Source organism: Chroicocephalus ridibundus, chromosome 10, assembly GCF_963924245.1.
Source record: "Chroicocephalus ridibundus chromosome 10, bChrRid1.1, whole genome shotgun sequence".
Lineage (NCBI taxonomy): Eukaryota > Metazoa > Chordata > Aves > Charadriiformes > Laridae > Chroicocephalus > Chroicocephalus ridibundus.
In genome coordinates this window covers 15,622,929-15,758,743 of record NC_086293.1, presented here as the reverse complement: position 1 = coordinate 15,758,743, position 135,815 = coordinate 15,622,929, and the positions used below count along the sequence as shown (strand labels likewise).

Sequence of the window (135,815 nt, the reverse complement as noted above, 5' to 3'; positions counted from 1 at the left end):
CCATTGTCTCGGCTTCGGCTCAGACTCTTTGACAGCTTCCCTGAGCAATGGGAGTTTCCTGGGGTGCAAGGATCTCCGGGGGGAACTGCTCATGTCTCGAGACTCTAACTTCTCCCCACAGGAGTGAGTCTACATGTGTAAAACCTCCCCAGGGGTGGGATCACTCCAACAGCACTTCGCTGGAATTTTTCCATGAAAAGTGATTTTTCCAGGTGCTGTTTGTACGTCCTCAACTGAAAGTGCTGTTGTTATTTGCTGTGTTTTGTGTGTTCCTTGGGTGACCATGGTGCTTACCGCACTGTCCAGGCCCGACTTGCTCAAGGGCTTGTCCCTGTAGCCGTACAGACCATGGCTGCATCCTGATGCTCACATCTCCTCTTTGTGCTGTAGAGAGGAAAGAGCCGGCCCGAGGGGGATGGTGTCTGTCCCTCTGCACCTCCTGGTGTCTCCTGGATGGGGATGTCCTTAGGGGGAGACAAAAACCTCTTCTGGTGCCAGCACGCCTCAGGCTGCTCTTTGCAGCAGCTCTTCACCCTGGGGATTTTTTTTTTTCCAGGCTGGGATTAATTTCTCCTTGATGCATCAGGTTGTATTTCTCCCCTAAGCAAAATGTTACCTTCTGGTTTTGACTCTTCCCCCTGCATCTTTTTTCTCCCTAAAAGAATTTTGTTTCCAGGGTGAATTTTTGGAAGCTCCTCTGCTGTTTTCATTTCTCTACTAATAACATTGAAGAAACCTGACCTTTGCCGCAGCCAAAATCTCTGCACGTTCTCTCTACCTTTCCCCGTGGCTCCGCGTACTCAGCACCACATTTCCCATACCTGTAGATCTGTGGTCTCCATCTGAGCGACTGGCTGGGCTTGTCCCATAGCTGGAAACGGGGCCCCAGCCTCAAAGGCTGTCCGTGGAGGTCTGCATCTCTTCCCAGGGCTGGGAATCGGGGTGTGAGTGGGATGCAGCTCTGCTCATCTGGCTGAGCCCGACGGGATTTGAGGCTGCTCGGGCATCCTCTGTGTGTGTCTGTCTGTCCGTCCGTCCGTCCGCAGCCGGGAGGTGGGCTCTGCCAGGGGCTCGGCTGCGGCACAGAGCTGGAAAAACTCTGCTCCGAGCGCCTGGGCAAGAGCCTGTTTTAGAAAGTTGCCTGGGTGCCTTGGCAGCGGCGGTTGTTTTCCAACCCAAAGCAAGCCATCAGGGCAACAGATGATGTTTACTTCATGTGACATAATACTCAAGTCAAATATTATTTAATAGTGCTTTCTTTCATGTCCTGACAACTCTGAAAGTGCCTCTGTATGACAAAAAGCTGTCGAACAACTTTTTGCAGCTTTGTCTTGTTTTGTGTGCAGAGTGAATATTTGTCTTTTCTTTGGCCAAGTCAGACCGATCCCAGAAGAGCTACATCAGGTCAGACTGAAGCCATTTGCCTTCGTTTTTACTAGCGCAAGTTTATCACGTCCCACAAAGGAGACTGGAAAAAGGCTCCGGTGGGTTTTGGATTGAATTTAAGGTCAGCTAGAGCACCCAGTGAAGTGGGAGGGATTAATAAAAATGTCAGCAATGGATGACAGGACAAAAAACTCAGATTATGACCCAAAAAAGTGTCAGTGCTTCCCAGCTGCATTCAAATGTTTGGGCTCTGGCCCCTGCTCCTGCCGACATCCTTTGCTGGGCACCGCTGCCCTCACGCTGGGTCGGGACTAAGTAAATATGCAGATCAGTAGTGGTGACACCTTGTACCTGGGAAGGGACACCAACTTCTCCGGTGTGCCCAGCTTTGAGCTGGCCAATGACTGGGGAGGGTTTCGGAGGCTGCCCAAGCCTCTCTTCTCTTTGCTTCGTCCTCAAGCAAAGGGGACTCTGCCCGGTGAGTTGCTGCCAGCCTTTTTGTCTCTGTGAAATAACGTGATAAAGCTTTTGTGGATCTGTCTGAGGCCCAGCAAGCTCCAAATGAGAGATGTGATAATTATAACTGGGCACTGTCTTTGGGACCAACCCCAAGCAGTGTCTTCACATGCAGGTAGGAGCACGTTGAGGTGGTGGTGTCCAGAGACAGCATCACTTTCTTACAGTAGTGGCTGATTTATTAACTTCCTATAAGCCAAATTTCACAAGGAAATTATACGTTTTAGGGACATGACCTGGTGTCTTGCAGTATCACAAGTTGACTACTGAATTTTAAGAGCCTTTCCTGCTAAAGCTTTGTGGATCCAACAAACCAAGTGCCCTTGCAGTATAGTAGCCATGATGCAATGGATGTACCATTTCATTTTTGCAGTGTGCTTAGACATATTTTATTGTCATGTTCACTGCAGAAAGTAAATACTATCTGCCTTGATGAAGATGTTTCTTTGGAGATGGTATTTCAGATGACTGAAGCTGACAGAAGGAAATGTGGCTGTTCTTCTCCTGCAACAGGCTTTCTCTTTCAGAGTCAACAAGCCTCCCATGAATGAAGTAGAAATATCCAAAGATTTTGTTAAAACTTTTGTTGATGGGAGAAAGTATTATTTTAGCAGCACCCAGAGGACCTGGCTGAGTTCAGGCTCCCTGCCCTGCGCCAGGTGCTCTCCAACCCGAACTGGTTTTGGAGAGGTAAAATCTCTGTGAGAAAGGGAATGTGCAAGTTTCCATTTGGTCTTTAGCGGAGGAGTCGGTGGATCTGAAATTATTTGGAGAGGCTGGTATTTGCCCTGTGTTTTGGGACTGCAGGGGTGAAGCCATCAAGGATGACTGGGGGGCACATCTTGGATTGAGGGTTGGATGTTTAGGATGTTTACAGGCTGTGCTAAGTGTTGCAAAGCATTTGGAGCAAATTTGTGTTGGTCCTAATTTAGCAGTGAAGGGTTGATAACTCCTGCGTGAAGAGCGAAGCTTTTCCCCTTCCCCACAACTGGCTGCAATACTGATGGGAGAAATCCAAAATGCTGGCGATGGCTGAATGCCACAAAAATGTCATGAATATTCATTGAGATTTTTACATGAATTTGCCTGAGCTGTGACCACACCCTTTGTATCCACTTTTCACTGATACTCAGTCCATCAGGTTTTACTGGCAGCAGCATGCAAGCATTGAAGCCAGGATGTTACTGGTATGAATATTTGTAGAAATTGAACTTTACATTCCCATGCAGGCAAAATAAAAAAGGCATAAGAAAAAGGAAAAAAAAATGCTATGGGAAATATTCAGGACATTTTTTAATAACAGCTGGCAGGAAAATTTGGCTCTTGGAATTGTAGTTGACTTCGTTATGGGCTTGGGTGCTGGGGTGCCAATTACAACAAGGGCAATAGCCACCAAGACCAAGTAATTCAGTCTTCGCAAATCAGCATCACTCTGCTGGTTATGGTGGGTTGTCTCCGTGTTTTAATTCCCCACATAAACCTTTCCTCTGGACATCCTAAGCACAACCCTCTGAGCAACTTCTCAGAATTAAAAACATCCAGGAACATTACATATGTGCAAACACTAAATCAGTTTTAAAGTTGCAAAGAATTATCTGTGTGCTCTTGAGGCCCATCAAGTCCTCCCTGTTTTCTTCAGCAGTGACTGTGTGTGGTAGTCCAGGAAAATAAACTCCAGCCCATTAAAGTAGCCTTTGCTAAGAGTATTGGACTGATAAAGCCTACTTTATCATAATAAAGTCACGCTTACAGCCGATATAGATCTGAAGTCACTAATGCTGATGCGTTTGGAAGCAAGATGTTTGGTCTGTTTTATGGGTTTTATTGTTTTAAGATGATTGATGTTGCAAAAGGCTTTATCATGCTGTCAGCAATAAATGGAGAAAGGACACAACACGTCCAGAGTCATGGAGCTGGTAGCTCAGCCTGGGTCTCCTGACTTGCAGCTGCGCGCCTCCTCTGCTCGGCCACCCTGTCTTCTCCAAAGTACTGGACCATCGTCAAATGCTCCGCTGCGTCCCGGCTCCGCAGCCAGCCAAAAGCCCACAGGAAGGAGAGGGATGTCTATCAGCAACTCTGGTGGGCTCTGCTTTAAGAGCTTCGAACCTTGTGGGATTTTCAAACGGAGTATTTTCAAACCCAGACAGTATCCCAGGCTCCACTTGGGGCTTCTGCAGACATGTTGTACCCGATTCGACTTAACATTTAGATTGGAGACAGACGGCGCAGTTTAATCCAGAAAAGATGGAGACAGAAGCTTTTAAAAAAGGACTGTTTATGAAAGCTCCCTCTCCACTTTAATGTCAGAAGGGGCGTTTTAAGAAGAGGGAAGGTTGGGTATCTCTCCCTGCTCCTCCCTTCCGTCATTCACAACAGGGAGCAAATCACCCTCCCACAGGCACGGAAGGACCTGGTCCCTGGTGCCCCCGTTCCCCAGGACCCTGGTTAAGCAAAGCCAGCCCCTGGCACACAGACCCCCGTGTTCAGCCGGCAGTGAGGGGCATCTCTTGCTTCCCTTGCTCCCTGCCTGCTTTTGTAGGGCAGCATTTTTCTGCCACTTTTGGCTGCGAGACAAGCTTTGTCTGAACAAGCAGGAGGGAGTCTTTTTTGGCAGCTCCCCATCTCCTCTCTTGTTTCCCCTGGTGTTTTGGCTCTTTCTCCCCTCTCTGTTTATTCCCTCAGGAGCCCAGACACTAGCAGAGCTGTTGAGACTCCGGCGAGGGTGCAGCAGTCGCAAACACACAGTCACATTTCACGTTGCAGAGAGAGAAAAAGAGCAGATGCTGGCTGCAGGGAGCTGCTCTGGGGACGGTGTTACTGGTACAGATGCAGAGTCAGACCTATGTTGGCACCATGTGGCCCACAACTCAGGATGCTTTAGATGCCACCGGCAGTGGAGAGCACTGTGTCAACCACTCGCAAAGCCATCCAGGACAGGCCAGGTCAGCGGGATGAAGCTCAGCAACAAGTTGCAGTCACCTCCCTTGGAAAACTTCAGGGATAGCGTGGGATCAGGTCTGCCCTGCAAGGGAGCGTTTGTAACGTGCCTTTAATCCCTGTGTTGCCTCTGAATGCCTTTCCTTTTAGGTGTCCATATTTCGGATGCTCGAGGGAGAAGATGGGGTCTGGGTGCTAACAGATTTGGCTCATTCAAGCAGGGGCTTTGAATCCTCACACAGAAGAACTAGAAACTGGAGGTGTAGAGATGTATTATTGCCTCTTCCCTGACATACCAGGAGATGAGGATGTTTATTTCTCCACTATTCACCCTCAGCTTTTGAGACAGCTCTTTGGCTGACACAAGCCATCCCCAGGAGCACGAGCTGTTTGTTGGCTTACCCCAGCCCAGGATCCGCCTGTCCCACCTTCTTCTGGAGCTTTTGAAACATTTGCTGATTATCCCTAAAACATTGCAGTGAAAATCCTGAATTTCTCAAAAGGGTTTTGCCAGCAATAAGGGTCCCAATGACCCTGATTGACTGCATCCACCTCTCCCCACCCTCAGCAGGGACATCCAGGGCCTGCAAGGGAAGGGGGATGCTGGTGGGCCGAGTCCTGCCTTCAGAAACCTGCCTCTCCTACAAGCCTGGGATGAATAATGACAGCTAAATCCCTCTGGTTTTCTAGAAGGAGCTTTTTTTGGCATTTGAAAGAGATTTTTATGAGCTCCTTTGTGGTGGTAAGAGACTGCATTCAAAGGTCTTTTCCAGTTCTCAGCCCTCAAATCCAAAGATTGTAGCTTAGGCATTGATTTTATCCAGGGAGTCTGGTGTCCTGTGTTAAAAAGAAGCCCAAGTTTGGTAATGACAATAGTCTTTTCTCACCTTAGCATTGCCTGTTTGGGGAATGGCACTGACATGACTGCCTCTGATTTATCCCCACCATGAGTGCCCATCGGCAGTGCTGAGGTGATGAGGCCAGCAGCCTCCACAGAGGATGGTGAGGCTCTGACGGTGAGGGTGACATCCCACCTCTCAGCAGGACAGATCCAAGCCCAAAGCCTCCCCACGAGGCGTGCAGGAGCCTGCATCCAGCCCTGATGGCTCTGCCACCCATCAATGCATCGCAGGGATGGCTTTGAACCTTAGTTTTATTTGCTGGACCTGCCAGCTTGCCTGGCACAGGGACCTCCATGGTCCTCCATGGGGAGCATTTGTTACGGGGTCATCGACTCGGGTGGCAGACCCCACATCCGTCAGGATGAGTGATGGTGGTGGGTGCCAGCTCCCCTTCCCCGAGCGAGGCAGAAAACACACAGAGCGGCTTTCAGCACGGTCCATCTCCTCACGGGATGACCAGGGGGGAGGTTTGTCTTCTCCACAAACCACCTACGAGCATTTCCTACGCGCGGCATGGGTCTGGGCTTGAGTCTCTGTGCTTTGAAGAGCAGGACCACACAGAAAGTCCAGCCATCTGACAAGGGACGCTGCTAATTGTCTGTGTCTGCTCGGGTGTCTGGCTACCACTTGACAGGAGCCACCCGTGCACGCTGGGCAAGGTGGACTGCAAAATCACAGCCCAGGCATCTGCGGGACACGGCAAGGGCAGGCGGGCTGTTTGTGGCAGCTCATGCTGTAAATTGCTCTATAAATAGCCCAGGAATTACCTTTCTATTTCTTTCAGGAAGATGCGCTTAACTAAACAGAGAGCAGCACCGAGGGTTTGCTTTGTTTGTTGATACAGTTGGTCTCCATGCAGTACACGGGCTCTGCCAGGTTGGAAACCCTATCAATATTTTGGTGACACGGAGTTACTAAGCTACTGTCAAACCTCGCCGAGAAAGCGAGCAGATTACCTCCCTGAACGCAGCTCGCTTGCTTAACTCACAGCTCGTCATTTCGAGCCCGTTTTCACATTTTATGGCAACGGTGTGCAATGTCCTTATCTAGTCCTACTTAGCTTCAGAGACGTTGAAATCAGGGAGCTCTTCTCTTCCTCCTGGAGATGCTGAGTCGGTAACGCTCCTCCCTACGACGCCCACGGCGGGAGGTGGGACTGGGATGCCAGAGGAGCCTTTTCCTTAGGAAACCTGTCCCTGGCCCGACCTGTCTCCCCATCCCAGCTGCGGTCATCCCGCTGGGGGTGGCTTTGCACGAGGCAGGCGAGGCAGGCTTGGCCGAGGGTTGTTTTGTTTGTTCTCCTCTCCGTGCTTTGACTCGGAGCCTTGGCAATCCCTGCGAAAACGCCTTGGGGTTAGAAAAGTTTGAAAATGTGTTTGTTTCAAATACTTGGCTGCGCTTTTTTTAGGCAAGGTTCCCAGCACAGGTGTGAACTTTTTTGGGTGCTGGTTGTAGTGCAAACAGTGAAGGAAGCGCTCCCATATTCTGCCTGGATTTCATAACGCTCCAGCTCGCTTTGGGTTTTTTTTGACTTGCGGCCCTCAGCAATGTTAGTTTTATTTCTTATTTATGCATTTATTACCTAAAAAACACTCTCCCTTTCCTGCCTCCTTTCCAGTCCGGAGCCCTGTTGGGATGCAGATGGGGAGCGAGGAGCTCCAGCCCCGTGCAGGGACACTGCGCAGGGGTCCCTCCCTGCGGCTCTCTCGCCCCAGGGCTATTTGGCCAGGTCCAGCCCTTGCGGGACTAGGGTGACTTAATACAAGAGCGAAAGGGTTTTTTTCAGTTCTGCTGAAAAGGTGATAATTCACTGAACTCCCAAGTTGGCGTTTTGCCTGAATCAACGCTGGGTGTGCGGGGTGGATTTCTCTTCTAAAGACGGGGCAAAAGTGTACCTTGTTTACTTTACCTTTTTTTCCCTCTCCCTAGTTTGACGGAGCAGTTGAATGGCTTGTTGAAATAGGACTTTAAGAGTCAGACAAGCATTTTCTTGACATGCGAGGGGTCTGTGGCGTTCCTGTCAAAACACGGTTCAAGTGAAGGGACGTGGCGCTCGGAGTTAACTTCATGTTTCTTTAGAAAATAATAGCGCAAAAAAACCCCAACCCAATACGAGTTTTGGCAGCAGAGCAAATGGACATAAACAAGCAGAAAATGAGAAGGTTTGTAATCCTTAAAGGATCAAGTCTGCTGGGGTTGCTGCGGGCGAGGAGAGTAAAGAGGGTGGGAGGGTCTCAGCGGAGCTTGTGATGCTTTTGAGGAAGGGCCTGTGTGATATATGGACCAGTGATATAAGGACATATGAGGTGCTCAGCGGGGCTGGAGCTCTTGCTTCTTGTATCTCTTTTATTAATGAGAATATTTTCATAATTAAACAAATAGTCTGGAGAAACCAGCAGTGCATCCCAGGTTTTTCCCGACCATAACAATTCTTGCAATCTTTGCTCTGCTGCTCCCTCGCTTCACAGTGGTAGAAGCACCCGAGCAAACGCCGTGGCCCAGGGAAACTGGCATCTTCTTTCCCCACAGCTCCAGTCATTCAGGCAATGTTTCAGGCAAGTGTTTGGTCTTGTGAGCGGCTTCGGTGCCTGGAGGAAGTTTTTGCTGGTTGAGTGGGAGCGTTCCCCCACCTTAAGGCTGGCATCAGGTCTGAGGGCTCCCCTGGTGACAGGCTTGCTTACACAAGATTGTCATTTTTGCCACAGAAATTAATGAGGTTAAAGCAAACCAGCAAAGCTAATCGAGCTACTCAAAGAATGCCCTTCCACTGTTTTTAAAAGTGAGAGGATAAAATCCAAAAGCTCCATATTAACTCAAAATGCCAATATATATTTCGCCCTATCTTTGTACCAATGAAGTCTAAGTCAAGAGCCTGGCTCTGCTCCTGTGGGCAGGACTGTCCCTTTAAAGAGTTGTATGAAAAAGGTCATTTTCTTGGCAGAATTTTGATCCTCCTTTTGTCCTGATTCATTTAGTCCAATCTGAAATACTGGGAAAAAACCCCAGATCCTCAAAGCATCCAAACCATCCCCATGTCCGCTGAGCCCCATGTCTCTAGGTGTTGGCTTTGTCTGCTTCGTTTGCTTTTCAAAGGAGACCTGGTTTTCTAAGGCACTGCCCAAAGACACCAGTAGATATTTTGATTTGACAAGAAAAAAAATTCAAATTCTAATAAAATAAGTGAGAGTGGGCATCTGGGGATGCTGCAGCCCTTGGTGTGTGGTGGGCTCTGGTGCAACGGGAAAAGAGGATTAAGTCAGCAATAGTGCCAGCCCTTGTCCTGCAGCCCTCCCAACCCAGAACTCCTCCTAACTGCTCCAGGACTTCTGGGCTACGGAGGGTCTTGCTGCCTTACGCTGTGTTGGGTGGGAGGGTGGGGAGGGACCCGCCAATCTGCAGGAAAGGAGATTTCCTGGAAAACCTCTAATGCAATCACCGAGTCAGTACAATGCAAGGCGGGGACCGTGATGGGAACAATGCCCGTCGCTGAAATAGTCAAGGGGAGAAATGCAATATATTGCGGCAGCTGTGGCATCCCCCTTCGGCCTCAACCAGGCACAGAGCATCTGGTGAGAAGAAGGTACGTGGCCAGGGTTAGGTTCAACATGCCACAGGCTCCTTTAGATCCTCAAAGGCAGATCATACTTTACTTTCTGCAGGGTCTATCAGTGCCTTCCAGTGTCTCACTTTGATCCAGCCCCAAGGCTGCTGGGAGTGTTAGCCCATTACACAGATTTAAGAAACTGAGGCAGCACCAGGAAAACGGCTCAGGTGGGAAAAGCCAGCCCCTGACGTGCACCCCCCAGCTCGCTGCCTTCTGCTCATCTTTAGGGATAAACTATAGGACTCTTTCCTTCTCAAAATATTTTGAGCTTTTATTAAAGGCTCCTTTCAAAGAGAACCAATTATAGCCCTTTGCATCATTTCCTTGCTCAAGCGTGACCCAGAAGTTGTAAGTATTCACATTTGCTATCTGTACTTCATTTCAACTTCAATAATAATTCCTGCTTTTAATTTGATGCTGATTGATCGTGAAACTGCGTGTAAGCCATATGGCACCATGTTTACAGTTTTACACCATTCCCATTTTCCAGCAGTCACATCGAACGATTTATGTAGCTCCAGACATGCTTAAGGGACAGCCAAAGAGTGGCATTTGTTTTGATTATCTTATTAATGCTTTATTCAATCAAGAGAAATCACAGCGAATGCGTAGCAGACCAAATGTGTACAAACAAGACCGCCCAAACTCACATGAGAGCCAGCAGGCGGGCCGGGAGGAGGGGCGTTTGGTAGGATTTTACACATCTGCTTTCCAAAAATCCAAATGTTATCTTTGTCAACAAGGCCTGAGAAACTCCTACTTGAAGGCAAAAGTCTTAGTTTGCTTTGACTTGCCATTTTCTGGGTTTTCCTGAATGTAGTGGGCGCAGCTGGCGAGAGCGATGGGTTGTGCCGGTTGGTGCCCTGGTGGGCTGGGATCCACCTTGGAGGCATGGGATGAGTGTGGGGATGGGGTGAGGATGGAGGAGCCCCCAGTTTCTGCCTCATCAGCCTTCATCCAGCTGTAGCTCAGAGGCTTCCTGCCCCACAGCCTGTGGCATCGTGTCAGACCTGAGGTGCCGGTTGCCACCTGGTCTCCGGCTGTGAGCAGGGACGTGTGTAGCATCCTCCAAGCGCGGGGATGCTGAGCAGGGTTATCCTGGGAGCTGCTGCGTGGACCAGGCTGGAATTCCCGCTCGGCACAGAGCAGCGCTGCCAGCTGCCCATCGCCCGAGCTGTAATCGCAACGCGTGGTTTTGCAATGCTTTATCCAATCTCGAAAGTGGGAGGATGCGTTTTGGCCGGCCGCGCTCAAAATCAGGAATTCCAAGTTTCCTCAAAATCTGACAAAGGAGAGAGTCATTTCCCGCTGAACAGATGGAAACGACTACTCCCATAGCTATGTGCAACCAGCCACTTCTAAAGTAAAGCTTGTCCTTTTTGCTCCCCATGTGCCTGTGAATGTACAAGCCACAGGTGCTTAATATGCATGGCCTGGATTATTCGAGTTTGAAACATAAAATAAAACGGCAAAGAGGCAGACAAATCATGACAAATACCAATATTCATTGTAATCTCATTCCTGGCAGTGTCTGGAGCCTTTTATGATAGCCAGGCATCTGAGAAAACCAATTCATATTTAAAAGATTAATTTCTTAAAGGTAAACTGCACATGCAAAATGAAAACCAGGTTAAGGGGAGAAATCTGGGCTGGATGCCTCGCTCAGACTGGGGTCGAGACATATGAATATGGTTTCAGCCTGAGGTTTGCAAACATGTTTTAGGGATATAGTGCTCAGTTCCTATTAATTTCAAAAGCTGTTGATCACTCACATCCCACATGTGGCATTTTCCTTTTGGATAAATGCTGCTCGAGTTAGCTTATTATGCAAAGATCGTTTTCTTCCATAAAGAGCTCCAGGTAGGTAAAAAGGAGAATATACTGCATTCTAATAACTGGAATACCAGTTGTTTACTTCATTTAATATTGAGTTTAAATCTACTAAAGTTTAAAGAAAAAAAACCCCACCCTATCAGTTTCATGGAATCATAGAATAGTTTGGGTTGGAAGGGACCTTTTAAAGGCCATCTAGTCCAACTGCCCTGCAAAGAGCAGGGACATCTTTAACTAGATCAAGTTGCTCAGAGCCCCGTCCAACCTGACCTGGAATGTGTAACTGGGGAGGGATATTCAGCAGTGGTCCCAACTTAAATGCTGTTTATCTGCAGCCTGAGGCTTTCCAGCTGGCAAAAGTATCCAGGAAAGTGCAGTGAAGGGATAGAGTGAGAAGTCAGGGCTCCATGGCCTTCACATAGAATCATGGAATCGTTTTAGTTGGAAGAGACCTTTAAGATTTTTACTTTTCCCAGTAAAAACCCATACTTCTGCCAAGGACAATGATTAATTCAATAGTGAATTTGCACTTGCTGGCATAAAGTGGGAGCAAACAACTACGTGAGACTCTCGCTAGTAAAAGTGTACCAGTCTGCTGCAAATATCAGAAGTGTCTTCTGCCAGACTGGGAAATAAATAGTTATAATTGTTTTGTCCTGATTTTCTCCCTGACACTGAATTTCTGTCTGATCGCAGACATAAAATGGAACACATATATATTAAACATTTCACATTATTTTGTGCACTGTTTCCTTCTAAAGCCTCACAGAGAGAAAGCGACCACAAAACGTTAGCTTCTCCAGAAGTGCCTTTGCAGTTGCACTTTACCCAGGGCAACTTCCATTTGTGCAGCAGTGGGAAAGATTTGACCTGCAGGACACGATAAGTTATAGTCTTTCTAGCAGACTTTTAAAATAAAGAAAACTCTGGAAACAATAAGGCCTTCTGAGCTGAATGACCATGATGCCCAGAGAGGGCAATGCTATGGGTTGAGCATACGGACCTCAACTGACCATTAGGGTGTATCTGCAACAAGCAAATGCTCTTGTAATAGAACACACGTACATGCTGCTGCCAATGGCCTGTTCTCCTGGTTGGTCATCTGTCACCACAAGAAGGTTTTGCTGAAGGTAGCAATTCCCTGTAACTCCTTCCTTGGTGCACGGGTAATTAATTGCCATGCCAGGAGTGACGGCACTCCCATGCAGCAGCATGGCCAGGAGACCTCTCCCTCCCTGCCCCCTGCTATTTATACTTTAAGACAAAGCAAAGGCCCAAGCAGGGAATTCAGAGAATGTTTTTTCTTCCAACTAAGGAAATCTCAGGGGCTTCTTCTAAAACACTAGCGAGTGCCCCGGGCCTGGCTGCAATGTGCAGCATTTCGCAGCCCCGTCACTGGAAAAAGTGCCACAAGCTCTCCGGCAGCAGCTGGGGAGCAGCTGGGCGCAGGGTCAGGGGCGAGAGGCGGAGCCGAAGCGAAAAGCAAAGGAGAGTTTCTATATAAGTGTTTTTTTTTTCCCCTGGATGAACGGAGAAGGTAAATTTTATGCTTGCGTCTCCCTTTTCCTGCAAGGATGCTCATGGGCGGAGGTGTCACCCCTCCGCTCCGTGTCCCTGAACAAAACGGGTTTGGGCAGATACGTGGCCACGCAGTCGGTGTTGCAATGCGGCAAGGTATCGCTTTACTTGGCTTGGCGTGCGATGGAGGACAGGTCTTGGCACTGGGCTGCTGGGCTGATGCTCTGCCCAGTCCCCTTGTCACTCACAGTGGTCACTGGAGGGAAGCCCGACATTTTCTGCTGGATTTTACCCAAACCCCGCCTGCCTTTTTCACTGACGCGTGGCTCCGAGCTGGGCGTCAGTTTGGTTTTCACGTACAGTGATCAGGAATGGGTGTGGGGTCTCCTGGCTGTCACTGCATCTGCAGGTTTCTCCCTGGGTGGCCCCGGGGCTCCTGCTCCAGCTCTGTTCCTGGGGCAGCCTGAGCCACCCTGGGACACATACAGAGAGCAGCAGCTAAAACGGTCCGGGGGCTGGTTCAGAACCTCTGACCTTGTCTGTTTAAGTAATTTATGGAAAAATAAATTTCTCCTCTTTCTGTAAGAAAATCCAGTATTTCTAGATGAAATTTGGACTGATTTCATGAGTGCTGAAGCTGTAGACCCCCAACATAAAGGGAGTGGATCTTAGTGCAGTGTAAATCTGCTGTAATTTATTTGACTTAAGCCACATGAAAACCAGCAGAGTTTAGCTTCTATATAGATGGGGTTTTTTTGCCATATTAGAGAAGTACAGAAATAGATTTTAATTATTTTCAAAGGAGAAATGGTTAAAATCAGAATTGATGGAAGTATTTGCTTTCTGGTAGGAGCAAGGAGTCTTTTGAGGTCTCTTAGGCAAGCTTCAAAAACACCTAAAAGTTGCATGATCGAAGCTTTGTTTTCAATTATTCATTTGTTTTCAATATCTGAAGGTCGTACAACAGGCTGGGATGGGGAATGCAGCTGTCATTAAAAATTTACTTACTTTTTGTACTCCAATTAAACTTACAGATAATAGCAGATAAAAACAACCAGGCAATTGCTTTCTTGATGAAGGCACTGATTTATTGATACTGAACTTGGCTTCAGTGTACTTACACCAGGGATGAGTTTGTCTGCAAAGGTTTGCTTCCATTTTAGGAAGAAAAAAATTGACAGCTGTAAAAACAGCAGGATGTGATACTGTCCTTGATGAGGATTTTTCTTGGCAGCGTGGTATACACAGCTTGCAAGACCGTGACATGCCCCATTCCCTCCGAAGACATGGTCAGCTAATGCTACTATGTTAAATTAGGGATTAAGTCCCCTCCACTCCCTCTGCAGTCAATGGAAAAGGGAGGAGAGCTGGCTCTGCGATGGGGATGGGGATGGAGGAGCTGCCTGCAGAGTCCAAGCACTGGGCCCCTCCTGCATTTCACAGGATCTGTATTTTGCTACATTAAAAGCAAGGTCTTTCTCTGAGAAATCACCTCCCATTCAGTTTGCTCGACCTGCAGGGTGGTGTTTCAATAGTTCATCTGGGTATCAGTAGGAACAAAGTTATTGAAACATAAATGCTTTTGGAAATCCAGCCTCGTAACTTTGGCGTATGAACAACGCCTCCTTTTACAGAAGGAAGAGGAGATGCTGCAGTGAATCGATACATCCAGTGTGTATCTTGGACATAGCGACTTATAGGCCAATAGTAGCTAGAACTACTCCAGAAGTAATTGGAATATGCACCAATAATGCAACCTTTTGTTATATGTGAACTAAAAAAGTAATGGGACTGAGCCTCATACGCTGGCTTCTGCTGTCCGAGTCAGGGCTAGATTTACAACGTATGTGCTCAGATACAGCTACCCCATATATTCTTCAACAAAGAAAATTGGGTAGCTACACCAAAGCAGAATTTCTAACAATAACTCACCCCTAATCACTGGCAATTAAACCTGAATTATACTCGGTGTATTTGCAAAGGTCTGTGGACATATTAAAACTGTTTCTTATAGAATCTTCATGGTTGGAAAGGACCTTTGAGATCATCGAGTCCAACCATACACACAAAAAAAAGAAACCAAAACCAACCCAATATGTGGACAAATAGAAAAAAAACCCCAACAAACCAAAAAACACACTAAAGATTGCATTTGGAAGCTACAGTAAAAGAAGAAGCCATGGTTTATGAGGAATGATCAAGCAGAGAGAGCTGTGTATAGAAATGAACGAAGGAATTCACTTTTATATTGATGCTTCAAGGGTCAGGATTTCTTAGAAAAACCCAGCAATTTTAAACAGAAATGGATCAGGCCAAAGATAGTTGTACTCTTATCCCTAAGGCTCTCTTCTTCGATGTGGTTCTCCGTCTCTCATTGTGGTTTTGTTTGTTTTGTCCCTCTCAAAACTACATGTAAGCTTATTAGTAATATTAGGGGTCGATCCGGAGCATTGGATCAAAGGGATCATTTTACCGTGAGATTTCTTGCTAGTGAGCTTAACTTCTGCATCGCCGTTACCCCCCCCTCCCCAGCCTCTGCTCTGAGAGGGAATTCGTCACCTGTGTGGGCTTCAAAATTCAGAAATACTTGATAATTCGGTAAGTGATTCACTACAAACAGGGTGTCTATGTTGGTTGAGAATGCAAGAATTGGTGCAAAATCTGCTTAGGAACGGTCACGGAACATGCTTAATTTTTACCCTTTATTTTTGCTATGAAGAGAATTGTCTTGAATTTCCCACAGGCTTTGATGGGAAGTTTGGAAAAACCGTTAACAGTAAAGATAAGCGTATGCCATTACATGTTTGTTTTTTCAAGAGCAGGTTTGCTGCAACTATAGGCAAAATATCCTGTGCAACGTGTTCCTATTGGAGGCCTGACGACAGGCAGCTGACGGTAGGAACTATGCAGATAACAAGGTCCCATGAGCTCAGTGGGTTGTGTCATTCTTACGGGACTAAACTTTCATCCCCTTTTTTAATGCTACTCCGATGTGCTCTTCAGAAGCTTTGAATTTCGTGAAACATCAGAGAAGTTATCTTCACGGTGCTTTCAGAAAGACTGATGGTACAGGCTTGCTGTCATCACATTGTCATCTTGTCCAAAGTGGCTGAATTGCAATAAATTAAAGCTCTGGTTTGACCGAGGAAAGGCTTGTATGTACGCTTCTAAGGACGAACTCCTGCTATAAGCCTATAAAATGACTAAGATGGATGAGGAGGGCTTAGGTTTGAACCAGTCTTTAGGTCCTCCTCATGTCTTTCAGTCTGACTGATACGACTACGTGCAATGAGTAAGAACGTTGGGTCTAAATTATGAAAACAGCTGCAGCAGAGGATGGCTCTTAAATCTTCTCTGGATGTCTGCGTGTACGTGTGTGTGGGTCAGTCAGCCCTGTCTTCCTGCTCAGCATCCAGCTGGTCATCCTTCTAGGCAAAGCTTAATGAACTGTTTTCAGCAAATTTGAGTGGAATTTGATGAGTAGTTTCAGCCGAGGTACTGTATGAGGCGAATTTTCTAAGGATTTAAAGTGCCTGCTAATGAGTTTTTAAGCAAGAAGTTTCATTTTGTTGTTTGCTATTTTTCAACGGTGTGTGAACCGCTGAGTGGAGTAATGGGCCATTTTGACTCTTCATTTTAATATATTTCATATATATCAATACCCAAGCTAAATATGCTCATTCCAAATTGTCATTTAAACTCACCAGGGTGTTATTACAGCCATGGTGAACACCTTCAACGGGCAAGAGTAGGGGTTTAAAAAACACAAGCACTGAACAAAGAACAGATCCAAACTACAGCTGAGATGAAGTGTGGGGGGACCTGGTTTTGGGATCGCACCTTACCAGGACACTTGAATGTCCTCCTTGAATTGAATGATGTCTGGGGAAGAATTGCCTTTTCATTTTCATGGGAGGTTTTCTGTACCCAGCCCTTTTTCTGTGTATCGCCTCCTTGCAAGCTTATAAGGTCCACAGAGCCTACTAAACTAAGGGCCCTGTGTCGGAGAGATGCAGCTGAGAGAAGACTAATGCAGCATCCTTAAGCTTAATGCAGTATTTGCCCGGGAAGGAGAGAGAGTGCTCAACTTGGTTATTAATACAGACATCAGCAAAAGAAGTTTAAGGATTCTCTCAGCTGCAGTTAGAACTTTTCTGTGAGTTTTCTGAAATTAAAACAACTTCTGGTCTGTATTATTTCTTTTCTTTCTGCTGATATGCGTTGTAATACAGGGAATATTTTGGTATATTTTACCATATAGACAGGATGTTAAGATCATCATTCTTTCTTTCTTCATGGTTATTCACAGAAACAGCCTGATATTTATACACTTACCAGTTTACATAAAAGAAAGAACAGTTTTGATTTTCCTTGATTTTAGTGAGGCGAAAAGTTAAAAATTGCCTTTAAGGAAAGGATAATTACAGAAGAGGGCAGCCTCGAAGCATAAGTGCTAGAAGCTAATCGAATGGATACGATTACATTAAAAAAACCCACCTTTATCTTATTGCAATATTAACATTAGTGTAATTTTTCGCCTTTCTGGGAGGCAATGTCACACTAAGCTGATACAGGTATGATTAGATAAATGTTGCTCTTACATGTCTACCGCCTTAGTGGCTCGTGTGTGTACATTTTTAATGATTGAGTTCTCCTTCCTATTAGAAAATATCCTTTTAGACTTTAGCTAATGTCAAAGGACACAGCAAAAAGTATCCTAGGTTTGGGAAACAGAGTTAAAAGTATTTGAAAAATTGGAATTTATCAGAATGAGCGGATCTAAATGGGTAATGTAACTGGTGCGAAGGAAAAACCTTTCCCATAGAAAAATGGAAAAAGGTTCTGCTGGAAAAAAAATTCAGTCGCACATCTTGTTTTCAATTTGTGAACTGTAAATTTCGTAGAATTTCTGGGTGGTATCAGATTTAAATTTTTGGTGCCTTAATATTTCAAGTATGTCTGACTTTGCTCATGGAAGAAGCCTCCCTGAGCTCAGTGTCAGCAGACCTTCTGCAGAGGGGGTCCTTTCCTGGTGGTCATGCACAGGAGCACCATCCAAACCCAAAGGAACCAAATCCATCCCAGTCCATACACACAGGACAGCACGAGGAGGTGATCGTTATTAAACCAAGCAGCAAAATTTCTTCTCCCAGTCCTTCCCCACCTATTCCCTGCCCATGCATTCAAAATAACCCTGTTCTCACGTCAAAGAGAACAGGAATCTGGGCAGCTGATACCGAGTTTCAAAGTCTTTTTTGCTGCTATTGTGATTGTCTAGTTACTGTTTCAACAGGAAGGTGTTTAATCAATGCAAGGCAAAAGGCAGAGAAATGAGCTGGTGATTTCCAGAAGGAGAAAATGTCGGGCTGATTAGAGTGTTTCTTTCTCAGGATGGAGTAGACAATACAAAGCGTGTGATAACACGCTCAAGATATGCCTCAGATCCCCACCAGCAGCCCTGTGAATGAATGGCACATTTCCTATCATGGCTTTCGCAGTCCGAGGCTGATAAGAAATGTCTAGTGCAGCAGAGCGTGTTTGTGCGAGATCCTTGAATACACCTTTGGAAAACTTCAATCTTCTCTTAAGCAACAAAAACATAAGAAGTTCAATGAGAGGAAGCAGTTCCCTCTGAATTTTTAGCTTGTAAATTTGGTGGTTTATTTAATTTTATTTTTCATATTAGATAATTATATTCTCTGGTTCATGTGATGGCAGGAGGACAGGAAGAAAGAGGATCTTTCCCTTAAGTTTTGATCTGGAGAAGTGAAATATTTGCTCTCCAAGTGGGTACAATGTCTTTTTTGTGCTTTAAAATTTGATTGACACTGACAAAAGGGCCATATTATGCACATAGCACATGTAGCCCTTCATATCCTGCTCAATGTGTGAGCTGAAGTCGTTAATCTCACCCATTTCCTATGCTCAGCACTGTGTGCCAAGATGTTCAGAAATAGCTAGGGATTTGGGATGCCTTAGCTATTGGATGTCCAGCTAAAGAAACTTCTAAAGGTCTTGGTTTTCAGAAAGCTTTGAGTAGCCGTCCTCTGAAAATTGGGCTTGTAGAACATCTGTTGGAAAGCGACTGGACTCAGTCCTTGGAGGTCTTCATGGAGTAGACATTTTCACAGTTGTAGGTTGGGCTCGGAGAATCGCTGTCATCCTAAAATGATCTTTCAGAGTCATGCTGCCACAAAGGCAGCGGGGTTGGACTGCAACTGTCACCAGCTCTGTTGTGCTGCTTTAGTTTTCCTCGGACTTGTACTTGGCTGGCACGAGCAAAGGGCAGATTTTCTCCTTGGGATAAAATTTGTGATCTTTAAGTGTACAACAAGGAAAAAAGAAGTACCTTCTCGAGGTATCCCAATATTACGTTCAGTAGGATTCAAAACAGGTATGCCAAAGCTGAGTTCAGTCTTCATACTCTAAGTTTTAGAGACAGAGGAGTGATGCCTCTGCTCTGTATTAAATTTGCAAACAGCAAGTTTAATAGAAATGTCAAATTCATTGTACTCTGGTGTTCCCCAACACCAGTCCCATTCTGATCCTATCCTATCCTATCCTATCCTATCCTATCCTATCCTATCCTATCCTATCCTATCCTATGGCTGTCCTCATCTCTACAGCCTCACAGCAGCTTCTAGAAGTGCTGGTTGGACACATATCATAGATGTACCCTAAGGTCAAAACACCAGAGAATAAACAATATGCAGAAGAGAACCAGCATGTACCAGCTTGTCTTAGTGGTACAAAGCTGAATAATACCTGGGTAAACATGGCAAAAGTATCTATTGACAAATCGGCCACTCAAGAACCCAGTGACCTCTGAAATGCTGGAGTCCTGCCAAAGTCCAGCAATGGCAAAGAATATGATGAACCACATATGTTTGAGAGTGAAGACATGGGGAGAGATATAAATGACATCCCGGATGTTGCAATGTCCTACAGCTAACACCTCTATTATCTACAGTGGTGTGTATATAGCGTACAATTACACACACTTAATCTGAGGAATAAATATGTCAAGGGAAAGCCAGTTTTCGTCTCTCTGCTTCCAAAGCTTCTTTCATTCTTTTAAAAATAACGTAATACAAAATAATAAAATCTGCTCTTCAGGATGTCTGCAGCCAGTTTGGCAGGTTCAAAAGGTAATCCTTCACACCTTTTGGCTTTAAATAAATCACTTTTTGTGTAGAGAAGAAAAGCAGCCTAGACTCTTTTTGTTCCTTTGAGGAACCAACCCTATGCAATACCTCCCAGCTATGTAAATGCTGCGGTCATCATGCAAACACATTTCTCAGTTGGGCAGGCGTCTAACGTATTTTCTTCAGTGTCAGGGACCGCAGGAATAGGGTTTGTCCATTCTGCATGATTTGAAATAGCCAGTCTATTAATCCTTTGCAAACTCTTTGTACAGGCAGCGAAAGGATGCTTGTCCATGCCAATAAGCACTGTTGGTTTTGCTTACAGAGGTATGCGCTTCGCCTGAAGGATCTCATGTAACGTGGAGGCCTTGAATTTTTCCTTTCCATATTCTGTTTCCAGACTTTCCACTGCCCTCCTCGCAGGTAGGGTTACTCATGAAAGTTAGCGGTGCTCCTTACCTCCCGTCTTCCCAGGGCGCACGCAGGCTGGTGACGCACAGCTGGTGGCAATTGCTTCCGTGAATATTGAACGCCTGCAACACGAGCCGGGTCCTGAGACCTGCTGGAGAGCCTGGAGCGCTCTCCTCCCGGTGGCCGTGGATGGCGGGAGCAACGTGAAATGTTAGAAGATGCAGAGGTCTTGCGTGCATTTCTCAGGGAATAATACCTGGTGTGTTTTTTAATTTTTAAATCTGCATTCTTCGGTGAAAAAAAAGCAAGATGCTTCTGTACAGCAGAAGCATTCAGGCCAGCAAATTTCTGGTCCTGGGAAGATGCATGGCATGATAATGACAATAGTGGTTCTGAATAAGGTTCTTGGTAGGGAGAACTATGGAAATGGGAGGAGGCTGTGCCTTGGTCCAGCTGAGGTTTCTGAACGATGATTTCATGACCCCAGCCTGTGCCAAGACCAGCCGAAAGAACAAGTCATGCTTATGCTTTATGTAGACCATATGCCACTGATTTTTTTTCTCTGAAACACAGCCAAAATCTTTTGCTGGTTAGATGGAGGTGTGTGGATAACACATATTACCAAGACTGATATCTCATGTTCAAGGGTAAAAAATAGAAACCTTTTAAAGCAACTTCTCTAAAGATTTATTAAATACTTGCTGTTACTCTCTGCTTGATCTTTGGCTCAGGTCTGCACTGAATAGCCATTGATTTCTGCTTTAAACACAATATCGGATATTTTTAAAAAAACTTAGTCCTCCACGAAATGAAAAAATCTCTTCCTCTTAAAAACTGGGATATTTATTCTCCTGCTGTTGTGTGAACATGTGGCTGCTTCTTTCCATGTCCTCACTTCTGGCCAGCCGCGGCTCACTTTCTCTGCTGAAGTGGTGTGGAAGAGCAGCTCTTCAGTGCGAGGTTTTGAAGCGGTGGTTTGCAAGCCCCCTGCTAAAAGCTCGTCTTCCTCCCGCCGCCGTGTGCATCCCGTGGAGCCCCGCGACCTCCTTCACGGCTTGGCGGTGGCTGCTAATCTCATCTTCTCGCCCGCCTGGGGGGCTAAACCATTTGACCTGTGACCTTCGGCTGATCTGAAACCTCCATCAATCCTTCTGAAAAGTTTTACTAGAATCAGGGCTTCCAAATGACCCTTTGCACAGTTCCTAAATGGAAAAGAAAAAAACCAACCCACTCAAAAAAACCCACCCCAGCCCTGTGCTGTTTTCTGTTGTTTTAGCAGAAACCAAACATAACTCATAAAAACACAGGCAAGAAAAATACAGCACACTGGTTGCCAGAAAAACAAATTGTAACAGAACATAGAGGGGCCTCTCGCAGGGAGGAGGCAGGGAAGAAACACCTGTGATTTCCATTGAAAATCCCCTGATATCTACATTCCGCCCCGTTCTGCTCCAATGAAAGCTCTGGTGTGCTCTATCTCTGACCCCGGGGCAAGGTCTCGATGCGAAGAGGTCCCTCCTTGTTGGGCCACTTGGACGCAGCCCCGAGCTTCGGACCAGTGAATCACAGCGCGCAGCTGAGGAGCACAGAGCGTGCCTGCCAACTGTCCTCATGTCATTGCTATGGTTATCTTAAAGTACTCTGCAGATGTTTGCCTGCCTAAAAAACAAAAGAAAAAGAGGCGAAGAGAGAGGAAGATAAAAACAAAGCCTTAAATTTCCCCACTCCCCGACTGTTATATGGCAACTGCTAAAAACTTTGGACGGAGGTAGAGCTGTTGTTGCTGATGGGGTTTTGGACCGTGATGGTCCCTAGAGGCTCTGGTCGAGAGAAGATGCCCAGATGTCCCTGCTGTACCCGCAGGGACGTGCCGAGCATATCCAGTGACAAGTGGGCAGGGAGCAGGGAGGGTGCCCAGGACATGTGCACAGTGCTTGGCTTCTGCTTTGGCCCTTTCCAGAGCAGAGGGACATTCACAGGAGCTGTGTTCGGCCCTGAGACATGCCCTCCACGCTAGCCGATAAATGTTTTTGCATATCATTTTCATAAAACTCTTTTATTACCGTGTGAACTTCGGGCATTGAAATCAGTTAGGCACAGGTGACTGAAATAGGTCCCTCTGCACCACATTGTGGGCACAAATCCTCCTGGAAGCTCTGAAAAATCAGGCTTCAGGATTAGGAACTGTAGCTGCACCAGAACAGCTCCTCAATGGATAAATAGTTAACACAGCTGCACTGCTTCCAGCACCCCTCTTAGGACCGTTGTGCAGTGTAGACAGGCCCCTTGGGGTAATTGCAGCACTGAGCTTTAGCACACAACTCAAATATCCAGTTTTTTCAGCACTGAGTCACATAACCCCACCTGTAGGTGCTTTTGCAAACACCGTCTCTTAGTTGCCTGGTGATACCTCACGTTTGTGACTACCCTTCCCCAAACGCTCCTTGACCAAGATGCACAGGGAGAGTGGGACTCGGAGAAGAGATCTGAGACTTAGCATGGACCTGAACGTGGTGTTTAAACATTTGTTGTGGTTGTTTTACAACTTTTTCAGACTTGGTGTTTATAGGAGGCAGGAAGATAAACGATGGGAGAGATAAGCACTGTGGATGTAATTTGGGTGAACGGGCAGACATATCCAACAGGCCCTTAAAAGAACTGCTTCACGTTACAACTGCTGCAGCACTTGCAAGAGTATGTCTAAATGCCATGCAGGGCCGTTACAAGAGTGTCCAGCTCCCCTGGAATCAACAGGAATTTTTTTTCTATCAACTTACGGGAGCCCTGAATCACATTAGAAACGAGCGTGCACGGCCTCAGCAGCAGCACCAGCACACCGGGCTTGGGGGCGTTACACACAGCACATGTCCCTAAACCACACAGAAAGAGAAACAGCCCGGGGAGAAAGCTCCCTCTGTTATTTCACGGGTGGTAGGTTCAAGCGCACAGTGTTTTCAAGAACATTTTGTGAGGCCGGGGTGGCTAAATGTAGTTTCAAAATAATACAATTTCCTTTGCAAAATGGGGTGAAAAATCCTTATTAGGAAAGCAGAGCCCAACTCAGAGTTGAATAGAAAATAGTCTTGCTATAAAAAGCATCATTGCCTCTGTCTGGAACGTAAGCCCATGCACATAAAGAGCTCAATTCAGCAATACACGCAATGCTGTGCTGACCTGGGGTCTCCAAATTGTTTGCCTTGCTGTAGGACAGGAAGAGAAGCACGGCTTGAAACTATTTGACAAGCCCTTTCTTTGGAGCTGCCTGATTTACCTTCCGAAGGGCAAAAGGGGGAGCTCATGCTACAACAAGATGACAAACCATGCAACAGATAAGACTTTCTTCTTGGGACAAGGAAGATCCCAAAGAGCTCTGGCACCTGAAACTCCCCTGGTCTGGTCAGAGCTACCTGAGCACCTCCACAGCTGAGGGGGGTTTCCATTGAAGCAAATTTCTTTCAACAGCCAAAGGCTGTGTGAAAAATTGCCAATTTTATTAGAAGTTCTTCATTTGGGGTAGTCTTTGAAGTTTATCAACTCATTGAAGATGCTCACTAGTATTTTTATTTCCTTCTTTCCTTCTCTTATCCTTCTCCCCCTACCTGAAAAACAGCAACAAACATCAACCCAGCAGATGGAAAGAAATGGGCTTCAGGCAAGAGGGGAAATCAGGAAACATTTTGGAAAGTACTTCAGTAAACCTTGGCTAAAACACTGAGGAAGTGGGTTTCTTTGTGTCTTGGAGTGGAGGAAGTCTCTATTAAATGATTTCCCATGTTTCGCACTTGCCATATCTTTCCCCCTTTTTGATTGGAGCTGTGACTTTGCAAATGGTCCTGAGGCTTGGCTTTGGAAACAGGTCTCAGGCATGTGTCGAGCTGGTCTTTTGCTCCCAATGTTTGAATGGTCCATGTGCCACGCTCTCTCCCAGGCATCACTCAGCCTCAGCTGTGGCACGGGGATGTGCTGGGGGACCTCTCCTGGGTGGCATTGCAACCCGGGCACTTCTCTCATTTCCAAATCCTCTTCTTTTTTTTTCTTTTTGGGTTTTTTCTCAGTGCTACAGGGTGTGACATCCAAGACAGACCAGATTAAAAATGACCCTGTCCACATTTAAAAAGAGGAAAAAAAATGGCACCAAAAGATGCATGCCCTGGTAATAGTTTCGGGTAAATGATGTTTGTAAGAGAGCTGGCTCTGTGGTCAGTGCAATACTTGTGCTGCCTCAGGGTCGGCCAGCACAACCTGTCTCTGAAGCTTGCAGAGATTTGATGCGGCCAGAGCTCCCCAGCATGTGCTTCTGCATTCGAGCTAATGTTACCACCAGCTAGTCACTTCGGTTTGGTTCTCCATCTGAGGAGATCACTGTCCTAAGAGGGATAAAGGGTTCCTTTCTTCTGGGTAGCATCTGAAATCACAGCCTGGGCTTTGGTAACAGGATACTGGTGGCTTCAGTTCTTCGGATAAGGGGGAATGCTTCTTTTCCTTGTTGTTGTTAATCCTGTGAGTGGAGATCAGTTGCAGTGCAGGTGTCTGATTTTCATTAAAATTGCAAATTGGACTGGATGCTTGATCAGATAACAAAGACATCATTGAAACCATGTGTCTTCCTTCAGCAGCAGAACAGGGGACAAGACAAAGAATTTCCCAGTGTGTGTCCACTTGTGCATATTTACTGCAGAGAGCGAGTCTTAATACTTTGGTCATGGGTGAATAAATAGCTTCTAAGAAATGCGAACCCTATCAAACTCGCTGCAGCTTTGGAACAGCTTTTGAGTTGAACAGAAGAAATACAGTATTATCCCTTTGGGGAAAATACAGGCTGTTCTCAAAGGAAATCAATTAACTGCAGCATCTCTTTGGTCCCAATTCGGCAGATCTTCCCTTTTTATCAAAGCACTTAAGTGTTTTCTTAGCTTTAAGCGTGAGCTTAAGTGCTTTGATGAACAAGGATGGGCTTTCACTCATGCTGCTGTCCTCTCCAGAATCAAGACCACGTGTTTTTTACTATGGGAAAGAGAACAAGTTAGACAGAGAGGTCCAACCAGTTGTTCTGTTTGGAAATCGTACGCAAAAAGCTTGCCTGGAGTAGGAAAGAGTGGGGGCTGATGGCATTCACACAATGCTTGGTAAGGATGTTCCTTGTACAATGTCCTCTTGGCAGCTAAACAAAGTGATTTTGAAGGAAACAAACACACAAACATTGCCTTTTCCTAAGATAGCACCTTCTGACAGATGTTAGTGCATTTATATGTCTTAATTATGTTTTTCTAAATTGTTGTCCTCTCCTCCCCCTCTTTATATCAAAGACCTACGAACTTCCCTTAGTAATGATGAAGGGAGCAGCTAAACAAAGTTTCGTCCAACCCAAACTATTAGCTAGCAGGCATCTAGGATAGGTTCATCTTAATCCTTTAAACACTCCGGAAACCACGATCAATGAGAAAGGTGCTGAGCCATGCCTACATGTAGATGTGCATTTCTCTCTGAACTGTGAGGCAGGGAGTTTTCATCTATGACCTGTTTGGCTGGTGTTTGCAGAGCTTTTGAAGAGGATGTATTTAAAATGGTTAAATGGGTACTCAGCCGTGGAGGAAGCCTGAAGGGACTTATCTTGGCCATCGGTAGGGTTAGATACAGCCACAACATAAAGCTTACCCATTTAGGGTTGAAAGAAACTCTATTCCTAGTGCAGGGGAGCAAGATAAAAATGTCTTATTTGGAGGCTCTTCACAAAGTCTGTGCTCCGTGGTAAATACTGCAAGGGGAATTCCTCAGGGAGTTTAGCTTGGTCAGGGCTTGGGAGGGAAAATAATTCTTAACTTTTACAATGAGAGAGTAATGAGTAGTTCATCGTGCTTTGCACACACAGTGAGCAACTCAATTTTTAAAGTATAATTTGTTTTCCTGGTGTCCTTGAGTAAAACCTCCTCAGCTATGGCTGTCTCCAATACAAGCCCCACCTCACCTGCAAGGCAGCGTGGTTTGCTCAGATGAAGGACATGATACAGACGGTGCTTGTCCCCATGGCTCTGGTCATGGGAACAAAGTCGTGCAGGAGCAGTTAGCTGTGGAGTGCTGTGTCTGCCGTGCCTCGGGATGCCCTGGGTGCACACTCTGAATGCTGGTAAAACGGGCAAATTGAGATAAACTGTGCAACTCTGAGAAAGAGCTGAACTTCTTACCCCCAAAAGGCTGTGAAACGCCTATGAAAGACTGTGAAACGTTTTGGTTTCCAAGGAGCGGGCATTATTTAAATATTACAAAAATATGCAAGGAATTTCTTTGGGACTAAGCACACAATATAGACATACAAACTGATTGCTCTGACAGCTTCCCATGTAATAAGCACTCCGCATTTACTGTTCACTTTCATCCCTTGGTAAATGGGAGGTAATTTGAAGATATTTTCATTCCTCTCAGAGCATCACTTGGGATATCTGTAGAATCCACTCAGCGTCACGATTCCAAGAAATCTGCCAGGATTATGTTCTGAAGTTTGTTTTGGATAAAAAAGGACTCAAAAGGTCATAGATTATCTCAGGACATATCAAAATATGCATTAAAAATTTCCATGTTCTTCAACTCGTGGTAAAAGTCAGCCACATTCACTCAGTTTTGTTCAAGTTTAAACTCGAGGGACCTTATCTCTGCTTGCCAGTGTGTCAGTGCCTTGAGAGGGGAGGTGGAAACTGCTCGCTGGACTCTGCCTGTGTCCCGTTGGAGGGGAAGTGAGTTCCGGAACAGGCGAGAGGAGCATTTGGACTATACAGCATAGGAAACTGCCAGCCCACAATAGGACTATGTGGAGTTACAGTGTTAATTAGCACAGAGGAGCAGCTATTTGGGCATCATTTATAACCTTCTCTTATGGCAGTGGAAATCTGGCAGGAAATTGCTCTGTGCGTGGATAAGTCAGACGTGCCGTGAGCCCCGGTCCAGGAGAGCAGGTGGTTTTCAAGGACAGCAGTCATCCATTGCTGAGCTTTGGGAAGCAGCTGCTCTCACCACTGTGGGGAAGACGCGGTTTGCTCCAGCTCCGCTTTCCGTATCGCCTGAAGGGATGAACATTGCAGCAGAGCCGACATCACCGTCCTCGCCTTTTGCTTTGACTTAATGGGATTTCCAGCCTCTTCAACATGCAGCAGATCACTGAAGGACGTTGCTGGTTTCCTTGCTGCCACCTCCTCTTACTAGCTCTTATATTGGCAATAACCTTCTTTCACTGGTAAGGTGAAGGTGATGCGTGGTGGCACACCATGGCATGAACACACTCCTGCTGTACCCACCAAGTTGGTCTTGGCATAGGAATAGATGTCGCAGCACATTGTGCGCCGACCACTCGTTTATTTGCATCCGTAAACACCATCCACCTCTCTGTCTCAGACATGTTGTCAGAGGATCATTTCTAATCACAGAAGAATGGTGTCGAGAGGCAGATGAAATCATCACTGGGCAGGAGGTTACAACAGCGACAAGATCAGCCGAAGCCCCTTGGCCAAAACTATCTAATAAAGAGAAGTGGGCCAGAATGCCAACATCGGTGACCCTGAGATTGTTTTGGGTTTTTTATCAGCTTAAATAATCTTATCTGGCAACTTGGCTCTAAACAAAAGCGGGGTTTTCATGGCCATCCTCAACGCTTTTGCCTGCACTACAGTGGCAAGCCATGTTTCCGAGGGTCAGTAATGGAAAACAGATGTTTAATGTGTACAACAAGAAGCAAAAAAGCAAATAATGCAAGCACAAAGTCTGACATGAAAAGGAGGGTATCTCTGAACTGTAATAATAAAAGGCCCACGTTCATGAAACACAGGATTAGACAAACTGCTATTTTCTAATTGTTGTGCACAGCTGCTTTCATGGCTATAAAATCTCAGTCCTTGTAATATATCTGAATCAGAACCTTATTTTAGCATAGGCTGCCCCTAGTTCATACAGGGATAAACTACTGCACAAGTAGTGTTGCAGGAAAGTGCTGTGCTGCCAAACAGACAATACAAGATTAATTATTTGCCCAGCACACTGCTGCCAGGCTACGAAAAATGCTTCTATGTATTCTTTTAATTAAGAAGAGATACTTGCACTGAGTAGTGAAGAGACCTACTTTGAAATCGGAGAGATTCCAATATTTCAAAATTAGTTTTTGTTCCAAATTGACTTTCGAAAGCATTTCTTTTCAGAAAGTTTTTTTAGTACTGTCAAAACATTATGCAATTCAAAATATGTATCTCCTGCAATATTTAAGCCATCAATGAACATTTAGAAATTATTACCATGAAAAAGAATCCGAGTGAATAATGTTTCTTTTCCATTGAACATCAATATACCCTCCTGAAGTGCATTACTTTGGACATGCTTCATTTTTGCATAGAAAACAATTTCTTTTTTTTTTCTTATTTATTTACACCAACAGTAGCGATATCTATATGAGTTTTATTTCTCCTCATCAAAGGAATGTGCTGTGAAACATCAAAATAAGCTATTTCCTAAAATTGTTTTTATGGGATGCATATAAACACGCAGAACTACAGCGAGACGGTTAAAAGAAATATTGGAATCGCTCTATTTGAAATGATAAAGATCATCTTGTTCTTTTTCAGCCTGTCTCCCTGCTATTCTTGGATGAGGAATAAACAGTCTCAAAGTAAATGCTGCATTGAAATCCATTGAGAAAAAATTAAACTTTTATATTATTTACTGGGAAAAATGATGATTCTGCGAGCTGACATTAAGGGACAGATTTTCAACATTATTCACCCATTGAAAATAGCTCCTATTGTTCCCAAGTTCAAAAGCCTCTCTGGTTATTGCAACTTTGTCCTAAATATGTAGCTGAACAGTTGGGCTCGGACTCTTAAAACGCATTTGCAAAAACATGTGACTGGCCCATGCCGTTACCGCCCGGCGCATGCGGGGATGCTGCTTGCAGCCTCCAGTGATGCCGCAGGCGTTGGACTGGTCCTCGCATTTAACAGGACCATGGTTTTGGCTGCAGTGAGAGCACAGAGAAGTTAATATGAACCCTCTTTCCTTCACTGGAAGCTGGAGCTTGGCATTTTACCGTACTGCTGATGAGTGTATCAAAAGAAACGTAGCTGCTTTGTCAGATCAGGCAGTGGTAGATGTATTTGTTGCTTTGGGGCTCAACAGGGGATGAAAGGTCTCCTCTGGGTTGAGTGATGCTCTGTAGCTTGGGCACTGGGTCTTCCTGCTTGGTCTTGTTGGAGGGGTCCTTCCCCCCAAACCATGTCTTATCTCCTTGTTCTACATTGGCATAGGGCAGGCAACAGGGTTTTGTCAAGGGCTACCTTTTGTTTAAGGGCTACCAAGATGATTAGGGGACTGGAACACCTCTCTCACGAAGAAAGGCTGAGGGATTTGGGTCTTTTTAGTTTGGAAAAAAGATGACTGAGGGGGGATCTTATCAATGCTTATAAATACCTAAAAGGTGGGTGTCAGGAGGATGGGTCCAGGCTCTTTTCAGTGGTGCCTGGCAACAGGACAAGAGGTAACGGGCACAAACTTGAGCATAGGAAGTTCCACATAAACATGAGGAGGGACTTCTTTACTTTGAGGGTGGCAGAGCCCTGGCACAGGCTGCCCAGAGAGGTGGTGGAGTCTCCAACTCTGGAGACATTCCAAACCCGCCTGGACGCGTTCCTGTGCCACCTGCTCTGGGTGACCCTGCTCTGGCAGGGGGTTGGACTAGATGATCTCCAGAGGTCCCTTCCAACCCCTGCCGTTCTGTGATTCTATGGGGAAGCTGCTGTGGGATTGCAGCACAGCACAAGCTGTGATCACCTGAGAGAGGCTGTGGTCCCAAACGGGAGAAAATCCGCTCCCCAGTGTGGGGCTGGGGGGCTGGAAGAGCCCCCAACCCTTGTCGATTGATGAGCATCCCAGCCGTGGCCAGCGGTCGTCAGACCCCGGGAAAATTTCACACATGATTTCTCTGTGTAACTGGAGCAAGATAAACAGGATTTGGTATGAATTTAAACATTACACTGGTTATATTATTTGGGAACAAAACAGTTGCTTAACCCCATGGAAAACAGCACAGCTGCTGCTGCCGGATGGGCCTGCCAAGAGCCGTGTCCTCCCCAGCCAGCAGTACATGTCCGCAATCAAGTTTCCTTTCCCCCTCCCTCACAGTGACACTTGCTCCCTGTCCTGGGGGTCCCGGGCAAATCTGCTAGGCCCCTCCTCTCTGGTTTCAGAAGTCACCTACAAATAAATGCTTAAAAGAGGTGAAATGGATTCCCTCCGCTGCAGAGCCCGGGCTCGTTGCACCGAACCGGGGAGGCTGGGCCTGCACTGCCTCTCGCCTCCCTTCTCGCTCTCAGCCCACGATAAATGCGCACAGCATGAAAATCCGATTTGCTGTGAGATTAGGGGAGCATAATCTCATTAACAATGACAAGCTCTACCGGCCCGCTCCACCGCCCACTGCATATCCCCGCACAGCGAGCGAGGGCTTTGATGAACAGCTCGCTGCAAAGATAACGATCCTGCCAGCTCGGCTGGCGTCGCAGGGAGACGCACTCTGGACGGAGCCTTAGGAGCTGGGCATCCGCGCAATCCCACGGGGAGCCAGGTCTACCTGTGTGTGGTGTGATGGTTGGTTTAGGACTAGATTTGGTCCCCCGGACCTAACGTCCCCATAGGTGGTAGAGCTCACCGGTTAACCCCCATCCTGGGGGACGCTTATGGTCAGCTTTCCTCTGAATGGACGCCAGTCTGCATTCACCAAGCTGGTTTGCAATGTGACAGCCTGCATGGGAAGGGAGGGTGATTGGGGACCGTCCCAGTCCTAGACTGACACTCTCAAACCTCTCCAGCTCACTCATCTCACAGGGGACTTTCTCCCATTAATGGTAGCTGGCACGCCTGAGTCTCTGTGTAGAACACTTTCCAAAATATCCCATAGTCTTCTCCTATTATTTTTCTCTCCTTTTATTTTTATGTGCTAAAATTAAAATCTGGATGGCAAATAGTTCTGAGTTGCATATGCAAAAGGAAGATTAACATGCTAATGGAGGAGACTGAGGGGAGACCTCATTGCCCTCTACAACTACCTGAAGGGATGGTGTAGGGAGGTGGGTGTTGGCCTCTTCTCCCAGGTGAATAATGACAGGAGCAGAGGAAATGGTCTGAAGTTGCAGCAGGGGAGGTTTAGATTAGATATTAGGAAGAATTACTTTACTGAAAGAGTGGTCAGGCACTGGGACAGCCTGCCCAGGGAGGGGGTTGAGTCACCATCCCTAGAGGTATTTAAGAAACGTCTAGATGTGGCACTTCAGGGCATGCTCTAGTGGCAGAGATTGTAGGGTTTTTTTGTGTGTGTATGGTTGGACTCGATGATCTCAAAGGTCCTTTCCAACCATGAAGATTCTATGATTCTATGATTCTAATGATTATGTGTGAACGATTCTTACAGGAAAATGCTTGGGACGGAAAGCAAGGACGCAAACCTTGCGGCAGGTATTACAGGCAAACAGGGTTCTCAGTGACAACAAAAAGAGAAAGCTAATCCTGCAGGTTTTCTGGGAGTTCAGTTTTATTCATATTCCTTCCCTGGGCATGAGATGGAAATCCTTCTTTAATTAAAAACTGCTCCCAGTCCACCCTGTGCAGCAAGTGCTGAGCTGGGCCATGCTGGGCTCCGTGTTTGTGACGTGTGTTGTGCTGTGCATCCCACTGTGCATCCCACTGTGTGCTTCTGCATCCCGCTGTGCACTTTTGCATCCCGCTGTGCATCCCGCTGTGCATCCTGCTGTGTGCTTCTGCATCCTGCTGTGCATCCCGCTGTGCATCCCATTGTGCGCTTCTGCATCCCGCTGTGCACTTTTGCATCCCGCTGTGCATCCCGCTGTGCATCCTGCTGTGTGCTTCTGCATCCTGCTGTGCATCCCGCTGTGCATCCCATTGTGCGCTTCTGCATCCCGCTGTGCACTTTTGCATCCTGCTGTGCATCCTGCTGTGCATCCTGCTGTGTGCTTCTGCATCCTGCTGTGCATCCCGCTGTGCATCCCACTGTGCATCCCGCTGTGCACTTTTGCATCCTGCTGTGCATCCCGCTGTGCATCCCGCTGCATCCCGCGATGCCCATCCTCCCATTTCCACAAGTCCGGCTAATCTCACTGTGGGTACCAGCCTCGCGCAGCCATTTCAGGACAGGTTGAGGATTCTCCCTGCATAGACGAGGAAAAAAACCAACAGGACAGTTTCCAAGGGGAACGCTCGATCCCCGAGCCGCCAAGGGTGTCTCTGCACGCGGCCGCGGTGTCTGCGCTCCGACGCTCTGCATTATTTCTTCTCAGAAAAGTTGCCCAAATACTTCCCTGAAATGCAAAATATTTTGGAAGCTAAAGATAGTTCAGGCAGAAAGGCAGACATCTAACTGACACCGAGCAAATAAATACAAGTTATGAAGAATTCTTAGTGAAAATAAAACCCTGAAGGAATGGAGCTCTTTACTGAAAACGGGACGTGATGCTGGGATGGCCACAGGCTCCACCAATAACCGTTGGCTCCATCCACAGGATCACTTTTGGTGCCAGGGAGCATCCACGGTTTCTGTTAATACTACTGAAAATTGCTGTGGGTAAAGGAATCTGCAATACTGCCGTGTTGCAACGTACCTGGTCTTGGCGTAGCTTGTGAGCAACGCTGGTGGCTTCCACCGAGCAGCGTGCATGGCCCATGGCCTGCAGTCATATCCTGAATGGGATGAACTGGAGTTTTGCTTTCAATTCCCTCCCAGTCAATAATTTTTGGCTGCAGATGGAGCTCAAGTTTGTCTCACGGCCAAGATAAGCTGGGGGGCACATCTCTTCCCAGGACATCCTCGGGGACACTTTTTGGTCAGGTTGCTCCTAAAGCCTGGTCCAGCCCTTTGGAGCGTTGCTGCTGTTCAACATGCTCATGCAGCTGCTTTTCCCAACAGAACCAGCAGCCCTGAGGCACTGCCGTCAGGTGCCAAAATTCCTGGGCTTCGAGAGAGAAGGCAGTGGGGAGAAAATGTACTTTACCCAGGGAATGCATTTCTCTTCAATATCTTTCCTGGCTTACACTGTCCTCCAGATTTCAGTGAAGCACCAGGAACAGGGATTGATGTCCTTTCTTTACGCTTTGCTGCTATTGAATGAGGAAACAATAGAATCGGGTGGAATTCCAGGAAAAAATAATACCATTTGCAGAAATTACCCTTCTTTTAAATAGACAAGCTTGTGTGTGTGCCATTATCTACTTCTAATGAAGACTGCGTTGGATTGCTGCCGTTGTCACCTGTGGTGGTAGGATATTGGTGGTAAGCAGAAGTTACTCCTAAAAACACTTTCATTGGGTTTTATGTGTTTAAGGAAACTGTCCTTAGACAGAATGATTTTCAAGGGGTACAAAGCAGAAACTGCAGAACCCTCAGACGTCTTCACTTCCCAGAAAAATATTAGTTCTTGATGGGAGTTGACATGAAAACTGTAGTTGCGTATGTAAATACAATATCAGATAAATAAGCCAGAAGAGGACTGAGACAAGATGCTAAAGGCCCAGGAGTGGTTTTGCAGAGTGGGCATCCTCTTGCCTGACCTTTCAGCTGTGAGGTGGTTTCACAGAATCACAGAATGGTAGGGGTTGGAAGGGACCTCTGGAGATCATCTAGTCCAACCCCCTGCCAGAGCAGGGTCACCCAGAGCAGGTGGCACAGGAACGTGTCCAGGTGGGTTTGGAATGTCTCCAGAGTTGGAGACTCCACCACCTCTCTGGGCAGCCTGTTCCAGTGCTCTGCCACCCTCAAAGTAAAGAGGTTCCTCCTCATGTTTATGTGGAACTTCCTATGCTCGAGTTTGTGCCCGTTACCTCTTGCCCTTGTTTGGTCTCGTGGGTTGAAGCCTTATTCTTTCAGGAGATCACTATTTGGTTCCCTGCCATGAAGCTGATTTCCTTGGCTCAAGGGGGTCAAAAGCACCGGCTGTCACTTGCAGGGATACATCCACAGTGGTGTCAAGCTAAAAGCCTGTTTGCACCGAGTCAAGGAGGTTTCCCGGCATGCGATGGCGGGGCACTGTGCTGAGCCCAGGGTGAACAGCTGCTCCCCTGGGACGGAGAGGCTGTCCCCAGCACACACGGCCTCTCTCCTCTCTCCTAGGGAATGAGGAAGGGCTCCTTCTTACAAAGAACTGATGAAATGATGTAAAAGACTGGCACAACCAGACAAGAAAAATTCTCTCCTACTTAACAGTGCCGATAGCTGCTGTTGTTTTTATTTCCTGGGGCTGAACCAGGGCTATTTTGCAGAGAGTGGGAGTAAATCCCATACTGAAATACCACAATGAATATTAGCTGTTAGAAATGCCTTGATAGATACAGACACAGCAATGAGAGGAATATGCCAGAGATTATTTCACTGCTCCAGAAGCTAATGAGCTTGTTAGAGGAAGACACTATTATTAGCTCCTGCAGATACTTGCAGCCTGCCTTGCTCAATAAACTCCTGCTCGTGGGGCTTCGTTTCCCCATGGTTTATTGCAGAGCACAGGCCCCACATGGTTTCCATCCCACGACGCTATCCTGTAAAGGCCAGGGAATGCAGCTGTGATGTGAGCCGTGCTGCAGGCTCCCCGGACACCTTCATGCTCCCGTTTCATCTCCTCTGGCTTCATCTTTCTGCATCTTTCACCTGGCACTATAGGGGCTGGGGGTTATCTTATCTTCCCATCCCATGCGAAGATGTTGAAAAAAACCTACTATGGTGGTTTAATTCCTTGGCAACCCTGGGCTGCTGTTTAACAGGGCTCTGGCTGCAGCTGTTAATCCAGCCTTTGCAGACCCCATAGCTTCTTCACTTTAGACTGTGGTGAGTAGTAAGTGAGTCCTATGGCCATACTGGAGTCATGCAGGTTGGGAAAGTCCATATGGGCGAGCAGCGCCATATGAGGGACCAGCTCAGCTGACAGGCACTGCCGGGCGATTGTCCTTCTGCAATCTTTGACCACGCAGCTTCAGGGGAATGTACATAATGGCTCAGCTCGACTTGAAAGCCCCTGGATGTGAGATCATTAGCCTTCTCGTTTGGACAAGGTAGGTTCGTTTTTCTTAATGTGGCCAATGTTGCTGGGCAGGGCAGCCAGGGAAACGAGATCAAAGTTCGCCCGATGCCTTTCAAAGCTGAGCAGCGTATCTTCTGATTGGGCTCTTAAATAAAAGCCGCACAGCCACCCTTTGAAAGTGCGCGGACCTGAGCGTAAATGTTGCATTATGCATGAGAAACACCGAGAGCAAATGCTTTTATCAGCAAGAGCGATCAGGGCTGGCTATTAGCTTAACACAGCACTAAGAGAACAAAAATTGGGCCCGTTGATGTGGTTGAGAGAGGTTATGAGGTGTAATGAGCTTTCCTCTTGGAGGGGCAGGACTGGACCAGGAACATGGGCAGCTTCTCCATGGGCAGCAGAGGTGAACCGGGATCTCCAGGTATCCCCAGCACATCCTAAGGCTGCTGCCGCCTCATTTCTGCAAGCAGCTTCAAAAATAAATACGTGCTACGTAACAGAGGATGCTTCCAGCCCTTCACACGTCAAATAGTTTGTGTGAAACAGTTTGGCAATAAAGGGAACTCCAACAGCTCTCGAGGTTATGGGAACCGGGAGGGAAGGCTGAGATGTTGGGGTGAAATTGTAGACCTCTGGAGGCTCTTGGCTCTGCTACAGACTTTCTGTGTGACATTAGCTCTACCTTTTTTGCTAAAGCAAGGATTCTCATTCACTGAAGATGGGGCCCTTCATCTTTTTTGGTCTCGGTTCTCTCCTGGTGGATGGAAAATGCTTCCTTTTCTCTAAGGGGCTCTGGGGGAGCACGTCTGTTCTCACCACTGAGGTGCTCACAGACCAAGGTGATGAGAAACCCATAAAACCAAATCCAGCTCTCTCAGAACTGAAGAAAATGAAATGGGAAACAAATGTTCGCCCCAGATTAGAATAAGCGCAGAGGGATCGCTCGCTCCGTTTAAAAAAAAAAAAAAAAAGAGTAATTCTGCACATTTTGGTCTCCATTTGGTGTCAAACTGCACAGCTGCGAGTACTCCGGGGTGAAATGACAACCCATCCCTGAGGTCGCTCTTACGAATACTGCGCCTTCAGAAAGACGACAGTTTTAAACAATTTGTTCCTAATTGAAAGAGGTCACATGAGACTGACTTTACAAAGTTTACATAACAAAGAGTAATTCTGTTAAGTAAAATGATTAATTCCTGTCATTGCACATCAAACGGCGCAGTTACAAAACAGTATTGTCTATGCTCGCATTGCATTGAAAGCCATTTTTTCTCCAGTTTCCCTTCCCATAACGCAACCTTTTGACAGAGCCTTAACTCTTTGGTGTTATTCAGCGGAGGAATTTGTGAATGGGAAGTGAGTAGGCTGCCATGGACGTGTGAGATATGTTACGCTGGTGTGGTGGCAGGCAAAAGACAACAGCTCTTTAGAGTGGGCCCAGTTTAGCCAGGGACCCGGCGCGGTGAGAAATGCTTGCCGGTACAATGCGTTGGTTGTCGCCCTTCCTCAGCACAATGAGGCATTGAGGGAGAATCACAACCCCAAAATGGCAGATTTTTTCCTTTGAAATGCTTCCACGGTGTGTTGCACAGACATGTCAAGGACCCAGAACAGCAAAGGGCTCAGTAATTTGGTGCTTGGATCACCTGGGACAACACGGTACCTTCGCATCCATCACACTGTTTGCTTAGAAGTCCACGGGGCAGCATGCTGGCTGTTCAGAGAGACTGAAAAACCTCAAGAGTCCCTGTGTGATATCCACAGATCCAACAGAAGGATAACATTTGGCTTTGGAGCAGTTCCCTGTTACTGCTGTAGGGCCAGATCCAGCTTTGGAGGGGAGGCCGTATATCCCTGTGGCTGCAGGGGGACCAGGTGCACTACCCTGCGCATGGGGACAGAGGTCCCTTGTTGTCCTTGGGACAAGCCTGCGTCTGTGGGTGCTGGGAGACACCCTTCTGACTCGCTAGGCAAGGGGGTGGTCTTTACCCCTGCTGCTGCTGAAGCACATAGTCAGAGTCTGGAAAGGCCGGGATGCATTCCAGCTTTGCTGGAGAACCAAGCTGCAGCTCGGACTGGGGTTAACACCCGCTGCTGGATTTTAATATCATGTCTCCTGCATACCATGAGGTTTTGTGGCATTCCTTTTCTTGTTGTCCCCCTGCTCACCTTTTTATCGCCCAAGACAGTCTCCTCCTTGCTCAGTAAGAGGCCATAAGAGCCACAGGGAAAGGAGATGCCAAGACTGGTGGGGGTCTAGGGGACAGAGGACAGAGATTTGTGCTTAATCAGACTGTGCACCTCCTGAAATTCCTTGTTTGTTCAAATAGTTTGGGACTTGCTTGTGCATAAATCTACCTTTGCTCAGTCTGTGGAGTATAAGTGACTTTCCTGTAAGAACTTATTCTTGCTCACTTACTCAATGTAGAGCACTTATTTGCTCCCTTCGCATTTTTTCTCATTACAGTCCCTTTCCTTCCCTTTCTCAAGCCTCCCCTTGGGTCTCTCCTTCCTTGCCTGCATTTCAATTCAAAGCCCTGTTGGAGTTTTCCATTCTTTTCTACGGCTGAGTCACTGACTTTTGTCAGTCTCCCGCCATGGACAGCAAAGGGGAGGGGGAAGAGAAAGAAGAAACAGAGAGAAATTGCTTCAACACCAGCCAAAAGCTGCATAAAAAGGCCCAAATGTTATGGCATCTGAAATAAAATCAAGCGCAGGCAAGCCCTGCCAAATCTCCCTTGAAATGCTGGAAATCTGGAAGTGTTCAGCGCAGCTAAAGAGCAGCTTTCTAGCCTAAATGTCAGTGGAGGGGTCAGGGCTCGTATCCTGCTTTGCAGGTGGGACGTCCATGTTCTCGGTGCTTTCCAGGCACAGCCAGGCTCTGCATCCCTTCCCTGTTGTGAGGACACTTGCTCTGCAGAGAGATGGTGCTGCTACTCCCGCTGCAGTTTGGTGGCCTGCTAGCCAACATGCGGTAGAGTCTGAGTTAACGTCCCGATAAGCACATGGTGGAGCAGTACAAAGGACCTCTGCCCACTTAGCTCACTCCCAGCCCCATCCTGTCTCTGGCACCCTGCTGGAGCCAAGGGCAAGAAGGGGTTGGGTCTGCTGCGACATCCTAGTGCCGTCTTCAGCCTTGATCATGCAAAGACCGAGCTTTGGACTCTGACTTTCATAGGGTCCTCCCAACCTGTGCCCAGGCTGCCAGGCGTGCAATACAAATATATCCCCCAGACAAATCATCCAGTACTTCTTTTTTCCCACATTTTCATGGCAACAGATCTCATTTCCAAATCTGCCAAGTCCAATTAATCTGTCTGGGATGATGGCAAGTTTCCCCATGTTGAGATCAGATTCCTTTTTCTAGTAGAAAGCCCTAGGCTGAGCACAGCACCCAGAGTCCCAGAGCCTTTCTGCTGGCTGTGGGCAGCTCTGCGCCCCACTGACCATCTCCATCGTGGGTGCAAGGAGCACTAAGATTTTGAAATCCCCACCAGCAGCCCCACAGAACATCTGAAGCTCCTGCAACCAGGCCATTGCTTTCTGTGTTCAGTTGGAAATGATGGACCAAAATTTTTTTCCTAGCTGAAGTGTCTACATTGAGAAGACCTACCTCTCCTGGTCTTTGCTTGGAGAGAGAAAGGTTGAGAGAGTTGCTCCAGAAGGAGATTTGAGCTAGAATTTTGTTCCTGCCTTTGATTATCTTCTGGAAGAGCCTGTTTTTCTCCACTGACTATATGAGTACTATCTTCTTACCATCATGCCTCCTAAATTAAACACCAATCCCCTCTGCACCCACCAACCTTGCAATGTCTTTCCAAGGCCCTGTGATAGACCTTGCAAGGTTTGCTCTCATGGCACTCAGCTCTGAAAGCTTGCAGAGAATAGGTGAAGGCTACCACTGACAAGTCCCAGGCATTTTCCCACCTCTTGGTATAAATCTAAGCAGTTTTAACTGTATTTACTTATTTATTTGTGCCACCAGCTAATCTCTTCTGTTGGGAAAGCAGATTTTGTATTGTTTGTCATTTCAGAGATTTTTTTTCCATCTCTTTCATGTGCTAAATCACAAGCTCTCTAATGTTGCAATCCATTTTTCTCCATAAAAGTGTTTAATAATGATAGATTAGATTGGCCCTTCTGACAGATTAGATAGGTTTTTAGTTTTGGCCTTTGATGAAATTACAAGGGAGAGCACGAGGCAAGCAGTAAAAAATGTCCTCTTAGTGAAAGGTTTGACTTCTTATCTTCATAGATTAGCACCCTGCCTCTGCAAACAGCTTCAAGAAAGCTTAATGAGTCTGTGGGGACTGGCTGTTATCGAGAATAGTTGCTCTCCGGGGACTTGAAGGGCAAGGAGCAGCCACTTTGATTTAATGAGTAAAAATATACTGTGCTGCCCACTGCAAGGGCCATTTAAAAAAGGAGGCCATGGGCTTTCTTACTGCTGCGCATACATTGTCTTCTCTCTCTGTCTCTCATGTAGACTTACTTCAAAACATTTTGAGAAATCCCCGTACAGTCAGTGTAATCAGGAGACGGGTAAAAGCTGGTGGCTGAAGTACTCAGTTCTGTCCACGGCTGGGTGCAGCCAGCCAAGAAAGGGACAACAAGACCTGGAGTCTGGGACAGGACATGCATAGGCAAACCAGTGCGATTTCCACCTAATAAAGACAAGTCTGCGGACATCGTCTGCCCATCTGCGCCTCTCCTGTGATATATATTCATGGCAGACCAACATGGGCTCTCTCTGTCTCCATGAGCTGGGCAGAAATTTTAGGAGCTTGGGGATGAACACACCCAAGTGCACCCAACTGTTGCCCCCATGCCTGTGATGAGCTGTGCTCCATAGCTGTCACTGGTATGAAAGGAGACTGCGCACCAGAAGGACACCAAGTGGATGGGAACGATGGAAACCAAATCCCTTAATGTCCTTTTCAGTTGCGAAAGTGTTGGAAGGGCCTCAGAGGAAAAGTTGTTGCAGAGAGTCTATGATGCCCAAAATGCGCTCTCATAATGAGACAGGTCAAGCGCTTCCAAGAGGAGCAGGGATGTATGTACTGAGCTTGTAGAAGCTGTGGGTGAGGCATCATCTAGAGCAGTGCGTATGCTTTTGGTGTCCCACATTCAAAGACTTGCAGCTGAAACGGATGCACGGGAAGGCATGGTTGTGAGGCAATGGGGAGTCTGTCAGAGAAGAAGCTAAACCAGCTTGTTTAGTCTGGGAAAGATGAAGAGTGAGAGAGTGGTCTCTATAAATATACATCTGCAAAGGCAAGGCCCCATATCTATTTATTTTTGCATTAGATGAGTTTTAAAAATGGGAAACCTGATTTTTGTTTTTTTGAAAAATAAATGCATTAGAGTTCACAGTCATTTCCACATCTCAAAATCCTGAAATTGCTCCATTTACAGAAATTTTCAAGTGTTCCCTCTTTACTTTTATCTTGTTTTCCAGAGGGTGGAGTTCACAGGTAGCAGGAGGTGGTGGAGGCACTGGGGAGGTGGGTCCTGCCTGTCCTCCTGGGCACCTACAGGAGCTGTGTGGGAAGGCACGCAGTCTCCAGGTGCAGCCTCCGTATCTCGCGCATCATGGTTGTGTTTGCTCTTCATAGCCATGTGGACAAGTGAGCCCATCTCCCCGAGGTCAAAATCCCCGAGGCAGCCTCAGCCCAGCAGACAAGGAGCTGGAGGTTTGGTCATTCATGGGAAACTGTCTCTTTCCAGGCCAAAGGAGGACATTGTCCTTCTGTGTGGACTTTTCTGATCCCCAGATCTGCCCATTGCTTCCTCCTGCAGCAAGAGCATCGCGGGGAATATCTTATGGCAGTTCCAGCACAGACTACTGCTTTTATTTTTAATTAACTCAGAATGTTCTCTTTTCAACAAATCAAAGCCTAAAGGACGTCATGGGCCTTTGCATTGTGGCTCAGCGCCTTAAGGAACATCCCGGTCTCGGGGAGGCTGCAGGACTCACTTTTCTATAGGGGAGGGGCCGGGTTTTCATCTGGCTGTGTGGTGTGGTGCCGTATAGAAGTGCCATCGCCCCGGGGACCTTATATAGGGCTGAGCTGGGGACAGAGCTGCAAACCCCACGGGGGAGCTTTATAGGTGGGCGTTGCAATGTCAGAAGGACTCTCACAAAGCACAGTAGGTGACTTTGCTGACCGAGGACGTCACCTCTCAGCCTCAGGAATGCCAGCGTTTCTTTTTTTTGACAAGAATAAAGAAAAGATCAGCAGCTCCCACCCGTGGAAACTCTGCTGGGGTGTCAAGGCAGCATCGTTTCCCTGCGAGGGAAAGGAAACATGCCCCACTGCGGCAGAGCCCTTGTTCCTCCCCAGAAATGGCAGATTTGGCTGTCTCTGTACCAAAGTACCTTTTTTTTTGGAGGCAGCTGCTGTGCTGCATCCCTGATCCCTATTCCAGCAGAACAACTAGCCGGTTGATCAGCTGGCTGGTGAAAAAAGTAGCTTAACGCCATCACCAAGTCCTTCTCCTCTGAAACAAGTCAGCCTCGGGATTGCAGGCTGTTTCTCCCTCCCCGGCAGCAGCCCCCACTGTGTGCGAGCACTCCGAGAAAGCCGGTTGTGAAGAGGGATCTGTGCCTTTCCCTTACGCTCCCGGATTAATTAGAAAAGGTTTTCAAACTTTCCAAACGCAATTTTTCAAATAAGCAATTTATTTTAGAAACAACACCTCAGCCTCGGGGAACTGTTATCTATGCAACTGGTTTTTATTAACTGCGGAGCAGGAATCCTAGGGGGCGAAAACACGAGCTTTTGGAAGATTGTAACACACTGCTAATTTGTACTTATTTATTTATTTTACAAAAGGCATGAAAATTGAACGGCGACTCAAGAATTATTTTAATCTCCTCGCCATACTCTGGGTATTGTTTGCATTCTGGGGAAATCACTTGAAATTTCAGCACCGTCTTCTCATACAAAGGATATGTTATTAACGTGCATATTCTTTGGCAGCAGTTCCACGTGTTTTTCGAACCAGGAAGGCATTTTTTATCTTGCTTGCATTTGAAAGGTGGAAAAGCTGTTTTTCCATTAGGGCAGATCATCAAGGGAAATACTTCAGGCTGGAAGAAATCAGTCACGGGAGTGTCAATTCAGCTGCAGAGGGCCCCAGAGGAAAGCTCGGAGGAGTTTGGATCTGTCTGGACTTTATCTGACACGGCAGACCGTCCAGGCCTGATGGCTTTTTGGTGTGGAGGGTGACATCCAGGGAGCCCGTGAGGATTTGTGGTGCAAGGTGAGGCCAGTGCAACTGGGTTTGGCGCGGGGAAAGAGAAACTACAGCACCAGCTGTACTGCTGAGGACTTCTAACTCGTGACACGTGCTGGCCGAGCCAGGCAGCGCAGCAGGCGCTGTGCCGAAGCCCTGTGTGAGCACTCCAAGATGCTTTTGGCAAAGGAAAGGATCATCTCCCCCGTCACCTGTAGCCCGGGCTGATATGAGCTCTCTAATGCAGGCCAGCCACGCGGAGGTCTAGTCTGCGGTCGGGTTTAGCCCCCGCAATTTGGGTTAATCTGAATTAGTTCAGCTGTTTTATCTGGCCATGAGTCCATGGGCTTTCCCACTGCAGCAGGGGGACGAGCGAGGGTGGAGGAGCCGTTTTCACCAGCATGGCTGGATCCAGGAGGGAATTTCTGTCCACAGGAGGGGTTTGGAGCGGAGACGTAGCACCGGGGTCCCCCCAGTGCGGCCGGGCACAGCTCCTGCAGGCAGCCCCGGGGAGCGCTCTGGCAGGGCTCTGCCTCCCCTGCGCTGCTGGACACCCCCCTGCAGGAGTTCATCTTCTGGCCTAACAAGCAGTTGTGCCACTCCTTGCTTTGTGTCTGTAGCCAACACGCCTGACAATGCCTCACTCCGCTTTGACCAAAACGGTTTGTTGGGAGTGATCTTGTACATCCTCTTCCACTGCCAACCGCCTCTGCAGCCAACAAAATTAATGGCCCCGGCTGGCTCCATTTCTGTCCCTAGAGAAAGGGCACAGGTGAGAAGGGAAGGTGCCGGTGAACAGCCAAAGCTGGGTGTCCCGGCAGGCCCGAGATGTGTCCCCCTGCTCTGATGGCGTGCAGGCAGTGCCCTCTAGCGCTGCTGCCTTTGGGCATCGCTGGAAATAGGAAAGAGAAAAACTGCAGAGAGCAAAAAGAGCAAAAGAGAGCGAAGCCCAGGTCCGAGCTGGCATCGTGGCACAAAAGGACACAAATCCCCGAGGCAGCACCCTGGGCATGGGTTGGCCATGGTTGCTCTTCTCCCTGGAGGAGCTACATTGGCGGTGGCCGTGGTGGCCAGCGGTGAGGAGAAACTGGGGCCACCGTGCAGAGGGGAGACACAGAGGAAAACCCATTCAACACTGGGATTCCCCCTCGGAGTCACAGGAAAAAGCGGGACGAGCAGATGATCAGTGGTGGCTCTGCAGGGATGTCCTCTCCCAGTGGTGCCTCATGTCCCCAGTTTGGTGGCCAGGATCCCTGCAAGCTTGTGGCGTATTCATGTTGGGAGGGTCCCATGCAACCCATCACGCTGCTGCCACTAAATCAGCGCGTTTCAAACAACAGGTGATGCCTGACACACGCAGTCAAACTCCTGGTGAAACAAATGCCATTGGCATAAATGGGGAGAAAAGCTGAATCTGTTTTGAATTAAGAAAACAGTAATGTTAAGTTAGATTAGGGACTTCTTTTGTATCCTTCTCTTTTATCCTCCAAGAAATGATTTTTATTGTCTTGCAAGTGCTAAACATTTTATTGCTTCATTTTCCTTTCTCGATCGCACTTTGTTTGCTTTTGGCTCCTGGCTTGAATCAGCTCTGCTTTCCAGAAGGGAAAAATGCTTTTTTTCTGGATGCATGTATGTTTAATGAAAAAAAAAAAAAAAGCCAAAAAACCCATCCTACCTCTAGTTTGAAGGAAATTTTCATTGGTACCCTTGGGACGTGGTGAAAAGCTTTTCTATTAAAACACAATGAGACAGGAAATTCAATCCATATGATTCACCGCACAGCCTCTTCTTTCTTATTTCTGGCAGCATCCTCAGAGGATGTCTTTTATCTTCATATCATCTTGGCTGACACCCGCCACAATCCATGTACCACTCTCAACATACTTGAGCACAATCTTGTTGCTGGAAATGCCTCCCTTTTCTCAGCAAGGAAGATGTCATTTATTACTTCTACCCTGTGAGTCTCTGGGGACTGAGCAGAGAGCAGGTTTCTTTTGCATTAGTCGCTGTAAATACACACAATTAAACAATTGCCCACAAGTTCTTACAGATGGAGACAAATGGGAATGGACCTACCCTCGGCAGCGGTCCCTTAGGGCAGAATCGGGGCCAGATGCGGCACAAAGAGCAGAGCTGTGCTGAGGAGAAACTGCCTCTTCTCTGCCCGTCTGAGCTATGGGCGCTGTGGAGGCCACAGTTCCACCTGTACCCATGCAGGTTCTTGCAGCTGACTGGGGTGCCAGTGGTCACAGGTGGGGCTGGTGGGACCATGAGATGCTCCTCTTGGAAAAGTCATGCTCTGAGAACTGCCTTAATTCTTCTGAATTAATGCAATCTCACTTTTGAACAAATAGTCAACTTTTTTGTCTTCACCAAAGTCAGTCCAAGTGACTAAATTGCCTCCACCAAGACACCCTGTCTGAAACCAAGAGGACTAGATGACTCTTTGGTTGACACATAAATATCCTGGCCTGGTATTCGAAGAACTACAATCAGGGTATCTCTCCTTGGGACACAGTGAAAATCTGGGCACAAGTGCTTTGTGGATTCCTGCTGCAGTTGATACTCTGACACTTAATCCCCCGTGTAGACAGTGCCTCCTTAACAGAAGAGTTTTAAGAGAGCCACATCCCCATGCCATCATCTTCCTTGCATGGCCAGAAAGTACCTCTCTCTCCTTTTAGTGAGCTGAAGTTCTTAGCTAAGACTCATTTTTTTCTTAAATGATATTTCACTGCTACAGTAAATGATCAATTTCTGCTCCTTGTAGACAAGGTCAGGTGTGAGAGAATAATAGTCTCCTACCCTAGCCTTGCATGCCGAGTAGAAATGATTTATTGCATTTCTAAAAGAGGATGCTTGACATTTTGAAAATGCAATGTAGTCCAACAGTAATTAAGCAAAAAGTAGACCGCTGAACAATTGATTGCCACTGTCAGCAAAGCCTGATTAACTCAGATGCTTGAAGAACTGTTTCTGCCACCTATGAATTAAAGGTTAGTAATTAAATTTATGGGCCATGGCCACTGTCTCTGGATGGTACTTCACTTATAAGGGTCCCAATGAAGAATAATCAGATGGAAAAAAAGCAGGTTGTTAACTCAAAGGCTTTTTACTGAGAGACAGAGTGAAAAGTTCCCGAAGACTGTGCCAGCCTACACACAGCGTGATGCAGTGCTATCAGCCGTTGCGAGACTTGCCCCAGGTGGCCAGCAAAAGCACTTCTGGCAGGACTGATGTCCCAACAGGGTGATGGAGCAATGTTCAAACTGAGAAACAGCCGCTTGGCTTGAACAGGAATTTTAATTTGAAGGGATCAGCATTAGTAACTTCTCTCCTGTTTGGAGCCTTCAGGTTTTGTCCTGATCCACCAGCCCAACTGCACAACATTAAGCTTGACGCAGAAGTGACTGGTTGAGTTCTCCCAGTGATGGGAGAGGTCAGAGGGTCACCACAAGTGCCCTTCTGCAACGCAAGCTGGTTATAATCACCGTTGGTAACAGGGAGTTTATTTTTGGGCCCACCTGGCCAATGTGCAAAACAGATGATGGACAGCAGCTGCCATGAAAAATTGCAGAACCGTAAAGACAAGGGTCATCCCAATGTTATTAAGGCCTCGTGTTTCAGATCCTCCCTTGTGCAGGCTGAGCAACATGAAGGGTTCATGGGAATTTTCCATCCTTGCAAAGACACAAATTTAGGGCTTCAGTGTTTAGGGTTTCAGGCCCCACGTTGGGCTGAGGCTGCCTCACCTGGGACCCACCGACCCCAGGGTAGCCAAAAGGCAGAGTTTGTACCCAATCACTGGATTTTACTGGTAAGTGACAAACATTTCTGTGAAACGACACTTTGGGGTTTGGTGAAGCCATTGGTTTTTTACTAGATTCATGAAAGCCATGCCTCTACCATGCAGGATTATTGCATTCCTATTGAGGTTAAGCCTTCCTAGGTGGATAAAGATGATATAACTGTAGTTGACAAATACTGGCTCTTATGCACCTTTGGGTTCCCTCCATCACCACTCACTGCTGGAGCCTGGAGCTTTCTTGTGGTCCAGCGCATTCAGACTTGGTCACTAAAACAGAGAGTCTGTGAACAATTCAGTGCAGTGAAAATAAAAAAAAAAACACCCTAATTTACATGTGGATGTTGACAGGGTGAGGTCGTGGTGCAAATCCGCTGTTGGCAACAGAGAGTAAGAGGCACTTCTGGGGCCGGCTGCTCAGCGGGGTTCAAGGGGTCTGTGCTGGAGGAGAGGGAGGGTGCTCCAGCTGTGCCAGTGGTGCCGCTGAGCCACACCGGTGTGTGAGGTCATGGAGGTTCTCCACCTGCCCCAGCCCAACACAGAGCACCTTGGGGACATCGCATGCACAGGAGCATGTGTGCGAGGTCATGGAGGTTCTCCACCTGCCCCAGCCCAACACAGCGCACCTTGGGGACATCCCATGCACAGGAGCATCCAGGGATGGGGAACAGAGACAACAACTGAGTCTGTTTCCACATTTGAGTGCAGATACCTAAACTCTGCCCTTTTGGGCACTCCAAGGAGACCACATGAGCATGCAAAAACTACAGCAAAGCACCTGATGGGCACAACCTGAACCTGGCTTGTGCCCAAACCAGCCATCCTCCTGCTACCCTCCATCTGCACAGTGCTGCAAAAGCTGATTATTTAAGAAGTTTTGGGAGAGGCCTGAAGTTTTGTTCCTGAGCAGAAGTTAACGGGTGTTATTTGACTGCTTTGACAGTCTTGAAAATTGGTTTTGCAGCTTTTTTTTCCCACTGCTGGGCTGTCATTCTTCATGAAAGCAATTTGAATTTAATTGCAAGGCTACGTCGGACTCCTGCAGAAGCGCCGTTTAGTCTCATTTTGATGTTAGGATAAAATAATAATAATCAAAAATCAATGCATAATAATTTCTGCGATCTGTCATCCTCTTTAGTCAAACTCATCCATAACAAACGAAATAACAATAAAAAACCCACTGTTTCTGTGAAGACACAACTCTGCTTATTGCACGTTTAAGATTTCTGCTGCCTTCTCCCCTCTTCTGCCAGTTTTGACAGATACGTTTAAAATCCTTGCACTTCACTGAGAGCAAATGACTCCTAGTTTCAGCGGCTGGAAGAGCACAGCGTGCCTGAGCTCATGCTGCACCTTTACTATTACTTTCCCTGGTGAACACAGACCTGCAAACCCTCCTGTGCATTCAGATGGTTTCCACCATGCACGGAGGGTTTCTCAGCATGGTTAGGATTCACATTCCTGTGCTGGTGCAAACAGGCAGTATCTAAACGTGCCCGTTGCCACCAGGTTTGCTCTAGTACGAGCTACCTCTCCTGCTCCTGCATCTCCGTAGCTGCCAGTGCTGTTTCTCAGCAGGGCTGCCAGCAGCTGAGACGTGAAGCATTTATGCTGTTTGCAGGATTTGGGTTGTGTTTGCCCGGTGGCACTGGAAATACCTGTTCTTCTGTGAAGATCTTTGCTGACATGCTCATATCTGGTTGAAAATCCAGAGTGGCCAAAACTGGAACCCAGAACTGACTTTTTTTTCCTGAATTTCAAAGTGGAGAGGAGCATTAAAAATCCTGTCCAGAACCCAAAGTAGTACTTTCTATGCGTATAAACAGATGACCTGCTTAATGGGATTTTCTTGGATCCAAAAGGGCATAAATCTCATGGAATTTTTGATGATTTGGGGTTAAATTTATTAGGTTGTTTGGGAATCCCATAGTGCTGGCTTTTAGACTTTTCCCTTGGGCTCTTCCTAACTGGAATGTGCACTAAATTCATCTTTCTTCTGATCAAAGCAAGGGGCTGAACCAGTCTCCACTAAAAGAAATGGTGATTTATTGAAAGGAAGAGAAAAGGGATGAGACAACTTGCCACGATTAACTGAACATGGGATGACTGGCTGTGCCCAGGTAAGTCTAAGCGGTAAGGACAGTTATTAAAACAAGCAGTTAGGATAGTAAATATTCCTTAAAGTTTCTTCTTTTCTTAAAATGTATTTGAGCATTGAGTCCCAGGAAACTGAAGTGACATGTCCTGGATTGGGAGGTTCTCAGCTGTGGTCCATAGGCTGGTTGTGGTCCATCTTACGGGACCTCTGGGACCACCCTGCCCGGTGGTATTGCTGGTGGAGCTCGCTGACGAGCACACACAGCACTCATCTCACACCACAAGGACATGAAAGTGTCCCCATGGGGCAGACTGGGGTGGCCGGGGACGTGTGTCCGGGGCAGCAGCATTCACTCACGCAGCCTGAATGGGATAAATAGGCAGCGATTCATGTTTCCATGGGTTCGCACACATTCACACAGCCATACTGAAAGAAGAAGAAAGAGTTATTTATGATGTGTTCTGAAATATAAATTATATCAAAGTCAAAGCTCAGGGTAATTGCTGCTGAAGTGAATCCAAAGGTTGGCATTATGATTAAATAGCGCTGCTGCCTTTTAGGGGAAATCTAGTTACAGACAAACAACATGGAGGTCAGCAACAAAATATAATTCAATTCTTAGCTATGAATTAATGAATGTGTTTTAGATTAATTTAAATCCACAAAGAGTCTTTGTGTTGCAGAAATATTCATTAGGAAGTTTACCAGATTATTCCTCTGGCAGGGGTTCAGCTTTCCGCGCTCCTCTAGGTGAACCCGCTTCTCGCAAAGCACATGGGATATGAAGGCTTTCCTTACAAAACCTTTTGGTTCTCCGATGCTTTCCCTCCGTTGCAGCTGACCTGGGCAATGCCTGCCGCTGCCTGCCGCACTCAGAATACGGCATTTGTGGTGTGTGCACCAGCAGGATGGAGACTGAGGGTTGTTTGAGCTCAGCTCAATTCGGCAGCACTGAGATAATGGTGAAATGGAATTAAAAAAAAAAAAAAGGCTGGAAATGCCACCCATGGACCAGGTGGCATCTCTCCACCTGCTGCTCCGGGAGCTTGGCCTCTCTGCAGGAGACCACAGGCTTCAGTGGAGCTTAAGCATGTCCTGGAATGTTTTCTGGAATAACAGAGCTCTTCCCAACCAGTGCTTATGGGGGTATGTGCTGGAAATCTTTTATTTTTGAGGTTATTTGGAACCTCTTCTATGTGATGATAGTCTCTGGCCGCCTTCCTAATTGTGCAAGGAAAAGAGCTGATGCAGCCAAGGACCATCCGGGGGAGGAAAATAAAATGTGTTCAGTGGTCGCAAGAGGGGATGGCGTAGGGACAAGTCACACCAGTAGGTTCACAGCCCTGCCAAGGGGTGCTGAGCCCCAGTCCTGCCTCCAGGAATGGTGCCGGAGTGGGAAGGGCCTCACGACCCACCACCCCATCCCAGGAGGGAGCTGGGGCCATGGGGACTGTGCTGGCAGGACATGAAAGAGCTCTAACACTGCGTTGGCTTCACTGTCCCCGTCGTGGTGGCGGAGGAGGGAGGGATGGCCAGGCCAGAAGGCCACCTGCTTCCTTCCACCTCCTGTGAACCTAACTGGCTTCTTCTCAGTGCTGGAGGGATTCATGACGTGCCTCAATGGGGGCAGAAGGCTGCACTTGAAATAAGATGGGCACATCCCTCTGTCCTCACTTCTATGGCTTTGGATTGCAAACCAAACCACAAAGTGTATATAGGGCAAGGGAGAAGACAAGATAGCACCTTCCTAGAGTGAAATATTTGGATATTGAGAGCTAGGTCAGCTCACCCCCCAAAATAAACTGCTCTCAGCTCGCTGCCACCAGCTGCAGAGCTGCTGCTAACGGAGATGGGCTGTCTGTCCTCAGCCCATGGTACCTGCTCGTGGTGTGCATCAGGGACTTTGGGGGTGGCTCTGGGGGTTTGGTTAATGGGAGGGAGCTGGAGCTTCCTCCTTCCACCCTGACCTGCAGAGAGATGCTAAAAGGCGAGGTGTGGGGTCTCTGGCCGTCCTGCCTCCCCCAGGTCCCTGCACACTGAACACACTGCTGATCTCCTGGCAGGGCAAGGAAGCCAGCGTGGGCTGTGAGTTCCTCTCCCGTGGCTCCTTTGGAGCGGATTAGAGTGGGTGGGTTAGGAAAGGCTCACAGCAGGTATCTGTGGGGCCAGCACAGCTCCCGGAGACACAGGCGCAGTGGGGTGGGCTCCTGCCAGGACAGTGCCAGCCTCCGCGCGATGGGGACCACTATCCTCCCAGACCTGGGCATCCCAGCTGGACTTCCTCACGTCAATCTCTGAGCGCTCAAATTCTCCTGCTTGCTCTTTTCACTCCTCCGATGGAAGAAGTACAAGAGATGAAGGTGCTCTGACACCCTCCTGCGTGGTTCCTTCTCATTCACCAGCATAAGGACAGATTTCATTTCCTCCAATCCCCAAATAAGTGAGACTTATTGTCAAATTGAGACACTTTTGACAAATCCAAAGTATAGAAATCCTCCTCTGGATATTTCTCACTCTGGGGAAATGGCATTTGCCTTTTTCTTTGCTTGTCCATCAGCTCCTTCCACCGCATTTGCAGCAATGACAGCTGTTCTCCCTCAGCTGTAATCTGGTGTTTGAGCGACTTCACTTTTTAACTGGCGTACAAGTTGTCTGAGCAATTTGCTCTTTGATTTCAGATCAGCTGCTCTTGACAGAAATGCTTTGCTTTTGCTGTGCTCCTCAGTTTGTAAAATGTTAGTGGCTGAGGCTACATGTATGTATTATTTGAACATCTGGATTTTTATGATTTGGCATCCTGCTCTCTAATTAATGGCAACGTAATATAGCCTGTGCAGAAGCCTCCAATGAGGGTGACTACTGGTCACGACGGCCACCAGTTGCTCTTGCTTGTGACATGGCTTGGTGCCCTCAAAGCACTGCAGGCAAAGCCTGCTTCCAACTCCACCTACCCGCTAAGATGGAACACTGTGCTGCATGTCCTAAATGTAGCGTGGTCAATTGCTTCTTCGATGCAATGCTGCTTTTTCTGTAATTTGGTAGGTTTTTTTGGTTTTGTCTGTTTGTTTTTTAAGCAGAACATTTTTTTTTTATTTTCCTGTGGCTTAATACAGTTTGTTTCAGAAAGCTACCCTAGCCCTGGGTAGCCTCCCCCAGCCTTCTGCTCCAGATGGTTTTGCTTTCCTGCAACATCAAAATCTTTGGTCACAGAGGCCAGCAAGTAATAATTCATAACCCATTTTTGGCTGCTTTTAGCTCACAGTCAGGAACCAGGGTGGAAATGCATTTATTATGGACAAGTTTTAGCCATTAAACTTGGACTTTGCCTTCCAAGCACTACGATAATTTCTCACCCTTAAGTTTCTTTCTTTGCTTGTGGTAGGGAATCAGCTGCAGAAGTTTAGGATGCTCAGGATGTGGCTTCCTTCACCTTTGTGCGCGCCCAGGCCTCTGGGAGCAGGTGGAGACTCCAGTGATCACCAACTCAGTCCTGGGGTTTCTGGAAGGCTCTTACTTGGCTGAATATGAGTTTTTTTCCAGGCACCATTTACACCATCCCTGGGGTCGCTGCAAAGAAGTCACAGGATGAAGATCCCTGTCCTGAGATAAAGAAGCAGGTGGACTAGGGCATGTGTTTCTTTCTTGGATGGCAGCTCTGATAGCTGGAGTTCAAGAACAAGATTCATCACTGGCATGAAGTGGTATAGCTCAGATGAGCTCAGATACTATCTGCTTGAAATGAGCTGCTCCTAGTTTCCAAGCAGCAGGAAAAGCAGCCGAAGCTGCTCGGCCGAAGTCTTTCTTTTGAGCACTAAAGAAGCAGCAGAAAGAGGATGAGGAAGGCAAGTCTGCTTGAGCTGCTTGTGGAGACTGTAACCAAGATCCTCCCCTCTAGGATTTAATTCAGCTTTAATTAAGTCATGAGTTCCAACTTCACTCTTTTCGGGTGCTGCAAAGTATTTTTCTGTAACCTTTAACCAGAAGATTTCCTTTCATAACCTAAATGCCACAATGGCATTTGAGCTGGGCACCCGTTCCCAGCAGAAGCATTTCATTCTACTTCCTAACCAGTAATTCAATATTCTGGTAGTCCCCAGGATAAGTATCTGTGTGTTTCCTGTTATCAGCATGTATCTACTATTATCTATTAACTAAATACGTTAAAAGGGCCTACATGGTGTTTGTAACCCTGTCTTATAAAGGGCCCCGCACTGGAAGGAAGGGTCTGTGTTGACAGAGGTGCTGATGACCAAACCAGATACTTGATTCAAGCTTAAGCTTATTAAAAGACTCCTATAACTTTGAAGGCTTTGGGACTAGACCCATACTAAGCAACAGAAAAAAACTTTAACTAAAGCTTAAACCACAGTGAGAGGAAACACCAAGAGTGTGTAATATTGAAATAAACAGCACACCATAATATGTTTAGGAAATAGATGGTTTGGGCTCATGGAGAGTCCTCAAAAACCTATAAAATTAATTGAAGCAGGAATGAGACTAGTGACTCTAGGGAACAGATGCGGCAAAGAACCCTTAGCTACTTAGCTGTCGCTATTGGACTCCAGTTCTCTTGCCATCCCCACCCCCCTCTGCAGGGAAATCTCCTGGTGTCACTGTCCCCCCTGCAGCATGGGGGCCACCGTTACCCTTACTGAGCATTGGAGGTTGGGGCTCTTGCAAGCCGATTAACTGGGAGGTAGAGAGGGAAGCAGAAAGACTGTCCAATGGAAAACATGTCAGTTTAAGATGTCTCACCTGCAACCAAAGGATTCCCAAAGTGTTCAGCACTTTTCTCTCCAAGGGCACTTGGCACCTGGAGACCCTGGGTGAGATTTTCACCTCCACTGTTGGCAGCCCTAGCAGGACTGCACACTTAAATTTTATAGCCTGGTTCCTGCATGGTTCCAGGAGAAATTTTTATCTTGGAGGATAACCAGCCAAGTGGATGGGAAAGGCTGAAGCAGCTGCTGGTCCAAGGAACACATCTGGAAGGTTTGCTAGACTCTGATCAGCTGCCAGCTCCCCCTTGATCAGGCCACGCTGATGCCTTGCTGCATCCCCCAAACGGCATCTTGCACCGACCCTGGTACCAGCCTCTGGTACCTGGGGATGATGTCTCCCATTTCTGGAGCTTGGAACTGCCAAATGCTTATTTTCATTAAATACAATAGTTTTACTGCCAGATTTGGAGACTGTGGGCTCTGTGTGTGTGTTCACTGACCTCTCCTGGCCAGACCCAGGATGCTCGGCTGGGCTGCACCAGGCATCTCCCAGTCAGCTGGAAACCAGGCACCCCTGAACTTTTGCCCAAGGCAGCGTTCCCACTGGGCAAGCAGCGATAGGGCTTAACTTCCAGTTAAAAGGCAAAAAAAGAGGCAAGGCAGCCCTTTGGGGAAATGCTGAAGATCTTCAGTGATATCTTTAAATAAGAAACTAAATTTGTCTGTGATTGCAAGTAGACCACGGCATGGAAGTGGTTATTATTACAGTAATAAACCTCAGTATAGGACCACAGATGAGGGAGACCTGGAAGCATCCAAAAATCTATCCCAATCCCACAGTCCTTACTGGGGGAAAAATTAGGACTGAAACTGCACAGGCTGCAAAACCATGTCTGTGAGGAAACTGGGCAACCTTGGAAATATTAAAGAAATAAGTATAAGGAAGAAAGGAGACAATCCAAGAGTTTTTCACATGTACTGGGGAGGGCATCGTCGGCTGAAGGAATCTGGTAAATCTCTTAGCTGCACAGTGTGGGGCCTTTTGTAAAAACCTGTATGAAAACGACTGTTATTGTGCCGTTGTAGTAAGAGTTCAAATAAGCAGCAGGAATTTTCCTGACGAGATAAACCCAAAATCTCCTTGTTCTTACGGATTTCCACAAATACCTCTTATTTACGTAACCACCTCAAAATACCTCATTCAACTGCTATTTCTCGGCTGAACGTTTCAACACCTGCCACCTTACAGGCAGAGCAGCATTTCTGCGAGCTCACGTTTGCTTTCAGGCAGGGGCCGATGATGAAGTGGTGCCTCTGGGGCAGGTCTCCAGCAGCCCCTGGGCAGCACTTGCCCCTCTGCAGCTCCCTGGCAAACCAGTGCTCTGGGGCCAAACAGACCCAGACCTGCCTTCTCCACCTGCTTCCCTTTTTTTAAAAATTTTTCCTGCTGGAAAACAAGGAGGATCAGCTAAGCCTATAGCTTAAATATTATAATTAATCGCTGCTTTTTCATTTTTTTATATGCCTTCTGCTGCTGTGTTAAAAGTGGGTTTTCTTTGTGTGAAAAAGCCTTTGTTTGCCTGAAACAGTTTTTTTTTCCCACCCCGGCATAAATATCACTTTGAAAAATTGCATCACAAAACTCGCAGCGCTGGGATTTTAGAAACAGAGCCTGAATGGCTCGAAACTTCACATAGCTCGGCAGCAAGGAGAGCGTGGCTTTCATCTGACAGGCTGTTTAAGGATGGTTTGACCTCTCTCTTCCTTTACATGCTGGGAGTTAACTTCTCCTGTAAGTGTCCAGCATAAATTCTTTTAATGCAAATTTTCTTGTCAAAACTACAAACAGACATTTGATCAAAGGTCAGCTCTCCTTTGTGTTCCTGTTTGATATAGAAATTTCTATTTCATCTTTGACTGTCATGGTCAGTTAAGGGAACTGTAGCCTGATGGGAAATTACTGATGCATTTCATGTCCACTCTCCAACGAGGCTTTTCCCCCCCTTCATATCTTATGGGTGTTTTAATTTGAATATGTTTTCATTTCTTAATGGAATAGTTAAATTAGCTTTGAAAATGCAGCAGTACGACACTGAAAATTGTCTGCTTTTTAACTGAAGCTCAATTTACTGCTATTTGATACCCTGGGAGCTGATCAAATAATTATTATTCCCATTCTGCTGGCTTTATTTCATGCTTAACTTGTGGATCTTTTTTTTTTTTTTATGGGGCAGTGCCTAAAGAACAGGAATTGCAGCAAATGAAAGGGTTTGGAAAATTTTGTATTTACTTCTTGGGGTTCCTTGACTCTGCCAGCTCCAAGAGAGCATGGGGACCCCTGTGACTGCGGCACTGGAGCCCGCTTGGACCCCTGCGCTGGGGATGCTGCAGGGAACTGGCCACACCGAGATTTGGGATGATGCAGAAAGCAGGTAGGGAATGAATGCAAAGCCCCATTTCTATCCACACTGACTCTCCCAGGAGACATTTTCTTCTTTTCTAGAAGCAGGTCCATGGTTTAACTAGCCTGCACCAGGTTGTCCAGGCTGTTTGCCTTCCCAGTCCTCCCAAAGCCCATCTGCCTCTTGATGTGCAGTCCCTCTTGCCCCATTAGCTTTGCACCTGAGTCCCATGATGAGATTTAACATCTGGGCACCTTTGTAGGCAGGGGAATTTCGTTTTACAGCTGTGGCCCTCGCATTAAGTTTCTGGGGATGTAAAAGAGTAACTCCCACAAGGTTTCAAGGCACTGAACCTACATGATTTTCTTAAAACAGCAAAGGAGTTTTTTGCCAAAGGAGGAGATTGAACACAGCTCTCCCCACATCCCTGGCCAACATCCTAATCCCCATATATCATCCTTCTGCAATTCTTTTGGAGCTCTTCACAGTGTGTAAAGTCAAGCCCGTGTCTAAGTCCTTGCTAGCACCTGCTAGTACCTGCTACTGTACCCCTTCATTTATGCCTATGCAAGTGCACAGATGTGTCTGTGTGGCTACAGGGCTGACAAAACCCTGGGGACAAGTGAGATTTGAGGACCAAAACCCAGACTATGATTACTGTACAGCTGTCCAAACTTAGAGCCACTTTGGGGGTCCCCATCTGTTGATAAGTTCTGAAACCCTTTGGGGTTTTTGCTAACATGACTGCTACTTAAAAAAAGAACTGGAGCCATAACCATATCGAACGAGTGGGGTGTCAAAACTGGATACCACTGTGCCTCTGAGAAAAGTGGCCTTTGAGCAGATCTCTGCTGCAGGGGCTGAGATGGACAACAGCCTCAACAACTGGGACCTTCTCCTGTGGAGCTGCCTGGACCAGATGCTGGGCCATGCAAAGGCTGTAACGCAGGCGTGCATCACTGCTGAGCAGACTGCGAGGCCTGGGAGTGGGCAGGATAAGTGGGCATTCACCAGAACAACATTTAGGAAATAGCCTTAAATTTAACTTTATCACTACCCCTCAGGAGAGATCCTGAAGCATCTCCTGCTGCAAATCTGTGCCCTGGATCTGTAATTGCTGGTGAATTGATTCAGCTGCTTTTAGTGCTATGCAGTTCAGCGAGAAGCTGTGGCTTTCCAACCTGTAGATAGCAAAAGGGACTGCGATGAGTGAGTCCTTCTATTGGCATCACTTAAAAAATGGATACCTAGGCTTGTTGGCTTGATACCCTGCTGAGTATAATTGTCTCCTGAGGGAACAGCAGGCCACAGGCCCCATCTCTTGGGATGTCACCTGGGTCTTGCAGCATCCAGGAACGGTGTCTGTTCAACAACTAGCCCATGCCAAGGGAGATTGTCCTTCGTGGTGACAAGAGGCACCAATCTCTTTGAAATAGATCACTCCTTCATATACCAGAAACACTTCTTATAAATCAGAAACACATCACCCCTGCTAGCCAGGCTCTTGCCAGGGTTTAGCTCTGAGGAGCATCCGAGGCTTAATGAATCCATCAGCCAGCTGACCCCAGGCCCTGGAGGGAGGTCCCTGGTGCTCTGTGGGGCCTGACCCTTCCCCCAGGCCTATGTTGGTGCGCAAGGGATAACTCCCATGGAGAAATGCACATGCAGCACCAGGACACAGCCCTGCAAGCTCTCTTGCTGATGGCAAATGCAAAGGAGCCTTTTCCGAGATCACTGCTTTCCTGGGAGTTAAGTTGGTGAAAATAAGCACAGTGATGCATCATGGTCAGGAGAAATTGCATGAGACAGCTGGAGACGGTCACTTATTAATGCCACTAATGTCCCCTGGCTGGCTCTGAAATGACCCAGTGCTGCAGAGAGTTGTGTGTGTGCTCTGCAAGGAGCTGGGGCAGTGTGGTGGCACCCAGTGCTGTATCCAGACTCCCACAGCTGGGATGGCCCTCTGTGCCCACTGTTCCCAGCAACCAAGAACCCTGCTCAGCCCCAGATGATGTCTCAAATCCAGGTTTCTGCAGCCCCATACGACAAACACTGCTCCGGCAGCCTGGAGTCAGCATTGCACTCAGAAAGGGAGGAAAGTGGTTTTGAAACTTGAACTTGTCACCATAGGGAGCGTGTTCTGCCACAGTGGTCAGCGTGCTGGGACGAAGGAAGGAGCAGGGCTGTCTCCTATGGCTGTAAAAGTGCAGGGATATCTGTATGAATGCTGTCTTTTAGTGAAGGAGATGCCGTGGTTACAGGGCCAGGGCTTGTAGGGCATCTGGGCGTTGGCAAACACACAAAAGATAGATCAGGAAAACGCTGAACAACAACGAATGGCTGTGAAATGGTCCTCCTTCCCCAGTGAGGATGCATTTTAGCCTTAAGTGAACGTTGCCTTCATACATAAAACTACTTAAGACCAAGGCTTGGAAGACTTACTCATGACCGGGCCACTGTCTCCTCCTCCCCACACGGCTCCAGTTTGAGCTCCAAGATCCCTGAACTTCCCCCTCTGTTCTGTAGCTTTCCAAACCTCCCCCTTCCAGAAGCATTTCCCCATGGCTCTGCTGGAGCAGGATGACCACAGCTGCTGATCCGTAACTCACACTGCTAGATTGTGTCTCCTCTCAACATAAAGCCTTTTAAGCAATTTCTCTTCTCCTTTGTTATGCCTCCTTCTGTTACCTTCAAGCACACAAGCTTGTCTCTTTTAGATGGAGATGGACGTGAGGCGGCTCGGATGCGCAAAGCCATCCTTTGCCAGGGAAAACTTTGTCCTTCCTCAATGTCTGGGACCAAGTCACCTCTCATTTATCCAGCTTGAGTGAACACAACTTCATCCTGCAACGTCCCAGCTCTCCTCCATCGGGTGACAGTGACACCAGATGGCAGCAGTGGCCTTCGGATCCCAGCAGTGCTGCCAGCTCAGAGCGGACGCGGGTGAGGATTTCTCATCACCCCGGATATTTGGAGGACAGCTTCCCTCTGTGCTCTCCTGCGCAGGGGTTCAATCAGTGCCCATATGGGCTGTCAAAATAGAACTGCACCAAGTATCTATATGCTGTAGTTGTTTAGTGTGTCAAAATGACACACAGACTCCAACTTAAAAAGGCAAGAAAGAAAATTCGTATCTCTGGTTGTGCTTTAATTAATCATTTTGTCATGGCTTTGATGGCTTTGGTGCTGCTTTGACAGGTGAAAAAAAAGATCAGGATTTTTGAAGGTCACAGGAATTTTTGGGTGCCTCGTTAAAGCGATTGCTAACTCTGATCATCTGTTTTCTGAGGGGCTCCCAGTTGATCACTCAGGACTTGTGGCATCCCACATCTTTGGCCCCTGATCTCAAGAGGCTTTGGAAGATGTTGGATGGTGCTGGCCGCATCGTGGCAGAGCCTCCTGCCTGCTGGGCCACGGCGTGAGTCTGGCCACTGCCTCTCCTGCCCGAGCCTGCCTGCAAAATCCTCAGTGGGCTTAGCATTAAAACCTTGTCAGAGAGAGACCGAAGGCTGGAGCAGGAGGCCACAGGCTGTGTCAAGAGGTGGGTTTTTGGAGATGCATTCACCTTGCAAACCTCCTTTGCAAATGGGGAATACGGGTCCTTGTGCAGTGCTCCCCAGGCAGAATTGCCACGGCAGCCGGGTAGGAGATGGGACGTGGGTAGTGTATCCTACCAGGGTGAGGGGGGAACTACAAAGCACAAAGTGGAGGACAGATCCTCACAGGACAGACAAAGATGGCTTGATTGGGCTGGCTGCATCTCAGAAGACTTTCAGGACATGTTATGAACCGTACCACTATACAGCAGGGCAAAATATTGCTTACTCCACATTTTTTCTTGAAATAAATCAATTGAAGAAAGTTACATTAATTCTCTAGGCAGCAGTTTATTCTCTCCTTTCAAATTACCATGTTGTAGTGCTTTAATCTCCAGAATGATTTTTGTTTATGATGGCGCCCAAATATTTATTGATTTTTCTTATTGATTTGGGGGCTATCAATTTACCTGTTAGCCACTGGGTCACTCCAGGAATTATTAGTGTACTAACTGCAACAGAAAAAGAAAAAAAACAACAACCAACTTGGATGATTGATTGTTCTGTGTGTTTGGGCAGAGAATGCCAGCAAAGAGAAAGAGCAGAGCTAAATCCCGTTGGCAGGGGGAGGACCTGTTTCTCATGGACAAAAATAGGGAAAGCCAAGTGGCTGCTGCCGGCAGCCCCGTCTGTGCTGGACGCTCGGTCTGTGGATTTCTGAATGGTACCAAAGCCCAATAAAAATGGCACTAAGTAGTTCATACCGGTACACTTTAAAATAGTGATCATTTTAAGGAGCCTGGCAGTGAGAGTAATTTTGTTCAACAGTGGAGATGGACTTAGGTTAAATAAGAGAAATACTGAAACAGACCCGGAATCCTGCTAATATGTTCTCTTTTTTTCTCTTAGATACTAATAACTGCATTTTAACCTCCCTGCTAGTCACACTGACCTGGTTTGCAAACAGAAATAAACCATTGCAGCTTAATTTATGCAGGGCAGTGACCCTGCAAGTAGCAGGACAGGAGATCTGGGATCAGCTTTCTCTCTACCTGTTCCCAGGAGCTTGGGACAAATTCAAGTTTTAAGCAAAACCTCTGGAGTCAGGAAAATCCCAGAAACACCAGTAGTTGTGGATCACAGACTTAGTTTCTTTATCTGCCTCCAGATATCTGCCGCCACTGGACTGGCCTCCAGGTGTGCCCATTGCAGACGGGATGAACTTGGAGCAGCCGGGAGAGGCTGGGATGGATACCCCTGAAAGTGTTATACTAAAGCCTGGAACAGCCCTTCAGAAAGGACTGGCAGTGTCTCCTACACACTAATGTCTTGAAAATCTAATTAAGCTCCCTAGATACGTCTGCCATAGAAATAAGCTACCATCTAGAGAAGAGACCCCATTATGGCAGCCAGGCAGAGTGAGCTGGACCCTGCTCTTACCAGCACTTACGAGCGGCTGCATAACCTGAAAACAACCGACAGCACGTGAACAAAACCGTGGGTTTTCACAACTGAGAGAGGAGCTTGCACTAGCTTTTGGATAGCAATAGTGTTTAGGCTTCACAACTTGGGATGCTAAGAAGGTGCTGCAGCACATTGCCTTGTAATAACATGAAGCGAAAGCTCAGCAGAAAGCCTGTGAACCAGATAAGATTGATTAAACAATTTCTAACCAACGGGGTTGCACATAAAAATTTTATTAAAACCTCAAGTGCTAAATTTATTTCCTGGGTCTGTCACCGCTATTTTTTTTTTTTATTCAGTAGTGATAATTACTACATTAGAAATTAAATGAACCTCATATACTACATCTTTCAGACCTCCTAGGAGAGTTGTGAAAGTGATTTAGGGAAGTGAATTTACTATTGTGCCTAATCAAGTTACAGTAATTGTCACCTATAATTTTAACTTGACTGTTATGTGTTTAATTGGAAGCTTTACCTTTGGTTTTTTGTAACTGAGCTTCTCTGTACTGTTTTTCTACTTTTCATCCCCACCCAAAACTCACTGACAGAAAACAAATCATTGCAGACAGCTGTGTAGTTAACAGCATTGCTGTCTGCTACCACATTGGCTTCTTGGTCATTCTGATGTGTTGCAGCATCAGGTGATCTTCCTTGTGAAACCCTGTCTCCCTTGAGATTATAATCCCAGCTGTGTAGATACCAGTGGCGATAAAAGGGCTTTCTGGGGCTCGGGGATCCTTAGCAGGACAGCAAGTATTGCAGCACTCTGTGGATTGCAAAATTAAGTCCTAGGACTGTCTTATGTGTGTTGAGGTAAAAGCCAGTCCCCTGCAGAGCTACTAACGTGTACTAAAATCTCAGTGGTTGTTTCTGAGGGTGCTGATTTACAGCAGGATGGAGTCAGGCTGCTCTGGCTCTGCGTGGCCCCTGGTTCTGTAGGTGTTTGGTCAGAGATGCTTTCAGGGACTTGCCACCCTGCTCCCTACCTTATGCTTCAGAGATGCTGGGTCACGTGCAGCCACCTTAGAAGAGCTTATTAATGTGTCCCTTATCCTGATTCCCCCCATTGGGCCACAGCTTGTTTAGTCAATGAGCTTTGCAGGGCAGCAAACTGCCCAACAAGCCAAAGGGTCTTTACAGAACAGCAGCAGGGAACCTGCAGGTGAGTGGCAAAGATACAGCAGAGCCAAAGGCATCCCAGTGTCTCTCTGCAAGACGCTGAGTTGCCTTGGTTGGGAGCTCGGTCAAGGGTAGGCTCATGGATGTTGTCAGTGCCTTCTCTCCTCCCAGGTGCATGCAGTGAGTTCAACATACATTCCTTTCTGTGACTCTGGTGTTTCTCTGGTGACTCTGTTCCTCCTTCCCCTTTCTTGCTGAAGAAATGTATCTGTGCATATAAATACACACAAATTTAGCCTGCAAAGAGACAAGGTTTCTTCTGGATTTAGGGAAGATGGCAATGATTATGAGTATGGAAACTTGAAATGGGTTCATTTGATTATTGATCTTCAGCCTTCCTGGATACTTGCCCAGTATCAGGCTGAGGAATGGGGCTGCTTCTGGCCGTACCTATTCAACATAAAGTAATACTTGCCCCACTGGAGTTGCATAATACATAAAACCTGTACAATTTAGGCTGGGATCAGGCCCTCTGTTTTCAGAGAGTCTGTTATGGTTCCTTAAACACCCAGAAAGGCTGTATTATGTTGATGCAATTAATGGAGGTTACTTGAATCTATTTTATCACTGTAATACTCATAGAAGTTATTGTACTTGTGTGGCTTTGCTCTCACATTCTGGAGCTATGTCTGTAGAATAGCAGTAACCTTGTTCCTGAATAATTCATGTTGTTTGTTAGCTACTTTTTAAGCCTTTCTGCTTAACCACAAAAGATTAGCATTTTTGTTACTTTTTTAATCAAAGGTTTGAGGCGGGGGAAAGTGAGAGCGTCGGTTTTCTTTTTAGCTTACTTTAAACAGTTCCCCAGGCTTTCAGTAGGCAACTTAGCTATTCAAATTGGGATATTTTGGCCTTAGAAGCATTTTAGCTAGCTCTTAGGCCTGCTACATTATACAACTTTCTAGTAAATCATGAATAAGTTGAAAGGCTATAGAGCTTTTTTCCTAATTTCTCAAGGGTCCTTTTACTACATAATTTGTTTTCATCCCATGTTATTTACTGACTAACTCTAATCAGCTCTTCTGGTATTGTTCCAGTCCGCAAGTGTGGGAAGGTTTGGCAGGTAACGTGTGGCAGCACAGGGAGTTTGAAAGATCCTGGCCTTGAAATGAGTATTGTTGGTTGGAAATTGGACTGTATTCATTACATGCTGGAGTTCTCCTGAGCTTTGTCTTCAAGATAGGATGCTCCACTGGTGTAAAACAGCAAAGCTCTGTTAGGGCTCACGAGTTGCACAGCTGCAGTTCAGAAATACTTAGCCTCCAAATCAACAGGATGGAGGTAAAAGCCACAGGTCTGGCTCAGAGCAGAGTGAGAAGGGAATGCCAACCTCGGCAAATGCAGGGCTGGGGGTGTATTTTCTTTGCTTCCATCTTGTGTTGGTTTTTCTTTTTCCAAAAAATTTAAAAGTGAAAACTTGAATTAGTGATCCCAGTAAGCACCCACCCTGTACATCTCAGGGAAAGAGGACAACGGAGGTTAGACAAGGGGTTTGCAATACCGCTAGCTGATGAGATGACAATAGGAGACAACCCACTGAAACCAGCCTGGCACCTTGGCTGGCAGCTCCTTCTGCCCAAGAGGCCACTAAATCAGTGACAGAACTCCATTGACTGGCTGTGGATCCACAACAGCCCTTTGTGTCTGAGTAAACTAAAATCACTGGCATGAAATAGCAGCCAAGTCCTGTCTGGGTTGTCATGCTGACAGATTTAACAGAGAAATGCTGGTGTGTGCAGAGAGCTCTATGGACATATTTGGTGAAGGAGAGGTTGGAGTGAGATCGCTGCTGTAGGAAACAAATCCCCTGTCTCTGCAAGGCATCTCTGCTCTCCGCTGTTCCATGTTTTCCCTTTATTTTCCATGTTCTTTCTTTCACTCTGAATCCTCCTCTGACACACCAGGTGCAGTCTGGCAGGGTCCAGGGTGACAGAAGTCAGTACATGGCCACAGCTGTTTGAGCGTAGCACTGTGGTGTGACAGTCACAGCTTCCTCTGGCACTTAGAGCTGGCTTATCTCCTTTTTGCCACCGCTACTTCTTTTCTCTTCCTCTCTATGCCATAACATTTAAGAAACAAAACTAGGATGCTCTTGGAAAAACATACGGATTTTGAAAGACTGCTGTGTTAAATCCCAAACTTTGCAAAGCAAACTCTCCAATCAAGCTAATTTTCCAAAATGCTGGCACTCAGTTTCTCCTCCTTCCCTTATTGATGCTGTGCAAGCCTCTTCTCCTGGAACTGCAGCTCATCCGATCGTGTGCGGTTGCCAAGAGCCAGTCCACTGCTCCTGCATCAACATGTGGTGGAAATGACAGCTCCAGCTTTCACACGCTGGTGCGCTGTAGTCGCTGGGGAGTTTCTCTGTTCCACTATTAGGTTTCAGACCTCCCTGCTGAGTAGCTGTCCTCAAGTCACATCAGGTAAGCTTAGCTATGCGTTGAATTCAGAGCAGAACGTTTCAGCTTTAGAGGAGAACAATGAGACAGGGAGCAAGGCCTGGCCCCTGTCTGAAAGGTAAGGTTTTTAATATACTAAAAGAAACAGATGCCCTAAACTTACGGATGTGTGTTGTATCTAATTCTAGGTCCACCTCTGTTTAGCTGAATGCCAGGTCTATATATTTGAGGCAAAGTACATACAATACATAGTGTATTACGTATATGCCTAAATGATGTATATTATGTTTAAAGTCTGTATGTTTTGGTTCATTACTCTTGACAGGAAAGCTGTAATGCCAGGATTAATAGTCTATAAATAAATTCCGAAAGTTATAGAAAACTATTGCCATTAGCAGACAGGAGCCAACCTCAACAAATACATGCTTTTGCTTTCACAACTATTGATGTTTGTGTCACGGAAAGAGTTAAGTTCTGACCCCAGGTTTCCTCTCCAGTACTCTGTGGAGAAGTGACTGGCTCATTGTGAATTTTCTCCTGGCATTCCCTTTGCCTCAAAGGGACATTTATATTGACTATGATATAACTGGGTTTAATTTTTTTAATGATAAAAATCTTTATTCGGATCTGAATTTATAAAATCCTTATTTATAAAGATTTGAATCTTTTAGCTGAAATAAGTGGATATGCTAGCTTCTAAAAATGGTACTTAATTGTCTTACCAGGTCCCCAAAGCGCACTTGCTATTTTCTTTGGCAAATAGAGGAAAATTTTAATTTCCCCTCACTTGAAATGGAAAAAGAATGGTGAATAAGAGTGACTACCCTGAGATCTTGCCTGCACAACGCATGCTAGAAATGAGAACAGTCTCTGCAAGAAGAAAGTCTCATTAAAACTACTTTCCCTTTTAGCATTTATACTATTGCTGTGATTATTAAAAGAACCTGAGCTCTGAGTGTTCTTAATGCCTATGACAAGCAAGCATGATGAATCTGAAAAAGAAATGAATGTCCTAACTCATTTTCCCTGCCCTTCAGTTCCCATGCTCCTTGTATGGCTGACAAGCTTTGCCTTCCAGTTCGTCTGAGGCAGCAGAAGTGATGGGCCACTTCCCAAGCCAGGTCTTGGGAGGGACTGGTGAGCCTGCTGGGGAGCTGCTACAGATGGCCTGAAGACTGCACAGGGAGCTGATGGGCACACAGGGCCCTAGCTGGCCCAGCCATACCTGCAGTGACATTTGTAGGCTTGCTTTCTGGCTGATCAGCAAGTTCAGTTTTGGAGGCACATTCAGACTTTAAAAGCATAGATGTAGTAGTGATGGATCCTTCAGGGTGAGAGCTTTGCTGATTGCCAGTGTGGCTGTCTTGGATTCCAATGGGAACTGTGTGTCCTGCTAGGCTCACCTGGTGTGTGACTCAAACCAAATGGCATTGGCCTATGGGAACTGCACTGAAGGGATGGAAAACAAAGAGTGAATCCGGCCCTTAGGTCAGGCTGTCTCTTCCCTGTGCCTGTGCTGAATGCCTTGTACTGGGATGAGGCAGGGAAAGGCTTCTGTGCACTGGTGGGCATGTGCTATGCAGAGAAGCACTTAATGTAATACCAATTATCCATAAAACAAAACAAAATCATAGAATTGTACGATAGTTTGGGTTGGAAGGGACCTTTAGAGGCCATCTAGTCCAACCCCCTGCAATGAGCAGGGACATCTTCAACTAATCAGCTTGCCCAGAGCTCCATCCAACCTGACCTTGAATGTTTCCAGGGATGGGGCATCTACCACCTCTCTGGGCAACCTGGACCAGTGTTTCACCACCCTCAGTGTAAAATTTCTTCCTTATACCTAGTCTAAATCTACCCTCTTTTAGTTTAAAAGAATTACCCTTTGTCTTATCACAACAGGCTCTGCTCTAAAGTCTCCATCTTTCTTATAAGCCCTCTTTAAGTACTGAAAGGCTGCAATAAGGTCTCCCCAGAGCCTCCTCTTCTCCAGGCTGAATAAGCCCAGCTCTCTCAGCTTGTCCTCACAGGAGAGGTGTTCTGTCCAAAAGGCATCAGAATCCCAGTTAAAGAGGTTAGACTTCTTCAGCTAAGCATCTGACCTCGCACCAAAGTGCTACTTAAAACATTTCTAAATGTACTCATTTGAGATGTGGCCTCAAAACTAGACCTACTCCCCATATCGTTGTCTTGGCTCATGCAAGCTCTTGGCAGACCTTGCAGTTCCCTTCTTTACCCAGTTGATGGATTTTGCAAGTGTCCTTTACCATGCGCTACCCCAGTAAGTGAAACTGATCACAATCTCTCCAAGATGTAGCTAATTCCAAATTGTTGACCTCTCACTTGTTTCTTACTTGCCCCCAAGGAGGGCTTAGTGCGAAATCGTGGTTGAAACAGAAATGGTTGTGTGAGGCTCAAATGAGTGCTGAATACAGAATAAGGGGCTGGGGGGCACAACATCTGGCAAATTCTACCTTTTGGCACAGGGTGGTCCCATCTTGAGCCTGACACATAAGAATCCTGTTTTTTGACTCCAACGTGACCTTTGGTCGTTGTTCTTAAATCCATGTAACAGATGAAAAGAATTAAGTTATATATGAATGGATCTTATGGCAGGATAATACATGTATCTACACATGAACATCTAGTTTTATTTGCACGTCAGTTTATCACCTATTTATCAAACAAGCCCAGGAAAGTTCAGTAGTTAAGATACAGTGATATTCAGTGTAATTCTTAAATGGTCAGGTTTGAAGTCTTGGAAACTGTTCCCCTCCCCACCCAATAGCGAAAAAAGTGAACGCTCTGCTAGCTCCATGTATCATTTTATCTTAACTATTTTTGCTTGGAAAGCTTTTCTTTATTCTGCTAGGTTAAAGAGCAGGCATGTTGTCTCAGCACAGTTAAATCCCCCAGCTTATTACCATGAAATACATGAGCTTAGAGGATATGAAAGTGGTCTGCCCAGAGAGAGTTCAAGGCCTTTTGTATAAGGAACACAGTTCCAGGCTTCAAAGCCGCACCACGTGTCAGGATTTTCAAAAAGGCAGTTCTCAAAACAGCCTTTTAAATTGGCAGTTATTTCCCATATATCATCAAGACAAACTTTCAGAGGAGAAGGGAAGATTCTAAAAAGAATTCAGTTTGGAAGGGTTCCTCCGCTTCAGAGGTGCCATGGCAGGATATGCAGGGACAGTCCCACTAGCTAAAACTTGACTAGTCCAGCGATGAAAGAGCAGCTTTATCATTGAAGCTTTTGGAGCCTAAATTGGGTGGCAGGTCTGTATTACAGCTGGCATCACTGCAGCTTCACTGTTGCCAGTATCTCCTTGGGCCGGATTAAAGCTGAGTGACTGCAGTTAGACATAGTCTTACTTGGCAAAAGAATTAGTTAGCAGAACCTGAATGACCTTATTTGGGGGAGGCTGGGGGCCAAATGGGGGAAAACCTTGTTGCCCATCCATCCTACGGCTTTAGATTCCAGAATGAGTCATCTTCCTTTTTGTACATTCTAACACAGTATTTGCAAATAATTTCTAAGAATCCACCTGTTGTCTGACTTCCAGTTATCTGATTTATTCTGTTGCACAGAGATTTTAGAGGAAATAACTTTCATTCTCTTTAATACATAACCATTAAATACACTTTTACAGCCAGTAACAGACTAGGCATTCTCTCTAGACCTCATCTTAGTGTCCCTCCATTCAATAATAAAGCTATTGACCGCAATGAGAAAAGGATCTAAAGCCACAAACAGAAAATAAAAATGGAATAAAAATAAAAATAAAAAGTGCCAAGGAATACGTAAACAGAAGTTTTCATAAACAGTCAAATATTTCAAACTGAATCCAGAGGATATAAATTATGCAATTGAGTTTGGGTGGGTCAAGTAAACAAGGGCAGGTAATGAGACATCTCTATCATAGCCCATTACTTAAAAACCCCTAACACCACGTATTAAACTGGTTTCCTTATGAAAGCTGACACATTTGGTTTACCTCCATACCAAAAAGCAAATACAGGAGCACTTATAAAAATATTCACACTATCCATTACCCTTTCAAGGATGTTAAGATTGTTCATGGTTGTTACCTTTCTGCATTCAGTGAATAGGTCTGTAACAGCACACAGCCCCATCTTGTTGTCAGATAGTATTGACTCAAAAATACCCATTAAAAGTTAGATGTCTGAGACACTCTTTCTTTTTTTTAAAGCAACAAGCCTTTTGAGTTATTTTCGTAACTCCAGTGCATTAAGCTTCCAGTGTTCTTCAGGCTGAAAGTACGAAGGGGAGAGATACTTTCCTTCCTGTTGCAGCTCCAAGGATTGACTTTTCCAAATTCAAGTTCTTTAAAACACACAAAAAAGTTACTGAAGAGAGAAAGAACTGAAAAACACAGCAGCTCTGAGTGATGACTTCAGAATGGCCCAGGAATATAGGGTGGTGTCGAGTGTTTTAAGTTTACGGTACTGCTCCTAAGAAGAAACAAGTGTGGTTGCAGCTATGCCAGCTCCCCCAGTTAAGAAGAAAAACTAGTTTGCGCTTAACCTTCTCAGCTTGTTCCAGGCAGAAGAGGAACTTTATTTTCTTTGGTCTCCCTTTTCTCTAGCCATCTGTGTTCTTTGGGAAATGTCTGCACCTTCCCTATGGGTGAATCACATCCTGAATAGCAGCTGGATCAGTTTAGATCTATATTAGCGCATTAAAGTCCCAGCTCTTAATTGTTGGAGCTGGACAGGCAATCAGCAACCTATTTCTCTGGAGGTCTGTATGGGTTTTTCTGTGCAAGCTTCAGAGTTTTAATAACACACACATGTAGGTAGAAGGAAAAATGGATGAAGAAGAGAAGGGGATCAAGAAGTCATCATTCTTCTCTGTTGTTGCCTCTTCCACCACTGCAACGGTCTGTCTGATCTGGGCCCTCTGGAAGTGGAGAGAAGAGGGCCAGAAGGGTTTGGAGATGAGTTTAAACTACTTGCTGAAATCCATTTCTGGAGACTAGGTCAGAAATACACCTCTTTCTGCTCTGTAAGGCACATATTTCTCCTTTGTGTGTGGTTTGTTCTACAGAGTGGCCAAGAAGCCTGGGAGATATGGGTTGTATTAGCTGGCAAGAGGGACTTCAGAGACTTGAGGCTTGATCAGCAGTGTTTGTTCCAACTAGCTGGGCAGCCAGTTGTTTTTTGTTTGTTTGTTTGTTTTTTAAATCATGCTTTTAAACATGGCTTTTAGGAATAAGAAATTAAACATGCATAGATGTGCATGAAACACCAACAGAAATACTTTACCTGCAGAGGTTAGAGTTAATTCAGTCCCAGTGAATGCTCTGGTGGTGCCACGTTTTCTGTTGACAACTGGGGCTCTGATGCACATCTCTGTAACACAGCCACGAGAAGCTTAAGGGGGAGAAGGCGTGTTAAGGAGGGATCATCAGAAAAATACAGTTAGAGACTTGACAAATTCGAACAAGGCTCTTAACTCTGAGCCTGCTGTTACCCAAACAGGGCTGTTTCCTTTGAGATCACTGTCGGGTTATACCCGCTGAAAACTGAGGTTTCGCTGGGACCAAACTCACTGAATCTCGTTTCTGTCCCCTGTGAAGAGCAGATCCAGCGGAGTACGGGTCCCTCATCTCTACGCAGGTACCCAAGCCTTCTCTGCCAGGCTCCTAGTAATCTCAGACTGCTCTTGCGAAACTTTATGTTGATGGTGGATGAATGGGTATTTTGTTCTCAAGTGACTGCTCCAGAATACATCACTGTCACATCACCTAAACCACGCCAGTCACCCAGATTTTCAGTAGCTGCTGGGACTTGCTGAAAACAGCAGAGCCTGTCATTCTGAGATTAAGGAGGGATTAGCTGTGCGATTTCAGTCAGCCTTAAGAGAAAGGTTAAACACTTTGGGAGGAGGAATTACGTGCATGTGTGCGCACATGTGTCTTCCAAAACAACAGATGGTTTCAATAAAGTTGCTCCTGCTGCTAGGAAGTGGCACTTCTTGACATTAGCAGAGCCATATCTCATCAGGGTTCTTGTTTCTACCAGCCTGTCTCAGCAAGGCCAAAGCCACTGTACAGTATGAGGTAATCAAAAAAGCCACTCCAGTATCTGCCCCATTAATTGCCCCCTGCCAGTATTCCCTCTCTTCTGCTGTAATGCCCACTGTGCTCAGTATGGCGGGATCGATCGGCTTTGAAGGGCAACTTTCTCTAATGATCTGCAATTCCCCCTACTTAAACTGCCGCAAGAACTGTCTTTTTAAAGATTCTGCAAGAAATGCGTGATTTCTTGGAACCGCTAAACAAAAACCTCTCTGCTTCAATCAATATATCGATGTATTAAATTATTGTGCAACTAAATTAACGTGCCCCTTGGTGACAGAATTGCAGAAAATGAGCAGTGTTTTATGCATTAAAGACAAACTGGTAAAAGATTGTTTTTCAAGGTTAGATTGTTCCACAGTGAATATCAAGATTTTTCCAATTAAAATATGAGGGGTTTTCAGGGCGCAGTTGTATCAGCTGTATTACTACTCACAGATTCACAATACAAATTAACACATACAAATAACTGAAGAATCGTAAATATTAGTAATAGAGACATATTTGGGAGATAGCAGAAATATTATTATTTTTTTACCAGTATTGCATTTAAATTGTATAGTTAAACAATTTCACTGGAAAGTAATGCTTTTTTTTTTTTTTTTAACTGAGATTAATGAAAAAAGTAACCATTCAAAATGTTGCTGTGAAAAACTAGAAAGCCTTGTCAAGCTTCTGCAAAACTTACTCTCCTTTGCTTGGACTGTGTGGCGTGTGTAGGGGCAGGGTGGCCGTTCCTTTCACACTTTTCAATGAAAAAACATCATATGGGAAAGGGCCAAGAAAAAAAAACTGAAAAGAGGCTGCAGCAACCTACCTCTTCCTACAATTTTATACTAAACACAATATAAAAAATGGAAATATTCATCTGGATTAAAAATTGTTCCCTTCTGAAGCTGCTTGAATGGCACCTATTCATATTTTTCTTTAAATTTTGGTCCAGATGCATTTATTATCTTCCTTTTGCCAGCAGAAGAAAACATGAAAATGTTTTCTTCTAATACTGTGTTGCAGGAGTTGGATCCTCCCAAAGTGGTCCATGCATCATCTCTTGTGCAGCAGGAGCACTGGGGATGGTTCATGCAGTTCCCTACCAAATGACCCAAACCAACAATTTGCCAAAGATATAATGGTCTCTTGGTCCCTATCTTGCAGGTAGATGAACCACAGTTTTCTAACTAACTTGTTCTGTAGGTGTAATGAAGAAGGGAAACATTTTCAATAACTTCATTGCTTGGTCAAATTTTTTTTTCTGGCGTCTTCTGAGTTCTCAAATATCTGAAAAAGTGTGTATTCTGTTCACTTTCTCCTGAAACTTTTTCTTTCCCTCTTTTCTTGCTTGGGCTCCTGACAAAGACATTCTTTATTCTGAAGGCAAGAATCCCAGAACAAGCAGTGCCAGTTCTGAGTTCATAAGGGGGGCAATGTTTCTAATCACTTATAAGACAGACGTGGACTCTGTGTTCCTTTTCCGTCAATATAATCTCATTTTTATTTTTGAACCTTTGGAATACCAAATGGGAAAAAAACACTTTCTCCACCGAGTGTTTTCAGCTGTATGTTTTCATGCTGTATCTGTAGGAATGATAAATTAGGTATGAAATGAAAGCATAAATGAAACCATCCCTCAATAACCAGGACATTCTGGATTCTTGCGAAATCTTAAAATGGTATCATCAGTTTCAGAACATTACTTGACCAGAAGAATTAAAAAAAAACCAAACTAAACCCAAAAAACTCCCAACAAAGCCACCCTACCAAAACTATCATAATATTGATAAATGAATTTACATCAATATATCTCTAAGGGCTTCACAGCTCCTCATTGTCTCCTAGGAAGCAAAAATCCATGAAATCAAATCCATGAAACCAACGCATGCAGAAAATTAGTGTCGGCACCAAGCCAAGAACCCAATTTTTGACTTCTAGTTCTACGCTCAAACACTGGGCCTGCATTGCTTCCCATGCAAAATGACGACAGAAGAGAGAAAGAAAAGGATGCAGGAGACGAAAAGGGAGCTGGAACTCATTAAGCATCTTGTAATGTCTGAAATAACTGGTTTTAATATTTGTGTGTAATGCAAATGCATAGCTTTAATATGCTAGGTGACTGCCATGGATTTTGGAGCACCTTGCACAGGCATCATCCTCCTCATTTTGCACCTGAGAGATCCAGCAAATACTGTGCGGAGCTGAGTGAAAAAGCCAGGTCCCTGGACTTCCATGGGAGTGCCACACTGTGCTAAATCTTCTGAGTGCTAGGGAGTGCTAATGAAGGTTTCCAGAGAGGTGAGTGGGTGATGGTGTATTACACTTGAGAAAGACTTCAGACTAAGAGAGAGTGCTGATATCACTGCCTCTTAAAGAATATTTTAACCTGTTTGTACGGCAATTTATTTTCTTCACCAAAAACCTTACAAAGGTAAGCTATTTCAAGAAAAGCTTGTGCTCCGAAGTACCACTTCAATGTGGTATCTGTATTTAAAAACATTCTCCATTTCGCTTCTGCATTTTGAACACTGATCCAGCCCAGCCCACACCAAAGGAAATGAACTGTATCAGGCAATGTCATTTGCTAAAAGGTAAGAGTGGAGGTATTCTCCATCCCTTCGTTTTGTATTTCTAGGGACAATTTCACAGGCCATGCCATCGCCGAATGGGGAAATTGGAAAACTGCAGAATCGATTTGCAGACGTGAAGTTCTATTTTCTTTTATACCTCTTTCATCAGAGTCTCTATCATTCCTGTGTTGTGTAGCATTATTATCAACAGCGGCCTGGACACCACTGATAATTGTTAAACTCGGGCAAAGCTATGCCTTGCAAGTGAAAGCAAAACCACATAAGCAGCAGTCAGATGACACCGACTGGCACTATTCCTGCCTTTAAATTCATCTGCTTTAGAGCACTGGTAAGGTACCCATGCTACACTATTTCTGAGAGTTGAAGGGAAATGTATTTTTAAAATATTTAAATTGGGTTGGTTTGCATTTTTTTCTTAACAAAACTCAGCTAAAAGCTGCAAAGTTGTATTAGATCTATTTTGACTAAACCCAGAAACACACACTGGACTTCAGAATGCTTCCATTATTTGTTAATTCTTTTTTTATTAATTGTGTTTCACAAAGAAGAAAAAAAAAAAAAACAACAAACCAAACACTAAACCAACTCTTCCGCAGCAAACTTCTGATGACTCAGTTACTAAGAATGAAACCAGTGGCTCGTTGCTTCAGAAAACTGGAAAAGCTGGTGACTATCAGCCACTGCATCTCTGGGATGGAGAGAGAACCCTGCTTTGTGATATTAAAGGTCATTGGCAACAAAATGGTTGCTTGTCTGCTGGAGTCATTCAGTCGCTCTCTCTATAGGATTGCTACGGCTGATCGCACTGGCCACAGAATACTGAGGGTGCAAACACTGGAAAAACAAAAAAGGCTCCCAGCGTGACGAGCTTTCAGACTAAGTAGCTGATTATATGTTTTTCATTAAAGGTCACTTCAGCCTTCCGCCGCTCTGGGTCTTGCTGCCAGACGCTGCCATGCCCCGACCATGTCCTTGCGGCACTAGGATAGCTGCAGGCATTTTTTTCCCCTTTTCTGCTGGTTTTCCAGCAGCGTTCATGGTCTCCGCTCTCCCTGGCCTGCTGGGCAGACATCTTCAGGCTGACACCTCCACCCCCCTTCAGAAGGTGCAGGCCAGTGAGGACAGGAGAGCGGCAGTGTAAGGCCTGGATAAAGGGATTTATTTATGCAGAGAAGCCATTTCTGCTGGGTACTCCAGAGGAACCTGCTCTGGGCCAAGGTGCTGAGGGCTGCCCCTGTGCCCATGCCTGAGGGCCCCAAAATGGCGCCTGCTCCCTCAAGCGCCCGCCTCCCCGTTGCTAGGCGACGGGCAGAGCCCGCCTGCCCCCACCCCGGGCCGCCTCCTGAAAACTACAACTCCCAGGCAGTGACCCCGGGAAGAACTACAGCTCCCAGCATGCCCCGCGGCCGCGGCATCCCGCACTACGTTTCCCGGTAGGCGTCGGGGGCGCCGGCCAATCCGCGCGGCCTGTGTTGGTGGGTGCCAGGAGCGGGGTTGGCTTCCGCGGGAGTAAGAGGGCCGCGGAGAGGGAGCGGCGCAGGGGAAGCAGCGCCGGTGACATTTCCTTTCGGGCCGCCCCCCTCTCCCGCTGCCGGAGCGGGGCCCCGAGAATGGCAGCGTTAGGAGGTCGGTGAGGCCAGGCCACCAGGGCGGGGGAACGGGCTGAAGCGGGGGAGCGGCCTATGGGGTGGGGGTGCCTGGGGAGGGGTCGCTGCTGGGGGGGGGTGTCTCTGTGGGGGCCACGTAGAGGAGGGGTGTCGGGGCTCCTCTGCGGAGGGGTGTCGGGGAGGATGCTCCATGGGGGGTGTCCGCGGGGAGCGCCCTGTGAGGGAGGGGTGCGTGGGGCCCCTCGGCCGAGGGGTGGCTGGGAGGGGGCGGGCCCTGGAGGGCGGGGGTGCTTGGGTGAGGGGCCTGCAGTGTGGGGTGTCCCTTCCGGGTGGGGGGAGGCCATAGCAGAGGAGGGAGCCTGGGAGGTGTCTGCGGGGGATGGGGTCGGGGGGGTGTGGGGTAAGAGGACGCTGGAGTGAGGGCCTGTGTGGGGAGCCTACAAGAGAGCTGGAGAGGGACTTTTTACTAGAGCATGTAGTGATAAGATGAGGGGTAATGGCTTCAAACTGGAAGAGGATAGATTTGGATTAGATATCAGGAAGAATTTTTTCACCATGAGGGTGGTGAGGCAGTGGCACAGGTTGCCCAGGGAAGTTGTGGATACACCATCCTTGGAGGCGTTCAAGGCCAAGTTGGATGGGGCTTTGAGCAACCTGGTCTAGTGGGAGGTGTCCCTGCTCATGGGGTGGGCAGGATGATCTTTAAGGTCCTTTCTAACCTAAGCTATTCTATGAGAGAGCAGTACCACATGAGGGGAGGTGTGCAGCGATACTGTGCTTTGTTAGAATTCAAGGAGAGTTTACTGTGAGGGATACCTCCATACAGTGATCTGTGTGAGGGGAGGTGAGACGAGACCTGGGGTTGTCCATTATCAAAGGCTTCTATGAAGGTGGATATGTGGGGAGTGGAGAAGGGAGGGATGTATGAGAAATTAACGTGGAGAGTATTTTTGGGTGAAGTCTGGGAGGAAGAATTAAAATTTTGAGGTGCAAGTGAGAGGAATATTAATAGAGGAAAAAGATGATTGGGGCGGGAGGGAGAAAATGAAGGTGGTGAATGTGAGTGTGAAAGTTTTATGGGGTGAAAGCTATAATGTGGACGGTGTCAAGAATTAAGTAGAAAAACTGTAATACAGGGGTGGATATCTGTGTCAGCACTGGAAGCTGCCTTGATCGCATGTGCTCATTACCCGAGTGACTGGCAGGGTCAGAGAAGAACTATTTTGCATCTTTTTCACTGTTAGAAAGTAAATGAAACTCTTCTGCAGTAGTAGCTACATCAAAGTTTTCTTGTACATCCTAGGTAGGAAGCCTTGTAACCGATCTAGCAAAGTATTATTTACTTGGAATTTGCTCACTAGTGATTAACAGTTTCTAAACACGTACAAGTACAAATTCTCCCCTTCCCTAATGATTAGTTAGTTTTGAATATTGGAACTCAGTTACTGTGATAAACTCCCCTGTTGTAGATCTTACGTATTTACTATTGTATTTGGAAAAGAAAGAAAAAAGTGTTTCGAAGAATTTTAGTAATAGTACTTTGAAGAGACACTGACAATTATTTGGCCCCAAGCCTGCAATGGGAAATGCGTGCCCAACAGCAGATCCCTACTGATTTATTTGTGACTGTGCTCAAAGCTGTGTCTGAATTCTGAGTAAGAGAAATTCTAACTGCTGTATATCACCACGAGTTAGAATTTAAATCTCCTATTCATCATCAACATTGTTGTTTGCTGTCCTCTTTGCCCCTCTGTGTTGCCCAAAATTTGTTGGAAGCATTCTCTGTTGCAGTCAGCAGCTTTACCTGATTTGCAGCTCTTACCACCTAATGTTTTTCTTTTGAGCTCTCCTTTGTTGTCATTGCGTAAAAATTTTGTTGCTATTACGAAACAGGTTTTTGTGCTTGAGATATTGCTCAATTTTTGCTTTGGGATTTACTTCATTAGGCATATCACATGTTACTTGGAAGCATATGCTCTACTTTGTATGTTTTCACAATGATATTCAAGCTCCTTCATACCTGAGTAATTTTAAATGGTAATCGTATTTTATTTGTAAAGAAAAACATGTAACCATATATGCAAATTTATGTGAATTTAGGTTTGTTGCCCAACATGCTTACTGTAGGGCTGTTTCTTCATGAGTCTATGCTATTAACCATCACTTGTGTAAGTTAGGAGCCAGTTCCTGTTTCAGTGTAAAGTTAAGTACATACATACAGACTTGCGTAATGGTGATGTAGATTGGGGGCTTATTTTATTCTCCTGCATTCTTTGTATTTCCCATTTTATAAGTCAGTAAGCATTGTGATTCTTGACCTAGTCTCCCCAGTGATATGTAATAAATATGAACTATGATTTTTTTTTTTCCTTAATATTAATGGTTATAATTTTATAGGTTAATGGTAACCTACATGTACATTGGGAGAAGGAAAAAAATAATAATTGAGGTATCTTTAAATCTTTACTCACCCTTGAAAATGTTAGACCTGCCGTTGCTGGATGGTGATAGTGAGGAAATATAGAAGACTAATTTGTGCTAATTATTGTGGGGGTTTTTGGTGTGTGTGGTTTTTTGGGGGATTGGTCTTTGTTTGTTTTTTTTGTTAAACGGTTTCAATTTTGCTTTGTAGAACCAAGTAAGTTTTCACAAACACTGAACGGAATTCCTTCTTCAAACACAGTCAGCAGTGGAATGGACCCCTTCCATGCTTGTAGTATTCTTCAACAGCTTAAAACCATGTATGATGAAGGACAACTGACAGATATTGTAGTGGAAGTGGATCATGGGAAAACATTCTCGTGTCATAGGAATGTTCTTGCTGCAATCAGTCCTTATTTCAGGTATGATAGTCCATTGTTCTAGTGGTGATCAAAAGCAGAACTGTAACTTATTTTCATTAAATGAAAATTAAAAAAAATCACACCTATACTAGTATTCCATGTGACTGTCGATAATATAGTGCACCTAGTAAGTAAAGGTTATTGTTCTCTTAAAGTCGATGAATCATCAGTGTCTGTTTATCAAAGGAGAGTTTCATTGGAGAAAATGTCACATGATTTTTAAAAAAACAAATAAAACAAACAAAAATGTCTCAGATATTGAAGGCAACTTGGATACAGTAACTGCGTATTTGAACTACGTGTTTCCTTTTAAAGTTATATATTCTAGCATGTTAGAATGTGCATGTGAAATAACATGCTGAAAGTAGAGTGCAAAGACTTGAATAAGTCAAGAACTTTGCTTGTAAACTGAGTGAATTTTAATATGGGCTTAGTGAGATAATTAAGCGGGAAATTCCAGCTTGCCACTTTTGTTTCAGTAAGTCTAGAACTGATCTTAAATTTAGGTACTTAAACAGGACAGCATAACATCAGTGATAAATGTATTCTTGCTGATATAAGGGCAAACACATTGGGATTAACTGTACAATATAATTTCATTTCTTGTACCTGCAGTTAGAAGGTAATTACAAATAAACTGCTAAATGTTTTTCTTTTGTAGATCTATGTTCACTAGCGGCCTTACAGAGAGTACCCAGAAAGAAGTTCGTATAGTTGGTGTTGAAGCAGAGTCAATGCATTTAGTATTGAACTATGCATATACCTCCAGAGTAATGCTGACAGAGGCCAACGTTCAAGCTTTGTTCACTGCAGCTAGTATCTTCCAGATCCCTTCCATACAAGACCAGTGTGCTAAATATATGATCAGTCATTTGGACCCACAGAACTCCATTGGAGTGTTTATCTTTGCTGATCACTATGGTCATCAGGAACTCAAAGACAGATCACAAGACTACATTCGTAAAAAGTTTCTGAGTGTCACCAAAGAGCAAGAATTTCTTCAGTTGAGAAAAGACCAACTGATAAGTATACTCGACAGTGATGATTTAAATGTAGACAAAGAAGAACATGTTTATGACAGCATTATAAGGTGGTTTGAGCATGAACAAAATAAGAGAGAAGTGCACCTTCCAGAAATATTTGCCAAATGCATCCGTATGCCTCTGTTGGAAGAGACATTTTTAGAGAAAATCCCTCCCATGTTTGCACAGGCTATGGCCAAAAGCTGTGTACAAAAGGGACAAAATAGTGCCAATGGCTATACACAACGGCTTGGAATGACCGCTTCTGAAATGATCATATGCTTTGATGCTGCCCACAAACACTCAGGAAAGAAGCAAACAGTGCCTTGTTTAGATTCGGTCACAGGGAGAGTGTTTAAACTATGCAAGCCACCAAATGACTTGAGGGAGGTTGGAATTCTTGTATCTCCTGATAATGATATTTATATTGCGGGTGGTTACAGACCAAGCAGCAGCGAGGTCTCCATTGACCACAGAGCAGAGAGTGATTTTTGGATGTATGATCACTCTGGCAATAGGTGGATTCCGAAAGCTCCTTTGTTGCGAGCCAGAATAGGCTGCAAGTTGGTTCATTGCTGTGGTAAACTGTATGCAATAGGTGGTCGTGTTTATGAAGGAGATGGGCGAAACTCACTCAAGTCTGTGGAGTGTTATGACAGCCGAGAGAACTGTTGGACAGCTGTCTGTCCAATGCCAGTAGCAATGGAGTTTCATAGTGCTGTGGAATATAAGGATAACATCTATGTTTTACAGGGTAAGGTGGTTTGACTGACTCTGTGGTGTTTTATTGGAAGTGGGGGTTGTTCAGTCCAATTGTCTGCGCTCTCTTGAGTACCTTAGAAAACCCAAGTTTCCTGGATATTTAAAGAGTGACCTGGGACGCTGGGGTGGGAGGAAAACTAGGGAGAGCAGTGGGCAAGGAAGAGTGAGGTTGCTGCTTGAGTTCTCGTGCCCTGGGAATATGTCACTAAGTTGTAGTATTCAGTTATTGCACAAATGGCAGTTTTAGTGCTGTTCAAAGTATTAAATTTTACTGTGAAAATTCTTTGTTAAATCTTCTTTATCTGGGTGAAATGCACTAATGTTGAAGAAAAGATATTGTCCTATGAAAAATCACTTTGCATTTTATTTAGCTAAACCTGTGAAAATTACCGGTGTCTATATTGTTGGTGACTTGTCAAAGTCAAATAACTTCTGTAGGCCTTCGTTTCCTGCCCTACCCTGCTCTTTGAAGTCATTTTCATAACTAAGAAAGATGATCTCTTTCTAGTTCGCTCTGTTTCTTTGGTCAGTAATTATAATAGTGCCTTTACATCCTTTCTTCCAGTAAATGATCAGACTTATTGGTGTATTAGATATTGATTCTTAAATGAATAAAAAGGATCATTATGGGAATGGATCAAATAATTTATTCTTACCTTTATTTTATTTACGGAGATCTTATATAAAATATGTATTTGTGTGTATGTATGAGCCATATAGAATGTATTTGTATGTGTGCATGAGCCATATAGCAGTCTACACTTAAAAGTGCTGAGGCTGGTCTGTGAGGCTGTAGTAAGAGTCATGAGAAGTGGAAAGAAAGGAGGAAGGGGTGTCTTGCGTATGTTTTGCTAAGGGCCACCTCTGTAACCACCTGCAGAAGTCAGGGTCTTAGATCCATACTGGCTCCTTCTTTGGGTCACTCTCCATACAAAGGTGGACTGCAGGAAAGGCACAGGATAGGGAATACTGTAAGGTCATTACTGGAAGAAGTCAGCCTGGTTTCTTGACTTTGCATTCCTGCCAGTTGGTAAGGTTGGTGGGCTTCCGCGTGATTTGCAGAGAGTTTTCTTCTTTCGTTGTTTCTCTATCAGGTTTGACTCTTGTTGGTTGTGGCTTTAAATAATTCTGTTACACTGGCAAGTTCTCCCAATCTGTCTCTTCTATTGGGTCAGACATCAGCTTTAGATGATTAAAAAGGAATTCTGAAGGATATTTAACTTGATAGAGTATTTGTTCATGCTATAAATGTTTCTTAGAACTGCTAAAAAGTGATTATTATAACCTATAGAATAAGAGTGCATCTTGTTTACAAATTTTAGCTGCACTAATTCTGTGCTTCGGTGATTTAAATGACAATTCAATGCTCACTTAAATAAGCAAGATGCTTCGCTGTGCTAACAAGCAAATTGTAAAAATTCGTGTTATGAGAAATAGGCAGCTTTTCTATTTGAGTGTGATAGATAAAACCTGCCTTGAGTTGCACTGAAGTAGTATAAAAAAGTTTACTTTCAGTAATTGTTCTAGAGAAAGCTCATAAATTTGAAGCAGACAATAAGGATTGATGAGAGTATTAAAATGCCAATGGAACACGAGCGTCAGTCATAGGAGATTACACTGTAGAACAAAAATGAATAATCAAAAAATGTATTATCTGTAAGACTTAATCTCTTCAGCTATGTTCCACCCATCTTACTGTATTATTTCTGTATTCTTTGTTATACTTGAGGTGCTCGGTTACACAGCAGCTTGGTTAAAATTCTTAAAATAGCCATGTGAAATTATATATGGTTTGAATTATGCTAATATTTGACAAATGTTAGGCGTTTCTTCCCCCCGTCTTTACAGAAAACGTCACCAAGTTTGCAGAGCATAAGCTTTCAGTGATCTGAACTTCCATTATCTACAGTGTGTAGATGCTGCTCTGTGCAGTCAACAGAAGTGTTTTATAATCTAATCGCAAAACTAAATGATGAATCAGTAATTTCATGCAAGTATTCACCTGGCATCCTTTTAAGAAAATCAGCCTAAATGTGTAACCCAGCCACCTGATGCAAGTAGCTTCAAAATCTGTGTGTAGTAGAGACACAACTATATGCTCAGATTTAACAGCTTTCAAGCACTGAATTCTGAGACTCCAAGCCCATAGATGACACGTTGTGAAGATGTTAAAGAATGAAACAAATCCTTCAGTTACTTCAAGACTGGAATCTTGAAAGGTTTTGTCCCAAATTATTAAGCATGGTTTAGTAGTAGTAAAGGATAGCTAGGAAATACATAGAACACTGTGTTTCTGATATGCTTCAAGTCCCCTCTTCTTCAGCTGGAATAGAAACTCAAAGTAGTTCTTACTCATGCTATTAGTATTTTTGTAAGGCACTTAGAAGAAGGCAGGTGATGGTGCAAAGTGTTTTGTTATGGGATCAAGGCTTTTAAAAATTGGTAGACCATTTCTATCTGTGCAAGAACGTAGCTGAAAGCTTAGTAGCTGCAGAATTGCTGTTCTGGAAATGAAGGATAAGTTATGTTTTATTTTTCCTCTCTCTTTTCAGGGGAATTTTTTCTCTGCTATGATCCTCAGAAGGATTACTGGGGATTTTTGACCCCAATGACTGTGCCTAGAATCCAAGGCTTGGCAACTGTATACAATGACTCCATCTACTACATAGCTGGAACCTGTGGAAACCATCAACGTATGTTTACCGTAGAGGCCTATGACATTGAACAAAATAAGTGGACTCGAAAAAAAGACTTCCCATGTGATCAGTCCATTAATCCGTATATAAAACTTGTACTCCTCAAAAACAAACTCCATCTGTTTGTCAGAGCTACTCAAGTCACTGTTGAAGAGCACGTTTTCAGAACCAGCAGGAAGAATTCACTCTACCAGTATGATGAGGTTACTGACCAATGGCAAAAAGTATATGAGACTCCAGATAGGCTCTGGGATTTAGGCCGGCATTTTGAATGTGTTGTTGCTAAATTGTATCCGCAGTGTCTTCAGAAAGTTATTTAATTTTTTTTTTTTTTCAGTAACAGGCCTTAGTGGTTTCAGTGGTGATCTGATGCTAGAGAAAACATGTCTTAAAAGAAAACAAAGAAATTCTGTCAGTATTTATTGTAAGCTGAAACAGACAGTTTTTTTGTCTATGGGGATGGGTGCTCTTTAAAGGTTGCAGTCTGGGAAGGGAATTACTGGTTCAGTTTCATATTTACTGATATTTTCCTGGGAAATGAGAAGGAGGTTACAAAGTGCAATTATCAGCATTTTTTTTCTGGTAAACACTTAATCATGTCATGTACTAGAGGGGTGTTTTTGTGGTAACAGCAAATTAAGTGGAAGAGCCAGGATAACTATGCACTACAGTGAAAGAAAATCTAGCATTAATAGCTAAGGATGTCCAAGATGTTTTGAAGTGACTTTTCTTTTTTTCTCTTTTTTTTTTTAAATACGGGTAAAATTTGAGGCAATATCACTAAGTTTGGATTGTTTTTTTTTTTTTAATTTTAGATTGAAAGTACATAGAAGAATAGTAGATCCTGATTCGTAGTGATCTTGTGCTGTTTTTGAAGTCTGATAAGATGTTTGTGATGTTGTTTGTGCACTACAATTTGGGAGAAAAACTCAAGTCAGAATTGGAGCATGGAGTACCTTTGCCCCGGACAGAGGCCTGTTCAGATTACTGTACCACTTCCTGTCTGTAGATTTTTGTTAAAATTGAGCTTACTGATAAGGGGGGGGGGGGGAAATCCCAACGCCTATTTTCTGCCACATAGATGTAGTGCTGTAAAAACACTTATTTTTGTTTAACACTGCTTAAAACCTCTTTTTTTTTTTTTTTTTTCATCCCATAAAGGGCTTTAACCCAAAAGTTGATGGTGCTAGTACGTTTTTTAATACTTGTTTGTCTGAAATGGGCTAGCCTTATGCTACTGTTTAAGACAGCCTGTTATTTTTCATGGAGTGTGTGTCTGTATTCAGGCCCTGTCCTGTCATCATATTGTCTTTTTTAACATAACATTTTTACTGCAGTGGTGTTCTTGCACAGAATGGTGACAGGATATGGCCTTAATAATAGTGATTTTTTTTTTTCTTTTTGTGTGGAGTGTTCATTCTGTCTCCACTAAAGTACAGTGCTATGTGCAGAGTTGGCATGTGCTCTAGTAATTTGGAAATGTGGCTTAACTTTACAAGTTGTTTTTCTTTTCTCCCCACAATCAACCCCTCAAATACCTTCTGTTTCATTCTGATCTATAATGTGAAAATTTGCACTACTGAGCTGTCTTCATTATCCAGTGTATTAAAGAAAAATTGACAACAAGTGTCCGTGGCTTAAATAATCTTAGATGCAAACATAGAATATGGATCCCATATTTTGCAACACTTTTCTCTATGTATTGAACATTTAACTTATTTTTAAGAAGTAGATAAGTTTAAAGTTCAGCCTCTGCTTCAGTAGTGAAAACTGTATTTAAAAGGGAAAAGATGAATCCTAAAACTCGTATCAGCTGTAATTGGCTGGGTTTCATTCGTTACAGCTCTAATTTTTGCAGAGGTGCGAGTGTGTTATCTTACTCTTCCCTATTTTCTCAAATTGACCTAAGTAAACCAGTTAACTTGAAATGGCAGTGGCCATCACTGGCTGTAAGTGCTTACCATTATCTGGCTTAACAGCTGATATTTCAGTAAGCCAAATATTTAGCTCATTGTTTATCCCCCTGGCATGGCTGAGGATTTGGATAATGTTTGTTTACTATGTGGTCTTACTGTTCCCAAATGGAATCTTTCTAATACATGAAAATACTCGCCTGGTTCTATTTCTTAATTCTTGCACAAAATGTTTAAAAGGCAAAAACAAACAAAAAACTGTGAAATTAAAAGGAAAAAAAAAATGCCTCTTTGCATCACATACCTCATCTTCCAGAGATTCACCAAACTGCTTCTTTCAAATGCGAGCGCCTGAAGTTTTTTTTCTGAAGTTGAAGTTGACAATTCTTGCTAAGACTGCGTTTTTCCAACAGTGTTGAGGTGTGTTGTTTCTTTGTTTAGTTTTCTTCTGGATACCGTTTTTTATATATATATCCATAGCCAAGAAAAAGAGGTTTTTTTTTTTTTAAAAGTACAACTAATTTCATTTAAAAAATTATCCTTAGTCCTTGGCTAGCTCTCTTTGCGCTGTTGTAGGCCTCTAGCTGCAAGCTTTCTGAAGCACCCTCCCTAACAGTGTTGCATTTGTGTGTAAAATCATTTTTTTTTTTGGCAAAGTGTTATGTAACTTTCTTCTTGGTTTTTTGTTGTTTTGGTTTTTTTTTTTTTTAAGCTTGGTTGGATATTTACAAGACTTCTTGCTGCTTTTTGACAATCTTCTATATTTATTTAGTAGAACAAATTTCAATATATTACTTGAAACTATGAAATAGAATTGAGTTAGCAATTGACTGGTCATGTGATGTATAGAAGTACAATATGCTGTGGTTAATCTGCAGTAGGTTTGTTAATTTTGTTTATCTGCACTAAAGTACGAAGATCTCCATTCTGTTTAACCATTCAAACCGAGGGTGTGATCCAAGTCTGTAATATGTTTAAAAGCTAAATCCTGGAACTTGCTGTGGGAGTAGAATATACTAAATCTTGTGCATGAGGAGTTTGTTGAGACAGTAATGTAGCTGTGACATTTTGCCAGTTCTTAAATGCTTCTACGTTTTGCTGAAAGTCAGATTCCTGGTAAAGTTTTGCTTTAGAGTCAGGCTTAAGTAAACTTGCACAGCACAAAAAAAAAAAAAAATAATGCACCAAAGGTACTGATAATATTTAAACAGTAATCTGTACATTTTCCCCACTTGGTATTTTTTCTGCATTCATTTATTTCCCTTTATTAAATGAATTTCTAGCATTGTAAGGACTTACACGAGTGTAAATCTCTTCCAAAATGATTAGTTACTTTAGAAGGAAACATTTTGTAATTACCACTTGATTCCATCAGTAAAATTTAAATAACTGAAAGCAGTTTTGGTGCACCAAACATGCAGTGTGTGTATGTTCTACAAGAAATCGAAGAGCTCCCTGTCCATAAGGCTGTTCAGAAATGGCATCCAACATTCAGTGCTCAGGTATGTTAGTAAGAAGTACTGTAGTCCTCTGAGGGCAAATGTGTGGATTTTTAAACATTTTGCCATAATTGCACAATTTTGCATTTTTACTTAATGTCATGTTATGTTTCTTAAAATAAACCTATTGTTGAAATACAGTGGAGTTCAACTGGCTGTGTGATATATCTCCTGCATGCGTTTTAGTAGAGTAAGTTTTGAAACTTTACCCAATGATACAACTTTTTGATGCTTGTTGAGTTTTTCTGTGTCTGCACTTGTGTGTCTCAACTGTATGTAATGTCACACGTGTTTGTTGTTTTGGTTTTTTAAGGCAGAGCTACACTGTTGTTTGAGGTGGAAGGTGCTTTGTTCTGCTTTTTTTGTCTCATTCCTTGTAGCTCTTCAGGTCTAACTTCTTGTTTGCTTACACACAGGTGACATTGTCTTTCCCCTTTCCTTCCTCCCCACCTTTGGCTGGAGCTGACATGCCAGCAGGAACGTCAAGTAGGGTTTTCCAGTCTGATAATACTGTACATTGGAAAACTCTGAAACACTTCATACTGAATTTCCCAGAATCCTTTACTTAGTAGGGAAGTTACTTCCCAGGGAGTAAAGGGGACGGAAAGAGCACAATGATGTTGGTTGCAAAGGGGACTGCTGCAGAGCTGAGAACGAAAGGCCTCCTCTCCCCAAGCTGTTTAAGCAGAACTCCAGCATTACGTGTGGCTTCTGATGTAGCGACGGTGCTTAGCGCATCTGCTTGTAAATTATACTTTTTATTCAAGAACCTTTTTTCCCTTTCAGGGACTGTCTTAATGAGTGATGCTCATTCGAGTGAGTTTAGCGGAGATGCTATGTCATCACAGCCTGGGAAAACAACACGAAGTTCTCTTGGTTGGGAAAGCACTCCTATTGTCCGGTTCTCGCGGGCGTTATTTCCACCCTCCCCACCCCCTCAGCCCAGGTGTGATTTGAAGACTGCTCACCTGGCAGTCTGGTTACAGCAGAAACATTTCAGGAGTCTGGGCCAGCGGTGGTTGTGTACGTTCAGATGAACCTCCACCACGTATGATCAATAAGCCAGGCTGGGCTGGCTGCATGGGCCGTCTGTGCAGCAGGCTGATGTGGCAGACCTCTCGTGAGCTGTGCGCTGTGGAACCCACCTTTCTGGAGACCTACATGATGGTGCTAACCTTGGGTGAGCTCGTGCTGGCAGATCCATGCTCCTGGTCACCAGCTCAGGATGGCACACTCCCTCCAGTCAGACTGAATGGCAGCCTGCAGCCCTCCAGTTACAGCACCCCAGGGACCCAGGCTCTTGGTGTAATCACCACTTTATTTTGCGTGATCATGGCATTGTTCTTCACATAGTTGAGCTCCTTTCCTCCAACTACGACAATGTGTACTGGACAATCCCGATATCTTTTCTGTTTGCAGCCTTCATGGGAAGACGTCTCCAGAGAAATTAGCCAGCAGAGCAAGGGCACTGTGTACCTTCCTGCGTTCCTGCCCACATCTGCAATTGATTTGTTAAAAGCCAGGGATGTGTCCCCTTGACGTAACAGAAAAAGCGATGAAGCAAGCGCAGAGGAGGTAGGCGTGCTGTTTAACTTATTTTAATGGGCTGAATAAATCAGCACCACGCACTAAACTATACAACTTCTCTACTTGCTTCCACATTTGAGGACTCAGCTGGGGCCATGAAATACTAATGGCCACTGTTAGGCAGACAGGTCTAACTACGTTTGGCTGTACTTTCATGCTGTCTCTGGAGTTTGCTAATAAAATAGTGACTGAGAGTCCAAATTGTCCATCCCCAGCGTGGAGTTTGCAGCTGTAGTTACCAAATACTAGAATGGCAAAAGCATCATATCCTGAGTCTCCCTGTCTGCTGTCTCCTTTGTCTGGAGCACCTTTGCTCTGTCCAAAACTCTAAGAACTTATGAGGGAAGATCCTCTAAGTGCCATGTTATGGTTTTGCAACATGCTAGTATGTAATGAACTGTTGGGACTTAAAGAAATCCAGAAAGAGCTGAAGCTGACAAGAACAAAAAAAAAAGAGAGACCTCCCTCTGTGATCCCCAAGGGAAAAAGTTATATCAAAGCGAAATAACAAGAGACTGCAAGAAATAGATAACCAAATTGCATCAGCTTCCTGGGGACAGATCAAATTAACTTGAGGTCCGCAGTTTGGATAAAAAGCTTCAGAAGTTAACTGGAATTATCTCCTTATAAGGCTTTTTTTTTTTTTTTTTTTCACTGGAGGGGAAAAGAAGCTGAACTGAGCAGATGTAGCAGAAGCCTCAGCGAGCGCCTCACTCTTCAGACACATCTGAATGGTTCTTGTGCTTTGCTGCAGTGCTCGTGGCTCCTTCAAAAAGATACCAGTGTATCTATGAGTTCAGTAGTAGCTGTTATCTGGTTTATAAAATATGTTTATGGAGATGTCTGCAAACTTTCAGCCAAATCATCGAGGTCATATCTAGAAGGCGCTCTGAGTTTGTGATAGCCAGGGTGAGGGACCAGAGCCACAACTGGGACAGGAGTAGTTTGACCATGTTCATTGATTCTCCAGTTTCTCTTTTGCTCTCATGGCAAAAAAAATAGATGAATTAATTGGCCCCCAGTGCCCCAAATTTCCTAGTAGCTCTTGTGAAATCCTCTTAATGAAATCCTCACTTTATAATGTGAAATAATGCATAGCAATGGGTGAGAAAACTTTGGATGGTCGAGTTAACCTATTCCAGTACGAGGAGGGCTAACAGCTAACTGAGGGACCAGTTTTGTCACGGTTTTGCAAATGATTATACCGGCTAAGTGTCAAAGAGGACTTTCCTTCTTTGGATACTAAAGTAAATTCTGATGTATTTTTTGAAGAGAGAAATAGACGGGCGCTTGAAGAGACTGTTTCTATCCTGGGAGGGGGGATGGTGGTGTAATTCTTTTCTGGCCATGTGTTTTTCCTTTCAGGCATCCTTTGGGAAGAAAGGCATGTTATTTTGGAAGAATTTGCTGCAGGAATGGAACACACATACCCACCTCAAAACAAAGTAGCATTACTTAAATGAAATAATCCACCAGGTTTGTTCCGTGGCAGCCCACCGCCACAAATCCGTGCTCTGGTTCATATAGCCCCAAAGCTGCGAAGAAATCCACCCACGTATGCTGTGGGCAGGGGGCTGTCTTGCAGTTGGACACTCGTGCAGTCAATAGGTGGAGAAATAACCACCCAGCTGTTGCTTTCTCCTTATCTCTTTGCAACATGTACTCCCCCCTCTGCCTCTTGAAGGGCTCAGACCAACAAAGCTCAAACCTCTCCCCTTTCTTCACATCTACTTATGGTCCCATGTGCCCCACTGCTGATTTACGTGTTTCTGTACTTTACGCAAATAATAATGCAAATATCCACTGTAAGAGGCAGGTATTTATTAACTTTAGGCAAGTTTACATGATCAAGCTACAGTTTAATAAGTTATTTCAGGAGCAGCAAAACTAACTGAATTCTAACGTATCTCTCCATAGCGGATTTTCTGAAGCATAGCGAAGGTCAGCTTTCCCTTACAGGAGGCAGCAGTGGGATCTCTTTCCTTTTTAGGCATCTCATTGCACACAAAACCTGGACAGACTCTTTGCATCTTTGAAAGCCTTGTCCATCTGCAAAATGTGATTTAAATGAGACACTATCTCAGAGGTTGAGGTGTGTGTGGTAGCAGATAGTGATTGAGCGTATGTACAAAACCCTAAATACTGTGTTTCCTCTTGGAAAGAAATGCTAAAAATCTCCACTTGGAGAACATTTGGCTGGATTTGGCTATTTTAATGGCTGGGCACCTTCCTGCATGTCATAAGCTTTGAGGAAAGAAGGCAGAGATCTGAAGAGGAACAAAAGGGAAATAGATAAAGCATGATGCCCAGCTCTTTAGAGTACGGCAGTGATGGTGAGGCCTTCCCAGCGTAGAAGGACCGTTGCTGCATGCAGTTCTATAAAAGCGGCTCACAGGTTTCTCCTACATCCCACCGCTTTCTGCGGCTGCGGACCAGGACGTAGCCTGGCCCCAGAGGCACAGCAGGTTAGCGGGACGGGAGGCTGTGTGCCCTGACAGCCTCAGTTACCGGCTTTTAAGCATGCGGTCTGACCCGTTAAAAATACGGTATGTGCTTATTTAGATCTCTAAGTGTCACTGAGTACTAGCAATGATAACATACCTGTAAAACATCAACTAAAACAGTACCAAATAAACCCATTTAAAGGAATGCTCTCTGTGTCCTTGTGTCTCGTTAGACCTGCACATGACCTTTCTTGTCAGAAAGTTGGCAACATCCCATCCAAATGTAAGTAGTTTGAACTGTATGCTTCGTTTTGCTAACGTTTGATTCTTTTTTTTTTTTTAATGATACAGATATAGTTTTTGGTTATCTGTAAACTCAATTTTAAATTTCATTAGATAGATTGATTAATTTGAAGTCAAGATGGTATGTGATACATCAGCTGCAGAAAAATACCTTCCAGTTTGATTCTGTTCATATTTCTTCAGTAACAGATCTCTTCAAACATCCTGAAAAATAATTCAGGGGCAGGAGTATTTGGTGAACATCAAATTAATCTTCTCCCACAGCCAACAAATGGAAGTGAAGCACTTAAATTGTATTTACTCTGCAAACTTGCCTTTTGCTTTTATTTAAACAAAAGAAATAAAAGATATACTACATTTTATATCAAAACTAGTATATAGAGAGCAAGTCTTAAGAAGATAGAGCAATCTGATTAGTCATTCAAATTTCAATTTTTCATAGGCCAATAAAATAGTAAAGGAGAACTTCTGCTGCTCTTGTCCATCTCAACCATCAATGGAGGTGACCAAGGCTTTCCAAATGCGGTCTCGATAGTTTGAATTGCTATTGCATCCGCAGTGCATAAAAATGGTCACAGCCCAATAACTATCAGCAGAAAACCTTTATAATTTAGGCAATTGCTATTAAGAGAGAGGTGGAAGGAAGGACAATATAATATAACAAAGTCTACGATGGCTCAGAGACAAGGGAACTGTCAAGTGTCTGCAAGCAAAGGAGAAAGCACATTTTTTGGAAGAAAAAGACCAGCAGTGTAGAAGCTACTTAATTATAAAAGTCTAAAGGAATTTCACCTTCTGCAATGCCATTAAGTTTTTACAATAACATTATTCCTAAAGGTGTAGTTTTGAAAGAAATGACTGCCGTGAACTCTAGGTCTGGTGTGATGGCAGCCTCTTCAGTAGGCAGCTTCTGATGACCCCCTGTGGGACAGAGCACAGAGGACCACGTGAATCTCGAACAATCTGTAATGAAGTCTCATAGCACCTATAGCTGCATTTAAGGATCTCTTCCTTTTAGAAGGCAGAAAAAACACTGTATATGCTTGTTATATTTCTTGTTGTAAAACTTTTTTAGAAAGTATTAACTGGTCAAAGCCATGAGCAGTAACGTATAAAGAGCCAGACCATAAGATCGATCAGACCAAGGTATGTCCGATTGTTATTCTCTTCCTGACGGTGAGTTAATGGTGGATGTCTGGGGAGACAAGAACAGAGCTAGCTGTCAGTATTCCCCAGTTTCCAGCAATTTGCAGTCTTCAATGCCAGAGGTGGCATCTTTGCATTTAATAGCCCTCGATGGATTTCTCCCAAGAGTTTATCATACTGTATTTTGACCATTGGAGGCTTTTTAGCATGCTGTTACTGTTGGCTGGTGGAAAATCCTTTCAAAGGAGAGGTGTGCATTGTGTGCCCTGTGTTTGTGAGAAGAACATCTGAGCTGGCTGCAATAGCACTGGTAGCAGCCTTTCTTATTAATGTAAAATGGAAGCTAGTAGATGGTTTTAAGAATTCTTTGTGTGCTTGCAAGGAAGATATTTTTGCTGGGGCAATACAAGATAGCATGGATGACTGCATGTGGCTAAAAGGCAGGAAACAGGGCTACTGTAGGTGCTGACTTGCAAAGTTAGCTTGGATGAATCACTTTTCTCTTTGTCTGTGTTTACCTTTCTGCTGAGTTTTCTACTCAGATCGGCTGAGAGCATTACCCTGGTCTGCCTACAGTCAGTTGTTTTCCTGTTTTTTCTTGTGCTTAAGTAGTGCATTGCAGCATCTGGATTATAAACACGGCAGGGGAACGTTTTAAATCCCCCAACTGGGGATTTGCAACGTGAGTCTCGTGGACACATTCCTACTGAAATTGGGTTATATTAACCTCCGCAAAGCGTGGACTCGTGTTGTGGATGTTGCTCACTCACCACTCCAAGTGAGCCACTTGGTTACTGGCAAGAAATTCAGGAACTTTCTGTATCCCCTCCCCTCAGTCCAGGGTGAAATTTACCCCTTGGTAAGTGTTGCCATGACCTGTGAATCCCTTCATTTGTTCTTGAGTGGTCAAAATAAGTCTGATGCGGAGTTTTAGGTGACCCAGAGGTCGTGCAAGAGGATTTCAGCCGGAAGGTTAGAATTGCTATAGCAGGGTGGGCAAAGATAGGGGCTCTCTGTATGCAAATTCCCCCAGAGGAGAGCGGGAACAGAGCCTGCAGAAATGTGCTGTGAAGAAAGAATAAGTTAATATGTACAGGGAAGAGAGGGAGGAAGGAAAAGGGATATCTGACGAATAATTTATTAACATCCACAGAGATCTGAAAGGGGCCAGCACTCCAAGCCCTGCAAATGGGGAGTTTGCCCTGAATTTGTCCCTGGTGGGCGAAGGACTGTCCCTGTTTGTGGAAGGTTAGTTAATGGGGGATGCAGTTGCCTTTGGATGTAACTTGAGGGGTCGGGTGGCAGAGGGTGTTGCAAGTTACAGAAAGGTCTTGCATCTGAGGATACAACCTTTGATCTCAGCTACGTCTGGGGTGGGGGAAGAGTTCAGCACATGGCTTTAAAAGCTGAGCAGGTCACTACCAGGGGAGCCAGCAACCAGACTGCCACAGGGAGGGGAATCTGAGTGGTACCCACCTCTGCCGAAGACAGAGCAGTCCGACTGAATGGTGGTTAGTGAGGTTGTGTGTCTGGTGCGTGGTGGCTTGCTTGGGTTGAGGGCAACTTGGCGCCAGGGAGTCTCGGGGTCAACAGGTGAAGCTGGATTAGACTTGGGTTTCCTTTGTTATGGTGCTCTCATTCAACAACAAAAAAACCTCCAACCAAATGAAACAGATGTTGTAGAAAATAATTGTGTAGTCCAAGAATAGTCCCCAGTTGATTTGGCTTATGGAATGGAGGACTGTGATTGTGTATGTTGGTTCCAAAAGACAAAAGTTTAATAAATGAAGGAAAGAAGATGAGAATATCAACCGGATTGAGATATAAGTGCCTTGGTTTGATTGTGCAAGAGGCCTAGAACTTCTTTATTTTGAAGTTGTTGATAGAAGCTTCAGTCAGTTTCCTAAAGAGGAGGGAGAAATAGTGGATAAAGAAGACCCAGATGTGACCAATGAATAACTAACTCTAAAAAAGTAATGGAAGCAAAGCAGGAAGTCTGTAGGGAATGGTAGATGGAGAAATGGGAAGTCCAGACATGTATAACATCACGAAAAGGAAATAGGGGTAAAATGAGAGAACCTACAAGGGAATTTGAGTCAGACCATGGCTGTAGCAAGGCAACTCTCATGATTTTCCTCTGCTACAATAAAAGGTGAATAAAGAGGTGGGGGTTTCGATGCTCTCAGGGTAAGGCAAAGATAAAACCCATCAAGGATGGGGTGTGATGGGGTGATCTTAAAGAGCTGACAAATGAAATTCCATATGCAATGCAACTGGAGAACAAAAAAATGAAATGTAATGTCTCCATTCATTTAAATATGACCTGGAAAATAATATGTCTGTAATTTTGCTTCAGTGGTGTGGCAGGGCCTGAACAGCATTGAGAGGTAAAAGCAAACATGGTCCTGGAGGTAAATGGGCATTGATGTAACAAAACAAGGGCTTCCCAGAGGACATCAGAAAGTCTAGAGAACAGTTATTAAAAAGGAAAATCAAAATGTAAAAGATTTCCTTGAAGTGGATATTGGAGAAGGACCTGCTTTGGTGCCACATGGAAATTAAGAGCAAACCTGTAGAAGATGGGGGGCTGGTGCAGAGAAACTTGAAGGTGACAAAGACATGGCTAATAGGGTGGTAACTCCCCCTAAGAGAATGGTTCTGGGCCCTCTGTAGGGCTGATGTCCCCACAAACCATGCAGGTGCCAGAGGAGAAATGAGTGGAGAATGTTAAGTGTATGACATTGCTGTCTGTTCATTGCTCAGGCTGTTAAACTCTGCTAAAATGATCCCTAAAGTTTGGTTCCTCCAAGTTAGGCTGTAGAAGCCTTGTTTTACAGTCAGGGAAGTAAGAGTCAACTGATGTGATTTTTATTTTTTAGTGTACACTACATTTTCATTTAACTTCAGTTCTTCTCTTTGGTTTTCTGTATTATTTAAGAATTAGCCTTGATATAGAAAAGCTGGACAATGAAGCTGATACCATAATCTGATTTTAGGCTAATGTCTTCTCAATAAATCTCCCATTGAACGGAAAATTAAATGAAATGAACAAATATATTCACAATATGAGACTTTTAAAAATGGGGTACAATTAGTCACAGTTTTACAAGCTGAATGAATTGGTGGTAATAAAAAATAACCCTTCTTGTTAATCCCTGAAAATATATTTAAAGTTCAGGCTCAACCTTTTTAAAAGACTGCCAAAAAAGATTTTAATTTGAGGGGCCCGAGGATTTTTGCATATCCTAAACTTTGGTAGATTGTGAATACCAACCATAATGTTAAATAAGGAAACCTGTCCTCACTATGCTCACCCCTTAATCGATTTTATTTTGTCTACTTTCAGAACCTCTGTGATATGTCAATATTTTTGGGAACTTGGTATTCTCCGTAATATTTGAATGGCCTAAATTGGGTAGAATAACCATAAATAGAAACAGTTCAATGAAATGCGTATTTGATAAGTAATAAAAACTCTTAAACATCTTGTCAATGGACAGTCATTCCAAAATGACCGCTATTACTCTTTAACTTGGGTTTTCTTTTAAGATCCCACCCTACAGAGGTGGGAGGCTCTGGCCCAACATCTTCATGAGAGGAGTCTGGAATAAGTGCTTATGGCAGTTTGAGAGTATACAAACTAGATCTCATTGTATTTATACGGTGTCCTTGAACTCCTTGTCTAATGCTTGTTTCAGCTCCTTGTCTAATGCTGTGTGTTCAGTTCAGAATCTGGGGGCGCCCCAGCAAGCTGCTGAGGTTGGAGAGGAGATAACATCTCTCTGTCTACTGCATGTGCAACAGTTGTCCAGACACAGGGGCAGCTGGAAGCCTGTAGTGTAAAGGCCCCATATTAGTGTTATCACTTAACAGTGGTAAAAGTAGATGAAAGAAAGCATTAATTCAGCAGTATATCTGTAGGTACATCACTAGCTTAAAATAATAGCTTTTTCTCTGCTGTTCCAGTAGTGTCGTCCTACTTACAGTTTGAATCCAAACTGTATCTCTGAAGAGGCAGTGGACTCTCAAATAGATGTGAATTACTCTGTACTTTTCCTATGGTGGGTTTTTTTTGGTTTTTTTTTTGGTTTTTTTTGTTTGTTTGTTTTCTTGGTTTTGTTTTGTTGTTTTGTTTTGTTTTTTCAAGACAAGCAAAGATCCCTCTCTCCCTCGATAGCTGACTGCCACCTCTGAGGTTTAGCAAAATGGGTCCAGCTGGTGTCTGGGCCTGCTCCTTACCATTAGGTCTGATGATGCCTTTTCCTACCAGCTTCCCTTGTTTGTGAGTTTGCAATGTATAAAGGCAATAAACCACCTTTTATCCACAAAGATGCAGGTGTACCTACCTGGCACCCTTTGCTGTGAGACCTCTCCCCTCTGATTGAACCCCTTGACCTTGAGAGGAGACTTGTGGATTAACTCCTGAGAGGCACGTAGGGTTTACTTTTTTTTTTATTATTATTATTTTTACCCTCATTTTATTTTAATGGCCAGGGAAAATGGGAAGAATGCAAATGAGTGAATGCCCTCTTTGATCCGTGTTGCTCCCGAGCATAATCTGCTAACCTGGCAGGCGCCAGGCACAAGAGGAATTGCTGCCCCTAAGTAGGAAGAAACTTCAGCCTCTTTTTGCAAGCAATTGCTCGCAGTTTGCTTGTCGGCTTGGGGGAAGCGAGCAGCCAAGGGAGCCTTGTCCCCCTGCAGAACAGGGGAGCTGGAAGCTCTGTGGGGCCGATCGCCTGCTGCTCACGTAATGGGAATTATTCTTTTAAGCAAGGATAACCTGAAATGATAAGGTTTCCCACCCATGTCTGAAAAATACACAATGAAGCATTTACCCTAAAAACGGTACATCTGTGGCATCTGCTTCTTTCCAGAGGGACGAGCTGAGCAACTGTGACAGGGGCAACCTACAGAAGCCATCTCCCGAGGTGAGACACCGAGCTACCGGCTGGGTGTGGAAGAGAAAATGGAGGCATTAACCTCAGTTCTGAATGAGGTCCATCCCTCAACGTGGAAGTTGAGGGAGTATTTTGAGGATGTATATTCAAAATACAGGTGGAAGGGCTGAACAGGGTTATTGGAGAGGGAAGGCTGATTTTGGTTGTGTTGGAATTGAATGATAAAATTCTTAATAGCCAGCAAAAGATCAAGGCTTCAAGACTGGGTGATCCTCTGGACCTCTAAATTATTTTACTACACTTCAAAATGATGCTTTATTATGTGACGTGCATATTCTGTAAAACATACATATCCTTTGCTCTGCAGGACACCGGGAAGTAGTTTTTGCTCTGAAATCTGGATTGATCATGTCTCCTCCAGTCCCTTCAGACCTGGGCTACGTACCCCCCGACGGTGGATGGGGCTGGGCAGTGGTGTTCGGAGCCTCCATCTCAGTTGGGTTTGCATATACCTTTCCTAAAGCTTTCACAATCTACTTTAAAGAGCTCCAGGCTGTTTACAACATCTCCTACAGCCAGATTGCCTGGATAACATCCATCATGTGTGCTACCACCTACGGAGGAGGTAAGTGAAGCAAGACCGTATCTTTCTTTGGAAAAGAGGAGGTTGGATCTCTACACCAAAAGGGGAGGGGAGAATATATTCCTCTGAGAAAGTTTTTGGAGAGCTCTAACGGCAAGTTTGGCTCTCTGTTTTCTGCTGTTGTACGTTGGCAAAACAGAGAAAACCAGTACTGCTGAGTATTTTATTGACAACAAATATATGATGTCACTAATTCTTGTTATTTCATCAGAAATCTTGCTACGTGTGGGTGGAGGCTTGGCCATGGTGGAATTATTTGAGTCTTGGACAGTTATTTCAGCATATTTAGTATTGCATCTTTTGTTTGGTTTATATTCTGGGCTTTTTTTTTTTTTTTTTAAACAAAACATGTATTTCTTGCACTCATGATTGTAGAGAAGATGCTGGAAACTCGAAACCTGAAATTTTGCTGATGACCAGGCATGGCGTACGTGCATGTACATCTTGAGATAGTGTGTAAGCATGTTTTAAAATATTCCCTAATTCTGTTGCTAAAATCCTGCTGCGAGCCTTTTATTAAGGGATGATGTTTTAGATTTCTCTCGGCAGAATCCTTCTGAAAGGACAAATGCGTCCACTGGTTACTTAAGTCAAAACGTTTACCAAGGATTTGTACCTCGGCTGCAAAAGTTGGCACTGTGCGAAGGTTGTGGAAGGTGTTGCTTGTCCTCATAATGAAATCACCAAGTGGATGTTCGCAGAGGGATGTTTGCCTCAGGTACTGATGGCAGGTATCAGCCTGCCACTTTGATCTGAGGAGCCGGTGTGTATCTTGCTGTTAATGGTTAAAAGGACCATCTTGCTTTCAGGTTGCTGATGCCTGTCAGGTGCAGCTGCTGGAGGTTATTGCTGGGCTCTTAGCAGGCTCTTGGTTCTTCTTAGCTTGTTTTGCAAGGGTGAAATGTAAAAGGATTAACACTTAAGAACACAAGAATAGCCACACCAACTCACATTTACCCAAACCTGTACTATTGCCCTAACAAGGTCAGTGACACATGCTTTGGGAAAGAGACTATTACAAACAAGTTGTAGATGGAGGGATCCTCTCGGTACCCCTCGCCCTCAGGACGGTGCGGTTTGGAGGTTTCCTGGGTCGCACACTACAAACGTCAGGGTACAGCCTGCATAAAGAAGTTGCACGTACTCATCCCATGTACTTTAGGACCTGGTTTTACATGGCAATTAAAAAAAAAGAGCTGTTTTGTCATCTAATATGGGATGGATTAAGGTGAAAGGAGAAAATTTCTGTCAGGCTCAGCTGGCACTGGGGACAGTGACACAGGTTGCCCTGTCAGTGCCCTGAGGGATGCCTGTGACTTCATAGACAACCTGTGCCTTTACTCTTCTGACAGCTCATGCCTCGTGTTATTGAGCATGTGATTCCCAAGATGACTGCCTGCCTTGGAAAGCCGGCACAGGAGCAAGCGACTTTTTACTTACCAATTCAAATCCAGCCCTTGTCAATGGAGGCCGAAGGCTCCTGCTGCCCCCGAGCCAGCAGCGGGTCTCAGCCCTTTCCCAGCAGGCAGGTACCGGCGTTGCCAACTCACCGGGGCTGAATGGCACCCCGGGGTTTGGGATGTACGTGACCAGAGAGGTGTGAGGGATGAGTTGCTTCCCCGCTTGCAGAAAGAGCCTTTGCAGGCCTGTCTGGAGTTGATCACCCAGGCGGCGAGGAGGCTTCGTTGGGCCCTTTTGGGCTATGGTGTCTGCTGCAGATGGACAGAAGGGTTTACTTCCAGGGTTATTAAATCAGCAGCTCCACTGAGCACCTCTTTCCCCTTGAAACAGTGAATGTGTAACCTGTGGCTGCTGTTTGGCTCTGGTGGTTCCATGTCAGGGCCTGAGGAACCTGACTGATGGGGGGGGCTGTTAGAGCGCTCATTTCCTCAGGGTGGCGGTTCAGGCCCTCTGAAAATTGGATGTCTGAAGCTGAGCACCGAACATTAGAGATGTTTCGGATCGGTTGAGATTTCTGGTTTTTCATTTCCCACCTTCCCTGAGCCAGGGCCCTCGGCACCCGGACGAAGATACAGAGAGCACAGCAAGGGAACTGCTGTCAGTGATCTCCATGGGGGAAGAACCTGTTACAGTACGAAACGTGGGGGTTTCATCATTGATCTTCCCATCTTTAAATACAGGCTTTTATGAAATCTTATTGCTGCAGGGCTGTCGTCATCAGCTACAGCCGTGTGTGCAAGTGCCCGACTTTCCCAGGAGTCGCATGTAACAACAGGAGGGTGTCCGCGTCAGGAGGAAAATACGAGATGCTGTGAAGCAAGATGATTTTTCCCTTTCAGTGTTGCATTACCTTTGGGCTAAGAACTCCCTGCTGGCAGGGGGGTCCTGCCTGTCCCACCTTTCCTGGTGTTTTCACAAACACTTGTGTGTGTTGCTGCATGAGCACCTTTCCTCTCTGGGGGTCTGTCCCGTGGTGTGGGAGCTGTTTCTCTTCACCTCACTCAGTTTTTAAATCACTGTAGCATCTGGGTTAAAAAAAGAAAAAAACAAACAACACGACAAACTAAATTGTGAAAGAAATAGATCTTGGAAAAAAAAGTCTTAGGAAGAACCCCTGTGTAACAATTACAGATTCTTCTAGAATTAAGGAAGATCAATTATCTCCTCTGTTCTTGCAAATGATTAATAATTCTAAACACTTCCCTGTCATGTTCTCATCTTTCAGTTGTTGTTTCCATTAAACAGTGTTGACATCTCCATAGATCTGAACGCAGCAGCACGCTAATAGTAATAGAAGGGGGAATGACAATAATAACAGATTTAGGAGTTTCATCTCGGGGAAAAAATATCTTTGAGTGCATAAGTAATTGAATACTCAGTTTGATCTTCCTATCAGCTACGACAGCATAAATCTACAGCAAATCTGTAGTACCCAGTGAAGCTGCACGCTGTGCTTGAGAGAGGAGGAAAGCACCAGAAAGCCTGCCCAGAGCGGTTGAGGGCATGCAGGGGATCCCTTCAGGCAGAATTCTACCTTTAAACCCCAACTTTAATTTTACAATATTCAGAAATGTTACAGCTAGCTGGATATAAAGTAGTTGTTTAGGACAGGATGTGTTTCTTTGCACTAGAGTAATTAGAAAAGAAAAAGCTTCAACAAACATTGAATATTGTTTCTGGGTGAAACTGGGCTGAAGTCAGCAGGCACCTTGCCATCACCTTGAGTGGAGCCAGGATTTCATCTTTCAACTTCAAAGTTTGATCTGCTGATCTATAGCGCTAGAAGCCGGGAAACTTTTAGCCCCGAGCACGGCATTTGGGGAAGGGGGCTGAGAACTGAATGAAGCTTTAGAAATTACTTCCGTGTCTGTAAACACTGGGTTTCACAAAGGTCTCCGGGAATGTTAAGTGATGGAGTGCACTATAAACACGACCTAGATAGTAGGTGTATCTTTGAAGCCTGTCTTACAAGGAATCATTTCTGTGGTGCTTGGGGGGCTCTTGGGAAGGTCAGTCTGTAAACCCGGGATTACAGCAAGCTTGAGCAAATACTACACTTGGACCAAAAGTCTCCTCTTTTTGATCTTGTGGGGTAACGGGCATGTACAGTGTCAAAAGTTCAACAAGTTCCTAAAGAACAATCTGTGTAAGACCTTGAAAGTTAATGCTAAAGCATCGTGCTTGATCTGGTGGACAACGGTCAGCCAGAAGGGCAAAGCAACACAGAAAATGCAGTCACAGGAGCCCAGCTGAGTTTGCCTACAGTAATATCATGTATTGCATCACCCTCTGTTAAGGGGACAGAGGGCTGATCAGCCTTGAGTGATGTTATCCACAGCTCCTCACACCGCGTGATGCATGAACTAATCTCTTCCCCTGCTTGATTCTGTTTCTTGTTTCCATATCCCAGCGTTTAACTGAATTTGAGAGGTAATGCAGGAGCTTGCTGGGTTTCCTCCATCCCGTGGAGCTGGTTATGCACAGAGTGGCTGCAGACATTGTCCTGCAGTCCTGCTTCCCCCCTGCTCTCTTGCTGTGTCTGGCAGCCTCACTGGTGACACGAGCTGCATGAATTCAGCCAATCTGGGTTTCTGCTCGGTGCAATTCAAAGGTGCCCTGCACATAGGCAGCTAACAGCAGTACCTGCTCCCAGAACTCTACGGTCCTAGAGGAAGGTTTCTTGGGGAAACTACAGTAAGAGCAGGAGTCCTCATGCAGTTGTGATCACTTCTCACAATAGTTTTATTTGCTGGAAAAAAAAAAAAAACCACAACCAACCCAAACCAACGAAGTTCCACCTGTAGCTTTAACTGATGATCCTTCTAACACCCTGAAAACTTGGGTGAGGTGGGGTTAATTTTTTTTTGGAAAACGCCTGCATTACATAATGGCTCAGAGTACTATGATCTGCAAACAACAGTGTCCCAGAGACTACTTGCAAACGGGTGTGATGTCCCCCTGTCCCCAAGCTGAGGAGCTGCCAACACTGTGCAGTGCCAGCTTTCTGCTCTTCTGGAGTGGGACTTGCTCCTTATGGCAACCCTGTAACATCTCTTCTCTCCCAAACATCAGGAGGGCTTAATGAGGTCTAAAGCGCTCTGCCTTGTTGAAGCGTTATTCAGGCAGCCCTGAGGCAGGTGATCCTCTTTCTGTCTTGTTGACAACTACTTGGGAGTTTATTTGTAGCCTTGGAGATGGGTCTTCTGGACCCAGCGGTGCCACAGCTGCTTAGGGCCATGCTTTGGAGAAAGTGCTTGTGGAGGGGCTGGATGTGTTTGGACACTGCAGTCACAATTCCTTGGGTTACTTTTGACAGTCTAAGCTGCAGATCTTCACTAACCTGGTTCCTTTTCACTGAAATGAGTAAGGAAACTCTCACAGGAATATTTCCATCAGAAGCCACAGGATACCCGTGGGCTCCGTGGAGGTGAGGCCAAGCCCCCATGCTTGGGCTGCAGTACACGGAGTGTATATCCAATGCCCAGAAACTCTCCTCGTGCTCGCAAGCTGTGAGCTTGTGGAGATCAGCTAAACTCATTCAGGGTGAAAAATGTAGTAAAGTAGCACCGTAAGCAAACAGGTTTGAAATACCTAGTGGGCATCCTGTGGAATATGTGTTGGGGTAACTCAAGGCCAGGCCAATGCTGCCCTTGGAAATAACTCCAAAGATTTAGGTGGCTGCTGCCTTTCTAGTACGTTACCATTATTTCATATCTTCCGAAGTGAAGGGACATACAGGATCACATGAAAATAATTATTTTAGGTAAAACTGGGATTGTGCAGTGACTCCAACTAAATTGGCTGAAAGTGGCAGAAGATGCTCTGGGGTGGAGGAAGACGCTGCCTCTGTTGCTGATGTAACCAGGTGTCCCTGGTGGGATCGGCTACTCCGTGACAGCATCTCCTGGGGATCTGCAGGGTGGTACCTGTGTGACACAGTTCATGTTTAGCCGTTTCCCCATCCTAAACAGGGCAGAAATGTAGTTGCTTTAGTTTTTTGTGTACTTTTGCTTCAAAATAAGAACAAGCAGGCAAAGTAGGTAAGGCAAACTGGAATAAGATGGGATATAGTGCTAATTTTACATCGACAACACTGAAGTGCTTTTCTTCACTACGTGTTTTCCTTGAGCAAAAAGGTATGAACTCGTTATCCTGTGGTAAAACCTCCCAGCAAGGAAAACAGGGCTGGAGTCTGGGAGTGGAGAACCACAGGGTGGGAAGGCAGAGGTTTCCCTCTGCACACAGTGTCCTCCAGTAAAGAGTCCCCTTTCGGCACAAATGAAGTAGTGACCTGCTCTGCTCTGGCTAATGTGTAATTACACCTTCAACACAACCTTCTATCCCAGCTGTTTGTTTGCCCGTGTTTGTGTGCATAATCTGAAATGCCACCAGACTCTGATTCAGCGGCGTTTGAAAAAAACCACAGTATTTGTCCTAATGTTCAATCATTCAGGGCTTGGCAGAGCCAGACTTCTGCCATAAAAGTTAATAGCTAAATTCTTGATGCGCGTTTGAGTACTTCAACCATGTTGTTTTTCCCTTTCTATACAGTCATTTTCCAAATATAAAAGAGCACGATCCTACTGGGATTAAAATGTAAATGAGATGAAGATGCAATAGCAAAGGAATAATTTGTTTTAATTCCCCAGTGAAAACATTCCAGTTATTAGATTTAGATTAATTGTAGCCATCTTTTTACCAACACAAATGTTTTGGTTTGGGCTGCTGATTAAAATCCTGCAACAGGGGGAAAAACAGAAGTGATGTCACTGCTCGGTTTATTTTATCATCTCCAGGAAACCAGTGCAACCAGCAGCGATGCTTCATGCACCTGGCTGGTTTGAGGGCACAGACGCAGGGCTGGAGACACCTAAGAGGTTTGCTGGCTCTGGAGAGCGTCATTTCGTGTCGTATGAATCCCTCTGCCTGCCTGGCCTCTGCGCCATTAGTACTGGGGTTTAGCAAAAAGGGAGTTTGACATTTCATAACTTTGTGTTTTGACCTCTCCTTGACACCCTCATAAAATATTACTTGGGGAAGGCTCTGCCAGCATCCCGGGTAGTTCCCAGCAGCACCAGCACCGACGTCCCTTGGATGCATGTGGTGTCAACCCGCTGCCAGGCGCAGGGACGCATGGGGCTGGTGGCTCTGCCCACAGCAGAGCACCTCACACAGCGGCGGAGAGGCTGCCTGGAAAATAAAGGTCCCCCCAAAATAGCCATAGGGATGTCAAGGGATGGGGATTGGCCACACTTGACCCGCGTGCCCGATTTGGAGCATGTGTGGGTGCCGCCTTGGTGGGGCGCTGCCTGCATCCCTCCCGCAGCTCAGCACCCCCGGAGCTGCTGGTTCCCTTTAATTAAAACCTTGAGCATGAAAATATTAGCGGTAAATCCCTGAATGCTGGAGGTCTTGTGGCTAAACACTGAGGAATGTGTTGTCTCAGCCTGGTCGGGCTCAGCGGCGAGGAGAGCACGGGGGGATGAGGGCAGTTCGGCGCTTGCTGGGAAGGGAAATATCAATCTGTCCCCAGGCTTGTGCTTTGTGATTGCAGCTGGTTGGGGTCCAGCGCCAAGGATTTTGTGGAATTCAAACCTTTTCCCGAGTAATAATCTATATTAGTATGGATTGATCCCTTGGAAAAAGTTAAGAATATTGTTAGGAACATAAATGTGTGTGACTATTTTCGGAGGACTGGGATATCTCTCTCCTTAGACAGATTGCACTGAGGAAAGTAACGGCATCGCGTCCTGGGCCATGGGGACCAGCCCTTCGGTTTGGCGGACAATTGCTGCTTATAATTTCATTCATTAATTCAGAAGCTCCATTTTAAACCGCGGTTATGGATTGCATTTCACTGCTGGTACTTTTTACAAGGAAATGGAAAATGACAACAGAATAGGTTTGAGAAATGTGGGCATGCCGTGGAAGCGAGAATCACAGACGCTTTAAAGAAGTGCAGTTACCTCTTCAGGTGTTCCCTTACCCAGTGCTGTTTTCATGCAGCAGAGCTAGGTACGGATTTATTTTTTTTTTAATGTAGAAGCAATTTCTAAAGCCTTTAATTGACTTTCAAAGACTCAATGAAGGAAAAATACTGTTGGGGTTATAGAGTTGTAGCTCCTACCTTTGGCTGCAATAAAAATGCCTTGCATAAAAGGCTTCAAACAAAATTCTTTCCAAATACCAAAGTGGTCCCTTAAGAATGTAGAAATGCTTTCCATTCTCAGGGGAGCCCAGCTTTTTTATTTTTTTTTATATTTTTTTTTTCAAGAAAAGAAAAAGCATTCAAGTTGTCAACACTATTCACTTCTTTTTGTGACCTTATATTTTAAAAGTTGTTCCTCAAACCTTGGGGCTCAGTAAGAAAGAGAGACATTAGTTCATTTGATTTAAAAATCATGACTTAAAATATCTATGGGAACTGTCATGGAAAGCTTTGCAAATACTGGAAAACAGGCCCTTTTGGGGAGCGAGGAAGAGTTTCAGATTCTGCCTTGCTCCTGGCCCCTTTTCCCGCTTTGCCCATCTTCTTTCGACAGCTGGGGAGCGGAGCGCTGGGAATACGATGGCAGTCGCTTATTTACATGGAGGTCTGCGATAGGGAAATGAGGCATTTGAAAAGGTATTTTGCAATTTTAATCAATTTTGGTGCCGCTTGCCAGCAAATTAAAAAACCTGCCCTCCAGGAAGCGTCTGCTGTCTGTGGCTGAGAGAACGGAGCTGGCTCTGGGGAGGGTCTGTGCTCCCAAAACGGAGGGGGAGCACTCATGTAGGCAACCTCTGTGAGATGAGCCCAAGTCTCCCCAAATTGCCAGGAAGTCCTTTTTGACCTCATCAGCCCAGGATTTCTACTGCCAGTCCCACCCTCTGCCCTCAGGCTGTCGTGCTTTGCTTGTGAGCATCTCTTCAGAGCTGCGAGGGGAGGGCAAAGACTAATTGTTTTCAGAGATCTTTAGAAATCATTTGTTTGCCCTCAATATCTCCCACTGCAACTAGTTTCCTGCTCCAGTTTTGAGTTTGCCACCAGTTTGTGTGAATGTTTACCCAGAAGGTGTCATGGCGGGGTTTGCTGCAGAGGACATTCTTTAATGTGACACTAAACGTGGTATTTCTGCAGAAGGAAACTCCCAGCTGAGGTGATGGCTGGAGTTGTACCTGATTCTTCATCCCTCTGCTCCCGGGGGTTTCCATCTGCCCTCCCCACCTTCCACACTGCTGCTAAGGATGTTCAGTCTCAGGTGTGTTTATTTAGATTTGGTCCGACTTTTTTTATTTTTGGCAGAACACAAAAACCAGCTGCTGAAACAAACTCTATTCCCATTTCTTAGAAAAAAATCCACTACTCCACATTCCCATTCCTTCGTAGGAAAATAGAGGAAAACAGCGCTTTCCTCTTGACCATCCCCTTGTTCAGCTGCAGACAGGGTTCTCATACTGGAGAGACTTCAATAGTCTCCTGTGATGGCAGACTGCCTGCCACTGCACCCTGCGCCTTCGTGGATGCGGGACTGCGCACGGTACAAGCGATGCAGTAAAAGCAGGGATCCTTACGGCCCATAAAGTGGGTCTGGGCTGCACCAAACCAAAACTCTCTGGGTCATCACACCGTGACCCTCTACCTGAGAGTAAAGGTCTCCTGGTCCTTTGAAGTTTACTCAGTTTTATAGGAAGAAAGAAATAGTAGTAATAAAACATCGTACAGAAGTGTTGTAAGGAGATCTTTAAAGCTCTAGATTAACTGTGCCAGGAAAATTACTGAGCAAGGCACTGATTTTTCCTCCCCTCTCCATTATTGCTTTATTGCGGATGCAGAAAAATGGGATTTACAGTAACACAGGATCTGTTTTGGGAGAGTGGAAAGAGGCAGGCAGGGAGCTCCTTCTCATTTCATTAGAGACTGATGTGTTTATACCTGAACCGAGAGTGGTACCGCTGTTAAAATCTAATTCTAAATTAGAGCAGAAACCCCAACCTGGAGCAGCAAGTTTTGTGTCCCCATTCCTTGGGGAGGGAAAAGCTGTGTACAGGCCCAGAAGGGTGTCAGATGGGACAGTGGCAAAGCCTTACAGAGCTCCTCAGGAGTGTAGGGATCTGCTCTGTCCCAGACTATCTGGGAAGGGCTCTTGGGATCCCCATGCAGGGGGTGTGGGCAGGGACCTCTTGTCTTGGTCAGAGCAGGAGGAGAGAACCCACTGCCCCATGACATCGGCACGTGGGTGGTGTTTGGCTCAAAAAGAAGAGGAGGAAAGAAAAGTCAACAGCAGCAGCATTTGAATGCAGATTTTAAAACCCACTGATTTCCAACCACTGAACTAGTGTGACTTGGTTTTGAGTGTGAGGTTGTGTTTTTTGACAACAGACTGAATACAGCTTTACAGGAGATTAGGGAAGAGTTGGTCTGAGCCTTAACGTACAGAGAAGCCAAGGCGGGGGGTGGGGGGATGGAAGCTCTGCTTAGGAGAACTGGGAAGAAAGGGCCATGTTTGCAACACAGTGGAATTGATTTGCAGGTGAAACGTCTTTTGCCAAAATAATTTGTAAAATCTGCCCAAACCCTACTCCAGCCTTCATGGTTACACATGGAGGGCAGAAGGTCTCCCTCTCCCGGAGGCTGGAGGCAGAGCGGGAGGTGACAGGGTGCTGACACCCACCTGCCACCTCCATATGAATGTCCCCAAAATTGGGGCCAGGAGGGCACGTGGCTGAATTCCTCCAAGACCTGTGGGGCTGTTACTTGTGGCAGGAGGAGCCAGGTTGAGCGAGATGCACGTCTGGGAGCGAAACTGCCACTTTCCAGCAAAAGCAAACATGGCTAATGTATATTCTAGTAAAAAGTAGAATATTCTAGTAAAAACTAGAATATACAGCAAATTGGTGAATATAAATACTGGGCGGACACCTGCACAGGTCTGCAATGATGTAGTGGTACGGGGACAGGAGAGCGGCGTGCAACTCTGTAAGGAGGAGAAAAGAGCTGGGATGCTGGTGGAAACACAAGTTTAAAAAAAAGAAAACCATTTCCATTAAAATAACTGAGGATGGTTTAACGAAGGCCCGCGGGGTGGCTGGGTGCCGCTGCTGCCTCCCGCAACGCCTCGCCTTTGGGGGGGGGGGGGGGCGAGGGAAAACAAGGTGGGGGGAAAGCAGAAAGGCAGGCAACGCGGGGCGGGACCGGAGCGGAGCGGGGCCGGGGCGGGACGGTCCCGGACGGTCCCGCCTGGGGTGGTGCGGGCGGCCCCCCCCCGGCCCGGCCCGGCCCCTCCTCTCCCCGCGGGGGGGATCAGTGACGGCGCCGCCGCCGCGATCCCGCAGGTGGGTGCTGCCCGGGGGGGGTGCGGGGTCCCACGCGTGTGCGGGGGCTGCCTTGCGGAGCGGGCCCGGGGGGGAGGGCTGGGTTCCCACGAGCGGTGCGGTGCGGTGCGGTGCGGCGGGACGCAGCCGCCGCTTCTAAGCTGATCCATCTCCACGGGGTGTTTCTGCTCCCCTTCCCCCCCGCCCAGCCCCAGTAGGGATGCCAGCGGCACCGTTGCATATAGCTGATATTCTTTGCGTTAAATGGCAAGGCCAAACGGCAGGGGTGGGGCGTGACATTGGGAATAAATAACCAGCCCGAAGCTGCGTTGGGGCGATGCTGTGGCTGCAGAGCAGGGATCTGGGGGAGCAGCGTCTCCGGAACTGACGCGACGCCTTTGGACTTTGTTTTTCAGGGCTTTCCAAGGAATGTCGGGTGGCCGCTCGCACAGCCTGGCCATGTCATCCTCCGGCCCCCCGGACGGTGGCTGGGGCTGGGTGGTGGTCTTCGGCGCTTTCATTTCTATCGGCTTCGCGTACGCCTTCCCCAAAGGCTTAGCCATCTTCTTTAAAGAAATCCAGGATTTCTTTGGCACATCCTATAGCGAGATCGCATGGGTCTCCTCCATCATGTTGGCCACGACGTACGGTGCAGGTGAGTAAACCTGCACCAGCCCCTGCGGCGTGGGGTGTTATAAAAGTAGAAATGAGCCAGCAATGTCCACCCCAGGCCAGCGTACAGGGATAACAGCAGTGTCCATCTGCACGGGTGTGATTAACGGGCTTATTTTCTGATCGTGTTTCTAGCGTCATTCAGGGAAACAAGTCATTTGTGGAGCCTAAAGGGGCTAAGAAGCAGGTTTTCAGAGGTAAATTGGTCTTGGTTGGGATTTTCAAACAGGCCTGGTGCCTTCTGAATTTGTCTCTGGGTTCAGCAGGTGCAGGCGTTTTTTGACCCCTCTGTGTGCCTTTTGGGCCTGTGGAGGGCTCGAAATGCCTTTGAAAATGTGGTCTGTGACCAGTTTGGTGCTGGCATCCCCTTTATTTCCAGCTGTGTTTGCAGCAGCTTTGCTGCTTTATAAAACAGGGCTCACGTCACTAATATGGGTGCGGGGTTATGCAGAAGCCTTCATAAAGAAAGGCATGCAGTATCTTCTGCCCACCAGAGGCAGAGCTGCATGGTGTCCCCCATTGCTGCATCCCCTTCCCCGGCCACGCTGGCAGCCACGAGCTGCGTTGGGGGATTTCTCTGACACCACAAACAAAATGTGTCCTTGGCCCTGTCACACATCACCTCCGTTCCTCAAAGGCAGGGAGCACCAGCCCTGCTCCTTGTATCCGAGTGGTGAGGGGACAGGCAAGATGTTTCGAAGAGGCGCTGGCCGCCTCCTGCCTTGCTTTGACCCAAGTCAGTAACTTTGCACCCGAGAGGCTGTGAAGTGCAGTGGTGTGACCCAGACCTGGTGTGTTGCTGAGGGTGGCAGTGGTGGTCCACAACCAGAAACCAGAAGATCAAAAGCTTTCTGTGGGCATCAGTGAAAAAGCCCTGAGAATAGGCTGGTGTAAAACAGCTGGGTCTGGGTTTCAGCCAAAGGTGAGCGTGGAGTAGAGCAATAAACGAAGTAGCTGCTTGTTTATTGTGGCTGCTTATAATTACAGCAATGAAATCGCCAGAGTCAATAATTCTTATCAGTTGCAGTGCAGTGCATATAACTTTGCTCTTTTTTTTTATGCTTTTGATATCACTTTCATGACTCAATGAAAAACTTGGGCTGCCTTTGATTAAGTCTGTAATGGGAGGTAGGCAGGAACGACACTCTGTAATTGCAGGAAACTTCAATATTTATCCTGGCCATTAAAGCAATTCTGAAAATACTCTTTGTTTTTAAAAATGGATGGTTTTTATTCCTTAATAATGTATTGTAGTGCTTTTTGGAGAGCACAGTTGGTAATGAAAGTAAAGATGCTTTGTAAAGGTTTGTAAAGTGGTAGCAATCTACTCTATTGTAACCCACTGCAAAGGCTTGGTCCCACAGAGAGTAGCTCTGCAAAGGCTGAATTCCTCTTTGAGACCCCACACATGGAGCACTTCAAGGGCAAAACCCAATTAGCCATTTAGAAAGAGAAATCCTCCACTCAAGCCAGTGCCATTGTCCTGGGCCACCCCCTTGGCCTCCCTGATGGGATGCTGAGCCCGAGCCCTGGGTAGCACTGCAGCTTTGGGATAGGTTTCCGCTGCGACTTGTTATTAAATGCAGAGAAAAGCACTTTTCCCTCAGCCCCAGCAATATAAATAAGGAGTCTGCAGTGAAAAGGAAACAGCCGGGCTCTCTATGGGCAAGTGGGTTGCAGTGGGGGAGGCAAACTGCCATGAGGAGGCAGGCAGAAGGACCGCTTGTCATTTAGATGCTATGCAAGTGCTGTGTTAAGGGGCTAGGGTAAATTATGTGGAATGTCTCTGAAGCAGTTAGTTGGGAAAAAAAGGAAAAGCAGGTGGCCCACGGCTTTGGCATGCTCGGTTGCCTACAGACGAGCGTCTTGGAAGCTGCGTGTTTTAGAAGTCAAAGAGAGATGGCTAATGTTTGGTACCAAAAGTATATGAAGGAGTGGAGGTTGCTGTAAATTTCATGGTCTGGTACTGAAATTAGGACATCACTTTTTGGGAAGGCTGGGGTTGGGGTTTCGATTTAGGTGAGTGTGCTAAATGTGTCCCATGGAGAGCAGGGACCGCGGCTCTCCCTGATGGCTGGGTGCCTGACATGTTTCTGTCTTCCCAGTAGCTCAGGGCGTTGTACAGTGAAAACCGTCTTCCTGGAGAAATGCTGTTTCTTCTGCTGCACTCAGTCTTGGGTAGGTGTTAGCTGGGGCTCAAGGCACCATCATGATGGTCTTGTGTTTTCAGCCAGTTTGCTGAAGGCACGCTTTGGTTTGGACACCATCATCCACAGTGAAGCCGTGGGAAACCCTGCTCTGCCATGGGGTGGGGCGAGACCTTGATGGCGCATCCCCAAAAAGCATGCTCCCTCTGCATACTGTCACGTGCTGAAGCGATATCCCATCGCCTATCCAGTAATGCTGCAATAAACGCACCAAAGTAGTTAATCTGTAGGTTGAGGGCTCCCTGGCTGTGGGTTGTTGCCAGCTCTGCTTTGTCTTCCAACAAAAACATGTCCCCCCCACCCTCTGGTATGGCAGAGATACTTCGTGCCTGACCACAACTGAGTGAGGAACATGCTCTGCAGATTAACCCTGGACCTGTCAATGCCCAAAGTTGCTCGCAGGGGTGTAGCTGGGGGACTGGAGCCTCTCAGGGTGCAGGTCACGGCCGACGAGCTGGTGCTGGGGCAGGTGAAATGCTGCTGGCATCTCCTCTGTCTTCTCCTGTCTGCAGACTCTCCAGCCCACTTCCTTCTCTTTCTCTGCAAGTGCTCAAGCCAGTGCTGTGCGCGCTGCACCTGGGATGTTGTAGTGGAGTTTTATCCCAATTAACTGATCGCCTCCTGCCTTTTTGCAAGGAGCTTTAACTACCATCCCTTATGCTATTATATGGTAATAGGGGAGGTGATACAACTGGGCACTGTTAGACTTAATTGTAGGTGATTATACCTTTGTTCCTTCCCACTTGCCTTGCAGTTGCTCAGAGTTATGGCCGTTTAATAGTCCTCCCCTCCTCTGCTCTGCTCTTGAATGAGATTTATGCTCGTTTGATCATCCCGCTCTCTGCAGCGATCCCGGCTGAGGCGCCGAGTTGCTCGATGGCTGCAGACGGGGCCGTGGTGGGAGTTTGCAGAACATGGAGCAAATGAAACACACGTGCCCAGAAGTGTATTTAACACATCTAATTTGATTGACTGGGCATTTAATACTAGAGCGGGTTTGACTTATGAACGACCTCAGTGATTTGGAAATTCTCCTTAAAGGAACGGGGCGATGGTTCCTGTGAGCTGCCAAAGTCTTGCTCTGCTGCTGTGCTTGTTAGAGCTGTTGGGATGCCCGTGCGGCAAAGCTTGACTGACTTTGCTGAAAAACTAGAAAAAATCGTTAAACACTGGATTTTTGGTAATCTTTTCAGAAAGCAAAGAAATTCTAAAAGTGCCAAAGCAAGCTTTTATCATAGTCCTGAGTAGCAAGTAGAGTTACTAAACCAGGTAATTATTGCCATGGCTTCTCCATTCCTTCCTGTCCTTTCCCACAGCAATGGTGAGCAGAACTGTCACAGGCTGTGCGGAGGTGCAGGGGGGTGTGCAGTCTGCAGCCGCGTGGGAACCGTCCCGGGGCCACTGAGCATCTCCTGCATGGGGCATCAGGCCCGTGTCCTGGGGGGGCCAATGGGGCCAAATGGTGCATTTGCTGGTGTCAGGTTTGGGCGTCACAGCCAGGAAAGGAAAGCCCCAAACTTGCCTCACCTCCACCCCTTCCCCCTGCTCCACCAGCAGTAAATGGCCGTGATTTGGAAGGTGGCCACGTAGATCCAAAGCTTTCCTCACGAGTGTGCAGGCTCCACTGTTTGCTCAGTTGGCTTCAGGGAAGGACTGTAGTGTTGGTGTCCCCTCCCTGGTGTTGGGCCATGTCCCCGGGCTGTGCCGTGGACACGACCAGGACTCAGGGCAGCGAGGCCGGGCAGGGTGGTTGGCTGCCTGTGAGCTGGCATCCGAGTATGGGGATGTCCCCGTCCCCAGGATCTTGGGGCAGCCGTGCCACCCGGTGCCTTGGCAGGGCACAGAGGGTCTGATGCTCTCATTGACAACAGCTTTTGTTTGCAGACATCCTCAGGAAACAGTGACTCGGTTCCTTGGCACGCTCCTTGGTGTGGGGACTAATGTTTTTAGGCTGTGCTGCTTACTGTGTGACAGAGCTTATGTTTGCGCTTTGTAAATAATGCAAATGAAGCATATTTTCTGAAAACACTCACATGGACTCACAAATCTCCACTGGAGTAGCTCTGTTGACTTTGACAGCATGGATGCAGATTTACAGTGACTACCTGAGGCTTTAGCTTGTAACACCAGAGCAGTGCCAGTTTTTCAGATGAAGACTGAAAAATCAGCAGCCAAGACTGTTTCTGCCCTTCACTTTTTGCTTAATTCCCCTAGGAAGCTGTTTTACACCAGCCGAGGCTCTGGCAATATATATTGCAGAAGTTTTAATGTGTCTTATCCCCCAGTTTCTTAATCTGAACTAGGTTGCAGAAAACAATTCTGTCACTATAATACAAGTAGTAAAACAGATTAGTGTGCAGTAAAGTGGATAGCCTGGACTTTATGATAGGGTACTTGTAGTTCTCGGCAGTGTTCATGTTCAGCAATTCCACGTTTCCAGTTGCGGAGGGCAAACCGGGAGGTTTGTGAGTAAGGAGCATGAGGGAACATTGCTTTTCTCTGACCAAACCCTGCAGGGTGAAACCCTATCAATCTGATAAAAAAAGGATTTCTGTTTCGCAATGTTTCTATTTTTTTTTTTTTTTGTCATGGGTGAAGAACTCATTCCTTACCCCAAATGAGAAAAGTATTATGGAGCAAAGTCTTCGCTAGATGTAGAGAAAAGGAACGAGGATCTGTCCATAAGAGACCGGGGGAGATGCCGTCATCCTTCCCTAAAGGTGCTTCTAGCTGCACCTCAGCTCCTGGGTATCAGGCTCTGGGGGTGACGAGGACATAGAATCATAGAGTGGTTTAGGTTGGAAGGGACATTAAAGGTCATCTAGTTCCAGCCCCCCTGCCCTGGGCAGAGACACCTCTCACCAGACCAGGCTGCTCAAAGCCCCATCCAGCCTGGCCTTGAACACCTCCAGGCATGGGGCATCTGTAACTTCACTGGGCAACCTGTTCCAGTGCCTCACCACCCTTATCATGAAAAATGCCAACATTGTCAAAATGTGGAACATCATAGGGCAGCCATCGTGCTGCTGCGTACCCTGGGCAGGGTTTCCTTTTGCATACTGCCTCCTTGGACTCCCAAGGAGAGTCCATCATCCAAGGACAGTCCAACATCCTCATGTGCAGGGATGAGTTTTGTTCAGGGAGACAATCTCAAATAATATAATCGCAAAAACTAAAGCCTTTGGCCTTCACGCCTTCTGACTTGGGCTCTGTGTCCATGTCGTGTTCACAATACCAAACTGTGCTGCCCTCTTCCCATTTTTAAGGGTGACGCATTTCAAACTAGGCCACAGATGAGTCCCTGGTGATAACCATTACCCAGGGAAAGCAGGAGGTGGTTGAGCTCCCAGGAAGGAAAAGATAAGCAATATTAATTTGCTAGTAATTTAGTTGCCCTATTCAGCATCGGGGGAAGTAGCCAAACATTCTAAAAATAAGAAATACTGATGCCACTAGTTTAATAGCAGCAATGTTCTCATAGCTGTTATGGTCTCCTCTAAGGCTGTAAGAGAGGTAAGGATCGTGGGAAGAAATAGTGTCTTTTATTATGTCCAACTGTTAGAGCTTGAACAATGAGCCAGCTTTCTGGCACGTGTGCTAGAATAGAGAGAATAATTTAATATCCAGGAAAGTATCTGCATTTTTGATTTTTTTTTTTTTAATGGTGACTGTGTGGTCAAAATGCTCCTTCCATCATTGTAATGAAACCACAGAAATCACCTGAGTGAAACTCAGAGGTCAGATCCTGACACAGAGTCATTTCAGCTGATAAGCTTAAATAGCTGGGGCTACAGCAGGAGACATCTGACCATATTTTTTTCCTTATTTTGAAGAATCTCACTCTTTTGCAACTGCTGTGCCGCTAAGCCTTGTGTGTGCATGTTAGTATACAGTTTGTAGATGTAAATAGGTGCTGCTTCTGTTGCCCCTTAATACATAAAAAGCTAAGTTGCACCAGGACCGTACACTGTTTTTATTCAGTATGTAGTGCAGAGGAGTCTTGGTCTCAGGCTTGCTATTTGCTGCTGTAATACTCCCCCAAAATCCCCAGGGTGCTGTTCTTACAGATCCAAATTTCTATTAAAATTAGGGAATCAACTTCTGTCTATTTTCCAGGACAGGTGCAGAGAGCCACCTCTTGCAAACCCAAAAGAAATAAGAGCATTTCTCAAGTAAAAGCTTTATCTTGAAGCCAGGTGCCAGTGTTTACTACTCTTGTTATTTATTATTTATTGTTTTGTAATGGGATGAAATGTCTCAAGATTTAGTTCTGGAAATGCTCCACAACTGAGCCTTTTCTCCAAAGAAACTTTCTCCCAGAGCTTGTAGCTGCTTAATAGAGCGTCTGCTAAAGCAGCAACGAAGAGATTGGGAAGTTGAAAGTCGACCATTGACCTTGAACATTTAATCCAAAATTTTATAGCTGTATTTTATTACGCTGCTAGCATGATAAATTGCAGTGACAGGTTTAGAAAGCACCTTACAACATGCAGTGGTGTAAAGCTATATTAATAATGAGTTTGATTCTGCAGTTTCTAACTTAATCAAAACTGCCAATGTTCTCTTCTGGTCTGGTCCAAACTTCATCAAAACCTTCTCTGCCTCCAGAAGGCCTCACCCAGGGCTCTCCACACATCCCGAGTGCTTGCAAATAGTTGGGAAGTACCGGAGCACTAAAATGGGGAACCTGAGGCGTGGGAAGGGAGGTGTCAGTGTTTTTTCATCCAAGAAGCAAGTGGGTGACAGAGCCCCGGCCAGTCCTCAGGAGACACAAGCTCTCTGCAAGCCAGTTTTGGCTCAGATGTTGCCTGATGGACCAGAAGCGCCAGGGCAGGACGTGCCTTGACCGGTGGGGGCTTTACTGTGTTTCCTGCTGAAAGCTCAGTGATGGGGCTGACTGGAAAAATTGCATCTTGTGCATTGCCCAGCATTTTGCGGTGGATTTTCTGTTTGTGGAGTCCCAAACGGCTGGGCACCCCCCTTGCCGCAGGGAAGAGAGCTGTTTGCGTGAGAGCTGGTTGCCTGTGCGGAGCAGCCTACGGGGCTGTTGTCTGGTTTAAGAAATAATGTCTGCAAGGCATGAGTCCTTTTGCAGATACTGTGCTCACATGCTGTTGCTGCTGTTTTCATCCCCTGCTGCTGAGAAATCAGCTGCCGCAGCACGTGCTGGGGCTTTTTCTTGTTCTTTGAGAAACCCAGAGCCCCAAGACTGTGAGTTCCCACATGAGTGGCTTTGCTCCTAAAAAGCCGAGGGGTTATCCTTGTGCATTACGCGTGGGTGGTTGCGCTGTGGGCTTCCCATCATTTTCTATAACATGGGCTTAGCAGAAAAATAAAAGGGTGAGTTACCTGGGCACGGTTTGCATTTGGGATGCTCGGCCCATACGGATGCAGCGAGGATCTGCGGTGCACAGCCGGCTGCTCGCTAGTCTTTCCGGGAAACCCAGCACCCGTGTCCTCTGGGTCCTGTGTTTTGTCTGACCACCTCGCGGGATGTCTCAGTTACCTGAGCGTGTCCGAAACAACATGAGCACCTCCATCATCAGCCCTTAGTGCTGAGCGAGGGTTACAAGAGAGGAGAGGGAGAGGAGGGGAGGACAGGCAATATTTGCAGTAATTCATCACGTATCAACTCTCTCTACTTCTGTGCTTACAGCATTGGTTCAATAAAAGTTCTCAAATAGGGCTTTCACTAGGTTTTCCCTAGCCACGTTCTTTCCCACCTGGATATTTTGTGTAGGCTGAAAGAAAAGGAGTATCTCTGTTTATCCACAGTGAATATCCAGCATCCTCCCAGCATGGCCCAAGCGCAGGCAGGTGCTGCCTGCGTACGTGCAGCTCAGCTACCCGGTGCTGGACTTCATCCTTTTCTTTATCATCTCCACCTCTTGGAGTCCCACCAAGAGTCAATCAGCCTCCCTGTGTCATTGCAACAAGATGTCTCCCCTCTCTGGGGCAATCCCTGGGGTAGCAGCACCATTATGATCCTGGATTTTGTTAAGAAAGCTGTATGAGGAATGATTTGATTTCCGTAATGGATGGCGCTGCACATTCATATACTTCTTCTGACTCTCAGAGAGCAGTCAAGCCCTGCAAGGTCACCACGTATGTGCTTATATTTTTTATTTTTTTAAATAGCCCTGTTCTACTTAAGAGCTATAATAGCACTATAGGTTCAGGTGAAATATTTCTGTGTTCGTGGACTTGGTCACAAAGCTTTATCATTTCGCCCTTCATAGGAACTAGCAAGGTCACCAGGCAGCAGTAACAGAGACGTGATAGACTTAATAAAAACTGAGATTAATAAGAACAAGGAACAAGAAAGCAAAGAGTTTTGGTTGGGGTGTTGTTAATGCTTCGCAGGCAGGTGTTAAACCCAGAGTAAGTTATAATCCACTCCCACAAGTGAAGTTCAAACACGTGAAGGCTTCTTTCCCCGGTCAGTACAGCACGTGTGTTGTGTGCTGCCGTAGGAGTGCGAGAGCATTGATGCCAACCTGTCATAGAATCATAGACTCTTAGAATGGATTGGGTTAGAAGGGACCTTAAAGATCATCTAGTTCCAACCCCCCTGCCCTGGGCAGGGACACCTCCCACTGGACCAGGTTTCTCCAAGCCCATCCAGCCTGCAGCTTTTCTGATCCTGGATGGCTCCCCAGCAGAACTGGTCTCCTGGTCAAATTATGTAGGGCTTCCAGGAGATGGACGAAGCCCTTTGGAGAGCATGGCCAGGTAGGGGCCAATTTGCGTGTTGAGCAATGTGTTAAGACAATGAAGGGCTGCTGATCTTAGGGAAGAGGTGTTTCAGCTGTGTAGGGGACTCATGTTCTGCAGCTGGGCTTCAAGTGACAGAAAGGAAAAAAGTCTGTGGTCCTGCCAAAGCAGACGGTTAGCTAAAAAAATCATGGGAAAGAAATTCAAAAAAAAGTGACGTTGTGACCTTCTGAAGGTCAGCGGCAGTGATCTGCTGTGTGGGGAGATCCAAACCAGCAGCCTGGGGAAACCACTGAGCGCGGGCAGCTGTGTGCTCGGCACCTGCAACACCATCCCTATGCAGGAGCGGTTATTTAATTGCCTAAATACGAAGTGACACAGAGGAGGACCTTGGCTCCAGCCCCAATTTTGGAGCTGTTGGCCTGTGGCTCCTCTGTGCGCTGCAAGAGCAGCGTGTGTCGGCTGTGTAATCTGGAAATTGAAATGCCGAAGCGCTGATCAGATAAGATTGCTGGATAAGGAAGAGGACGCTTTGTCTTTCTGACGCTTGGGCCTCGTCTGCTTTGTTTTTTTTCTTTTGTTTTCCATCAGGCTGCTGCTGTGGTAAATGCATGTATTTCTGATGGGCGGTCAGGGTCCCTGGCTTCCCAAGGACATGCCTGGTGGATGCGGGGGAGGGAGGGCTGCTGCTGCTTGGTTTCTGCACCAGATCATTACACCCGCTGCCTTGGCAACTGGGGACGGTGCCCATCCTGCCTGGGACCCAGCACCACAGAGCCTGGACCAACCAGTTTGATGACCAAGTAACGCATCTCACAGAGGATGTGCTGAAACTGCAGCCATTGTCCCTTTAATGTACAGACCATTTTCCTCACCTATGAAGAGTCATAGAATGGTTCAGGTTAGAAGGGACCTTAAAGATCATCCAGTTCCAACCCCCTGCCCTGGGCAGGGACACCTCCCACCAGACCAGGCTGCTCAAAGCCCCATCCAGCCTGGCCTTGAACACCTCCAGGGATGGGGCCTCAAAGGCAGCTTCTGGTGACTGGTTAGCTGTTGGAGCTGCTGTTGCACATGCTGGACTTCAGCCTCCGTACTTAAAAAATGATTATTTGCAGTGCAAAGTAATACTAACGGAAGGTATCAGGGCAGTTTAGGGGTGGACGGGTCTTTGGAAGCTGCCCTTTGGGGTCTGTCAGAGGGGTATTTGGTACCATGGCTGTCACCTGGGGCGTTTGCTCGCTGCCCCTTGTCCTCCAGCAGCGGCGTGCACGGCCATACCGTCTCCAGCAGCACTGCCTGTGGAAGAGCCAGTTATGTGTGGGCTCCTCAGCCATTGTGGGTGCAAAACCATCTGAACCCATCTGAACCAAGCAGTTGAGACTATTAATACATAATAATTATTACCAGGTACCGGCAATTCTTCTCGGGTGATCTAGAGCAGGCATGTGCAGGACTCAGTTACCGTGGGTCAGCTGGTGAGCAGCAGTTCTCCAAGCCCTGGTGACAAACACTTCAAAGCATGAGCCATCCAGGTCCTGCACCTTGGACTTCTCTTCTAGCAAGGCAAAAGCCCGCAAGGCTGCAGGTTTTAACCCTCTCATGCCATTCCCCCTGCATTTGCGACTGTGGCCTGTGTTTTCTCCCGGCCCCTTTCATGCTGAGCATCTTTACCGGGTGCTGATTGCTGCCACTGATCCCCTCCGCCTTGGGAGGTTGGCGGATTCTGGCAGTGTGTTAATAACGTGGGGGCACTTGCTTTCATTTGCGAGGTAATGAGGAGGTTGCTCTGTTACAGTGGGCTGGTACCCTGTTGGATAAATTACGAGGCCAAAGGCAGTGTTGTTATTCCACCGAGGGAATGAGATTATTACTGAGGAAATTGCAGGCCTGCTCCTGTCGTTGTTTTACTACTAGTGTAATAATAGACTTTGTTTTATTAGTATAAATGATTTCCCCCCCTTTCCTCCCAGCTGAGTACGCGCCGCTCCTTCTTATGTCCCCAGTGACTCCACGTAGTCAACGCCAGTCATGTCGTGCTGAGTTCCTTAGTATTATCTGTGTTTTCACAGCAGTTTGGAAAATATGAACTATCTGGGCAGTTCTTCTGGTGCTGACCAATGTCCCTATGCAGTAACAGAGCCACTTTAGAGCCACTTGTCACCGTGGAAAAGCAGGAAAAACTGAGCTGCACGTTGCAGCCCCAGCGATGGGGGCACTGGTGGTCCCACATCTGCCAGCACTGGGGTCTGTGCAGTTGGCTATTTTAAGGCGTTGCTATTTGATCATCTGCACGGCCATCAAATGGTCTTACCAGCAGACATATGATGTTTGCAGTGGCTCCGTGCCGCTTTACACTGTCAGAAGGTCAGTCTTGTGAAACCTGGAAAAAACCCACGTTGCATGGAAGCCTCTGGGTTACGGGGTCTGTCCTTCAGGGTCTCAGCCCTTAGCTGCTGCTCTGGGAGCACAGAAATATTTCAGCAGAAATTCATACAAGCTAGGTTCCACCGAAAAGGAGGAAAACTGTTTCTGTTAGTATGAGGTTAATGAAAATAAATGACAAACCAAACTTTACAAATAAGATATATATATATATATATGTATATATATATATATGTATGTATGGTCAGAGGTATGGGAGAGAAGAAAGTTCTAGTCCTTGTTAAAAATACATTAGTGTTTTGCACCAACACTGGAAGTTTTGCAGCTCATAAAAAATTCATAAGGCTTATTGAGGAAAACAGAAAGGCAATTCAGGTGTCTGTTTTTTGAGCACTGTCGTACTTGCAAGAGTTTAAGCCAGTCTGGATTGATATTTCTTGTTAAATGCCAACTCTGCGTTATGGTCCTCCCTGGATCATAGTTCAGCGGCTCAAAAAGAATAAATGACAAGATGGCCTGACTTTGTGGAAGAGGAGAGAGGAGAGTCCAGGGTATTTTGCATTTTCTTTATGGTTTTACAGTCTCCTCTTCAGGGTCCTTTTCACTTCTGCAAACACAACTCAAGGTGAAAAGTAATTGGACAAGCTAACAAATGAGTTAGGGCTTGCTTTATTTCCCACCGGCGAGTTCCTGTGTTTTGCTTGCCACCAAGATCAGCTTCTTTGACATGGCCTTTCATGTACCAGCTAACAACGAATGGAAATCTGCCACAGGTATGAGAAAAGAGAGGCTTTATACAGGACAGGCACTAAACCAGCATGATTTATATGGGCTGAGGATAGTGCTTTACATTACATCGGTCTTCCAGGAGTGCCATGATCCCAGCAGCATCTTTAGGGGATATTGGGTGCGAACTGTTGCTCTCCAGACTGCAGAGTTTTACTGCAGACAGAACTCACTTTATATGCGCCCTGCTCTGCAAGGGCTTGGCGTGTAAAACAAGGCGTTTCTGAGCTGGCTTTCCTTGCTTTTACCCAGGGTTGATGGTGGGTCCCGCGGAGAGCATGTCCCCCAGCAGTGCCCTGCGAGCCAGGGCAGGTGCAGAGCCCACGGGCATGGCTCTGAGCGAAGCCAGCAGCAGGATGAGGCACAGCAGCCCTCTCTGTCCTCCGCTGTCTCGTGTTATCTCCTCGCCATGAGTGATAAACCATCACCACATCTGAAGTTCATCAGAAGGGAGGAAGCGACCTGCTGGGTTGTGAGAGGGACACCTTGAGTCCTAGGGCTGGTTGGGTGGGAATGCCATCCCCTCCCGCAGCGAAGCACTGGCACTCCTGTGTCGTCAGCCTTGTAATGTGTTGGGGTGCAAGGGAGCGATTAAATTTTACTTCTAATTTCCTCATTAGAAGTTGCAATGCTGCCGTGGTGGTGGGGTTGTGGGCACAGCGCTGGATGGGTGACACTAGCCCTGGCTGCTCCGGTCCCTGAGAAGCCATGCACTGGGGACACACTCAGCAGCTGAGACAGCTTTTGCTCCTTGATGTGACTTTTCAGGGACTCTGACAGCGTTCGTGTGGCTGCTTCTGCAAGGTCAAGCCAGGTAAATGGCGGCTTTCTGAGAGCTTTGCCAGCTGTCTCTCTTGCCCTGCCCTCACCTGATTGTAAAGTAAGAGGCACAAATCACCCCAACTCCTGTTAGCTTCTGCTGTTGGCTCACAAGAAGGATGGATGATTTAGTTTGGATGCCAGGACAGGGAGCCTGTGGTTCCTGCATGTTTGACCAGGCAGGTGTTAGCAAGTAAAGGTGCCTTGGGATGTAAGCTGCACATGTTGTTACCATAATTGTTTTCCGTGTGGTAATATAAAGCATCTTTATTCTTTTCATGCAGGCTGAATAACTGGTAAATGACAGGTCCCACTTTTCAATTCCACCGTGTTTCCAAAGGCTGTCACACTTTTAATTTTTGCAGTGGCTTCAAGCAAAGCAGTAATCGTGTTTCCCATTTCCCACAACTGCGGTGCTGGCTTTGTTGTTCCCTCTTCTTAATTCCTCTGTCTTGACTTGAGCTATTTGATGTTTCCCGAAGCTCCCCAGCACACTGCTGTTGAAGTTATCTAATGCTTGATGGCTAACCAGCCCCCTGCGAGAAATACGCTAGGGGTGGCACGTGGCTGAGCAGGGCAGGAGAGGTGCGGTGAGATCTGCTGGGTGTGATGCTGATCGCTGAAGACATCTGGGCAGGGTGAAGGGCTGTCTGTGCTTCCTACGCCTGCCCAAGTTGGCATGGGTTGCGTGCTGAAGTGTGCACAGCTATGTGACATATTGCGTGCACCGGCTTCTGCCGGGAGTCTGGACAGCTTTTGAAAGGCTGCTCCATTAAAGCCCATGGACATTTCTGTAGGTCCGGATGACTTAAGTGGAAGTAATTTTGGGGATGTGATTTTGCATTTGCTTCAGTGCATTTGAAAGGTCTGCCCAGGACTATTACGAAACCTTCGCCCTCGGAGCAGCATCTCAGGCAAGGTTGGTTTCCCAACTGTTTGAGACCTTGGTTTGGATTCTCTGGTGTCTCATAAAGTATAAGTCTAGCTAATGCTTTCTCTGGTTGAGGTTGAGTGCTCATCATGGCCTTTACTGTGGGTTCTCCTGTGGCTGGAAGGATTAGTCCAGATGCTGTGCTCCTGTTTTCTCCTCTAACTGGCTGCACGTAGTATCTCAGAGGTCTCTGACCCTCGGTCCTGCGTGGGTGAGGCTGGTCAAGGGGATCAAATGCTGTGGCTCACACGCGTGTGCTGTGATCCTGTACGCTGTGCTGCTTTAGCAAAGCAGGCTCACAGGGCCTGGGCTTAAGGTTTCAGGCTGCAAAGGAGAGAGGCTTATGTTGCTTCTGAAGTTTGTCACAGTTCCCTGCGAGCTCGGCCCAGCCCGGGCAGATAACACTTTGGAGACCACAGCTCTCCCACCCGGGTTGGCAAACAGGGGGACTGATTATCCCCCTGTAAAACTGATAACGCTGGCTACAGCAGATGAAGGCTGTTTGCTGAAGGTCATGCACACCTGCTGTAAAGCATTGCTGAGAGATCACACAAGACAAGAGCAGTCACCAATTACAGTCTTGTGGCTTAATAAGTGACCTGGGAAGTTGGGATGTTGTGGAGGACTCTGCACATTCATGGAGGGTGCCCCAGGGGCACAGTACGGGTGCTCTCATTTGTAAAGCCCGTGACTGGGATATGAACTTTTGCTTTCATCTGCTCCAGCCTCTGCCCTGGGTTGTCCCCATAGCCGCGAAGCAGAGCAGAATGTGTCCACCCTCAGGCCCTTCCAGTTCAACATCTGCTGTCGTGGTCGAAACCCATCCTTACTGATGGGTGAAGCCAATATGACAGCTTATGGACTGGAGTGAGAGGGACACGGATCCATATTCCCCTTCTCCGGAGGTGGATGCTGCAAGAGTGGGACATAAATGAGCGCTTTGTTTTACTTCTCATAGCAGGCGCTTCTCTCCCCAGGAACTGCCCCGAAGCAGAGCAGGAGAGGGCCTTAGCAGAAATCCTGTGGGCTTTAAATGCTCTGCTCCATGGTACAACATCCTGTAGTTTTAGGGCTAATGTAAAAGCTCTCTTCCAGCGGGTGGGGTAATTGAAACTGCATTTTCTTAGTTGAGTAATTAGATTGATTCTGGGGAGACGCGGACATGTGAAAAAATGAAAAATGGAAAAGCTGTGTGCCTTTAGGCTGCAGAGGAACGTGGTGGTGCCTTTCTGAGGAGCACTGGCTCAATCTATTGAATTACGGAACACGCTGAGACCAGCTCAAGCATGATGCTAGTCCAAGTCCTGACCAGGGAAAACTTGGTGAGAAAGGGGTCCCTTTCCTGCTGTGCTGATCTGATATATGGATCTCTTTCCCCAAAACGTCTAACTGAATTCAATAGTGCTCTGTGCAGCAAAAGGATGCATGCGTGTGAATCCAGTTACAGGATTAGGAGGAAAAAAAATCTTCACGTAATTATACACTCACAGAAATTTTAATTGAATGGTGCATTTGATGGGGCCAGCTCACAAATCAGGCAGTGACAGGGATGCTGTTAAGACTGTGCTTGTGTGTATTTCATTTACCAGTGGTTTGACCTTAGACATCTAGTGGAAAGTATTTTACATGTTACAGATGGAACAATGGGCTTGATTCCCTGGATTTAACCAGTCATACCTACTGGTTTTTATTCTTGCACATTATAACAGCTGAAAACGTGTTCGGATGCTGTCAGCCGTGCTGAGGGGATACTGGGGTTTTGGGGTCCGGCTTCTGTGCTCAAGCCTGCCGTGGTTTGCAGGGTCTGGAGAGAGCTCTGTCACTATTTCTGGCTGAGATTGTTTAAGCAAAGGTAAACATCCTACCAAACAGCTCTGCGGTGAGGTAGGTCCCACAGTCAAACTCTTCAGAGGTGCCTGTAAGCTTAAAATACCCGTTTGCCAGTAATCTGTATGTGGACGGTGTGGGCTGTTCGTAACGGCAGGAATGAAGGCAGATCCCAAACACCATTGCTGCCTGCTGACTAGCACCAGAAATAGCCAGGTAAGGTAACATGCTCAATGCTGCCTGTGTCCCCCGCCTCATTTCCAGCATCATTTTGGCAGCATTCTGGTTCAGGGCTTTTGAGTAATACAGAATCTTTTCTTTGTATCTCATAGCTTGACTTCTGGACGCTTTATCCTGCTCAGTTTGCTTTCTCCAGTTCTGACTTTGCAGCCTGATCGAACTTCAGAGTTGGCTTGGCTTTGAGAAAGGGGCTGGTCCTGAGACCTTCAAAGTCCCTCCAACATACATTATTCTGTGATTTCGATTTTTACTGGTTCTCCAGCTACTTGAGACTACTACACACAAGACCTCCCTTCTCTCCTCTCCACCCAAAGCTGCTGTCATGTTCCACTTCCTCAGACTTCAATGCTGCCTTTCAGTGCACACAGTCTTTGTTAATCCATTTCCCTCTTTCATAATTTTGCACTTTCCTGAACCACCTCTTTACATAAATGCAAGACCAAACTGGTTCTTTTGAGCTCCAGCTAATCCATCATCCCAAACGGTTTTTACCTACATAGACTGCTACTAAGATTTAATTAACAACTGTTCTGCTGAAGCTTCACTCCTGGTCAGCACGATTGAAATTGCATTAAATAGAGGCATTAAAAATGCAACACTATTCATGATATCAGCCTCATAATATGAACCAGTGCTTTGTGTGTATGGTTCAGCATCATAATAAATCAAGAAACTCCTACGTTGGGATCACACGTTCACCTGATTTGTTACTGCCGTTTGCCTTCTCTGATGACACTTTAAAGTCCTGGGGCAGGAGCTGTTACCAACCACACAGCCACGGCGTGGTACGGGACATGCTGCCATCTCTACGCAGTGCGGATCATCTTTCTCCCTTTTTCCATTTTCTTCCCGAAGCTCCCCTAGAAGCTGTCAGCAGCACCTCAGGGGAGCTAAAATTGCAGAGTTTTACCTGCTTTGTGTCAAACACGCCCTTCTGTCACAAGATAGCTACCTCAAGGAACATTTTGCACTCTTTCCCCAGGTCCCATTAGCAGTATCTTAGTAAACCGCTATGGCAGCCGACCCGTGGTTATGTTTGGAGGCCTGCTGTGTGGCATCGGGATGGTCTCAGCCGCCTTCTGCACCAGCATCCTGCAGCTCTACATCTGCGTGGGCTTCATTACAGGTAAGAAGAAAGTGTCTCCTTTCCACTCGTGCTTGAGGTTCACTTCTGATGCGTCCACACTTGGGCACCTCAGCCGAATGCAATGGGAAGCTGGTGAGATAAAAAGCTGGTGGGACAAGGGCCCTCGCTTATTAACTGCTCCAGACGAATTTTGGCAAACAGCATATCCCCTGCTAAGTGCTGTGTTCCTGGCCGAGCATCGCGTGCGGGATCTTAGCAGGGGCTGTGCTCTTTGCAGATGAGTGCTCTCGGCCAGAGGCAATGGTGACGATGGCCACCAGTGCCCTCAGCTCCCGCTGAAGCGAACGCAGGCTGACTGCGCTCTGCCCTGGGCAAGGCAAGTCCTTCGAGGTACAAATGTGACTATGAAGAAAGCACCTGTGTTCCTATATAACTGTGCATTATATTTCCTCTCTGAGAAGTATGAAATGAGATTTCAGGAACTTGCTTTGCTTGTGAGGTTAGGAGGTCCTTTATCTGAAAATAGTAACCTCTAGAGTTGATTGAAAATGTGCAATATTCTCCATATTGAGAAAAAAATAAATCTATATTTCCTTATTGAAGTTACAATTTGAACTTTCTGTATTGAAATATGAATTTCCATATTAGAAACTCAAACAGGAGAAGGCATAGGCTCAGTCCAGCATCTTTAAAACCTGCAGGTGCTGGGTTATTGCTTTTAAGGGTAGATGGATTCGAGTTCTTGACCTGTGTGAGTATAGATGCTTAATTGTAAGCATTTTTGTTTGATTATTTTGGCTAAGGTTTCTTCCAGTGCAGCTAGGACATCTGCCTGAAAACATGACACAATGAGTTCAAAATTGACTTTTGAGGTTGCAGGGTGTATGTTTTAATGAATGTTTCCTATCTCTCTGCAGCCACATTAAGTGTGGCTGCTTTCTGAACATGAAAAGTGCAAGCTCAACATTTAAAATCAATAAAACCAGCCACTAGCAAAGTAAATTGGGACAGAAAGTTTGTCACCCTATTCTCCTACACCAATATTGCTTTATTAGATCTGTACAGTAGTGAATAAATCCCCATGTAGGATTCCCTCTCTTAAACCTTACTCTTTGTAAGGAGAGTCACTGTAGTTAGATGAAATTGTGTTATTACTGAATGCATAAATCTTCCAGATTCCTTGAAAGAGATTCTAGAAACAAAGCAATGAGAAATAAAAATAACCAATGTCTCCCACGGATAAATTCAATATTTATTGATGCATGAGCTTGCATCATTCCTTGCTAAACAAATGTCCTCTAGCAAGTTGACTAATGCTGGATTAGCACAAGAGAACCATAAATCCTTTGCTAAAAATACATGCATTTTGGTGAGCAGAAGGGCTCAGGGAAGGAACAGTGCTATAGGAAGGCACCAACTCCTATTTTCAAAGGTACTTGTCTGAAAACGTGCCAGGAGGCAATTTTGTGCATAACCCCCACGGGCCTAAGGTTTTTGAAGACCCTGCTCTTTTTTTGGTTGAAATCTGGTCCATTGCCCATCCCAGAGTTGATGGTATGAGCTGTGCTCAATGCACACATGTAACCCTTGTGACAGGGTACAGGGGCAAAGCTGCCCCCGCGTCTCCCTCCTCTTTAATGCCGTGATGTTTTCCTCAGAGGATGTTTCCTTGTTTTTTGTTGTGTTCACCTTTCCCTCCTGCTCGCTGAGTGAGGGCAGCTGTATGGATGAGGTCTTAGCTAATAACCCATCATTTCCAGGCATGGTGCCTATGTGCTGGGGAAGGAATATTAATTTGACAGAGAAGGGAAGATGCTTGTAATCCTGCTAACATGCTCGATGCCTCTAATTACGCTTGAAGTGCTTTCACTGGTCAGGCCTAACGTGGAAGCATTCAAGGGCAATTATGAAGCTGCCTGCTCATCACGTGGCTGAGACAGCATTGCTGTAGGAGGAGAGAGGCTTCTGTAAAGGTGATTTGCAATGACTGTAAAGCAGCCTGTAAACATCACGGTCTAGTCTCCTTCCTACTACCCTGAAAGGAAACAGGCTGATGTAAAGGACCGTGTTCATGTAATTCGCAAGGATGGAGATAAAAACAAGATAGTTGGTAGTAGGAGCTTCCTGCTACAGTCCTGTGCCTTTGGCATATTAATAGAAATCTCTTTAGAGGAGCAGAGCGGGAAGTATCTGTTTACGGTGGAGGGATTAGACACGGCAATCTCAATTGCTTTCTTGATTATGTCTTCTTGCATTTGCATGCAGAGCAGGGACTGGGCTCCGCTGTTGGAGGCAGCTCTGAAGCAGCTCTGTCCTTGATGGCACCGAGCTGTGGGCTGCACGAGGCACTTTGCATACGCTTGTGAAACCCATATTCTCTTCCTCACTCCTTTCCCTATAGCACTTAGAAAAAGAAATGGGGTTTGCAAGCTGTCAACCTGGATAGGTGCCAGCCTGGATGCATTAAATAGGTGTTTAGGCATGCAACCTCTTCTTCAAGGCTGAGGTAGTAGCGGCAAATTTCAAAGCTAAATACGAGGCAATAACAATGGCTCAGACTTTAGTTCGATCTGTACCAATTAGACCGCCACGAAATAAAATGGGATCTAGGGTGAAGCTCGTTGATTAATGGGACTAGGGTCTTTGCCTCAGCTGTAAACGTTGAGCATTGAAATACCTGGTAGGATCTTCCTTTGCTGAGTGAAAATAAGATCAAATAGCTGCACAGCTTACTTCTGTAGCACCACTTATTTCCTTCTAATATGAGGGAGATGTATTTAATCTAGGGAAGGATGCTCCTTCTGGCACAGGCTTGCTTCTGCTCGTGCAACACCGCTGATGGGCCTCTCTGTCATATCCCGTGAGAGAAAATGTGGTTATTTGAGTAACAGTTTCAGCCATGGAAAAGCTGCTGTAGTTTCTGAAAACTGAATAAAATGAATATAAATATTTCCAACTAAAGTCAGCCAAAAGCTTAAAGTAAATTGAAATTCCAGTCAGTCAATTTGAAACTCTCCAAATTTAATTAATGGGAATAGCATGAGGTAATATTAAATTAGATTTGTCTGACTGGCAAATTAATGTTCACATAATAAAAAAATCTGAGTTGATTATTGGTTAAGTGGGTAGCTGGCATCTAGTCTGATTTTCCTTCTCCACACAACGTGTAGTAGATCCCTACCAAAAATGATTCTGTGGAAATGATGGTTCAGTTGCTGCCCTTACCTACCAGCCTGGGAAATACGGAGTTAAAGCAAACTCTAATCCACTGTGTTGCATCTTCTCAGGTGAAAGAAAATGCATTCCTATATCTGAACACCGTCAAGGGTGTTCTCTAACCAAGGCCATGTTTTGCCTCCATAGTTCTCAGGTCAGTCATCTCATGGGCATGAATTTGGCCCCTTATGCATTATGAGCAGACTGTGCTTCCCAAAGACATGTCCTACCGAATATATGGACTGTCTAGAACTACCAAATATATGCACTATCTAGAAAAGTTCATGCTGAGAATGTCTTTTGTATCAAGGCTAATTTTAATATAATGCCATTTCAATTTATTTTTAATGTTGTAAGCTTCCAAGTAATTTTAAAAAAAAAGAATCTTAGACTTGGCAAAAATCATAATTTTGTAAAACCGTTCAAACTGAAGCTATCCAGCATGAGTTGAATTCTGCTGCATCAGTTGGATTCTACTCTATCAGCAACTAATGATAGTGTTCCTTAATTAATTTTGAGAGCCTTGACCTTTCTAAATTCTCTTCTGTAAAGCAATATGCCTAATTATGTACTGCACAGTTAAACAAACTAATTATATAGACTAATGAACAAGAAAAAAATCTGCATGACACTATTTTTGGGATTCATGTTCTCTGGTATAATCACTTCAAGAATTGCATTTCCGCTTTGTTCTAATGTGGCTCATTCTTTCCTGGATGATAGGGTGGAAAATATGTGGCAAGATTTTTAAATGTCATTTTGGTGGAGTTCTGAAAATCTAACTTTTTAAGGAAATACTGCACATCATAGAAATGTTTGAAAAGAGGACATTATTATATGCTAGTGCTCTCGAACAGAACCACAGAAAGTCAAGACCATCACAGCATTTGGTATCTCTGCCTTTAGATTTCATCTGTGCACGAGAAGCTGGCTAACTGAATTAGCAAGGCAGATTTATAATACCATTTATATATCTAAATGCAATATAAATAAATTTTAATTAAATGAAACACTCTAGGGTCCTGTTCAATTAGCATCCTCGGTAGCTGTTTTGCTGTGTACTTGGCAGACCTCTTCATCTTTTGCATCAGACCTGAATTGCTCACACCACCAAATTAGTAGTGTCTGAGAAGGGTGATGTTATTTTCTGCGCAGGACTGTCAGCCTGGCAGCAGTGTTGGGTGCCCACCGCCCACGGAAGGGGGTGCCAGCCCCAGCCGCAATGAGAAGGATGTGCTTTGGTGGCTAGCACTGGTTCAAGCCAGATCAACCTTCCTTAAACTGGGGGTTGTCATTTTTTTTAATGGATCCATCCTCTCCTCCAACAAGGCTGCTGTGTCTGGACAAAACCAGCCAGCGTTCATTGAGGGTATAGTTTCAGTTTATTCTGAAGCAAACTCTGTGCTAGGTTTGCCACCCAAGAGATTTGCAGTGCAAAAGGAAGGGGCTTTCTGGGGTCTGGTTACCCAAATGCAGCAGCCAGAAGTTTAAGGATATCTTGAGCAAAGTTTGCATCTAGACTATCATGTTGAAGAGGCACCAGTGTACCAATTGTCCATGAATTTGCCTTAAACAATGAACTGAGGATAAATGGGTCTCAAATCTTCCTTTGTGTATCTAAACTGTTTTTCTCTGTTCCAGGATTCGGCCTTGCTCTCAACCTCCAGCCGTCAGTGATAATCATAGGGAAATACTTCTTGAAGAGAAGACCCATCGCGAATGGCCTTGCTATGGCGGGGAGCCCTGTGATGCTTTGCACCCTGGCTCCTCTCAACCAGTTCCTTTTTGACAATTTTGGCTGGAGGGGGAGCTTTTTAATTCTTGGTGCAATTTTATTAAACTGCTGTGTGGCAGGAGCTCTCTTCAGACCCATTGGGGCAGCCACGGCATCAGGCAAAACCCAGGCAACTGAGGAAGGGAAGGCTGCTCTGAAAGAAGAGGTCACTAAGGATGCCATGGAAATGAGTAGTGCCACGAACGTCCCCACCGAGACCAAAACGGAAGAGGAAGAAGGAAGGGACTGTTGCGAAAAAATCAATCAGTACCTCGATTTTTCCCTCTTTAAGCACAGAGGGTTCTTGATTTACCTCATAGGAAATGTGCTCATGTTCCTGGGATTCTTTGCCCCCATTGTTTTTCTGGCACCCTATGCAAAGCACATTGGCATTGATGAATATTCAGCTGCTTTCCTCCTTTCAATCCTTGCTATCGTGGATATGATTGCCCGACCTACCACCGGCATCATTGCAAACAGCAAGTGGGTGAGGCCGCGGATTCAATACTTTTTCAGCTTCTCCATCGCTTTTAATGGCACCTGCCACCTTCTGTGCCCGCTGGCTTCCGGCTACACGGGGCTCGTCGTCTACTCCATCTTTTTCGGCTTGGCCTTCGGCATGGTTTGTGCCATGCTCTTTGAAACGCTCATGGACCTTGTGGGAGCTGCCCGGTTCACAAGTGCCGTTGGCCTGGTCACCATTGCAGAGTGCTGCACGATATTGCTGGGACCACCTATTGGAGGTGAGTGCATGTTCTTCCTCTGGTTCCACTGGGTTGTTGCTTATATTTAGCCTCTTTCAAGCACACTGTATAAGATTTGATTCTAAAGGTCTTTTCTCTGCTGCCCACCCACCATTTTTCCACTAGTAATTGGACAGGGAAGGCAGGTATCTCCTCCAGCATTTCCTCTTTACTGCTTTCTGTGTAGTCGTCTAGTTGAAGTCAAGAGTTTGGTGAGTGATCTTTCAATCCCTGATCTCTTCAAACACTTGAACTGAACTTACAGAGTAGGACTTCTTGCAACACCAAGAACCTTGCGCTTCAGAATGACTCCTCCTGGAGACTCCTCCTGTTGCAAAAGGCTGGAGGCCACCACAATTTAAGCATAGTAAAACACAACAGTTCTATGAAATCCTCTTGTGACTCAAACCTAAGCCTTACTGTTTGTCTCTAGGGCTCTGAGTACTTCAACTTACGGATTTCAGTCATCTTAGTGCATTGGATAGATTTAAGGCTGTTCTGAAAATAAAAAATGTTTATTTTAGATGGTATGGTTTGAAATATGAAAAGGCAGAGACCCTCTGAGGTCCTTGCTGGACCTTGCTGTAAGTCCCTCCAGCAGGGTTTACAGTCATCTGAAGATAAGTGGGAGCAGTGATTCTGCTTCTTTCCCTCTATAGCATGTGCTCACCTTTTTTTCTACAAGGAACACCCCATGTCTGAAAGGCACCATATTTGAATCTGGCATTTGGCTCAAGTACAGTCCTTATCAAATCTGAGTTGGCTATGAATTAAATGACTGTATAGGAGACATCCTCTTAGTGTATAGATACCATCCTATCCATGTGCCCTGTCCGGCAATTTGCATTTCACCTGTGTGCAAGCTTGAATAACCGGTTTGGGAATTGGTCGCCTTTAACTGTGCTAAAATGTGTAATTAGGTTGTGTGTGCTGTCTGTATTTGCATGTATAAAAGTTAAGCTCTGCTTTTGGTATGACAGCATCATAATAAATTTAAAGAATGAACAGAAAGAAGGCAGTTTAAACCCATTTCCTGGGTTCAAAACTGAGATCTGACTAATACTCTGTATGGCACATCTTGCAGAGCCATTTATTTCTTCATATTACTGTGTAGCTCATACAGTGTGACAGAAGCAGCTGTATTCTCTTGCAGTCTTACAGATTCATTATTTAATTAATGACAAACAAAAGAAAATACAATTTTAAAATGACCGTTTTCTGAATGATATAATTTTCTGTGTGGAAGATTAAGTTAATGACCAGAGACTGCTAATGAGGCTAAAACAGTTCTATGTAATAATCAGTAATATTAGTTTTGTAGGGTTTCCCCCACCATTTTAATAAGCAGCAAATTTATTGGTTCTTTGGCATTTTAATAACCTACTGCAGGGTTCTGCTTTAATGAACTAAGTAAATTGTTCCCAGTGTGTTTTATGACTTTATCTTATTCTCAAAGGAAAAGAGGCAAGACTATCCTACTGTTGAATTTTCCAATACTCTACTCATTAAAACTCTCATTGAAACCTATTTAGGAGACCTCTAGGTCATCCTGATTAGCAGAAAAGAAAAAATAGTTGCAATTAGCATTTGGTTGATGTTTCACCAGTAACATGAAAAACACAGTGCATTGAAAATGGCGTACCAAGAACACATCTCAGAATGATTCAGGAAGAACTGTTGACCAAACCCAGTTAAAAATTATTATTTTTGTGATCAAGAAATCTGTTTGGTGGCCATAAAAATCCCTTGTTAGTGTAATGCGGCGGGATAATTAATCATCAGCTTTTCAACTTTAGGGGTCAGTTAGGAAGTAATTAAAGGTCCCTATTTTTAAGGAGGAGAACATATTCCAAAAAGTCAGAGAGCTAATGGATGATGGGCCAGTTTGAAGGAGGACTATCTCTACTGCGAAGGCCAGGTTAGGAGCGGGTCTTACTTTAATTAGGGTTTGGGATGTTAAGAATGGTCTATGTTGCACCAGTAAATGGGAATTAATGCTCAGGATCATAATCCCAATAAGATTTGCATTACATTTTGACATAATGGAGAACACTGACATTTCAATTAAGCCGTCTTCCTTCAATTACTCTGTAACTCCGTAGCAGAGGCATTAACCTTTGAGAGGAACCTGTCACATTTGTCTTGGCATTGAAATTATCTGACATTGACAGCATCATTTTTGCTTTCCCTGGAACTAATGTTTTCCAGTTCCACGCAGTGCCCTTTCATCTTTAGATCACGAGAAAGGGCAGCTGTGACCAAAAGTTGAGTCCCTTCTAATGCTGGCGAATGACCCGTGGTGGAATAAATTGGAGGGTCTTTGTCAAGAGCCTGAGATGAGACCTGGTGACCAGGCGCCATCTCACGAATGTTTTCTCAAATGCTGCTGCTTTTGTTGGCGGCCTGAGGACTACCAAGTCAAACGGACATCCTTGTAGGATCACTGGAGTCAATGGAAAGACTCTCTGTAGACCCTGTGATCAGACAAATTATTGGTAGTATTTCCTATATCAACGTTAAGTACCCACAGGCTATACAGTGGAACACTTGTGAAGTATTTGCAGGATCGGAGTATTTGTAGAAGAGATCAGAAGTCCAGAGAATGTCTTATTTTATTCCAAAGCCACAAGGATGTCCCTTTATATTTAGGATCTGAAAACACAATATTCTTGCCTTCATCTCTTAAGTTTCTTTCTTTTTTTTTTTAATACATGTTTTACAGGAACTCTTATCGATACTTTTGGGGACTATAAATATATGTTCATTAAATGTGGAGCTGTGATGGTGCTGGCAGGAACCTTCCTGTTCATCATGAATTATTATAATTATCGTATGCTTGCCAAGGAGGAGAAAGAAAGAAAAGCAAAAGAAGAGGATCCTAAATCTGTAAGGACAGAAAATGAAGTCAGAAATAACTGGAATAAAGAAACCACACAGGATGGGCCTGAGCTGGAACCTTTGAGAGAGGACCAAGAAGGACTAAAGAAGGAAGCGAATGGCACAAATGAAGTTTAAACCTGTTCCTGTGGGCTGAATGGAAAATTACTTCTGAGTTGCTTAAGTGGACACCATCTGTGAAATCACACTAGGTTTTCAAATTTTGCTCCATGCTCTGCCATGTGCCTTCTCTTCTTTGTTGTAGGAGAAGACTAGAACAGAAACAAGTCTAGTTTCTTATAAAGTGCTGGGACACAGTGCAGTATCCATTTGCATACCAAAGGTCCTGCAACGTTTTTCTTTAGATACTTCCCGTTTCCCAGAGGGGCTGAGTAAGGGTGTAACTATCACCCCACTTTTATTCCCTGTACTGCAGCTCTACTCAGTGAACAGGCCAGTGGCCATCAGAGTCAATGCAGAGCCCTCCCAGCAGCCTGGACGGGCTTTGCACTGAGTGCTGCGGTGGCTGGATCTTCTCCCCATGCAGTCAAAACTCTGTGACTCTCGTTGACTGCGGTGTCAGAATTACCCCAGGGATCTGGTGCTGCCTTCCACTGACAGCTGCACTGTGACCTGCACCTCTGTCTCATGGAAATGTGAAACAGACCTTACACTCATCTTAAATGCAATGTGAGAGAGATTCTTGAACAGAACAAGAGCAGTACTGTGCGTGAAGTGGCAGCAAGGCAGCCTGGCTTTGTGTCTGGAGCATGCTATGAAGGAACTAACTTGGGGTGGCTCGTATGGCTTGACCAGGGACTTTCTCAGGGACCTCTGCATTTAGCAAAATGCCTTGAGAAAGGGGACGTTATGCAGGGGGCCAGCACAAGGCTGACACGCTGCAGGAGTCCTTCTTCCAGGTCCTTTGTCTGTGTGGGGCAGAAATTTAGTCTTAAAGGGCTTAAACTTTGATCTACATAGGAAACAGTGCAAATTCTTTAAAATTTTCCCTAGGATGTTACACAGTCCTTATTATCCAATATCTGAGTGCCTTCCTGTTTTTAGCATGCTTTTTCTTTACAACACCCTGGTGAGGCAGTAAGCGTTGATACTATTAATTAATGGTACAAATGAAGACCAGAAGCACAGAGGAGCTGTGGGCATCATTGCATCAGTGAAGAAAGCTTAGGCATGCCAGGCCTGAAACGGGATCCACGGCCCTGAGCTGGGCCACCTTGGCCACCTATGTGAAGGACAACGTGGGCAGCTGAGGAGAGGATCCGGAAGGCTGCCCGCTGAGCACAGGTATCCCCCTGCTAGAAAGTGGGAAATGCCATGGATAGTCATGCGTTAAACCACAGCCCTCTCTGCAGAGCAGCCTGCTCGCTTTGTGCTTCGGACTACTCAGGATTAATGATTTTAGACACTGTCTAAGAGCTGCGACCTTGTGCCATATTTTTTTAACCTGGTTAAGTTGGATCCATCCTGGAGGGAATCCAAACACGTCTGTTCCTGCCTTGTTGGGGTCGGGATAGGCACCTCCTTGTTGTTAGCATTGCGATACCCGGTGGCCTCTTGCCATCCTGTTGCATGAAATAAAGTTTCCCAGGTTGGTGGTGCAGAGCTGGAGCTGAGGCCACGCAGGAGCCTCTTGTCCAGTGGTGGTAATTTTGAGCTGGGAAGGTCTGGACTCTGACAGCAAGCACTGATATATTTTATAATAAGCAGCTGTTGCCTAAGAGCAAGGATGCTGAGCATGGCATCATGGAGTTGAATCGTCAGCCTTTTGTGGATTTAGCTCCAAGTGACTGGATTTAAAAAAAAAAAAAAAAAAAAAAAAAAGGGCTTTTGAGGCAGATCACCCAAATCCAAAGCTAACACCAGTCCATAGGCTAGGTCTCCTCTTTCTTTGCTTCAGTGGCACCCTTATGTGATCAGATAAAGTTTTTTTTCATGACTTTGTCACTGAAGAACTGTATTTAATTATCACTTGTATACATACTGTGAAGAATGGCTTGTAAAAATACTTCCATAAATACGCTATACTCTTAAATTTAAATCACTCGTATCTTTTGTACAAAATGTTTTCTGTGAAATCTTTTGTTCCACTAGAGAATACTGATCTTTGGGCATTGACTTCAATAGGACTTAAATCTTATCCTTATGTAGTACCTTGCATTTTCTCTGAAAAACAAAATCTATACAATATACTTAGGCTTTTGTTGCTGTATTTTTAATATTCTTTATTTCAGTCAAATATATCTATGGTATTTCTGTAAAAAAGGCACTGATAGAAGGTCCTGAACATTTTCCAATATGCCTTCTGGAAGCTTTAAAATACTTAATAAAACTCTCTTTAAAAAAAATGAAATGAGTTTACATTTGCCTGTTGTGATCTGCAGGGTAGCACTACCTTTCTATTCAGTAAGGAATTTATCCTGATAGGATTTCTAGTCCTGGCTCCATGTACATGGTAACACAACTCTTGGTCGTAGCCTCTTATTCCAGGACCACCGCTGGGAGCTCCTTGCCACACAGTTTCTTCGACATTTTCAGTGATCTGGGCCAGCCTGACTCACA

At 45.6% G+C, this 135,815-nt stretch overlaps 2 protein-coding genes across 7 annotated transcripts; both read left to right on the top strand.

Annotated features, from left to right (window-relative positions):
- Positions 1 to 74,096: 74,096 nt before the first annotated feature.
- Positions 74,097 to 84,859, top strand: KBTBD8 (kelch repeat and BTB domain containing 8). Its single transcript, XM_063348136.1, is given in 5 exon segments — positions 74,097 to 74,247; positions 74,250 to 74,462; positions 77,076 to 77,286; positions 77,948 to 79,062; positions 81,623 to 84,859. Coding segments are annotated over 5 exon segments (2,154 nt in total). The 3' UTR covers positions 82,087 to 84,859.
- A 6,962-nt stretch (positions 84,860 to 91,821) lies between these two features.
- Positions 91,822 to 135,580, top strand: LOC134521666 (monocarboxylate transporter 2-like). 6 transcript variants are annotated; one of them, XM_063348367.1, is made up of 5 exons: positions 91,822 to 91,906; positions 95,927 to 96,184; positions 124,521 to 124,664; positions 129,483 to 130,358; positions 133,081 to 135,580. In XM_063348367.1, exons 2-5 carry the CDS (start codon positions 95,968 to 95,970, stop codon positions 133,371 to 133,373), a joined length of 1,530 nt encoding a protein of 509 aa, XP_063204437.1. In that variant the 5' UTR covers positions 91,822 to 91,906; positions 95,927 to 95,967; the 3' UTR covers positions 133,374 to 135,580. The 6 variants fall into 6 exon arrangements, with proteins under 6 accessions (XP_063204437.1, XP_063204436.1, XP_063204438.1 ...); XM_063348366.1 differs by lacking the exon at positions 91,822 to 91,906 and adding an exon at positions 92,049 to 92,169; XM_063348368.1 differs by lacking the exon at positions 91,822 to 91,906 and adding an exon at positions 92,104 to 92,178.
- Positions 135,581 to 135,815: the final 235 nt, after the last annotated feature.

What these genes read in the sequence shown, in the direction of transcription:
- LOC134521666 (XM_063348365.1), top strand. Translation starts at nt 107,387, where the DNA reads ATGTCGGGTGGCCGCTCGCACAGCCTGGCCATGTCATCCTCCGGCCCC. An exon ending in CTGCGTGGGCTTCATTACAG is followed by an intron (nt 124,665 to 129,482) that starts GTAAGAAGAAAG and finishes TCTCTGTTCCAG; the next exon opens with GATTCGGCCTTGCTCTCAAC. An exon ending in GCTGGGACCACCTATTGGAG is followed by an intron (nt 130,359 to 133,080) that starts GTGAGTGCATGT and finishes CATGTTTTACAG; the next exon opens with GAACTCTTATCGATACTTTT.